The 144,179-nt window shown below is 33.0% G+C and overlaps 1 protein-coding gene across 1 annotated transcript; it reads right to left on the bottom strand.

The window, feature by feature from the left end:
* Positions 1 to 43,569: 43,569 nt before the first annotated feature.
* Positions 43,570 to 142,424, bottom strand: LOC126740115 (condensin complex subunit 1-like). The gene is made up of 22 exons (XM_050446021.1): positions 142,271 to 142,424; positions 117,976 to 118,120; positions 117,787 to 117,921; positions 117,324 to 117,728; positions 117,052 to 117,263; positions 104,045 to 104,146; positions 103,832 to 103,986; positions 103,597 to 103,777; positions 103,372 to 103,543; positions 103,173 to 103,317; positions 90,216 to 90,378; positions 83,821 to 83,995; positions 83,665 to 83,767; positions 83,495 to 83,601; positions 83,278 to 83,439; positions 79,973 to 80,208; positions 79,576 to 79,917; positions 64,115 to 64,311; positions 63,889 to 64,059; positions 63,560 to 63,838; positions 63,231 to 63,501; positions 43,570 to 43,917 (listed from the first exon to the last, which is right to left on the bottom strand). Exons 2-22 carry the CDS (start codon positions 118,088 to 118,090, stop codon positions 43,768 to 43,770), a joined length of 3,978 nt encoding a protein of 1,325 aa, XP_050301978.1. The 5' UTR covers positions 118,091 to 118,120; positions 142,271 to 142,424; the 3' UTR covers positions 43,570 to 43,767.
* Between the last annotated feature and the right edge of the window lie 1,755 nt (positions 142,425 to 144,179).

The raw sequence follows: 144,179 nt of genomic DNA, 5'->3' as shown, positions 1-144,179 counted from the left end.
TAGCACAGATTTATGATGAATAGAGTTTTCGCGAGCTACTCTTCGGGCTGCAGTTACCGGATTTTCTTCCATCGCTAACAATACATTTAATTGGGTGTTTTCATCGATTTTAGAAGACCTTTGTCTTGAAACATCCCTCACGTGCCCAACTTCTCGAAATCTGCTTTCGATTTTACTAACCGTACCTTGGTTAATAGGTGGCAAATCTGGATATTTCTGCCTGAATAACATAAGTCGTACTCACCTCTAGCTGAGTACGACTTCTGTCTCCATAACCAATCATCATTAAGATTTCAATCTTATGGGATTCGGATAAATAAGGCATTTTTTCAGTATAAGTTAACTTATTTAACAACTGGTTGAAATTCACTTTAACAGTGACACTGCAACAATGTCAGGAAATGTCTCGATACCAATAAAATAAACCAACACGCCAAAAATTTACCAACACAAAATATTTCGAGACTTTTAATAATTTAATGGTTTTTATTTTTTTTTCGTATTTCTCCTTTAGATAATCACAAAAGTAAATAAGACAATTTAATCAGGAAAAAGGGCTCTTTTCAATGAGAGTTTAAAAAAAGTGGCTTTCCATTTGAAAAAAAAAAGTTTGGGTTAATTTGGACCCCCCCTGTAGGTGAAAAAATACAAAAACTATCTTGAAATGTGAAAAAAAAACAAAAATCGACGGGTCTCAGGAATTTTGCGAGATAAAATTTGATTAGTTTTAACTGAATTTATTCCAGTTAAAGTCACCACACTGTATAGGTATGAAGCTACGTCCGATCGAATTTCAGCGACCAAAATGGACAACGCAGCATATGTCGATTGCCAGCAACCACAATATATAGTCCGTGCTCCCTGTTATTTAATCGCGTAATAATAGTTGCCAACGTTGCACCACTTGGGAGATTCGGATCCGTTTACGCTTTGAAAGAGCAACTCTGCCGAAACGTTCAATTTTGATTTTGCTTTATTTACAAATTAGAATATTTTATTTATGTGATTGATTTGTTGTTTCAAATATGCATAGGCGCCGTTAATTAGACTTTATTAGACTTTTTCCCCTATAGTCTACTCTAGTCTTTGAGTTATATAAATTTCATCAATCTTCTCTAGAGATGAAGCGTATGGTTTATTAAGATCACTAATCAGAAGTCACCACACTGTATGTGCTTTATCAGTTTTATATAAATATGTATACTTAGTTTATATTGTGGAAATATGTATGCAAAAAAGAATGACTTTGCTAAATAAGACTGATAAAAATATTATGATTTCAATCAAGTTTATATATATTTTGCCTGTGTGGCCTTTCGTGTACCGTAAAGTCGGGGGTCTTTGACTCACGGGGGTGACTTTGTCTCAAAACAAGGAAAAAGATTAAAATTGTGTTTTTTTTTTTGTAAAAATGAATATAACAAAATTAACTTAAAAAATTCTTAAATGTATACATAAACCTACATATATGACGAAGTAACACATTCTTCTTCCATTTCACACATATTTAAAAAATATTTTATATGACGAGCTAAATATTTAAATTTTGAAGGTCATATAATTTGTCCTGCAGCGTAAGTTCATAAATATATTTCGGGTTGCCTATAGACTTAGTCTACTCTTTGCTCTATTTTTATGATCGAAAAGCATCAAAAAAAGCATTCGAATAACACGCGGGTTTTATTTTAGTCTTTCATTAGACAGCGTGCCATTTAGTACAATTTTCGGGTGACTTTGGCTCAATTTAAAGAATACCTGTTTATTGTGTTTAATAACAAATAGGTGAGTTTCTAATATTTTAAACTAAGTTAGTCGTAGGTAAAGCTTATCTAGAGCTTAAATTTTCTTTAAATACCTACCTATCAGATAACAATATTTTACGTTTTCTTTCTAATGTTTTTATCAACGGTTTTGAAAATGGCTTTTTTTCAGTAAATTATGCATTGGACCTACAAAAGCACAGCCGGTGCTAGGAGTTATGTTAACTACAACACCCAAGAGACTTTAAATAGAGCTGTAGAAGCAGTAAAAAACGGAGAACTCTCTCAGAGAAAGGCTGCCCTACAATTTAAAGTTTCAGTTGGGACAATAAAAAACAAAATTAAAAATAGACACACCGTCAGCCGCACAGGTGGTCAGTCGGTTTTTACAAAAATTGAAGAAGATGCATTTACTTCACATATTTGCACTCTTTCTCATTATGGGTTGCCCATCGACCAAACCGACCTTAAATATTTAGTTAAAAACTACTTAGACCGCGAGGGCAGAACGGTGAAGCAGTTTCCAGAAAACATCCCTGGAAAAGATTGGATTAAATCTTTTCTTCTAAGAAACCCAACACTAACGCAACGGTTTGCGAGTAACATAAAAAGATCACGGGCCGAAATAACTGAAAAAACCATAACTGAATATTTTAATAATTTGGAGGAAGAACTTAAGGACGTTTCGCCAAATTGTATTTGGAACTATGACGAAACAAATCTAAGTGACGATCCGGGTCATAAAAGAGTTTTGACCAAACGCGGAACCAAATATACAGGGTGAGTTTTTTAAGTGTTACAATGCGATATGTCAAAAGCGGCTGCAAATTTTTTTTTGACATTTTGGTGACATTTCAAGTATACCGGGGGGCACTTTTTGTGATATTTTTGACATTTATCCCTTCACCCCCCTAAGAGGGGGGGAGGGTCACTTCCTTATTTTAAATGGAATGACATGTTTTTTATTCTTAAATACGAATCTACATAAAATATGAAGTCTGTTTAAAAAATTTTTTAAAATTGCTCTGCTGGTTACGGAATTATGATCAAAAATGTTTTGATTAAATTTAAAAATAATTCGAATATTTTACCATAATAACAGCCGGTTGCCATGGAAATCCTACTGTTTATTTTAATAGTATGGATGGAAATGAAAATCCTAGTAACAGTAGGATTTCCATGGCAACATAACAAGCAGTGTCACATAAAAATTTTGACGTGTTATTAACAAGTAAATTGTGTTTAAAAAGAAAAAAATGGAAGCGAATTTCAGTGTAGAAGTAGATATGTTGTTAATTTTGGGGGAGTGCAGAAAAAATTATAGGGAGGCTGCAGTAGTGTGGGCCGAGAGGTTTCCGGATATTCCAAAATCTCATATGGCCTTTAAGAGACTGGAGACCAGAAGTCGTATGACTGGTAGTCTAAAAAGTAAACGACGAAATCGGATTAAAACGCAAACAGATGAAAATAAGGCAGTTGCTGTATTAGGAGCAGTAGCTATTGATCCTCAAATCAGTACCAGGCGGCTTGCTTTAGATGCTGGAATTAGTCAATCATCAATTATAACAATTCTGCACCGGTACAAGTTTCATCCTTACCACATTACACTTCATCAAGAGCTTGATGAAGTGATGCTCATTTTTGTGTCTTCCTGCCAACTCCACCCATTTAACGCAACCCCTAGACGTAGCCTTTTTTCATCCCATGAAGGTAGCTTGGCGGAAAATTCTACTCGATTTCGAGACCCACAACATCAATACTGGCTCCATCCCCAAAAGCATTTTTCCTCAACTCCTTAAAAAGCTAGTGGAGGCTGTTAGGAAACAGGGTGGAAAAAATCTTGAAAACGGATTCCCAAAATGCGGAATTTTCCCACTCGACAAACAACAAGTGTTAGAGAGAATTCTAATTACAACAGAAATTAGCAGAATCCCGTCGAAATAGCAGCGAGGGTAAGTGATGTGGTTATTAATTTTTTGGAAAAAAATAGAGGATTAAACTCTGAACCAAAACAAAAACGCAGACGGAAAATTGAGGTAACTGCTGGAAAAAGTATCAGCTCGGATGATCTTCAAAATCTCAAGATAGCAGAAAGCCTTAATAAAACTGAAAAAACTAAAAAAAAAGGGTCACTAAGAAAACACAATCCAAGAAAGCAGAAACAAATTAAAATAAAAATAAAAACAGGAAAAAACAAACACAAATAGCAATAAGAAAAGTAACATACAGACACTGAATTCTAGGGAAAATATAGATGAGATGACCTTGGAGGCTGCTGAAGAAGAAATTGATAATTTTCTTGCAGAAATAGATAATATGCCTGAACCGATTGAAGTTGTAAATGCTAATGAGCCTGGAACCAGCGGCTTATCGAAAATCAAAAAAAAGAAGAAAACAAAATATGAATCGGATTCAGACACAAGTATTTCTAGTTCCAGTTTAGTTTACATCGATAATTCATCAAAAAATGAAGAATTTTTTTCTATCGGTGATGTAATTGTTACCGAACCCTAGTACAAACAAATACACAAAAACAATAGTAATTATTGTGCACACGACAAACGAAATCTTATCACAGCAACTCGACGGCTCTTTATTGTTCGAGCGGAACACGTAGAATGAATCAACTCGATGCCGACCGTAGGCAATCGGAGTGCTGTTTTCTTTTTTCTTTTTTTGCCTGTATAAGGGATTTTTGAGATATGGAATTCCCTTACCTGTGAAATTCTAACACGGCCAACCTGCGAAATAAGTCGTTCTCGACGTTAGTGATAATAAAAGGCATATAGACAAATAAAAAATAGACGGTTAAGAGCAAAACTTAATTTATTTAAAAAAAAATTAACAGAGATCAAAACTTATTAATTAACATAATCAGCAGACTTCAAAATTCGACTTATTTTTTAATACAACAAACAAAATTATAATCTGAAACATCGCCTAATCCTAATAATAATTATACTGATTTCACTGGTATTTCAAAAATCGATCTAGTATAATCATGATCAATTATTAGCAAACAAAGTACAAAGAGAATACAAAAGAAAAATGCGTATATAACGATACAAATATTTTCCAACCATCATGATAACTGTGGGTATATTGTGAATAGGAACTCGAGTAGTGAAGCCTTAAAGATCCTTCCTCACGTCGTCCTTCGTCTTCCTGTTCTATGTTTGTGGTCTCTACAGGGTTTTCTCCGATTCCGTTAGAGTCTTCTACACTGCAATAATACAATTGCCACTTTAGGTCACTTGTTTTCTTGTGCTAAGTAATGCACAAAAATAACAAAGAGCTATAAGCATGAATACATAATCATGCAAATTGTAACATTTAGGTATCAAAACATACCCATGCAATGCGTAACAAGCTTTAAACAATAGACAGGCAAATCGTAAAAACTAAACATGCACCATGCAAAGCGTAGCAAGCTTTAAAACATGAAAACATACGCATGCAATGCGTAACAAGCTTTAAAACATGAAACCCTCGCATGCAAAGCGTAACATGCTTTAAACACGCACCATGCAAAGCGTAGCAAGCTTTAAAACATGAAAACATATACATGCAAATCGTAACAAGCTTTTCAAACATGCCTCATGCAAAGCGTAGCAAGCTTTAAAACATGATAACACTACAACACCAAATAATTCTAACACTGATCCATAAATCTGTCACTTACTCGTTTTCTAAATCTCCGAGAAGATCTTCCATTTCTACCATCATTGACCAGTCGCTGGGCCATATCCTTAGTTGTTCTTTTGCTGCCTTTGTAACAAGAGATTTACCAACTCTTCTAATTTCATAGCGCCCTTCAGGAGTAATTCCAACTATTTCATGCGTCGTTGAAACTCGTATTTTAGTTTGCCTTGATTCATTTGATCATCACGATGCATAAGAACAACTTCTCCTATATTAAAGTGCTTTGTATTTCGTCGTTTCTCATTTTCTTTAATATCAGCTTCTGTCGATTTATCCAAATGTTTCTTAATCCTATTACGATCCAACTGCAAATTTCTTAAGGGTTGCAGGTCACAACTTATATCGGATAGTAAGCTTTGAATAAGAGGTGTTCAGCTTTCAATTCCAATTAAGGCCCTAAGTGGAGTTTCTTTAGTCGTTTTTTGAACGGTAGTATTTAATACTAATTGAATTTTCCAGAGACTGCTCGCCCATTCTGACCGAACTTTTGTTTCTACTCGAAGAAGATTCATAATTGTTCTCATATACCTTTCCATTTGACCATTAGCCCTGTGGATATCAGGTGTCGTATAATGGTAGCTAATATTTAATGAGTCTAAGAATTCTGGGAGGCTTAGATTTTTAAAGTTTTTACCAGCATCCATAGTTATCTGTTTTGGTGTGCCAAACAATGAAATAAAAAGTTGAAAGGCTCGTTTTGTTTCTTCTGCTTTAACCGATTTAAGTGGAACAAGTATGCAATATTTGCTAAATGCGCCAATCAGTACCAGAACGTGTTTAAAACCTTCCGCCGTAGTTTCTAAGGGTCCTGAACAATCGGCATGAATTGTATTCATTGGCTCCGATGGTTTTGCTACATTAGAAATAAAACCTTGCAAAAGTCCAGATCTAGTTTTCTTTACAGCGCACATAAGGCAGTGTTTAATATACTTTGCAACAAATTGTCGCATTCGCGGGAATCAAAAATGTCTCTGGATTGTTTCCAGTGTCTTGTACATACCAACGTGGCACTGCTCGTCATGAAATATTCGTAATATACCAAGCCTACTTTGTCGAGGTACAAACGGCTTAGGAATTATTCCATTAGGTGTAGTTACGAGATAGTGTAAAATATTGTTTTTTACAGTATAGCGAGGTTTATGTAAGCATCCATCTTGCCAATCATTCAAAGGTTTTTTTTACTTCATTATTACCACGTTGCTCTATATATAACCAATTTTTATGTGCAGTTACGCAGCGAACTACTACTGGGTTTCGGCTTAGAAAGTCCACATGTGGCCTTTTTGTACACAATATTAAAGCTGAAATCTTGCATATACCAACGCGCTATTCTTGGTAAAATATCTTTCTTTGCGGCTGTAGCTTTAATAGCGTTACAATCTGTAACCAAAGTGAAATGAATCCCCAACACGAAAATGTCTCATTGAATTCCCGGCAGCCAGGGTCTCAAGTTGATATGAGTGGTATTTTTCTTCATATTTACTTGTTTTTTTGCTAAAGTATCCAATTACTCTTGAGGTTTCATCACACTTTTGAAGTAGTACACCACAACTCAGTGGGAAGTTGTGGATCAAATATTTTTAGAAGCGGTCTCGACGTAAGATGTTCTATAATGTAATTCCTTGCCCTTTATTGCTCTTCACTCCAAGAAAATGGTTCGTCAGTTTTTGTCAATCTTCTGATGGCTGCTGTACGGGTAGAAAACTCGGGGATAAATTTCTTAAAATACCCGGCTAGTCCCATAAATTGCCGAACTTGTTTTACATTGGTAGGTATAGGGGATTTTAACAAAGCCTCAACTTTTTGCATGCCCGGGCGAATGCCTTCTCCAGATATTTCCCGACCCAAATACTCTAACTTATCTTTAAAAAAATTACATTTTTTTAAGTTTAGGCTAAAACCGGCATTTTTAAGCGATTGTAAAACCAATTCTAGTGAAGCAAAGTTCTGTTCAACAGTCTCAGACGGAATTAGAACATCATCGAGATAAACTAGTGCAACTGTGTTTCGAAGCTCTCCAAGAGCTTTATTTATTGCCCTCTGAAAATTCGCAGAAGCATTAGCCAAGCCAAAGGGCATTCGCAAATACTTAAAATGCCCGTCAGGGGTGATGAATGCAGTTTTGGGAATGGATTCGGCATCAATGGGAATTTGATGAAATCCAAAGGACATGTCCAAAGATGTAAACACTTTTCCTTTTCCTAACCGGTCCAACTGGTCATCGATGAGGGGCAACGGGTATCGGTCCTTAATCGTATGTTGATTGAGGTCTCGAAAATCGACACACATCCTATAAAATCCCTCTTTCTTTTTGACAAGGATTATAGAACTTGCGTATGGTGGATTGACTTTCCCGAATAATGTTGTTGGCTAGTAAATCATCCACAATCTCTCGGACTATCTGCCTTTCACTTAGAGACAAGCGGTACGCTCTTCTATTAACAATAAAGTTATCATGAAGTCTTATATGCATTGATTATTTATAGCATTTCCACTGGCGGCTACGATGCTTCCAAAACGTTGAAGAAGCTTAGCTAAATTATTCTTGTAGGCTTCAGAGATATCCACTTCCAAATCTGTTGACGTTGATAGTAGTATAGTTAAAACTTTCACCACTTTATTTTTTTCAATTTTAGTACCAGCATGACTAGTAACGGATATTATGTTGGGATCGTTGTATAAATTGCACCCCACTAATACATCATATTTCAGAAAGTCATCCGGAACGATATTAAACTTTAACTCTGTCATAACGTTAGACATTTCAAAATTAGCTGTAAAAGACTGATTTGAGATATAGTGTCCGGGCAATAATCCACTAATGCAGGTACAACAGGTTTCAATTTTATTAATATATTTATTAAAATGTTTCGGTATCTACTAAAATGTAACCGGTATCGAAAATACCATTCATCTTTATACCATCAATTTTCATTTCACATAACGAGTTTCTATTGCCAGTTTTACAAACATTTACACTTCGGCGTTTTTCAATACTTTTCTTTAAAAAGCAATCCTCAGCTTTGTGTCCCCTTTTAGCACAAAAAGAGCAAGTTAAGGGTAGTACTGGATTGGGATTGACCTGTATAGGACGAGCTTCTTGCCTCATTATTTTGAGGACAAAATCTTTTAAAATGTCCCTCCTTACCGCATGTAAAACATGTAATAGTTCTTTTTCTTTTAAATATCTCATTTTCAGCACCTGCATAGAAGCGTTTACGGGAAGATTCAGTTGGTTTAAATGAAGTTGTATCGGAAATATTGTTCTCCAATCTGGCTTTGTTTGGTTGACGTTTAGGTACAGATCCTAAGTAGGCAACTAGCTCTGAAACTTTTTTATGATTTTTGCTGGCGGTTACCCTTACATCACTCTCCATAATTCCGACTCTTCATAAGATCAGGTTCTTCCCAGTGTACACGTAAATTTCGAAGAAGATTAACCTTTTCAAAAACATACGCCTCATAGGTATTACACCGATTGCTGTTAAAGTCAGCTGCTTTTGAAAGAAGTTCTCCTAAAATTTTCTTGGGAGGAAAAGCCTCGGAAAAATCTCTAAAAAAAACTTCCCAACTTTTAACATCCGGGGACCAATTATCAAACCAGGTCTTGGATACTCCCGTTAAAAATCTTCCTACTCTAACAATGAGTTGCTGATCTGACCATTGAAATTTATTTTTTATACTTTCGATTTCGGACAGCCATTTTTTAGTATCCGTAAAATCTGGGCGAAAAATCGGCAAATCAACATGCTCAGTAGCTGTTCTAGAAGATTTTATTGCCTTAAGCAATTCCAGAAGCACCTCAGTGCTGGCTCCTTCCATTATAATAGAGTGCTAAAATGCAAAGACCATAATATTACCAACCGGTACCTAATAAAGCACACAATAATTTAAATAAAATTAAAGTTTTATTAAAATTTAGACACATACTGGTTAAATAACGTTAACGGAAAAATAAAAAAAATGTCCTAACCACATTACATTTTGTTGTAGTGCAATAAAGTGTAACCAATAAATTTTAACAGAAAAGGGATAATTTTATGTTACTAGTTAGATAAAGGGATCGGCACAACTTCTTTTTAAAAACAAGTTTTATTCAAGAAGAATTACAGATACGGATTTACGTTACTATTGACAGAACAAGTAAGAATGAGGTAAAACACAAAAGTACATATATTTATAATCTGCGATATTCATGGTCGTGGGACCAAGGCTGACATCGGCAATTCCATGGGTTCGCTGGAAGTGACCATGGAAGATGTTCACATAACTCCTCCCTCCTCAAGTCAGAAAATAGGGATATTTTCTGGATTTGGGGCTGCTCGTTCCGCATCCTTTGGTGTCTTTTCCTGGCATCTTTGGATAGCGGTCTCCCTTTGAGTAGACATATGATGAGTAGTACCAAGATCAGGATTGCTAAGGTACCTACTGATAGCATCTGGTATTGGACAGGTTTTTGGGAAACTTCTTGTACAGGTAAAAGCTGATTGATTTGTCTCGAGAGCTGGTAGATTTCATTGAAGTCTATTTCAGTAAAGTTTTCACTCCTCAGAACAGTTGAAGGATCAGAAAAGTTTACTATTTATAGTTTAGGTAGTACGAGTGGCCTTCCATACTGGATCTTGAAATTATTACTAAATTTCTTTAGACCAACTTGGATAGTGCAGTTACTGGGCATCTTTAGTAAAGTGGGTCCATCCAGATCGAACGATTGATCCATATTACTCTGGGTGGTAATTCTAAGTTTTTGCTGGGGTAAAATCAGGTTACTTAAGTTCCCAAAAATTGATAATAATTAATTGGATTCTTAAAGGTTGGCAACTGATCTTTATTATAAATTGATTTTAAATAGCCCATCATATTTTCTAATTCATAGGTGGATATAATTCTATCATGTAAAGCATTTAGTTTTGCAAACTGTCTCTAATTCCTCTAAATTATCTACAAAATTAATAAGATTTTGACAATCTAAATTAATTTGAAACAGAATGCCTTGAAACGCTAAAAAATTATTGATGTTATTTATTTTATTTTCACTTGCATGTTTCAAACTTTCCATACTTCTTTTCAATTTTAATTGTTTGTTTTATTAAAGTTATTTATAAGGCTTTTCTGTAATGAAATTTGTATTCAATTTCGTGTTTGTGACCCAATATCTTCAATATTGCGGAGGGTTGTTGGGTGGGGTCAGAAATAAAACAGAAACCTGTTTACATTGTTGATTCTAGTTTGCCCACAATAACATCTACAATTTAACCCATGTTAAAAATAATTCTACGCTCCTATTATAAATGTGTTTTAATTATAACTTAAGAAACCTAGACTTAGTGTCCTGAGGATGACTTAATGTAAGTCGAAACGTCGACATTTAGGTAAACAGGTTTCTGTTTTATTTCTGACCCCACCCAACAACCCTCCGCAGTAATGAAATTTGTAGATTAAGTTCTTTCATAACATTTTCTTGATTTTGTAGAAGACTATTAATTGCTTGATCGTAACGTTCTCCATCGTCAGCGTCTAGAGTTCCAAATAACCATTTTTGACCTTTTCCAATTATGTCCATTAAACCTCTCTTTTCCCTAATATGAGGATACAAATTAGGAGCTTTTTAATATCGGATTTACTATGACAACCGTCATGCCCAACTAATCAACAATCCTTGAGCCGTGTTACTATACGGCTTTTAATATTAGGCCAAATTTAAACTGCCAATATTTCGGAAACTATCAATTTTTGGACTAGATAACTTCATACAAAGTTATCCCTATTTTTAATTATCTTTATGAAAAAATTATAAAAATAGGGGGTTTCCATTTAAAAAAATTGACTTTTAATGATTTTTTCATTTTAATTTTTAATGCTAGTTTTTGACCACCCTGTATCTTTTTTTAGCCAAATATTAAAATAGTCTTTTAAAGTGGTCCTTTCTCTAAAATAAAACCAAAACTAACCAATAAATAAAGGCTACTAAAAGGGAGTAATCGGTAATTATGTTAGGGCTTATAAACATAGTTTTTCACATGAAATTAAAAATATATCAAAAACGGTTACACTTAGGTATAGGACATTATACACAAAATATACTTAGAATTTCACGTAAAAGCCAAAAATGTAAAAATATACAGGGTGTTCCATTTAAAATAACGAAGTTGACACCTACTTCCGGTATAACCGGCAACGTCACAACTGTCAAAATATTTTAGTTGTGTAGCCCCCATCGACTCTGCCATGTTGCCAAATTTTCAAAATTTTTGAAAAATTAGTTTCCGAGATATCGACCGCGTCTATTCGTCGTGAGACACCCTGTATTGTTTTAATAAGTCAATAAAATTGGGTGTTGGATTTCTTGCTGAAACGGTTACGTACATTCGTTTGTTTTCAAATATTTTTTCCGTTTTTAGCTGAATATCTTGGGTATCTCCGGCTGTAATAATAATTTGATTTTTAAAGGTATTCAGAGATTTTTCAGTTATAGGTAGATTTAAAATTGGATTTTCGGCAGATGTATGGGCCATTTCGATATCGTTTGATTGATCGGGGTTTTCCGGTTCTAATGGAGTAATAGTAATGTCTGGAGTATTATCAGAAATATTAGGAAGATTGGGAGGCTGGTCCACAGGGAAAATTGTTATATCTGAAGGACTGCATTTAATTTCCTTAAAAACTCTTGTTATAGTAAATTCTGGCAGATTTTCTGAACTTTCTTCGATGAGGCTGGCTTAAGAAGACAGTTGTGTTTGAGCAGGCCTGATTGTAATATCTGATAAGATATTAATTCGACGTCATTGAGAATTAGTTTGGGAGTTTGGATTTTGTAGCCATTTGGATTTTGTAGAAAATCATACACTATTTCGTCCACATCACCATGGTTGTTTAAGACAGATTCAGTTTCAACAGCATTTACACTCACGGGATTTCGGAAGTGCATTTGCTGCTTGATTAGATTTTCCTTTTTTATATTGAATGGTGTAATCAAACTCCTCTAACTTCAAACGCCATCTTATGAGCCGGGCGTTAGGCTTCTTAAGGGAAAACAACCACTGAAGAGGCTTATGATCTGTGTGGATGGTAAACTTATGACCAAACAAATATGGCCGAAAATATTTGCAACTCCAAACAATGGCAAGCAACTCCTTTTCGATGGTCGAATAGTTCACCTCGGCAGGGTTTAACGTACGGGAGGCATAACAGATGGGGTGGTTTTCCTGTGATAGAATGGCACCAACAGCATAATTTGATGCATCTGTCGTTACTTCGAAAGGCTTAGAAAAATCAGGGTATGCTAGTACCGGAAAAGATTTTTGCAGGTGTTGAAACTGCTAATAAATTCTTCTGAATGTTGGACCTTTTCATTTTTTTTAAGCATTTAGTAAGTGGCTTAGTGATTTTTGCGAAGTTATGGATGAATTTTCGATAATAACTCACAAGGCCTAAAAAAGATTTGATTTCACGCTGTGTTTTGGGAATTGGGAACTTTTGAATCGCAGTAATCTTTTTATCGTTGGGTTTGATACCATCTCGAGTGACTACATGCCCTAGAAACTCTACCTCCTTACAAAAGAACTCACATTTATCTACTTGTATTTTAAAATTAGCTTCCCTCAATTTTGAAAAAACAAGTTTTAATTTTTGAATATGTTCCTGCAATCCAGAACTGAAAATTATAATGTCATCCATATATACCATGCAGATTTTTTTCTGCATATACTTTAATACCTCGTCCATGACCCTTTGAAATGTGACAGGGGCATTTTTCAGCCCAAATGGCATCCTCAAATACTCATAATGCCCATTATTCACAGAGAAAGCAGTTTTTTCAATCGAATCTTTTTTTATTTGGATTTGATGAAATCCGCTGGCGAGATCTAAGGTGGAAAAATATTGAGCCCTACCTAAACGATCTAAGATGTCATTGATGTTGGGAATGGGGTACCTGTCATCGATTGTTTTAGAATTTAAATTCCTATAATCACAAACAATACGCCACTTAGTTTTTCCCGATGCGTCTTCTTTTTTGGGAACAATCCATATAGGACTTGACCACGGACTACTTGATGACCTAATAATTCCTTTTTCTAACATTTCATTTATCTGACGTTGCACCTCCGCTTTGTGCACGTAAGGATAGCGATAAGATTTCGTGTGAACCGGTATGTCATCGGTGGTTTTTATCTCATGTTGCACTTTCGATGTAAATGAAAGCTGATCTCCTGGTTTCAGGAATAAGTCTGAGAATTCATTACACAAATTAAATAAAAGGTGTTTTTCTTCTTTATTTAAATGGGAAGTTCATAACAAAGAATTTATTTTTTCAGGGTTTTCAAAATTGGAAAATTAATTTTGGAAATGTTCGATTGAGAAAATTTCGAATTGGTTTTCTTCAAATAAATCTGCCAGTAGAGGTTGAGAAACTGTTATAGAAACAGTTTGGTCTGTATGATTTTGAATTTCTACAGGGGCGAAACCGTTTTCTGCAAATGTTAAAATTTGTGGAAAATACAAATTATTACAAGTACAAGGTCTTGTTAGAATTTCCCCGTAAAATATACTGGTATTCGCTTTACAATTTTCTCATAGGGGTTGACTGAAAAGGAATTTTACATCATGGGGTTGTCTATATTTAAAGGGTATTTCTAAGCTTTTCCCGATAAGTTTTTGGTTTGTTAGATCGATATTTAAACCTAACCTTTTTAGGTCATTAATCCCCAAACTCCATCGAAAAAGTCGTGGAAGTCAAATAATACGAAATCAATATTATTTTGTATACCAAATTCAACAAATAATGGAATAAATGCTTGGAATTTAGTTTTTTGACTGCCGACAGCAGTGTTAATTACGTTATTTGTATGGTATATACAGTGTGAATAAAGCTTTTCCGCAATAGCAGGGTCTAAAATTGATCTTGAGCTTCCGGTATATAGATACCGGATATTAATAGTAATAGTTTCATTTTGGGGTTTTGAACTTCCACATAGGGAAGTGAGTTACAAAAGGAATAATTTATTTCTATTATGTTTTTATGTCTTCGGGGTTGTCTTCCCGAAAATTTTGATTTTCTGAAAAAGAGATATGTGGGTGCATTTGAGAATCCTGATAAAAATTAAGGGTCTCTTGATATACATCGGTCGATTCTTTTTCACAGTAGGGATAATTAGACTCATAGGGTTGAGAAGACTCTATTTCCTCAGGGGTGTCTGGGTAAAAATCATAGTTAAATAATTCTTGTGATACATTCTCTGAGTTATATGGTTGTCGATTATAATTTTTAAAATTGTTGGAATTATTATATTGCCTAGAATTATGAGAATAGGTTCTAGAAGTTGTCGACATTTCTGGAATTTGGTTCGGCCGGAATACATTCTTGGGCGTGCCGAATACTTCTTGATTTATTGGGAATCTTTTGTTATGGTATAAATAATATTCCGGCAAGACTGGTTAGTCTGAAAAAAAACCGGTTGGTTTCCAGGGACTATTTCTAGGGAGTTGAGTTTGTTTGACAGTCTTGATTTAAAAGTTTTAAACAACAAGAACAACTCCCTAGATCTGATAGGTTACAGAAACCCTGTTAAATTTAAATGATGAAACAAAAAGAACCTATCAGGCCGGCTTCGTGGGTTCTCTGTATGGTCAGTTGTCTCAGTCACCCTCACTCACTCAGTAGTAAAACACCTTAATTCAACTTAACTAGGGTGTTTATTAAAGTTAATATCTACAAAATCTACATGGTAAGTACATCAATACAAGTAAATAAGTATACCTGATGATCTTAAAAACGTGTAAACACAAATACTTAAATAAAAGATATATATATATATATATATATATACATATACAGTGCGAACGTAAAGGTTGGAATAAATTCATTTAAAGTTCAGGGGTATGTTCAAAAAAAAACGCTCGGACATGTCGATTTTTATTTTTAACTGCGGGTTTTCTTACTATAATTTTATGTATACAGGGTGGCCCAAAAATAAGTTACGGTCATCAACGTAATTTTTTTAAACGTAAACACCTATTTTTTATTTTAGATTTAGGTTCTACATCAAATTCTAAGTACATTTCATGTACCATGTCCTATACCTAAACTCGACCGTTGACGATTGAACACAATAAAAGGCTATTTTTGGAAGAGTTATTTATATCAAGCAACCTATCAGTTATTGTTTGGTTATTTACATTTGTGGTTGGTGTTTTTGATTGTTAACTTGTCACAATTTGTTGACGTCAAATAATTTTGAGTGAATTTAGTTTGATTTAGATGCCTAAGCAAAGTTTTGCTTGTGTTAAGTTTATCAAAAGATAAAATTAAAATTTCAAAAAATGGTACGTCTTAGTGAGCGAGAGCGAATAGAGATTTTGATGATGATTGGTTATGGAAACAGGATGCGCACTCAGATGGAAGTCTGTGAAATTTATCATGCCAAGTATCCTGATAGGCCACGTATATCTCAAAGTACTGTCAGTAAAATAGAACAGAAATATCGGGATTTGGGTCATGTCAGGGATAATTATACAAAAGGTCGGTCAAGTATATCAGGAGAGAAGCAACTAAATGTTTTGCTGGCAGTTGAAGAAGATTGCCATAAAACGACTCGCAATATTGCGTTAAAAAATCAGATATCCCAGACATCCGTCGTTAAGTATTTAGGTATAAATAAATGCACCCTTACAAAGTTCAATTGGTTCATGAACTAAATGAAGATGACCCAGATAGGCGTTTAGAATTTTGTGAGAGACTTATGGACTTGTGACATGCTAATCCACAATTTTCAAAAAAAATTGTATTTTCTGATGAGGCAACGTTTTGTCTTCATGGTAGTGTAAACCGGCAAAACTGCCGATATTGGGCTACTGAAAATCCGCACTGGATGATGGAGTGCCACAGCCAAGTCCCTCAAAAAGTAAATGTTTGGGCGGGGGTGATTGAAAACAGGGTTATAGGGCCCTTTTTCTTTGAAGGATTCTTGAATGGTGAGAGGTATTTAGAGTTTTTAGAAAATGACTTGGTTCCATGCCTTGCCACTTTATACCCCGATCCAGAAGACCCGGATATATTAGATAATTCCTTATGGTATCAGCAAGATGGAGCTCCAGCCCATTACACTCGTCCCGTGCGCCAGTACCTGGATACCGTTTTCCCTGGACGTTGGATTGGTCGGAGGGGTGCAATTGAATGGCCGGCCAGATCGCCGGATCTGACTCCTTTAGATTTTTTTTGTGGGGGTATCTTAAGTCCAAAGTTTATGTTAATCGGCCAAACAACATTGAAGACTTAAAAATTAGAATAACGGAAGAAATAAGATTGATAGAACCTTCTGTTATCGATAACGTTTTACAAGAATTTCAGCATCGACTGGGATATTGCCAAGAGGTTCGTGGCAGCCATTTTCAACACTTAATAAATTAATTAAAATATTTTTATGTATTCTTGCTTGATATAAATAACTCTTCCAAAAATAGCCTTTTATTGTGTTCAATCGTCAACGGTCGAGTTTAGGTATAGGACATGGTACATGAAATGTACTTAGAATTTGATGTAGAACCTAAATCTAAAATAAAAAATAGGTGTTTACATTTAAAAAAATTACGTTGATGACCGTAACTTATTTTTGGGCCACCCTGTATACATAAAATTATAGTAAGAAAACCCGCAGTTAAAAATAAAAATCGACATGTCCGAGCGTTTTTTTTTTTTGAACATACCCCTGAATTTTAAATGAATTTATTCCAACCTTTACGTTCGCACTGTATATATATATATATATATATATATATATATATATATATATATATATATATATATATATATATATATATATATATATATATATATGTTTATATGTTTATATATATGTTTATACCCAAAAGTACCTTAATTCGTCAGTGATCACTTCGGAAGCATTACATAATAAGGCGTAACATTGAAGTGTTTTAATTTACATAATTATAAAATAAATATAGTTTTAAAGATAAAAATGAGAAGATGATAATAAATAATAATAATAAATTCATGTTAACTCATACAGAGAAATCAAAAGAACATGGTTAAAATCAAAAATAAAAAGACTAGCAAGCTTACGGGTCAAGTCCCATGGTGTTGTTCTTTCGGGGGCGAGAGCCCGCGATGGGCTATTTTGCACCACATAGGGCCTAAGGCATGATGTGGGTTGACGGGGCTAAGGGCGGTGAAGTTATTTGCTGTTAGGCTTCAGGGCGAAATTCTCCACTGCTGGGTCATGACTGGCAGTTTACGTACTCATATTCCTGGAGACCTAAGAAAGATTTCTCAATGGAAACACGGAACACCAAATAAAATGTCACCAACGGTGAAAACTACTTACGAGGTTTCGAGAAACATCAAACCACTAAAAACCATCACCTTCAAAAAATGTTTGCTTGAAAATGCAGAAACACTAATGAAGTTTAGTTTTTAGTATTAATTTAGATAAAAAATGTGCTGGCGGAGAGAGATGATACTAGTTTTATTTCACTACACTATTAATCTCTCTGCGTCACAGCGGACAGCACGGTTCACCTTTGACAGACGCAGGAGCTAGAAAGACCCCCAGATGCGTCGCGGAACTGCTTAAATAGTAGTTTAAAAGACGTCTGGGCGCAAGACCGGAGATTGAGGAACTTCGCTCGTTACTTTATGGGTTTAGCCGCTATGGGCCCAATCAAAGCCCATACGTAGATCACTAATAATCAAACAATAGACTTTTATAAAAGGTAAAAAACACGAAATCTACAGCATCACAAATACATTTAATAAAATAACAAAGGTTACATGTTTCGCTCGACTAGAGCATCATCAGACCTAAACAATAATTAAAATTATGTAACCCGAAAACAGGAGAATTCAACAAAAACTTACCATAACATACACAAAACACCTAATATTTAAGTAAACAAAGATTACAATAAAGTGGCACTATCTATGTACAAAGAACTCAACTAAACAATCAAATCCTTTATACATTTCAGAAATCTAACCATCATTTAAGAGTCTAGAACTACTTGAGGTTATTAAAAACTAGGTGGCCATCAAAATCAAACCTTTCATTAACACAGGACAGATCTGGGCTTTTAAAAGCTTTACTAATCTCCATTGTCTCCAACAAGTCTAGTTTTTTACTTTTGTTGCATTGATGCAGTATTTTTATATTTTGGCTGTCAGGAAAATCATGTCTGGAGTCGAGAAGGTGATTAGCAAAAGCTGATCTGGTCACTGTGATTTCGGTATTTTTAAATTTATTGTATTGGGCCTTGTGTTCACTAATCCTAGTAGAAATCTTCCTACCAGACTGGCCGACGTACACTGCAGGGCACTCTTTACACCTAATCTCATAAACTCCTGGAGAAGATAGCGGGGGTAGTTTATCTTTAGTTTTAATTAGATGTCTTTTTAAGGTATTATTGGTTTTAAAAGCTGCGGTTATGCCAAAGGGAGAGAAAAAGCGGGATAATTGTAACGAAATTGGTCCAAAATAAGTAAACGACCTAAAAGTTTTGATATTGTTTGTTTGTTGTCTGATAAAATTAAATGATAATTTATACTTGTTCACATACTGAAAATACATTTTATATATAGGTTTAAGAGGGAAAAAGTTACTGACTGCTAGTTGTTTAATGGTAAGGAATTCTTTTTTAAAAGCTTCACGAGAAAGTGGGATGTTAAAAAGTCTGTAAAATAAAGAATGAACAGGGAAACATTGGCTGTAGAGGCTGAAAATGCTCTACAGTCAACGGATATATCAAATAAGAACATTTTAAGAGCAAGAATAATTTCCTTTTTAAATCAAAATTGTTTCCTTAACAATAAACAGAGAATAAATCAAAACAACAACAAAATATTAAGATCTATAAAAAAGAAAATGAGGGACAACGATATAGTTTTCACAAAAGCCGATAAGGGATCATGCTTACTTGCCTTAAAAAGAGACGATTACATAAATAAAGTAATGGATTTTCTAAACACAGAAGACTTTGAAAAGGTCGACAGAGATCCGACAGGTCCATTCTTTAATAAATTAAAAAAAGTCTTAGACATGACCTTGGTAACCTTAGAATATTTTAATTCTACAAAACAAAAACTATATCCCATGAACCCTAAAACACCTCTATTATATGGGTTGCCAAAAGTCCATAAAACTAGCATGCCAATTAGACCTGTGGTTTCCTTTGTTGACTCCCCTTGTTACCAGTTATCATCTTGGCTTAACAACGTTCTTAGAAATGTCTCAAACTTCAAAGCACCATATTCTGTAACAAATTCAGTGAATTTTTCCAAAAGCATTCAGAATGTTCACGTTCCAGATACAGCCCAGCTTATATCGCTAGACGTGAAAAACTTATTTCCAAGCATTCCACCCGCTGATTGTCTGGTCTTAGTCAAAGATCTTCTCAGGGGGAAACTTGATTCACTTTTGGTGGAAAATCTACTTTTGCTTCTTTCTACTGTGTTAGATCAAAATTTTTTCCAATTTAACAACCGTTTTTTCAAACAAAAAGAAGGTCTAGCAATGGGCTGTTCTTTATCGCCATTTCTTAGTGAAGTATTTCTTAGCAACTTAGAAACAAAAATAATGAGCAGTGATTTTAAAAATAACATCATCTTTTATAAACGGTATGTGGATGATATATGTTTGATTTGGAATGGAAGTGAGGTAGAGCTTACAAATTTCCATAATTATGTCAACTCTCTTCACTCTAAAATTGAGTTCACAATCGAACGGGAACAGAACAACACCTTACCATTCTTAGATTTATTACTTAAGAGGGAAAGAAATAAGATATCCTTTGAAATATTTCGTAAACAAGCAACAACAGATAATATTATACAATATAATTCAACATCACCGTCCTCACATAAATTTGCTGCTTTTCATTCTTTATTTTACAGACTTTTTAACATCCCACTTTCTCGTGAAGCTTTTAAAAAAGAATTCCTTACCATTAAACAACTAGCAGTCAGTAACTTTTTCCCTCTTAAACCTATATATAAAATGTATTTTCAGTATGTGAACAAGTATAAATTATCATTTAATTTTATCAGACAACAAACAAACAATATCAAAACTTTTAGGTCGTTTACTTATTTTGGACCAATTTCGTTACAATTATCCCGCTTTTTCTCTCCCTTTGGCATAACCGCAGCTTTTAAAACCAATAATACCTTAAATAGACATCTAATTAAAACTAAAGATAAACTACCCCCGCTATCTTCTCCAGGAGTTTATGAGATTAGGTGTAAAGAGTGCCCTGCAGTGTACGTCGGCCAGTCTGGTAGGAAGATTTCTACTAGGATTAGTGAACACAAGGCCCAATACAATAAATTTAAAAATACCGAAATCACAGTGACCAGATCAGCTTTTGCTAATCACCTTCTCGACTCCAGACATGATTTTCCTGACAGCCAAAATATAAAAATACTGCATCAATGCAACAAAAGTAAAAAACTAGACTTGTTGGAGACAATGGAGATTAGTAAAGCTTTTAAAAGCCCAGATCTGTCCTGTGTTAATGAAAGGTTTGATTTTGATGGCCACCTAGTTTTTAATAACCTCAAGTAGTTCTAGACTCTTAAATGATGGTTAGATTTCTGAAATGTATAAAGGATTTGATTGTTTAGTTGAGTTCTTTGTACATAGATAGTGCCACTTTATTGTAATCTTTGTTTACTTAAATATTAGGTGTTTTGTGTATGTTATGGTAAGTTTTTGTTGAATTCTCCTGTTTTCGGGTTACATAATTTTAATTATTGTTTAGGTCTGATGATGCTCTAGTCGAGCGAAACATGTAACCATTGTTATTTTATTAAATGTATTTGTGATGCTGTAGATTTCGTGTTTTTTACCTTTTATAAAAGTGTATGACCAGCATCTTTGGGATAATGGATGAGTTTTTCGAGTTAAACAATAGACTGCCTGGTAGAAAGTACAAATACGGGCCAAATCGTAATAATTCGACACGCGGCGCCACTGGCGTCCGCTTTAGTAAACCGGTTGACCAATTCAATTGCCGTGAAATCTTCTCCATGCACAGCATATTGTAAACAATAACAAGAATTAAAATGGTGATAATATTGATAGTGGTTCAATGAAAAATATTGGCGAATTCCATTAAGAGTCGAAGGCAATTGTAATTATTATGGTGGGTCTCAGTCAGCAGTCTCGTACTTATAAAGTTTCGAAAGGAAAAAATTAGAACAAAGTCATTTTTAAATATTTTAACCAAATGAATAAAAATTAGGATTCTCCAGATCCCGTCTAAAGCATAATTAATCCTGTAACACTTTGAGGTGGCATTTGTTGGGGTTGAATGTTCACAGGTTGTGAAGGCATTGATATTTGGGTATAACATTTTGTGGTACATTTTGTTGTACTCGATGCGGCTGATGGTAGGCATTATATGGATAGAGATTACGGTTAGGGTTATAGTTTTGTTGGTGAGTTCTATGTTGGGGTTGATGCAACTTTGATCTAGGTTCATGAAAATTTCCATACAATTTCTCAAAATTCTCAAATTCATTGACGTAATCAAGACCCATATAATATAATATATACGCATCTTCAAGACTATTAGGCTTCTTTAAATACATATTATTTCTTAGGCTGCCACTGCAACTAGCAATAAATGTATTTAGAGCTGTTTTATTATAATGCTCATTTTGACATACTTTTTGCATGGGTGACAGTGAAGTGTCATTGCTCACGCGTTGAATTACATTGCTAAGTAGTAATTGTAATCTTTGTAGTTAATTAAACTTTCATTTTTATAAGGTCGAACTCTAGTTAATTCTTGAACAAGGCAATCAATATTGATATCTCTTCTGTCAGAAAAAACATTGAATTAAGGCAGTTTTTAATTTATCCCAATTATCTAATTCTACTCTTCTACCTACCATTATTTCAGCTTTGTCGATAAGCTTTTCTTGAATGCACTCGAATATGTGCTGGTTCAGTTCAGTATTTTTTAAGGGTTTATACTTATTAATTAAGTCTTCACTTCTTAAAATAAATTTAGAAAGTGTTTTGACATTGCCGTCATAATTTTTAATGTTTGCAAGACGAGATTTAAAAAGATCGAATTTGAATTCTTCAGGCATTTTTACAGTAGTTAATGAGCTTTGCTCAGAATTAGTAATACTGAGTAGGCTACTTAAAAGTTGATCGGTGGTTACTTTTAGGTCTACCATAAAAATTCAAATAATTAAAAATAAAATATGTAATTATCTGTATAATTACCAAAAATTAAATATATCAAAAATTATTTTAAAAGATGTTTTCAAAAAAACCTTAAAAAAGGAAAGTATGCGTTTTATATACGCAATTTAAACTAAACTAAGGTATAATCAATACACGGTCCTAAAATTAAAAATTTGTGTGAACGATACACAGATTAAAACTGAAATTGTGTGTGCAATACACAGCCCTAAAAATTATCCCTAGAAATCCTTAAACAAAGGGTTCAAAAGGGGCGGAAAGGAAAATACTTGGCACTTACCGTAGTCTTCTTCTTCCCCGACTCTTACTGCTCTTATAGTCGTCTCCAGATATCTGGGTCCATCCAAGGTTCTGGATAGCGCTGAAGGGTTGAAACCTCAAATGGGACGAATCACCACCGCACTATCCTACTGACTGCGCCAGTTACATAAAGGGATCGGCACAACTTCTTTTTAAAAACAAATTTTATTCAAGAAAAATTACAGATACGGATTTACGTTACTATTGACAGAACAAGTAAGAATGAGGTAAAACACAAAAGTACATATATTTATAATCTGCGATATTCATGGTCATGGGACAATGCTGACATCAGCATTCCATGGGTTCGCTGGAAGTGACCATGGAAGATGTTCATATAACTTACTTAAAAATATTTATTTATTTATAATCCAGCAATTTCCTAACGATCGCTATACAATTATACTCTATTTCAGAAGTGTATAGAGCAATAAACTGGGGAATTCCGTTCTGTTTGGCTACATTTCGTGGTAGTTCATAGGCGCAGGTACTTATGAATTTAATTTTCATGGATTAAATGCCTTTATTTTGAAAGAGATTAAATACTAAATAAATACTTTTAATCCTTTTGTATAGGTACCTATCTTTTAACGCTTACATTGTAACATGCAAAAATGGTGTCAGGTAATATATACAGACTATAAATACTTTTAAATCATATTTTAAACGTTAGTAGTCACTGCTACGCTGTAGTGTAATCACAATATTATTATCCCAATATTTAAAAAATGGAGGTATTCAGTCCAACGAAAAGATGTACTAAAAATTCTCCACTATCGCTGAGTGAAAAAGTTATTATTTTAAATGTACATGATTGCATAAAACACGATTACCCTAGTTTTACTGTGCAAGAAATTGTTGAAAAATGTTCTCGAATGAGTGGAATTGGAAAGTCCACCATTTTCAAATTGTTGCGGGAAAGAAAAGTAGCAGGTCAAGTGGAATCTCCCAAGCAAAAGCCAGGACGACCTACAAAAGTCCTTGATGAAAATGCTAAATGTATAATTCGAGGAAAAGTTCACTCTTTTTATTTTAAGAAAGGAAATACCCACCCTAGACAAAATTTTAATGGAGCTTGGCCGAGATGACAGTATTCCGTTGATAAGTAGAAAACTTTTATGGAAAACTTAAAAAAATATGGATTTTGCCTGGGAAAAGCATAACCGCAAAGCACTTTTACTGGAGAGCGACGAAATTGTTTGTTGGAGACGACAATACTTGAGAAGTATCAAGCAGTACCGCAGGGGGCAAAAGAAAGTTTTTTATCTTGATGAGACGTGGATTAACGAAGGTTATATAGTCCAAAAAATGTGGCAAGACAAAAATATAACCAGTGCTCGCCAAGCTTTCATAGAAGGCCTGTCTACGGGTATTAAAGTACCTTCGGGAAAAGGAAAAAGACTTATAATCACACATATTGGAAGCGAAGAGGGATTTTTAAAAGAAGGTCTGCTAACCTTTGAGTCGACTCGCACAGGAGATTACCATGAAGACATGAACTCAGACGTTTTCGAGGACTATTTTGGTGAAATGATAAAATTTCTTCCGGCTAATTCGGTGGTGGTTATGGATAACGCAAGCTATCATTCACGGCGAATAGAGAAGACGCCAACTTCAAGTTGGAGAAAGCAAGAAATTATCGATTGGCTGACTGCAAAAGGTATTGCGTTTGAAGCAAATTTGATAAAAAAAGAACTGCTGGTAATAGCAAACTTACACAAAACTCGTTTCATGAAATACGCCGTGGAAGATATAGCCGAAAAATATAATATAACTGTACTGCGCTTACCGCCATATCATTGCGAACTAAATCCTATAGAACTGATATGGGCGCAGGTAAAAGGATTTGTAGCAAGACAAAACACGACTTTTAAAATGAAAGATGTTTGAAAAAATTTGCTATTTGTTTGATCAAGCCATTACGGAAGCGACACCAGAGAATTGGCGAAAAGCAGTCCAGCATGTAATTAAGCAAGAGGACAAAATGTGGGACCTTGACAACCTCGTCGATCAGACAGTCGATCCTTTAATTATAATGTCAAGAGGTGATGACAGTTCGTCAGATGACGAAGAAGACTACAATGTATTATAATTTAAAATTGTTATACACTGTTCAAAAAGTGCCAGATCCAAAAGTGACATTTTCAACTGTTTTACTCTACATATTATGTTCAATAAATTTGTGAAAAAAATATATTATTCCATTTAAACAAAAGTAACTTTCTAAAATAAAATAGCATTTAAGTACATTAATTATAAGGTAAAAAACAAGTCCCAGTTGCACGCCTTTGGCGAACCGTTTTCAATGTTTATCAGTGGGTAACAATGGGCAAAACTCATAAAATGACCCAAAACCGGGTGGCACTACCTGCAATCAACGAAAAGAAAGAATTTTACATTGAAACTAATACCCAACTAAGGTAGTGGCATAAAATATTGGTGGATCACCAGGTACCACTTTTGCATACCTAATGAGGTTTTATTGCTCTACACACTTCTAAAATAGAGTATAACACAAACAAATATGTAATGTTATTAACTTATCGATTTCAAAATAATGAATCCAAACACTTTTAATGTTTTTTTTTTTTTAAGAGCATCACATTTCAAAAATATTAAAGTTACCTACTGCAAAATAAGAATCTAATATTGTATACAATCAGCACTTTCTTGATTAAAGCGAAACCGTAAATTGAAAGATAACAAACTATAAACAAAACTGAATAACCACACCACACCTGCATCTGCGGCTAAATGAAAGCATCTCCGCCGCACCGCGCCGTATAAAAATATTTGCTTATGTTGCGTTCCCTAATCTTTTCGGCGGATCGTTTTGACTCACATATACTGTTTGCCTTACATATTTTGTAAAATAAATCTTTAAATAAAATAAAACCTCATGTAAACGTTTACATTATCAAACAATTAAAAAAAATAAGTTTTCCTTTTTTAAAATACCCATTTCCTTTCCAATAATCAAAACCTATTCGCTCATAATAACAATTTTTCTTAATATATTTTTAAAGTACTTCCCTCTATGCTGAGCAATAATATCAACAGTATCTGTACTTACAATGTAGGCGTGTCAGTCCAACTTCTGGTATAAACAAATACACAAAAACAATAGTAATTATTGTGCACACGACAAACGAAATCTTATCACAGCAACTCGACGGCTCTTTAGGCCTACCGCACACTGGCAACTTTTTAATCTCAACGATTAAATAGTTTAGTCACTAAAAATTATTGCAAATCTATTTACAACGCCCAATGATGACTGAATAGTTGCTCCGCAACCTCAGTCGAAATGGATTTCCTAGAAACAGCGTGCGTTTGTGCTTTGATTTTAAAAAAACGTCGTCAAAAAGGAAATCGAAAATTTTGGGTCCATCCTCTGATAAGTAAAAGACTTCTAGATGGGTAATTTTATAAATTGTTCAGCACTTTGAGGGAACATCCAAATAAATTTTTTAATTATTTCCGTATGAGTATACGAAGCTTTGATGAGCTTCTGGTGTTGATAGGTCCTCATATTTCATACCAGAATAAACAATTACGGTAAGAAAAAAACTCATTTTATCAAAAAATATTTATTACGAAGAAATATATTAGTATTATAAGCATTTAATGTAATTCAAGCAGAGACGACATTTCTGACTCATCATCAATTTGCTGTTGAGACGTATTTGCATAAACCTGTACCTGTCCTGCGGAAAAGTCTGAAATATATTGTGCTGCAGTATAGCTTGGATTGCGATTGCTGCTTTGTATAACATTGTTATAACCTTCTTGGTGGTAGGAATATGTTGGCGAGTGCAAAGAACTATTTCTATCATCTCCATAATGTGATCACTCTGCACTAGTTGAAGGAATATTTACAGCAAGACTTTTGGCAGTATTTTGGTGGTGCAAAGCATTTGCTTCATGGGGAATTTGATTTTGGCCGCTTCCCGACATACGAACGCGTCTTATCACATTCAGGATTTCCGTTCGTGCAATAAATTTTTGGTCTTCATTAAATTTTTTTAATGAAAAATGCAATATTCTTTTGAGCATCGTACTCTCTTTTAAAACATGTCCTAAGATTTTTCTATCTTTTTTTGTAACTCGTTACCTAAAAAAACATTATGTATATGATATGATGTATAAAACATGATGTATATTAGACTATTTTTTTGAGGTATTTAGCAACGGGAAATAGCTTTGCATCACTACATTATGAATATTTACTTGGAATTACAACGATACGAAAAATTGTAAAAGACACATGTGAGAAACTTTGGGAATGTTTGGTGCCACTCTATATGCCAAAACCGGATCATGATGACTGGATAAGAGTTTCCAATGAGTTTAATGAGAAAACACAATTTCCCAATTGCATCGGAGCAGTAGACGGGAAACATATTAGAATAAAAAGACCTGATAAATCTGGGTCCGAATTTTTTAATTATAAATCTTTCTTTTCTACTGTTCTTCTAGGCATTGCAGATTCCAATTATAATTTTATATATGTTGAAGTAGGATCTTATGGATCGACAAGTGATTCCAACATATTTAAAAAATCGGCATTTTCGCATTTGCTTGACAAGAAGGAATTAAATATTCCGTATGAAAAAAATCTTCCTAATGATGAAAATGGAAAAGCTATGCCGTTTGTGCTCGTGGGAGATGAAGCTTTTGCTCTCTCAAAATTCGTTTTGAGGCCATATCCAAGCAGAAATTTAACCGTAAAACAATGAATCTTTAATTGTAGACTTTCGAGGGCACGTAGAATGATAGAATGTACATTTGGAATTTTAGCCAACAAGTGGCGTATACTCCACAGGCCTCTAGATACCCAAGTTGAATTTAGCGACTCCATTACAAAAGCATGCTGTATTTTACACAATTATGTGAGAAAACTTGATGGACTAAATTTTGAAGACACCTTTTATGAATGTCCATTGGAAGATATTCCTGCTCTTGGACTAAGGAGCAACAATGAAGGGTATACAGTTAGAGATTATATTGCAAATTACTTTATTTCTCCTCAAGGGTCTGTTCCTTGGCAATATGATAAGATTTAAAAATTTATGTTCTGGTCTTTTGTGAATATACAGGGTGTTTTTTAAGTTGAGGTTTTTCTTTTAACACTAAGTATATAGAACGCAAGAAAATAAGAACTTTTATAAGAATAAAATTTTGTCTTAAATTGTCTTATTTCTGAGATACAGGGTCTTCACGTTTTACATTTTGCTAACTTAAACACACTGTATTTTGGAGGAAAGCAATTTCGATGATAAAAAATGTGATTATAAAAAACTTTATTTTTTATTTAAATGCAATGAATATTTTTATTATTTGGCAGAACAAAAATTTGTAATTTTTTAGGCCATTTTTATTTAACATGTTTTTTCATTCATAACCGAGAAATCGATTGTTAAAAAAAAACTTTTATAATTTGTGCTTTAAAAACGACATTTTGTAGGTCAAAATAAGAACAAAAGTTCCTATAAACAGATGACCTAAATTGCTTAGTCTCCTAGCAAAATGAAAAATGTTTACACCCTGTATCTCAGAATCAAGACCTTTTTGGACAAAATTTTATTCTTATAAAAGTTTTTATTTTCTTACATTCTATATAGTGTTAAAATGTAAACCCCAAATTTAAAAACACCCTGTATATGTTTGAATAATTCTGTAGGTATGTTGAATCTGTGACTTGATAAACATAAAATAATTTGGTAAAACTTACCTTTTTCATTCTTTTCCTTATCCCCAAGTTCATTCCAATTCTCAATGAATTTCTCACATAATTCAGTCCATAATTTTTTCTTTAGATTTTTATCTGAATATTCTTTTTGTTTCGTATTGTACAATGCTGGTCGTTTTTCAACTTCAGTAATAAACAATTCAACATCTATAGCAGCCATTTTTGTTGTAATTTGCCGGCTTATCGACAAATATTAACTACAAAGCAACTTTTTTCAAAGCAAATCACCAGTGAGCGCGATCCCGTTTAAAACAAGCTTGTTCTATTTTATCAGCAACTGTTTCGTCTCTCAAAGAATCCAACAGGTTGGTTTATTGTGTTCTATTTTTATGATTAATAAGTTGCCTATCTAAAGTTGCCAGTGTGCGGTAGGCCTTATTGTTCGAGCGGAACACGTCGGATGAATCAACTCGATTGCTCAGGTGCCGACCGTAGGCGATCGGAGTGCTGTTTTCTTTTTTCTTTTTTTGCCTGTATAAGGGATTTTTGAGATATGGAATTCCCTTATCTGAGAAATTCTAACACTAGATTCTTTTCCTGACAAATTTGATGGGTATGCCAAGGACATTCGGCTGGGTTTTAGAAATGGTCCATGTTAAAAAAAATATTTGGAAGTGGCCTGAACAGCCCTTACAAAAATTCCTACAAGGTGGCATATTTTGATGTCTGTGGAGATCCATCTGTCATAGACAGGGATAATTTCATGTTTAAAACTTTGTTTAAATAAAGAAATTTGTTGGCTTTCATATTTTTTTAATTTTTTTTCCATGATTATGTTTTACCAAACATACTTTCTCTGAAAATCTAAAAAAATCAAATTATATTTTTTAAATGAGTGAAATATATCCATCCGAATGGGTGTCTTTGCCCCAGTCTTTAAAATAAACCTAAATAAGCACAAAATATTGTATGGAACAAAGTCACCCGATCCTTGAGGGTGACATTGCACCCCACTTTTTTTTTTTTTTTGAAATAGGACCCAACATACTGTTGGGTAGATAGTTCAATTAAATACATTAAGACTCAAATAAAACTAATAAAAATTTTTTGTGATATTATATATAAAAAAAATTAGACAAACTTTAAAACTGGGTCAAAGTCACCCGACTTTACGGTACCTAGAATAATTACACAGTATGATTTGTTTTCATCCTGGTCAACAATTTAACGGCTATGGGACCCATTGACAATAAGTTGTATACCAGGAAGAATTGCATGTTTTAACTACTGATTAATCTACTACACAACCAGGAATAAATAAACTAAATAAAGTAAGTTAGGAATTCCCAGAGATCATGAAATGTGTTTGATGGGGTAGGTACTGTCACATGAGGAAGGAAATAAAAATTAGAAGTATATAAAATCTAAACACAAAATCTAACAACTGAACTGTGGAACAAACTGTAGACAATCAACTTTTTTGTTGTGAGTAAAACGGAGCAATATTTCAATAAAGTTTCACTTATTACTGGATTTTTTCACCAGAAGTTGGATGCATTTATATACTTTATGTTGTCTCAATGAAATATACATACAGCACGAGAATTTTTCAACTGGACCTAAACACCCTATTTTTCGGTAGAAAATAAAACTTATTTTATGTTTATATACCATAACCTGTTTATTGTTTTATCAACTTTTGTCATACAGTTATTTACTTTTAATAATTAAAGAGAAAAATGATCTATAATATAAGTTGAGTTTTATTCAAGATTCTATTCCTTAAGGCATTATGCCTATTTGCTCTATATTTCTCTGCAGTTACCAGCGTACAGTTATTATCCATTTTATACTTATGTTTAATTTTATTCAAAATGTCTATAATAAATAGTTTACATTCTAAAATTTACACTTTTTAGGCAAACAATCTTTACTCTCATATAAAGCAGATATTATTGGGACAGTTTTCTAAGAGCTACTGTTTATATGTGGCGATCAGTTTAAATTTGTACATACACTTAATCTGAAATATTTCATAGATCAAAATTTATAGCTGAATGTTCTTACATACTTGAGGACTGGTTTACCCTTTTGCTTATTCATAATACATCTTGTTAAATCAATGTTTTTAATTGATTTAGAAAATCATTTAAGATATGTATTTAGGTCATTAATAAGTTACAATGTCTTGCAGAACAGCAAACATATCTGGTTTACAAATTGGTAAGCTAGCTGAAAGGGAGGACAAGTAGGACAACAGAAGTTCAAGGACTAACCCTTTCAGCTCACTTACAAGTATCTTTTAGTTTCTCATAATACTCTCGGTCAATTAAATATGTTAAATCATCTATAATATTTTCACTAGATTAGCTATTTTACAGTTTTATTTTCCAGTAGAAAAAGAACATGAATACCTACCCAATACTCTTAAATGTTCCAAGACTTTTCTCCACAAATGAAAATGCGAATCTATATATATAAAAGAGTTTGTCCTGACTGATCATCGCACTGAGCATCGCTAGGCTGACTCATCATCGCAGAGCCCAAACTGCAATAGCTAGAAACGTAAAATTTTGCCAACGGGTTCCTTTTATAATGTAGGCACCGGATAAGAACGGATTTTTCGAAATTCCACCGATAAGGGGTAAAAAATGGGAAAATTGCTACCCGTGACCTCGAGAACTAAGGGGGCGTGGCTTCGGAGTTTGAACGGAGACTGCCCGTACCAACGAGTCGCAGGCATAAACTTAAGAAAAAAAAAATAACTGCAACAATGTTTTTTTATATTGTAGGCCCCGGATACGAACGAACTTTTTGAAATTCCACCGATAAGGGGTGTTAGCGATTAGTTAATTAGCAGTTAATTTAAGCGTTTTATCAATAAAAATAAGAAGCAAGTCCGAGCCGATACATCCACGTTGAAGTCATGCTATCAAAACTGCCGTAAAAATCGGCATTAAAATCGCCCGTAGACGTCAAAATCGACCATTTTCAGACGATGTTTTAGCGTATAAAAAAAGGTTTTTACCTTATGACTTGTACAGGGTGGTCAGATAAGAATGCAAAGTGCTATATCTTGGCAACTATTCGTCGTAGAGATTGGCGGTAAAAAATTTTATGACTAAAGTTACCAAAAGAATACCGTGGAAAATATTTTTAGATTTTCAAGATGGTTGCCAGGGGGCGTAACCGCCATCTTAAACATTTTAAGTGATTTTTCACTGAAATCTACCCAGTAAATGTTACGAAAAAATATATGCTTTTTAAAGCTGAGCTCTACTCGAGTAATTTTTGCTTAACACTTTGTGACGTATCTATTAAAATAAAGTGGTGGGGCATAATTCAATGTTCCTTTAAATAAACAGCTGCAACTCCTAAACGACCGAACGGACTTTAACAAACTTGGTCTCGTTAGAAAAAACATTTATTGCTCCATCAAATCCGTCTTATCTGTAATATGTCTAGTTCTTAGTAATGCCGCTAGAGCGCGTTTATTGATCTATTAACAGAAAATTGCAAAATTCTCTAAAAAATTAAATGCAATAGTATGACTTTTTTTTCATAAAAATTTAGTGAAATGATAGCTAAATAGGCCAGTGAAAACCGTATCTCGATATCTTATTCGTAGCCTGAAATATCGAAGAAAGAATATTTAGATATCATATAATTTTAATGAGACGATATTACACCGATATTTATTGTTATTTATTTGTCTTTTTTCAAGGTTTAATGATAAAATGTCTTAATTTAATAGTTTTTAAATAATTAAAATATTCTTTGTTCAAAAAATTAAAAAAAAACGCGTAGGGGCATAATAATCAATGCATATAAAATGCAAGTGCAAGGTAGGCAGAATATTGAAGAGTAGGCCATGGAGGAAAAAACAAATGCCTAAAATCAACTTGTCAACAAATATTAAAATTAGGCAGTCCAATTTGTGTTTGTTGCACACATAAGTAAAGCGTTAAAACTATTAAAATGCCTTTTACAAATGATGAAGCCGTCGATATGATTGCGGTATATTTTGAATGTCTTCAAAATGCGGCATTGGCTCAAAGGGTATACAGAGCTCGATATCCAAATCGGCGTTTACGCGATGCGAGAATTTTTCCGCGTATAGTGCGAAATTTGCGTAATACTGACAGCTTTCGACCTCAGTTGCGAATATTAATAATGTCTTAGCATACGTGGAATTCAATCCCCACGTTAGTACGAGAGCATTGGGTATATCACGTACTACTATTCTAAACATTTTAAAGGATCACAGGTAAATTTTTATGTCACAAAAAATACTACTTTACATATTTCGCAATGTATTTCTTTCAAATTTTTAGACTGCGCCCATATCATATGGTTTTACATCAAGCCTTGAATCATGAAGACTTTAACCGACGGTTAGATTATTGTCATTGAATGTTGGGCAGTATTAGGGAAAATAGAGAATTTTTATCCGAACCAATTGCCTCTTTTATTAGAAAATATACCCCTGCAATTACGACGAAATATGTTTTTGCAACTAGACGGTTGCCTAGCGCATTTCTCAAGAAATGTGCGAGAATATGTAGATTTAAGATTTCAACAGAGGTGGATTATGCGAGGAAGTCTATTTCCTTGGCCACCCCAATCCCCAGACCTCACCTGTTTGGACTTCTACCTATGGGGTCGGTTGAAAGATATTGTTTACCAAATTCAACCAACAACTAGAGACGACATGAAAATACGAATACAAGAAGCCATTTACAGCCTCTCAAAAGCAGAAATTGAAGCTGCTGTAATGTCCGCACATAAGCGGCTCCAACAATGCATTAAGTTTGATGGAAGACAGTTCGAGCATTTAAGGAGGCATTAGTTTTATTTCAAAATCGGTAATTTTTGTTATTATGCCCATACACGTTGTTTTAAAGCTTTTTAAACAAAGAATTTTTAATTATTTAAAAATTATAAAATTAAGACATTTTATCATTGAACCTTGAAAAAAGACAAAAAAATAACAATAAATATCGGTGTAATATCGTCTTATTAAAATTATATGATAACTGAATATTTTTTCTTCGATATTTCAGGCTATGAATAAGATATCGAGATGCGGTTTTCATTGGCCTATTTAGCTATCGTTTCACTACATTTATATGAAAAAAAAAGTCATATTATTGCTTATCATATTATTTTCTGTTATTAGATCAAAAAATGCGCTCTAGCGGCTTTACTAAGAACTAGACATATCACAGATAAGACGAATTTGATGGAACAATAAATGTTTTTTCCAACGAGACCAAGTTTGTTAAAATCCGTTCAGTCATTTAGGAGTTACAGCTGTTTATTTAAAAAAACATTGAATTACCCCCCACCACTTTATTTTAATAGATACGTCACAAAGTGTTAAACAAAAATTACTCGAGTAAAGCTTAGCTTTAAAAAGCATGTATTTTTGTGTAACATTAACTGAGTAGATTTCAGTGAAAAATCACTTAAAAAGTTTAATATAGCGGTTACGCCCCCTGGCGACCATCTTAGAAATCTAAAAATATTTTCCACGGTATTCTTTTGGGCACTTTAGTCATAAAATTTTTTACCGCAAGTCTTTACGACGAATAGTTTTCAAAATACAGCACTTTGCATTCTTATCTGGCCAGCCTGTACATGGAAAAATAGTATAAAGCCTTAGGAACAGATTAACATCAATTCTGGACCGATTCCAATTGGTTTTAGTAGTTAAATTTCGGTAGTTTCGGCTTTTTAGTAGTTTAACGGGCTTGTTGGGTGCTAGACCACTTATGTATTGTACCATGATCATCGGGCAACTGGGGGGGTACAGCATTCCATTGGCCAATTTTTGGCACTTTTCATAGAAAATGGAATTTTCTTGAAAAACGGTAATATTTGAAACAAAACGGAATGGATTTAGTGGATTATAGCCAGATAAATTCCGCGTGTTTGAAGGTAAAAATGGTCTTCGAGTTATAGATTTGAAAGACAAAAAGGCTTTTTAAAAAAATATATATTTTAAGAACGTTACAGCGTTGTGACTTAACTCTACTAATGCTTGAATCTATCTATTTAAAACGATACAAATTACTTCTTAGCTAAAGTAAAAATGATAACAATGCAAAAGATCATATTTTATAAACTAAGGAATAAAATATACTATAGTAAAGGGTTATATGCTCCATAACTCCTCCCTCCTAAGAAACGAGCTTACGGATGGTACAGGAGTGGTGAGGTGGTTATATGACGATTTCTGAGCAGGATTTCGTCATAGATTCGTCTGGATGTAGGCTTCTCTTAGATATTCTTGGCATCAGGAATTTCTGCACCATAAAGTAGCTAATTATTGCTACTAGCAGACTATAAAGTAATACAGTATAAATGCTGGTTCTGTGGTAGTATACAGGTTGGTTCAGGGCCCGGTCTGAGTCTTTGATGCTGAATCTCGATGGATCTATGAAGAAGTTTGGCTTCATTTAGGTCCAGTGAGCTTAAATCCAAATTATTGAAGAGAATTGGTGTAGCTTCATTGCTAGGCGGTGATAGGTTGATTTGAGGTAGTTCGATGTTTTTGTAATGGGTTTCTGGATCCTTGTAACTTTTGATGACAATGTTTCCGATACGAAGTTCACAAGTAGAATCCAGTTCTACGATGTAGGTGCCATTTAATGGGATATTGTCTTTATTGGAACCACAAGTCTGGATAGCTGCAAGAGGTCGAAGTACGATTAGCATCCATTTTCCTTCTTCCAGTTTTTCTGCTTTGTTGGTGGTCATTTAGATTTTCGTCTGCTGGCATTGGTATATGGATTCTCCGAATTTTAGCATTTGTACTTCGCAAGATTGTACTCGCTTCAAAAACCTTCCACGATGTAATATTTCCGCAAACCAAATACCTAATCCTTAATGAGCTGAAGTATGCAAAATCCAACCAACCATGCAGGAAGATCACCACCAACGAATACGTTTGCCAAGACTTTAACCCCTTGCCTATAGACGAAGATGCATCTTGCGAAGTACAGATGCTAAAATTTAGAGAATCAATATCCCAATGCCAGCAGACGAAAATCCAAATTACCACCAACAAAGCAGAAAAACTGGAAGAAGGAAAATGGATGCTAATCGTACCTCGACCTCTTGCAGCTATCCAGACTTGTGGTTCCAATAAAGACAATATCCCATTAAATGGCACCTACATCGTAGAACTGGATTCTACTTGTGAACTTCGTGTCGGAAACATTGTCATCAAAAAATTACAAGGATCCAGAAACCCATTACAAAAACATCGAACTACCTCAAATCAACCTATCACCGCCTAGCAATGAAGCTACACCAATTCTCTTTAATAATTTGGAATTAAGCTCACTGGACCTAAATGAAGCCAAACATCTTCATAAATCCATCGAGATTCAGCATCAAAGACTTGACCGGGCCCTGAACCAACCTGTATACTACCACAGAACCAGCATTTATACCGTATTACTTTATATTCTGCTAGTAGCAATAATTAGCTACTTTATGGTGCAGAAATTCCTGATGCCAAGAATATCTAAGAGAAGCCTACATCCAGACGAATCTATGATGAAATCCTGTTCAGAAATCGTCATATAACCACCTCACCACTCCTGTACCATCCGTAAGCTCGTTTCTTAGGAGGGAGGAGTTATGGAACATATAACCCCTGACTATAGTATATTTTATTCCTTAGTTTATTGAATATGATCTTTTGCATTGTTATCATTTTTACTTTAGCTAAGAAGTAATTTGTATTGTTTTAATCAGATAGATTTAAGCATTAGTAGAGTTAAGTCACAACGCTGTAACGTTCTTAAAATAAATTTTTAAAAAAGCCTTTTCATCTTTCAAATCTATAACTAACACACAACGAAGGAATGATATTTACAGCAAGGTATGTAGGTTTACAGATACGGATAAATAACGATTTTAATTTTTTCTTTGGAACTGTGTGGTCATACCTGCCTTCAGAGGGTACTACATTGCTACTTATTTAGGAGTCGAGACCTGAGATGTAATTTACTTTTTATTTACAGTTGATTGTGATTGATTTACAGTTTGTTTCAGTTGATGTGACCACCTTCCTTAGCAAGAGCAAAAAGTAGGACCCATGCAGAAGATCCGTGTACTCCGTCTTTAAGTCAATATGGCTCCGATGAATCTACAAGAAAGTGGCGCATCAACTAGAATTGCAAAAAGAGGACAAATTTGACATTTCAGTAACAATAACAATTCTAAATTTAGTTTTAGTGTTATTAAAACTTTTGTTTCGTAAATTAAAATTAAGACTGGTGTATTAAAATAATTTACTTTTCATTCAATAATGACTTTTTTTACAATTAAGCCTGGTTTTCATGGGTAATAATAACTTTTACCGCTCTTTTGAATGGAACTTGTCAATTTTACCTAAAAAAAAATAAAGAAAAATGGTTTTCTTTGCTTTTTTAATGGTGCCAAAAAGGCACTAAAAAAAGGTTATGAAAAAAATCGCCGAAACCCGTGAAGAATAAAATGGATCAAAGTTATCAAATACACTATAAACTTTTTAATAATTGGTACAAACATTAATAAAATTCGTTTTTTACTAGTGGGCCAACTTAAATGAGACGTCACTCATATAATATAATAATAATAATAATAGCTCATAGGTAAAAAGTTTTAATGGGCAAACATGAAATTTTAATATGCAAAAAATATTTTATGTGTCATAATAACATATTTATTTAAATTCAATTTTTAAATTTTTTCATTGATAGAATGTTCCAATTTTGACATCAAAATATGTTACCTAGAAAAAATTACATTACTACCATAAAAAAAATTCAGAATGTTTTAATCGAAAACTTACCTAATATGGCTTTCTTGCCAAAGTACGGCACCCTAGTTACAATACGCTTCGCGTATTGTAAGAACGCACCGTACATAGTTGAGGGATTTTCAGGACCCTGCGTCACATAAACGTTAATAACTTTAATTCTTTGCGATTTTTTTTTTCTGGTATTCACCGTTATATGTGGGAAGGTTGAGGCTACGTGATGGTGTAGATTTTTTAGCCACGCAAAAAACCGCTTTTTTCGCGAAAACAGCCGCTGCAGCGGTTTGTGGAAAACTGACTGAGCCGAATTTTCTAAAACTCACTGACGTCAAAGCCCTTCATAAGAAGCAGTGCAGAAAGGGCGCTTTTAAAAAAAACCCATTGGAAGTGGGATTTTTCTGTGAATGAAATGTCAACTTGTTGCGCGGTACCTCGCGGACTTTAACATTTGTGGGGCTTAACGGTGATCTTCATGATGATGCGAATAAAACAGCCCTTTTCTACGTGAATGTAGCTATCTTTTTTGTTAAAACAATTTTTTTTCAAAAAGCAACTGCTTCCGAGATAAACGAGCTCAAACGTAAATTTTTGTTTTTCGAAAAAAAAAAGTGAATTTTTCGAGAAATAATTTTTTTCTACTAAAAAAAATTTTTTTTGTTTTCACTGTTTGAAAGCCTAATCCTTTAGGATTAAATAGAGGTATTAATTAATAATTTCGCTAGGTATTATACAGGGTGAGCTGTGTTAACAAATATGAACCTCTTTTTGAGCCTTTTTTTGACCGATTTTTTCTATTTTTCTTAATAACTCTTTAATGGCGGCACCTAGAGATTTCAAAGTTTCAGCGTTTTAAGAACTTTTTAAAAGCTATTTTTCGACATAGTCTACAGTCTTCTACGTAAAGCAGTTTTTGCTCTACACCTTTTTTTAACTTTGACGCTTAATACCCGCATACCTATGATACCTAAGAAACCCATTTTTTTTCTGAAATCACCGGACACTCTCTGGCTATAATCCACTAAAAACCGTTTTTCTCTAAATGTTACCGTTTTTTCCGCAACGCGCTGTTATTTAAGAAAAACACCCAAAAATAAGCCGTCCCAATCAACCAGTCATCACGGGAGCCAACGCATGGTACAATATAGTTAGCGGTCCAGCACCGAATGTAAAAGCATACGGACGACGTCACTATCGAGTCGCACATGGCCAGATGACGTAACCGCGGGGTTTTCGGTATTATGGCCAGAGAAAAACAAACCACCGAGAAGGGACAAAGCCGGGACCAATTTTTCTTGCGCATGTGCGAGCTTATTTGGTATACCTGTCTTATTGCCGGTCCCCTGCCAGCCGTCGGTTAGTCCGGTAATATTCGACGCCTAGTTCAGTCTAGTCAAGTGTTGCCTGAATTTTTCTCTGTGTTTATTTTTTGTGTGTGTTGTCATTGTGCTCTTTATTTTATTAAAAACTTTTATAATATGCCTTATACCTGTGCTTTTCGTGGATGTCATTCACAGACAGGGTGTGGTGTTTCTTTCTTTGCTTTTCCGCAGGAAGAAGATGATCGGTAAGTTCAACTTTTCTTTTAATTGTTTCCACTCAAAATAAATTGTTTCTTTTTTTTTTTTCGTAAATACAGTATTTCATTATTTGTTTTTTATTAAATTCGTAATTACAGTAATTAGAGGTATTTATCTATGCAGTAAATTAAAAAAAAATACATAAATTTAACTTTTGAATTAAAGTTATGGCTGGAAGCTTGCTATAGAACAGACTTGTTTTCAATACCTCGAGAACATCTTACCAGGAACTATAAGCTCTGTGAGTACCATTTTGATGAGAAGTTTTATAGTGCAGGGCCCTCCAGAAAGCGTGTGTTACCTAACGCGTTACCAACATTATTTCCTAATCCCACAAAAAGGACTTTGTGAACAGCTTGAGGATGGACCGCCAAAAAAAGTCAGGTTAGCTTTTGATGGGTTAACTCAACTATACTTTTTTACTTATTTTTACCTACTAACTAATATTAGTTTTATGCTTGAAACCCTATTTTGCACATAAAAATATATTCTGTATCTATTATATCTCTTCTTTTTAGATATTTTAATACAGCCTGCAATTATGAAACCAGCAACGTTGGCCGAGCAAAGTATTGCCGAAAAAAATTCTCCTTATGACAGAACTAAGACGTTTAATTTAATTATTGCCAATGTATTTTTGTCTTTCATTATACAATGGGCCAATATTATTTCCTCAAAAAATAAAAGTTTGTTTAGAAGATTTTTTGTTTTCCATTATTTATCCTAAATGGTAATTTTTATAGTTGGCACTATACCGGGTGACACAGGAAAAAGGGAAGACGCAATAACTTTTTTATTTTTCAAGATAAACAAATGAAATTTGGTATGTCAATAGAATGGTTATAAAGGCATATTTTGACGTATTCAATTGTTTTTGATCACTTCCGGTTGAACCGGAAATGACACGAACTTTCTTACTTTAAATGGGACACCCAGTATATTTGTTCATACATTTGTTTATCTTGAAAAATAAAAAAGTTGTTGCGTGTTCCCTTTTTCCTGTGTCACCCGGTATAGTTTAGGTGTACCTATAACTTAACTATACCAACAGTAAAATAATGTAATATTTTTGATTTCAAATTCCCAATAAAATTTTTAATCTATTAATTGTCGTATTTCTCTCCGTGTACGGAACTATTAAATTGCCAAAACGATTTTTCTCCGTTACTTAATATGTAGCGCCAGTCATTTAAGCCCGCTCAAGGGCACCAAAATTGGACCCCAGAAAATCAACGGTAAATGTGGGTTTTGTCGCTTCTCGGTGGTTTGTTTTTCTCTGTTTATATTGTGACACTCGTATGAATCGTGGAAAAATTTGTCATAAAGCTTTTTTACTACTTTTTAAGTCGTCTTTAAGCAGAAAAAAGAAATTTTGAATTCGGAGCATATTTTGAGAAAATGTTTATTTTGAACCGGATTTTGTTCGAAAAATGCAAAGAAATAGGTTTTCCGTTCGTTTTAGATTCAAATCGGTAATAATCTTTTTTAAAGGTACTCTGAAGTAGTACAGGATCGAAAAATAAAAAAAATGAAATTTTGCCATAGGGCTTGTGATAATTTGAAATTTATGCTTTAGTTTTTTTCAATTTTCTCCGATTCTATGATAGCTATAACCGATTCGTCTTGACATACGGATACCTCTTAATATTCCCAAGAATTTTTATTTGATACAAAAAGTTGTCAGAGTTTAAGGCTAACATTAAAATTTGTCAATATTTAAAAAAAAAATTGTACCATGAGAAAAAACCAGTTTTGTTTGTTTTTCCCACATTTTTACTAATATCCCGGCTTCTATAGCTTCGATTCAATTCGTTAATAGTTTATTTTATTACTAATTCTTTTCTTATTAATTCTTTTTATATTTTATTACAATTGCTCTTCAAAATAAAAATGGAAAATAAAAAAAATCGAGATAAAAATCCGGTTGTCTGATCCTAATACATAGACTCTTATGGGACCCTCTTTTCCCTTTATTTTGTGGCACGTATAAATCCTGGAAAATTTACTTATTAAACTTTTCTACTAAGTTTTGAATGGCTTTTAAGGTAAAAAAAGAAATTCTGAATTTGGAGCATAATTTGAAAACGCAAATGAAATTAGTTTGAAAACAGCGATTATCTGCATACTTTGGTGAATCCGCCATAACTTTCACCAGTACGACAGTGAATTAATTGATGAGTTTGATTCAGCATATCCACCCTAGATGTCGCTAGAAAATTAACATTAATATTTTTAGCATATTTTTTTTAATCGTGGATGGCCTTTTTAATAGAAAGGTTTACTTTACTTACACTCATGAGACCTAAACTTTATTGCTCTTGGTTTAACCTGGCTTCTTAGGGCAAAGCCTACTCTCTTCACCAAAAATGTGGGAAATAGAGAAAATAATATTATCATTTGCCAATAACGACCTTTATTCTGCTTAATGTTTTTAGGCTCTAATGCTACATAACATACAATCATAATTCTTGAAAAAGATATTAGGTGTGTGTCTATATTATGTGTTATGCTTTAATACATGTTGTCCTTATCTTTATAAAAAATTGTATATATGTACATATAAATTCTGCCTATTCTATGTGAACTATTTAATTGTTATTTAAATAATGTATAAAACTAATTAACTTAATAAGGTTACAAAAATATTTATTACATGTCCAACCTGTATACAACTGAACTTTGTTATGACTATTTTTTATATGCTCATAATATGAAAAAATTGATTTTAACTTCTGCACTTTTTTCTTTCACATCCTCCAACTTTTCATAGCAAAATGAATTTCAGGCTCTGCTGTTGGTTCAAAATTCAAATCATGTCCCTTTACTGGAATATGACACCGGCTCACCTACCAAATCGTTGACAGTTTCTCTGTTTGAAGTACCATGCTTCAAAGAAGTGGATGAACTTGTACTGAGTATAAATAAGTTTGTACTAAGCAGTCCTCTATTCACCTTATAAAAAATCAAGCTTGAAAATAAATAAATAATTATAAGTTGGAAGTATAGAGTTACTTTAGAATTACTTAGTAGAGTTTTTGACAAAGTCTTTAGCTTCTCCCCGGTTAACCTCTTTGCATGTGGAAAAATAATGAGACCATTTATTCTATTTTTGTCAACAAAACGACAATTACATACCAAGGCATGGATTAAAGGTTTTTTTATCCTTTTGCCTATAAGGAATAAAATTTATAGAATACCTTACTTAGGTATAATAAAAATTGAAAGATTTAGTAATAATACCTTAGTGTTCCTTAGCAGCAATATCCATTTCTCTGTTTCCAGGGGCTCTTTTGGAAATTTAAAGAAATGACAGATCCGTTTTTCGCTATGATGCTTTCAATCTGGTGCAAAACACATAACCTCTGTTGGTGTACTCCACTAAAAAAACAAAAACAAAATCAAATATAACAATCAAAACATTATGACATAACCTTAAAAGTTATGCATTTTCATAAATTTCAGGATTATTTACTAAAAATCGGTAATTATAAAACTGAATTTAAAAAAAAAACTTTGTATGAGTATAACTATGATACTTACATTTTATTTTCATATAGTAAGATGTGGAGATTTAAAATATTTTCCAACGTTTGTTTGGATTTTGGAAACTCCCGTTGCCGGTGGCGTTTATGCTTGTAGCCACAGAACACAAATATGTGGGCCGTCGTCATCTTTTTTCTTCGATTTTTATGGCTTAAGCCCGATAGCAATCACCGTGAGTTTGAGTTATTCAAAAACATGTTAAGGTGGCTTTACATAAAGAAGTTAAGCTGTTTACCTTCCAAACAATACCAACGTAGTCAATTCGTTTTTTTTTAGACATAATTAACAATTAAATTGTGAATAATAATAATCTTTGTAAAAATCTCGAACTATTTTTGATGATTCTGACACATGTCTGTTATGATCTCTTTGAAAATTTAAAATTCCATCTTTGTCATTATTCTCTATAATAAATGTGCTTTCCTTTTCCATATCAATACAACTCGTAGTGATATAATTTTCGCCTCTCTTCCTTCGCAAATGTCTAAACCCAAGCGATGCCGAATGACAGAGAAAAGGTTAGCGAGTGCTTATCGCGCATCGCAAGAAATAGGTACTCTCTATATTTTTTCTTGTCTAATTATATGTCTATCGAGTTACTTTCTCCGCTACTTAAAGCCTACCCGATAAGCCGTGGTCCCTCATCCACATTAAACTTGAGGGTGGCGCCCGAGATAATGGTTGGATCACCAACTACAAATTTTTTGAATAACACAGAAGATCGGGAGGGGATTAAAAAAAATTAGTAAGCGTCAGTAATATCATTAGAGTGAAAAAAAAAACAATTATCTATACTTTAGATTTTGTCTTTTAGGAAGCTTAGTTGAAAAATTGTATAGCAGCACTGAAGAGGTCAAAAAATGGCAAGAAAAAATGGAAATACATTTCTAGCAGTGTTTAGACAAATGCCTGATAAAATCACTTTGGTTTAATGATTCATAAAAAAAATTAAATATTAAGTATAAATTTTTATTAATTTTTTCCGAAATGTAAGACAGTAAGAAAAAAAAATGTTTCTCAACTGCCATAAACTATAACAATAAATTATCATCTGAATTTTCACATCAACCTTAACAAAAAAAAACTTTTAAATATTGAAAATATATTAGAATATAAAACTATTTTAAAGTTAATCCGAATCGGTGTATTTTTATTATTTCCTCCCTTTGCCTTTACCTTTGCCCTTTGCACCTCCCCGTTTTGCTGGTGTTGGTGCTGCTTTGGGCGGTTTCATACCACTAGGTCCAGCTTGGCCCATTTCAAAAACGGACTTTACTAATTCCTCAAATGTAGATACTTGCTCCTACAAACAAAACAACATGGGAATTAAATAATTTTTAATGATTATTTATGAAAAATTAAAATTTTAGAGAAAAATTAACAAAACGACGTAAACAAACTTAAAGGGGCATAATGCAACAGGCAACGAATGAACCTAATAATAAGGAAGCAAGATAATTAAATGCAAATTTAATGCATCAAACTGACCTCGTCAACAGATTTATGAATTATTTTGGCATTATAAATATGGCAACATAAATCTAATAGAAAATATATCGTAGGGATTCATGCTCGAGGATTTTGGAACAATGAATAAACAATATACAATTTTTAGTTCCTAAGATTAACTTACGAATACAATCTAAAAACGCTTCTCGCCATTTAGATATATGTTGAACCAATGTATCATATGTTTTCTTACGTTTAATTACAATTATGATTGTGTTTGTAAAAATATCTGAATAAATAAATTATTGAAAGGAACCTGGCTGCTGATAATGGCCTGATCAATACTAATGAATAATATTTTTCTAGTAAATTTACTCACTACATTTTAAGAAATCTGCTGAAATAATAATTATTTTATTAAATTCACATATTTTACCTTTCTGATGAACATGAAAATACAGGTGGAAATTTTTATTCGATTCTCACAGACTTGGAGACGATTAAAAAGTCTCTTAAAACAAATAGTAAAAATCAAAGCTGTCGGGAGGATGGAATTTCTGGTAGAGATTTTCAATCAAATAAGACTTCAATACATAATAGGTCCATTAGCAAAATTATAAAAATAAAAGAATTTTAAAAATAAAATTGTGTAATTAAATATACAGGGTGTTTCAGAAGTAGAGAAAGAATAGAAAACATTTGAGTATAGAGACCCATATCCGGAGAAGTGTCATTACGGCCCTAAGACGCCTTAAAATTTAGAAAGACGATGATATGCCTAAATAGGATTTAATGCATTTAATTTTTGCCTTTTGTACAGGGTCTTTCCCCATATATTCCCTCCCTCTACTGGAGTTAGGTGAAAAGTAAAAAATAAAATTATACAAACCTTTGGGGTTTGACTTTACACTTTTGAATCGATGTCCATTTTTTTTTTCTTTTAGAAATGTCAAATTTTTACAGATAGTTTTTTCTTATGGAACACCATTTATATGACCTCATAGTCATAGTAACAAGAGTGAAATTCTCTGATTAAAATATATATAGATTAGCTACTTTTAATTTGACTATTTTGGAAATATCAGGCTCCAAACTTAAAAAAAAATTACCTAATGAAGATCTTAGTAGGCCATTGTTACTGTTTGACATTTATGAGAAAACAAATTATTAAAAAGACATTATCATTTTTCCGCCTTGTGAGATGATTGAATTAAGTAGAAAAAATTAAACCTTAAGTTTAAATATTTACTAAGTTATATTTTGTATCTTTGTTTGACAAAAATACATAATTTTAATAATCGTTTAACTTTGGACTGAATCCAAATAATTATAACTGCTCTAACTGCTAAATTGTATTAATTATAAATGATCTATGATTTTGATTTAAAATTTTAACATTTATCGTTGATAATTTTTCCTGCTTGTAAACTCTATTTTGCAAGTAGCCCCAAAGAAATGAATCAAAAGTTGTCAGGTCTGGACTGTTCACTGGCTAATCAATTGGCCCATGTGCGTCCGACCCAGTCCGTTTGATCCAAAGTTTATATTCCTCATTTGAAAATCGCAAAATAGGTAACATATTATTCGGTTTGCTGTTATTCCGCTCTCGCGGCATTTGCGGTTTTTGTTTTGTTTTACGGAAAAGTCCAAAAGTTTTGCATTATTTTTTTTTACTTTTCATCTAACCATTGTAGAGAGGGGGTATATATGAGGAAAGACCTCCAACCTAAATACACCGACTTAAACGTCACACATGATTTCAGCGGACTTGACTAAAAATTTGAAACTAGTTTTGAAATCGATTCAAATGCTGCTATAATTCGTCCAATTAAGTCCTGTTCTATTTCTACTGGAGTTTCGTAGACCAAAGACTTTACATATCCCCACAGGAAAAAAAACTAACGACGCTAAATCGGGAGACTTAGGAGGCCAATAAACTTCTCCACCTCTGGCAATTCAACGATGCTTAACTTAAATCTCTGAGCCAAAGTGCTGTCGAGCGTTTATTGGAACAATTTCAAGAAATTCTGGAAGAACTTCCAGCCAGAAACGCCGGTATAGGTCCTGTTAACCGTTCTAGTAGAAGGTATAGCCCAATTAAATAATCATCGACAATGCCAGGCTATACGTTGACGGGTCACGGCAGCCGGTAACGTTCTAACAAAATTTAAGTTCCCGGCTGCCGTGATTTTTATTTTTATATCAATACATCACGGCTGCCGGGAATATTAGGTTTGAAAATGCCATACCCGGCACTCGTAGCATCAGCAAATCGTTATCGGCATCGGCAGTACGAATTCAACAAGTTTAGGTTATGTATGACTTTTTTAAGTTTGTAAATAGGTATATGTGCTCAGTAAGTTACCGGTGTTTAATTCTGTTTTTAATATTTGCTCAAAGTACCTACCGTGATTTTCAATTGAGTTTAAAATGAAAGTTGGAGACAAATTTAAATCTTTTGAGGAATTCAAAGTGCAGTTGGAAAAATACATGACCGAGACATTTACAGAATACTGGATAAGAGATAATAAGTCTTTTTCTTCTGCCAAGAAAAGAGTCTCGCATCTAATAAACAAAGCCAATCCTACCCTAAAGTATTATTATATCAAATATTGTTGTATTCATGGAGGATAATATTTAAGAACTAAGGAAAAAAAAGTAATAGAAAGACGAGGTAAAAGCATACAATAATTTTTTTGAGGGACTCCTAATTACGACACGTATTTTATTTGTGTTTTAGCTCTTTTAGACAAAATTGTAAAGCACAAATATATTTAAAATTAACTGACGAAGGACAATCATTAGAAGTAAATAGTCTAATCGATGAGCATAATCATCCGCTGAACACAGAGTGAGTAAATGTGATAGATGATGTGGACACTTTGTTTTAACGATTTTATTTAGATAGCCCTCCTCGTTGTTATTTTTTGTCTGTTTGGGAAAAATCTGTATAGTATGTATAATTGTTTCACCGAGTAGTTCTGCTGTTCTGCATGGCGACCAGCGGGTAAAAACATTCATTCATTTACTATCAAAAATTATTTCTGAAGAAAATCTGTCATGGTTCGCCAGTGACAACGTGATGGATGAATGTTTGTTGTTCATCTAATAACCTAATTAATATGACAAAGTAAAAAACAGCAGCACGATTTAGTTTACATTAAGAATTAAGCATTTATTTAGTTCCATTCTGCAGAATTCTGCAAGAAAATTAACACAAAAACATCTTAAAACCTTAGTGAAAAACGTTCGGATCAATAAAATCGATAAAACTTAAACGCACGCGATTAAAAATAATTAATTGTATACCTATGGTACCTTTATTAAAATATGTTGAGAATTATCCGTAAGTACAAAAAATGCGATAGCAAAGTCTTAACCTAAGTAGGTCAATAATTTTGTTAAAACAATTCTGTTTTCTATCTCGTTTTCTGTATACGCCTCACCCCTCACTGACTTTTTTTGTGCTTTCAGAAACAGTTTTCGACATTTACCTCAAAGGAGAAAGTTAACGAATGATTTAAAAACTGAGGCAAAAAAGCTTTTGTCCCTAAGAGCTAATAAAAAATTGGTACTGTCTACTCTACTGAAGTCTTCGGGACAAGTTGTCCTTTTGCGAGACGTTTCAAATCTAATGAGGCTCAGTAAAGATGTGGAGAGTAAAGATGGAAATTTAGCAGAGTGTATAGAACTTCTTTAACACAGATATGGATGCGAAGTGGATTTATTGACAGATAGCGACAAAAATTTTCGGGGCATATTTTTTCAAGATAGCTTTATAAGGAAAAGTTTCGAATATTTTTCGGAAATACTACTTCGGAGATTCTTGTGGTAGTACTGAAATAATTGGAGTAGGTTTAATAACTTCCGAAGATAGAGAGTCTGTTGATTGGCTGGTAAAGACTTTTAAGGAACGGAATCCTGCCTCCGTCAAAACAAGAATTGTAATGATGAAAATGAAAGGGAAGTTATTAAAAAGCATTTTCCATTATCCAGGTTGCTTCTATGCTTTTTTCATACCCATCAAACATTTATTGAGAGATTACTTCCAAAAAATTAGGAATTACTCCCTCCGAAGAAGTATTAGCAAGAGAATTAATACAAAAAATCAGTTATTCTAAAAGCATTGAGAACTATAATTCCGTTTAGGAACAGATGAAAACTGACTTACCTGTTTTTATAATGGATTATTATGATAGTAACTGGCACCCTATTAAAGACCACTGGGTAATAGCATTTACTTATCAGAGTGGTATTTTTTTAAATTCTACAAACAACAGAGTGGAATCCTTAAATAATAAAATTAAAACCTTAATAAAAAAATATTCTACGTTGAAAGAATTTATTACGAATATATTCATAGAACTAACTATTCAAAGAAACGAGCGAGACCATAAAGCAGCCAAATTATTGCACAAAATTCCAGTAATATACAATCCGAAAAATGAGGCTTATTTACAATATGCAAAATTATTAACCCACTTTGCATATGGAATTTTAGAAAGTCAGTTGGAAAAATCGGAAACTGTGTCTTATTAATGGCTGTGAATGTTTATTTAGAAGCTTAATGCATTTGCCTTGCCAACATATGTTTGCTACCCGAATTATTGCAGGTGAATTTTTATATGACGAATCTTTGTGTCTAGAGAGGTGGCATAAAAAATACTACATGTCAGTCCATAGATTGACACGTATAGCAATGATACAACTGGAAAAAGATTCAAGTGCAACAAAACAACAAAGGGATTTATTTACTGATAGTTCAGAAGAAATACTCGAGATACAAGACGAAATTTCAGATATCAATCTATTAAATGAAAATAACGAAGAAATAACATTTAGTAAAAATAATAATGAGATTCTACTAAATAATGATTCTTCTGATACAACAGCGATTACAGGCATAAGTGAAATTGCAGAAAATTCCCAATCTTTGGAGACTTTCGATTTACATTTTTTAAAGCAAGAAATAAAACTAACTTATGACATGTTTAACAACAATCCACCGTTAAATTCATTAAAAACTGGACCTTTGGACGAAGATGAATCACAAATTTCTACGGTGGGCCAGGTTGGAACAAAAGAATTAAGTGATTTGGCCGCACTACCAAAAGAGGTGGTCAAATTATCAGAAATGAAGATGCCTCTCCCAATTAAAAAACGCGGAAGGCCAAAAGGCTTAGAAAACACGATTATCGGTTTACCTAAAAAAAGAAAAATTATGGGTAAAATAATATTTAAAAAGCTTAATTACCGAGAAAAAGAAAAAATATTACTATCATGGATTTTGAAAGATAAAACGAAAATTGCTAATATATCATCGCCTGATTTCATAGTGTACGACAATGATATTAAACACATTGATTTAATTAACCGAAAAATAATTGAAGAAACTGTTGTTAATTTGTTTTATATTCGAAAATATCTTACAGTTGAAGCATGGAATAAGTTGCAAGACATTGTTCTGCATGTTTTCAAGATATTTTTGAAATAAGTGTAAGATGTGATGTTTGTGTGAACCGATATCATTTAAAATGTGTTTCACTTAAAAAAGTCCCAAAACGAAAATTTTATGTATGTAAATTCTGCTAATAAACTTAGTACCTATGTAACTAGCGTGTAGTTTTAGGCAAGTTGTGGTTGTGAATTTAATTCCTCAAATAAATGTTTATCAATAAATACATTATGTTTGTACGCACCCTGTCTTAGTGAATTTTGCATAACGCAATGCCTCAAAACATTTTTCTGAATTTATTTAAGGGCATTAATCATTTTTTTTAAATTTTACAGCATCAATAAGCGGGGCATCAATAGACGTTGATGTTTTAACACAAATGCGTACATAAATATAGTCGAAATAATTAATGCAAAAAACTAAATAATTAAACTAACCCAACTAATCAACATTTATTGCACACGTTAATGCATATTACAGGCACTAAAACAACTTTTTCCTTCATTCATTTATCAGAAATATAATCACGGCTGACGGTATAACGTACTATAACGTATTGCTGATACATATACCGACTACCGAGAACAAAAAAAGTTATTTTGACTGATACATAGGTAGAGACTGCCGGGACCTAATATTGAAAACCGGGCATAAAGCAACCGGGATCCTTACATTTTGTTCGAATGTTCCCGGCTGCCGTGACCCGATCCACTGCCACGAAAAATTGTATGGGGATTTTCTTCGCCCCAAACATGGCTATTCCTACTATTAAAAATACCGTCTCTTGTGAAAGAGGCTTCATGGGTCCATAAAACCTAGTGTAAAAAATTTGGTTGTGCAACGATTTGATGAAGAAGTCATTGTTAAAATTGAACTCTAAGATGATTCTGATGAAACTGCCGTCAAACTTTCAACTTTCTGCCAGACGCAAGCGTTATTCGTGTTCTTAGCAATGTGACGTGTGCTACTTGAAGGTTCGACCGTTCTTTGACGATTTGAGCAACACCAGTATCATGCATGTTGGTTTTAAAGCCATTTTTATATAATAAAAGAAAGTTTATTTTTATGGAATACAGCTACAAAAACAATCTCTAATATCGTGTTTTTAAAGATAACAACACACAAGGGCCGGTAAATTGTTTAAAATCGTCAGCTATAGAATTTTTAAACATTGATATTAATATTTTGAACAATTGCTTTTCAAAGATATAATTTTGAAAAAGAAATTGTTTTTTAAAATGTAAACATAATTGTTTTTAAATTCAAAAACTGTTTATAATTCAAATACTAAAAATCGTCGACATCTTAAATTTTTTACAGATATTCTCCAATTAAATTCATTAGACCCATATTTCAGCGATTTCTAAAAAAATTACAACATTTCGAAAATAAAATTGTTTAATAAAAATATACATATATTTTTTTTAATTCCAAAACTCAAAAACAAAAAATTGTAGACAATTAGTAGAGCAAATCATGAACTGATGGCGGGCCGGCAGCCAGAAGTACAGGTAAATAAAGACAATAAATAATTGATAATAATTTATTAAAATTGAACAAGAATTTCTTAATTTGAAGCGTGGCACTGCATACTTGTAGCAACACGTAAAACTGCTTCCAGACTTTCATTTGCAAGGCGGTTTCGATTTTTTGTTTTATTATTATTTAGTATTAAAAAAGTTTGTTCACATGTATAGGAAGAACCAAATAAGCTGGCACATTTCATTTGGCTCTGGCGCATTTTTCAACTGAAATTGTGAAAGGATTGCTGAATATTTCCAACAGAGGTTTCATTTTTTGAAAAGATTGAATCAAAATATCAGATTTTCTACATAACTGAAATTAATAGCAGTTTTGTTGAATTTTTTAGCCATTTTCTTATAATTCGGAAAATGATTGTAATTTCCAGAAGTCAATTGTGATCTGAAAAGTGTTAGTTTGCAATGAAAGGATGACACATGAGCGTAGAGCTGAGATATCAGTTGATTTTTGCCTTGCAGCCGTGTGTTCAAGACATTCAAATGATTTGTAATGTCAACTAAAAAAGCCAAATCACACAACCAATCAGGACTTTTAAGGTTCCGGAACATCCCTTTGCTTTTCCGCCAGAAATATTCAATTTTTTTCTATTAAATTTAGAAATCGTTCCAATGTCAATCCACTACTTAGCCAGCTTACTTCTGTATAATATAGTAAATCTCCGTATTCGCTTTCGAAGTCATCAAGGAATTGTTTGAATTGTCGGTGATTGAGTCCTCGTGATTTTATGAAATTTACAGTCGAAACTACGACTCTCATGACATTTTCGAAATTCAATTTTTTTAGAACAGAGGGTTTTTTGGTGTATAATGCAGTGAAATTGCACGAGATCTTCAGCGTTTATGTTTTTTTCTTGCAGATGCTTTTTCAGCAAAGTAACTAGCTCGGAATTGACACCAATCATCAAGTCCAAATCAGTTTTTGAACACTCATCCAAAAGTACATTGAGTATATCAACTCCTTTGGTTTGACCTTTCAATGAACACATTCCTAATAACTCTTCTAAGACTTATCGTATGAATATTAGAAGTTGGGCTGTTGAACTAACATCAGTGGATTCGTCGAGTGCTAATGAAAAAAATTCAATAATCTTAGTTTTTCCAATTAATTGTTCCGAAATATTACCTAACAAAGACATATTTCGTTTTTGGGTAGTAATACGATTCAGTTGAATTTTCTCAAACTTTTTTGCTGCTTCTGGACACATTTTCTTAGCGGAAATTTCTAAGCATTCTTTTACAAAATCGCCATCATTGAAGGAGCGACTTCGCTTTGCTATCATTCGAGAAATTTCATAGCTAACTTCTGTAGCTGTTTCTGAATCTTGAATGGGTTTTGTAAACATAGCTTGCTGACCAATAAGCTCCCGTTTTAAAGACAACATTTTTTGCTTTCTTAATTGTGCTTTTTTACATTATATTCCTTTGCAATCGCAACATAATTCTTGCAAATTAAACAAGCGGCTTTATTATTTCTCAGTCCAAATTTCTTGAAACTTTCATCATTAACCTTACGTTTTTTACTAGGTCCTGGTTTTTCCATGTTGCGTTCTAATTTTGGAGAGATTAATATAGCACCTAAAAACAATTACAGTACCTACTGAAATTACCCATACTTTTTTAATTTATCAAAAATAATTGATTAAATAGTATTCCAGAAATTTTAATATTTTAATACAGATTTTATATCTGAAATAATGATGTAGTTATTACAGTTAGAGAAATTCAGAAAAATAAATAGTAATTTCTTTGTTTTATTTTAATATTTAACATTAAAGCTAAATTTGATTAAAATCGATTAAATAGGTAGAGAAACACTTATTAATAACAGAGATTTACTTACGCTTTCACAATTCAATTATACACGGCACTTGACGGGTTAACACTGCAATAGGAAATCTACGTTGAATGTGGATCAAAATATATATATGACACCGGCTAGTCGAGTTAAAATCTACACTAGAACTATTGCATCCCCAAAACACTATTAAACTGCACTTATTCTCTTAGTATTTATCACTTCGCTTAGTATTTTCGCGCTTATTTCTTTCTGTTGCCACTTCACTCAAATTAAAACCGAAGTGTCGGTTCGTTCTTTGTACTGTTCTTCCGGACTAGCGGCATGACTCTTGCCGGTCTCTTGCCTTGTTGGAATTTAGGCGCCTATCTTTTGTTCTTTTGGTCGCATCGGAGTGCTTTGGTTTATGAGGCTCGGAGCATGGAATTGACCGTCGGGACGTGGAAAAATGGGTTATATTTATAAGGTTCGGTTGTTCTTTCATTGGTCGCTTGTAGGTGCGGGAGCCACGCCCCCAAAGCGAGAGATATTGCTCAGATAACGATCTGGGATCAGGTGGTGGAGTGAACGCTGTATTAAGGATGTCGTTTGCATTTGTAGCGTCATTTTACATTTGCTATTTATTTTGGGATTGATGAACGAGGTCGTATATGGCGAACAGCAAAGTTTTTCTTTTTGCGTTGTTTTGTTTAATGAGGTTTTTAGTGTTTGTTTAAGAAAAGACGCCTTTCTAGGGCCATTCTCTCCATTTGAGTAAAAATCTTTATAAATCGTTATTCTCGAGGGCCCTGGCCCGTTCTTTGAATTTAGTATGTTTTTTTTTTAATGAACTCCTCTATGGTCTCAATGCGGCAGTCCTCTCTTATGCCTATATTTCTCGAGTATCTCTGTGAATTGGTTATTAGTCTTAGTATCTTATTTCGAAAGCGCTCGAGTTTAATGATATTTGCTTTTGTTATGTTGGTTAGCATGCATTAGCCATAGAGAAGTTTGGGTCTTATGATTTGTTTGTATAATAGGAGTTTGTTCCCGATAGACATTTTATTCTTTGGGCCCAGAAAGGAGTATAATCACTGGATCAGGCCATTGCATTGGTTAAGCTGCCTTTTAATATGGTAGCTGAAATTGTTTTTCTATGTGGCTTTGTACGTATGCATTTAACTAATCCAAGTATTTGAAGCTGGCGAAAACACAGGTGTCATCGGCGAATAAGTTGTGAGTAGTGATCATTTTCGGTATATCCACCTGGTAAATATTGAAGAGAGTTGGTGATAATGGGGAGCCTTGGGGCACTCCCGCTTTTATTTCCCTGTATGGTAAGGTTTTGTTTTCAATCTTTGCAGTGAAAGTTCTCCCTTTTAAGAAGCTTTGTGTTAATTTCACTATGCCGGCGGATATACCGAACTATGACATTTTGTGAATCAAACCGCCATGTCACACCCGATCGAAAGCTTTCTCGATGTCGAGCGTGATCATAGCGGTAATATCTTGCATTAAAAGAATCGACTAAACTCTGTTGTGTTCTCGCCAGGTGCATTTCTGTTGAGAGACCCACAAAGCCGTGTTGTTCTTTGGGGATTATCTTTAAATTTTGTTTTCTCTCTCAACCTATTTAGTACCGCTTTTTCAAAGATTTTACCTATTGTTGGTAACAGGCTGGTGGGTCGGTAGCTCTCAGGTTTGGCTAAATTTTTCCCCTGTTTTGGTATCAATACCACTATTGCTCTTTTACATGCTTCGGGGAAGTGACACAGGTTTAGACATTGGTTATATATTGTCAATCAATCCATTAATATGTTATAAAGTAGCATTTTTAACATTTTCTTATTTATTATAAGTTATCATAACCTGCTGCTTTTTTATTAAGTTGTAGTGCTATGAGGTCTCTTACTTCATGTTGTTTAATTTTTTTAGGGCTTCTAATGGTTTGTGGTGGTATTTCTTCCATTGTTCTATATGTGTTGTTTATTTCTTCTTCTAGTGTCTGATTTTTAAGTCCTACATTAATGTTGAATTGTTTTCTAGTGATTTTTTGAACGCCCCGACTTCTTCTAAGTCCGAGTAGACTAGGCTTCCATCTTCTATTTGATGGGCGGGAAATGTGTTTTGATCTTTCCTCTCAGTATCTTTGAGACTCTCCAATAGTTTCTGGGATTTTCGTTATCATTATTTAATTCCTCTAAAAAGTTGTTCTATTGTTCGTTTCTAAAGTCATAGACTTTATTTTTTTATTCTTTTAGTTAGACGGTTTGCAATTCTTTTTGTTTCTGGATCTTTGAATAACCTTGCCTGTTTGTTTAATCTATTTCTTGTTTTAATGAAGTTTTTGATTCGCATTGGGAAAACCAGGAAGTGGGTGTTTGGGATAGGAATTTTGGTCGTGGTTTTTTCATAAGCTGATTTTATTTCATTTGTTATGTTGCCGACCTTTTTCCGCCGAATGTTTATTTCGTTTATATTTAATGGGGTTGGGATGGGTTTACTATTTTGTAAAATTTCAGAGAAGGATTGTCAGTTTGTTATTTCCTTCTCAGGTAGTGGGTTTTTTTTTAAGGATTGGGCGATGGTTATTAATATCGGGGAATGATTTGAGGAACTTAAGGAATTAACTGCAATGTTATGGCTAAGGTTTTTTATCACTGGTATATCTAGTATATCAGGTGTTATATAATGATAGTGCGTTGGCTCTTGTGGAGCTGCTACCTGTTTCGTATTTTTATTTATGTAGTTTTCCAATTTTTTCTGAGCTGGATTTTCTATAGTACACCCACGGATTCTGCTTTTGGCTTAGCTCTACAATCTCCTGCGCCTATTGTTGGAATGTCTTCTTTAAAAAGCTCGTCTAATTCTGTATATTTTAACGTTTTATTTGGCGGTTTATATACTGAGATAATTAATAATTCTTTATTATTTATATATACTTTCATAGTTGTGTTTTCTATAGCCGGGTCTATTTTAAGCTTTGTGTAGGGTCAAAGAATGTTTCTTGGACCAGGGCCATGTCGATGTTGTTTAGGTTGATAAAGTCAATGAATTCAGGTTTTTTTGGAAACAATGATTGCGCATTTCAGCTGATGATGTTAAGGCAACTACTTACTAGAAAGGTCTTCCAGATTCACGAGTTAGCCCCTAGGAGTAAGTTTATCGCCGGATTGGCGTTTAATTTAATCATTAAATTATCGATTTTTTTTCCAGCGCTCCATCTGGCAAGCTCAATAAATACAATAAGTTGTTATTTTGGGTAGGCAATCCAACTTGTTTCATAGAAGAATGGCATCTCTTGGCATCTGTAGCACTGTCCGATTTGCCTTATGTTTTCTAATAGTGTATCTACTTTGTAAATGTCTTATTGGTCTTTGGGAACCAAGAATCTCTTTTTTCCGGGACCGGTATTGAACCACCCCATTTCCTGGGGGTTAAATCCCATCAGGTTTAGTTCCTCTTCTATATCTTTTACTTAAAAGTTTTGGTCGAACCCTCTAAGAATAACCTTTAGTTTGCGATCCTCCTCGAGGAAAAATGAGTGGAATTCCACTTCCTTGTCCCTGTATTAGTGATGTTAATTTTATTTTCCATTATCATTTCGTACTTTTGTGCCCAGCTTGATGTGTCCCTGATGACATCTTTGGGGACTTTAGAAATGCTGGGATTCGCGCTCTTCTCTTTTCCCGCCAGGGAGAGATTGTTTAATGGCATAAATAAAGTATTTTTTTACATTTGATGCATTGTTGATGGCTCTATCTTTATTATTATTATTATTATTTTCATGATTTTTCCCACTGCTCTCATCCACTCTACATTCCTCCCCCATATCTGAGGATTCTGGAGGGGCAAGCTCAGGAAAAGGGTTTTTATTTTGAGACTCTAGGTCCGACACCAGCTCTTCCTCACCCTTGTAACGAATTTACAAGATTTTGACTTTATTTTATAGTAATAAGGTTAAGCCCAGGCCACAGTATACTATAACAACCAGTAGGTTATCTCGATGCTCCACGCGCCGAAATTTCGTTGACCTCCAACGCGCTTCATCCGAAATATTTCACCCGTCGGCTCTTGCCTATGATCGTGACGTCGTTAGCAGCGGAGAGATACGTTTGCCGTCTTTTATTTTTTGTATGTTATTTGTTGCGAGAAGCATTTATATTTAATTGTGCAAGTTTTATAATTTTGTTTTTGTATTCTTATTGAAAATGGAAAGACGTAACAAATTTAAAGGGAGAACTGTTTGTGCCGTACGAGAATGTAAAAATAAAACCTACAATTGTAATGACAAGTTTCACAAATTTGGCAGACTTTTTTTGACAACTATTTTTTTTTGAAAGTTTATCCACTATTACACAATAAATAGCTAGCTTTTTATCCTGTGCTATTATTAAGAAATTTATTTTGCATGCTAATTTTCCATTTTCCTATTAACATGGCTTTCCATAATAATGTTTATATTAATTTTATTCTTATTTATAAACAATTTATAATAAGTAATAATATTGGTAAACAAAATTTGCCAGTTGCCGTAAAACCATAATCTAAAAAATTAATCTAAATTTTATTATTGCACGATGCACGCCGCCCATCGTTTGACGTAAAATTACCGTCTATTTGCTGTCGGTGCGGGCTTCAAGGTTTTTGAGACCGTCGTCGATTTATGAATGGAAACGGGGAGAGATAACCTACTGGTTGTTATAGCCTGTGCCCAGGCAGTACTAAACCTTGGGAAGCCCTGTTAAATGAAGGAGCATGCCCGGTGTAGCAAAATATAATATAAATCATGATTCAGTTTCCCGCGGTTTTCCTGAAAAGCCGGTTTTCTTGTACACATGTGGCCAGCTTTTGTCCCGCTGTTTTCACCTAATAATACCCGGTTTTGAGAGTTGAAACTAAGTTTTTTTATCATATGGGGTCATGGCCTATAAATCTGTACCGTTTTCATGAGGAAAAACTCTATTTTCATTAAGTTTTCCCAATTGCATTTTTATCCCACGATTGGTTCTGAGGATCTTCGTGAGTCGTCGGCATCCAAATTCCTGCGATGGGTATAAAAAGGTTCCAGGTCCACCGAGGTGACACATTCGTCGCAGTAAGGTCGTACCATACCTTTCGAGCGAAGTACCAGTAATTTTTCCATATTTCAATACCGTTAAATTTTCAATATTTACATTAAAACTTTTTTTGACGTTAACAGTGTGAATTGGGTTAGGTAAGAGCCACCTGTTGACAGTTGACCGGCCGCTTCCAAGCTCGCGTATTAAGATCTTTATCGAATCCGTTGCTATTGAGATCGTTCCGCCCCGTTCCGTTTTATTGATGAATTTTTAAAACTGTGGTTTGGACACTATTTTTCTTCGTGTTTTGTAGGGCAGGCAGTAGCCGCGTTTATTAATTATTACTTGGCTTCTCAAAGTGGCGAGAGACAAATAATAACTGAGTCCGTGATATCATAATTACCATCCGTATAGCAACAGAGCAGCGGTAAATGTTGACCGATTGATTGAGATCGCTTCCCTTGATTGGTGTTAAGTTTCCGGCTTTGCTTAACGAGTGTCATCCGTAACCGCTTGTACAAAACATCATAACCCCGTCCCTTAAATCATCACTATTTTGCGTCATTAATAGAGTGCCGAATTTTCCGGTAAATTTTCCCAAATAACTGCCTGTGCTTAATCATAGAAATTGGTAATGGGGATTGTTAGATTTTAAGGACACTTTTATTCATTTAGTTTTAAGCAACCAAACCTGTTACTTATTAGTATTTGTAAGAATAAAGATTAAGAGCAATAAGATCTCATTATAACCGGACAGTCTACATTCAATCTCTACCTGGTTTCTCCACTGTCGAAAGGCTTACCCGAGAGGCTAGAGGGGACTCTCAGCTCCTTTAATTACTTAGAGTGACGCCCGAGGCATTTTGTCGACTTTTCTCCTATAACTGTACAAAGAAATAGTGAGGGGGGTTGACGGATACCCTGCGACGTCAAAGGTTAGAGGGTGGACATACGGCAAGTACGTAAGTACCCCCGCTACACCCTGTAGAGACTCTTTCTGGGTTGTTCTTTATTTTTGTTTTTAGCTTGCTCCTCCAGAGCCCTCAAGATGCAAAGTTAGATTTTGATTGTTAATAACCAGGTTTTCATTTTTATTCAACGTTTCCTCCAGGTTAGAGATCTCGTATTTGCATCTTGTGTTTTCGATTGCCAGCAAGTGAAGCGGGTTCTCGAATTTTTTGAGTTTTTCGTTTAATTGATTATTTATCATTGTTAAATTTAGTATTTCTTTTTTGTTATTTTCTATGAATACGGTGCTACCCCAGCCCCCAAACTACCTTTTACCGAGATCGGATCAGGATTTAGGGAGGATTTACTGTGTGTTCGGGAAAGATCAGTACTTAATTTTTTTCAATTTGGATGAGGATGCGGGATAGATCTTTTTCCAACTTTTTTTTTAACGTTTGTGTCTTCGCTTTTGGTGGAAAAGTCCGTGATCTGAAGTATCCATCCTGTCAATTGTTTCCAAGGACAGTCTTTGTTATTAAGGGGCCAAACCAAGCTGGGCTCCGTTTTGTTGGTCGGTTTTGCTCTCAACTAAGTGTTTATATAAATATAAGGCAATAAAAGATCAAGTTTATGTATTTTTAAACTAGAAGAAGACTAATAGTCTATAGTCTAATTGCAGACTATAAGTTGCTTGTGCCACTGTCCAACTGCTAAAAATCGAACTGTCATGTCGGTAGCTGTGATTAGCGTGGCTTTTATACCGCGCATACGACTCTGGAAGCTTCATGTATCTATCTACCTACGCGAGCAATCGGGAATTCGGGACTATTGCTATCTCGCTTGCTCACATCGCGCTAGAAAATTCTTGATTTCTCTACTATTTTGAACTTTATATCAAGGCGGCAAGCGATGTTACTACTTAAACGATGACTTAGCATTTTTGGGCGCTAGATTCAAATTACTTTTGAAACAATTTTTTTTTTGTTTTATCTGGGATAGAATTCAATCTTTTTCGAATGTACGAGGTTATTATTTTTGCTGTCGGCTGGCCACCAGTATTCGACCGACGGGCCGCATGTAGTCTGTGCATCCATGCATTAAAGCCATTCTAAAATTAATGAAGAAAAATAATAAATATAGGACATCTTGGTGAAGGATGAGACAAAATCAGGGTTTCCTATAGCATTTCTGATTTCAAACAGACTAAATCAGGTTATGCAAGAATATTTTCTTCAAGCAATTAAGGGAAAACTGGAAGGAGAGTCGATTAAAACCGAATTTCTAATGACAGATGATGATATTAAGTACCATAACGCCTGGCTTAAAACTATGGAAACTACTCCAAGGCGTTTATTCATGTACAGTGTGGCCAACTAAAAATCCAAAGTACTGTATCTCGGAGCGTACTCATCGCAGACGCTTGTGGAAAAAAATATTATTACTAAAGCAGTCAAGAGAAAAACCTAGAAAATATTTTTAAGTCTCTAAAATGATCGCTAGGGGAGGCGTAACTGCGATCTGCAATCTAAAAAAGTAAAGTTTTTGCGAATTTCGATACAGCAACTTAACACAAAAATACTTGATCTTTAAAAGTATAGGACAATCTGAAACTTTTTTGTTCGACTGTTTTTGTTGTATCTCTGAAAATAAAAAAATAAAATTTTCTTTAACCTAAATTTTAGGTTAGGAAAAAAGATATCAAGATGCGGTTTTCGCGGACCTGTTTGGGCATCATTTACCTACTTTGTCATGAAAAAAAATCATACCAATGCATTTAATTTTTTTGAGGAAATTTACCATTTCTGTCACATTCTTAGTTGGAAACCTTGTACAATGTCTTGACGAGATCTGTTAATCAATATTTTTTTGTTGTTATTCCCTTAGCTTCTTTTACATCGGTCGTAAACATAATATGTTTACGACCAAAACTTTTTAATCTGTTACCGGTACAGATAAAAAATATATTAAGAATTAAAATGTGTATGAAGAATGGCTAAAAGCAAAACATCAGCAGATTTCCTCTCAGATTCCTTTATTGCCCTAATGTTTTCTACCCACATACATAATTTTTGTGGCAGTTAAGCTTTTCAGAGTTCATATTTGTTTTTTTTTTTAATTTTATCTATTAGTTCTTCTAATAAAATATAGAATTACAGTATTTAATTATAAATAAATATTATTATAAAATATAATATTTGTTTTAATATTGATACAATCAAGTGCCTAGATGTAAAACATCTGTATGTGCGGTATGAAATCATGTTGTTTACTTTTAGATATAAACTAACAATAAAACTCATACAAAGACTAAAATTTCTATTATAAATATTATCACAGAGATAAGAAAGAGTAACCAAATTAGAGAGAACCATAATTAAAAAATTATGCATACATGTATATACAGTGCATCCGTAAAGTAGCGGATAAATTCAATAAAAATGAAATTGACAGTTTCTGAAAAAATGCTCGAACCCGTCGATTTTAATGTTGGGTTTAGGGATTTTCTACGGGGAAATTAAATATACAGGGTGACCCAAAAAAAAAGATATGACGTCATCAATATGTTTTTTAAATGGAAACCACCATTTTTTTAATGTAGAATCAGAAAGAACGCATTTTTTCACAGAGGATAAAGGAAATGAATGATGATTGAAGTATTTTTACATTTGCGAGTGGTGTTTATTCTTTTTGAGAGGTAAAAGCAGTGTCATCCTGCGTTTTATTAGTAGCTACACTTTATTACACTGTTATTGTATGAAATATGAGAAAATTAACCGAACGTAAAAGAATCGAAATCATGAAATGATTAGTTTCGGAGATATGTTGCGAACTCTAAAGGAGGTGGTTCAGTTGTTTAATGCAACTCATCCTGATTGGTCGCCTATTACCTAACGGTCGAACATAATCACAGGCACGGCTTCTAATGTTATGTTAATTTATCGCGATCTACTTTGCATAAAGTATTGAAAAAAGCAAAGTTGCACCCTTATAAAATATTCTCACTTCAAGAGCTATCGGAAGATGATTTTGATAGGCGAAATAAATTTTGTGAGCAAATGCAACAATTATGTAATGATAACAATAATTTTGTAAAACGGATATTTTCTAACAAAGCAACGTTTACTCTAAATGGCCATGAGAACAGACAAAATTGTCGATACTAAGCGACCGAAAACCCTCATTGGTTCACAGAATGTCATACACAACTCCCTCAAATAGTCAATGTGTAGTGCGTTATAGTGGAAGGAAGAGTTTCAGGACTTTACTACTTTTTTGATGAGACTCTCACTGGTGAGAGGTATTTGGACTTTCTTCAAAATGATCTTATCCCCGCTCTGATAACTTTGTATCCGGATTTGGAAGAACTCGACATGTACCAACGTCATTTTTTTTTCAGCAAGATGGAGCTACACTATGCTTTACCCGTTCGCAATTATCTAGATAAAGTTTTTCCAAATTGTTGGATAGGTTCATTGAATGGCCACCCAGATCGCCAGAATTAACTCCCCTTGATAACTGTTTATGGGGATACTTAAAAAGCAAAACGTATGGCACTAAACCAGCGAGTTAAGAAGATTTAAAAGAACAAATACGCCAGAAAATTGGAAATATTACTCTTGGTTATTGTCAGTTTGTTAATGATGCTCAATTCGAACATTTAATTTAGATAGGATTTCCTTAAATATTGCATTTTATTATCATTTTTCGTTCAAAATTGCTTATATGTAAACACTATTCATTTGTACCTTATTATTTGTAAAAAATGCGTTCTTTCTGATTCTGCATTAAAAAATGGTGGTTTCCATTTAAAAAACATATCATTGATGACGTCAATTTTTTTTCCACGTAGAAAAACCCTAAACCCAACATTAAAATCGATGGGTACATGCATTTTTTTAGAAGCGGTCCATTTAATTTTTATTGAATTTATCCGCTACTTTACGGATGCCCTGTATATATAAAAAAAAAATTAAATACAATCAACCATGACATTATCTGTCAATGAAATGTGCTCAAGAGTGCTTTCAGAGAACATTTTTATAGAACAACTTTATTTTTTTATGAAAGTGCAACTCCAACAAGTGTTATACAGCTCAGGTCCAAAGTAATTTATGTATCTTAGATTAAGATAATTAGTACTTAGTGGTAGTTTAACTTTTCTACTGCACCTAATGCTTGTATCATAATTATGATTAACAAAAAACTTTGAATTAGGTTGATAATGTAATTAAGAACATATGTTGTTTTATTTAAGTTTAATGGTAACTTAATTACCATTAAAAAACATTAAATAGTATAATTTTTTTTTATAGAGACTCAACCGAAATCACAATGCATAAGATACTAGTAGAAAGGAAATGAATATTCTATTCAGATATTTCTTACCTTTAAATCGCGTTTCCCTGCTTGCACTTTTTTCGTGGCTTGCATTATACTTTTGAAGCTCGCGTAAATTTCCTCGTCATGCATGAGATGCTTGTACTTTTTAAAACTATTGTGAAGTTTATTTAGAGCTTTGTCGTTATATTCAATCAAAGACAGACAAAAAGCGATATGCCTTTGTTGGTCCAAGTTTTCAGTCTGTTCAAACTTGTCACAGAATCTTTCGACCAGGCTCTCCATTTGTTTAGTTTTATCTATTAATCCGAAAAGAAACCTAAAAATAAGGGGTAGCCTACCGACTATTTTCAAAAACTGATTTGGTAAAAACTTACTTCATTATATATTTAACGTCTTGATCCGAAATCTCGCCGACACTATCATTATCCATTAAGTGGCCAAATACCTCTGGAATCACATTTATGAAATTCTTTTCTTTCTTCGCCAAAGCCGTGAAGAACACGTGGCATTTTTTAACCAAATCTTCATCCTCATCTATTAAGGTCAACGCTATTAGATGAATGTGAGCGTGGGGCCTGACCATATCTTGTAATATTAGTCTGGTCAGCGTCAGAAAGGCTGCTACCCGGATATCCAGTATCGGATTCCTTAACCTAAATTAAACTTAATTAAGAATTTTCTTTTTAGATGACAGGTTTCAAACCTTTCAAAAATTGTCGACATCCACGGCTCAATAATATTTGGGAATCTACTTAAAAGGTCAGCTAATTGCAGCAAAATAGTTACCTTAACTGACGGAAAATTGGATTTTTTAAGTATAGTAAACAAAAGCTGAACTTCGTCCCTACAAAACCGGCTCGAGACTAACATATACCTACAACAATGAAATCGGGAATTAAATGAGCAAAGAAGATAAAATAATATGGCACCTTATTAATGCGATAACAGCAGTTGCTTGTAACGTTTCGTCGTTAAATTGTTTGGGGTGTTGAGCGACCTCAATAAGAATATTTGCAAAACGTGCTAACATGCCATCTCCTCTGACAACATGATTTTCAAGAATATCCAACAAATAGTCTGCATCCTCGTCTTCATAATCTCCGTCGTCCAATTGTGTTTCGTCAGCCTGAAAGAATTTATAACAGTGTTAAAATTAATATTTCCCTCAAACAGCAGAGACAGTTTTAAACCAGTAAACGTTATTTTCCAGGGCTGGTTTATTATAAAATTACGGCTTTTGGCTCTTCCGACAGCGGAGCAGCATGAGATAGATAGGAATAGAACAAAAATCTACACGCTTATTATTCACGCTAAATATGGATGATTATTATAGAAAAGGAACAAAAATACGACTTAGGTTGATTGCAAAAACGAAAACGTCCAAAATAGAATGTATAGTTACGCTATAGTATATGATATTTTTTTATTTGAACAATGCCATTGATAAGGGATCGGACGGCCTCAGACGTGTTTATATACAGGTTGATTAATGATCGATACGTTAGATGTAAATGGACATTGATTTCTCCTGAAAATTAGATTTTTATCGTAGTTTATTAAACCACGCTTTAACATTTAAAATATTTTTAGAATTGCACCGTTTCTGCGTGCATCAAAACGTCAGCAATTTTGACTTTAAATGGAATGCCCCGGAATGCTTTTTTTTATATATTTTTTTTTAAATCAGGGATCATTTTCATCCATGAATCATGTTTTTTTAATCCTTTTTTATGTATCTGTAGTCGTTTTCGAGAAAAAATAATTTGTGATTTTTGTTTAATCTAAACTTAGGTTAAATAAATGCTCACGTATCATCGATTATTAAACTCGTGTATATTACTCGTACTCGTTATAATTGTATACAGTGTATCCCGAAAGTTATGTCTAAATTCATTTAAAATTCAGGGGTGTGTTCGAAAAAAAAACGCTCGGGCCCGTCGATTTTTATTTTAAGTTGCGCATTTTTGTACGTGACGTTTGTATATACAGGGTTGCTCAAAAATAAATTACGACCATCAACTTAATTTTTTCAAATGAAAGCACCTTTTTTTATTTCATTTTTGAATTTCGCGTGGAATTTTACGTATGGTTTCATGCATCATGTCCTATACTCAAAATCAACAGTTATCGAAAAAAAGACGACCAAACATTATTATTGAAGTTCACCTTACGAGTCAGCTTATCTCTGAGAATTTTTATACAGAGCAAAATTCTATTCATTCGTGTTTTTTTATTGTTGGCTGGTGACCGTGTATTTTCATAGAAACTGTATGACAGTTGTACGCCAAACAGACATTGTCAAGTGTGAAGTGTACGAGCAAAGTTGCGGTTTTCACAATGGTAAAGTTAACGGAACGAGAAAAAATAGAAATTCTGGGCACGCTTGGGTTTGGTGATAGAACACGTACTCAAAGAGAAGCTGCTCAATTATTCAATAAAATCCATCCTGATCGTCCTCCGATATGTCAAAAGGTGGTGAGTAGAATAGAGGCTAAATTTAGAGAATTCGGCCATGTTAGAGATCTGCCGAAATCTGGTCGTCCTGCTCAAGATGAAAATGAACAACTTGACGTTTTGCTTTCTTTGGAAGAAAATCCATGCATTCCTCTGTCGCAGAATTGCGCAAATTTACACATGGCGAAATCTATAGTTCACCGAATAGTTAAAAAGCACAAATACCACCGCTACAAAGTTATTCCTGTGCAAGAGTTATTTGATGACGATTTCGATAGACGAAACGAGTTTTGTAAACGCTTACTAAACATGTACAATCTAAATAATAATTTAGTAACAAATATTATTTTTTCCGATGAAGCCATGTTCTGTTTGAATGGTAGTGTGAACAGACAAAATTGTCGATATTGGGCAACAGAAAATCCGCAATGGATGATGGAGGTAAACACCCAGTACCCTCAAAAACTAAATGTGTGGTGTGGAATAGTGCGCGGAAGAGTAATAGGTCCCTTTTTCTTTGAACAGACTTTAACGGGACAAGTGTATCGCGATTTTCTCCAATTTGAATTAGTTCCAGCATTACTAGCTTTATTTCCAAATCCATTGGACCCAGACTATCCTGACGAAGAACTAATTTTCCAACAAGAAGGCGCTCCTCCGCACTATGCTACCACTGTGCGTACATTTTTGTATGAAACCGATTGGGAAGGTTTCATACAAAAATGTATAGGAGGAAGGAGAGGACCCATCGAATGGCCTGCTAGGTCGCCTCACCAATAGACTTTTTTTTGTGGGGATACCTTAAGTCGAAGGTATTTGTTAATAGGCCAAATAATCTAGACGACTTGAAAGAGAGAATTCGCAGAGAAGTGCGCGCCATAACTCCGGAAATGATTGAAAATGTGCAACGAGACTTTTTTGTTCCACGCGAAATTCAAAGATGAAATAAAAAAAGGTGCTTTCATTTGAAAAAATTAAGTTGATGGTCGTAATTTATTTTTGAGCAACCCTGTATATACAAACGTCACGTACAAAAATGCGCAACTTAAAATAAAAATCGACAGGTCCGAGCATTTTTTTTTCGAACCCACCCCTGAATTTGAAATGAATTTAGACATAACTTTTGGGATGCACTGTATAGTGCAAAATACTTAAAACTTTATATCGGAAAAGAAAATATAGCACTTGACTCAAGTTGTGGCGATCAATGCCAAAAATCTGATTTGTCACCGGGCGAGCTTAAAAAAAAGTGAGAAATTTTTAGAGGGACTTAAAAAAAATTAAAATAATAGAAAATATACCAAATAATATAATTCGAATTTGTGGTTCTGTTTACGCCAATATTGGATTAATTGTTAATATTTCTCGCTTTAACGCCTCTGTGTAAACGCGCTATACCGAGCGACGTGAAGGTCATTTTCTGTCACGTAGTCACGAAAAAAAAATTATATTTTTCAGTTCGCCGTTCGCCTTTCGTCTCGTCATTTGTCGTTTCATTTTGACGCTACACAACAATGTTGTCGAATATTTAGATTTATGTACCGTAAAATGGGGTTATTTGGGACGTAACATCTCATGTTCTAATTTTGCTAGTGGCAACAACGCAAATATAAACATAACCTCAATTTAATGTTTTCGGTAGTTGAAGAGCAACAGGTTAATGAATAAATTACATTAATTCTTTCTAAATTGATTATATTTCAGAAGTATAAAAAAAACATAAGTGGTGGCAGAAACACGGCAAAAATAAGTGATCAAAACTTTATCTGGAAAAGGTAGTCGAAAGGTAAACAGGTAAGTCCAATTATTTTTTTTATTTAGTTTCCTATGTTTTATAAATATTTCCAATATTGTTACCTGCTTTTAGACCTTTTTTTTAGTTTTTAAACTAAATTTTTCTATAAGGTTTGTATTTTGGGTAACTTGGAACAACCATTGTCCCATGTTAGCCCGTGTCTTAAGTTACCCCGTACTATTTAAGGTTTGTTCCAATCCATCAAAAACCTCCCGAAACGGTCCCAAAAGTGTTTTCACACGCATGCGCAGTGATTATGTTTTTTTTTTTTAAATTAAACCACTGCGCATGCGCGTGACACTTGAGACCGTTTCAGGGCGGTTTTTTGATGGGTTGGAACAAACCTTTAATCTGTTTTGTTTTCAGGAATCAACATGCCAAGAAAATATATTCGCAAAGTAGGCTCTAAAAAATATCATGACTTTGAAGAAAAAAAGATGGAAAGTGCTATAGAAGACGTGCAATCTGGAATGTCCTATAGAACAGCTTCTGAAAAATGGAAGGTAACCAAATCAACTTTACAGAGAAGATGTACAAAGCAGAATTTAGGGAGTTATGGAAAACCTACAGTTTTGAAAAAAGCGGAAGAAGACGAACTTATTAGAGGGCTAACCACAGCAGCTGAATGGGGATTTCCCTTATCTCACTTTGAAATAAGGTGCATGGTGAAACGATATCTGGATATTAAGGGTGTCATAGAAAAACGATTTAAAGAAAATTTCCCTGGGTCCGATTGGATTTTATCATTTTTGCGTCGACACAGAGGTGAGCTATCCACAAGATTATGTGAAAATATCAAATCATCTAGGGCAGAAGTGGATGAAAACGTGTTAAGGAAATATGTCCATTTAGCGGTTTCGCTTAAAGGAATTCCACCGTATCTAATAATAAACTATGATGAGACTAATCTGACCGATGACCCTGGGAAACAGAATGCCATAGTTAGGCGAGGCTGTAAACGTCCCGAAAGAGTATTGGACTCTAGCAAAAGCAGCACCTCCGTAATATTTGCAGGGACCGCATCCGGAAAGCTCTTACCATGCTATGTCGTTTACAAAGCTGAACATTTGTACGACACTTGCCGGCAAGGAGGCCCAAGATGAACCAGGTATAACCGATCGAAGAGTGGTTGGTTTGACGGGGTGATTTTTGAAGATTGGTTCAGCAAGATTGCTCCAAAATACTTTCAAAAATATGACAGGGATGTTCCAAAAATGTTAATCGGGGACAACTTAGCTTCACATTTATCTATAAATGTGATAAACCTCTGCAAAGCATTTAATATTCGTTTTGTGTTACTCCCACCAAACAGTACACATATTTGTCAACCCCTAGATATTGCTGTGTTTCAACCATTGAAGACTTATTTGGAGGCAAGTGATTAATAAATGGAAAATGTCTCATAGAGGGTGTATTCCAAAAGATACGTTTCCCAGTCTATTAGCAGAGACACTAGAGAAGCTTAACATAACTATCGAGGAAAATTTAATAAGCGGATTTAGGGCAACTGCATTTTCCCTCTTGATGAGGAGCAGGTATTGAAACGTATCCCTCGAAAAGAACCAAGTGCTGATGGAGATGAGAGCAGTGGGAACGACGAACAGTTTTCATTGCACGATTCCGAATCCTTAGTTGGCCAGAGAGACTTTGACGATGTGGATATGGAGGAAAATTGGGAAGATTTTGACCAAAGTGATATAGAGGAAAACATGACATTAGTTGAACTACGAGATAAGATTAACCAGGAAAGAAATAATAACCAACAAAATGGACAAAAACAAATCATTGATAAGGAAATTAGAAAGGTAGGAATTTCAATCAACGATTTTGTTATTGCCAAATTTACCTTTTCAGCTTCAACAAAAAAGAAACTCGACAAATATTATATTGGACTTGTCAAATCAATCCACACTAAAGACAGACATAAATCATTAAGACATTACTAGAGGCCGCCATACATTTAATGAATTAGAAAATACAGATTGGTTACAATAAGGAGAACTCAAATAATGATTCATTTTTCTCGGTTTACAGAAAGTTTTTTTTGTTCTTGTGATATTTGTTTGTGTTTAGAGAACATTTTTTTAGTTTTTATTGTTCCTTGCGATACAAATCGAAAGGCTGTGATTTTGAATTAATTTTTTTAGTTATATTTTATGAATTAATGAATTTATGAAATTCGTATTAACTCAGGGTTTCTTTTCCTCTAAATAATTATATAAGCAAAAAAAAATCAACACAAGATGTGTGCTGGTCTATTATGTTCATATTTCTGCTGTCCCAATTACCCACTGAGTAGTTTAACATGCGTTTTCGGCGTAAAACTAGTCCCATTTAACCCCAATGCGGGGTTACTTGGGACAGTAAATATAAATATATTTGTTGATAAATATTCTTACATTAGGAGTCATTCATGGTGCTATATAGTTTAGGTTCATATGAAAGAAATTTTTTACGAAGAGATGATCGCTTTTCCTATCTACAAACTCTGATAAATTACCATATTATTGAAAAAATGAAAGTGAATTTGTCCCAAGTAACCCCATTTTACGGTATTAAAGGTGTATCAAAAGGCAAGTTGGCTTTTATTAATGTGCCCAAACCTACTAAAATACCCTACAGGTTCCTGGAACGCCCGAAGCGCCTTACTGCATCTAATTCTAAATTTCAACAAAATTTAGCACTAGGACTAATGGAGATACCAAGAAGCTTGTCAAGCAACTACTCTATCCTAAAATATTGAATTCAAATCGTTAATCGGGATAGGAAGAATAAATAACGCGCAATTGATAAAATTATAGATAAAAACATTACCTCGTAGTCTGTATTAAAGCTTTCCATATTTGACAGCAGATGCCTTATTGGAAAAAAAGTGGGAATAAAATGTCCATTTATTGCTAGAAACCTTTTAAAAATTTTAAAAAATGAAGTTTTTTTTTTGACAAAATGTGGACAATACTTTATAGTATGGAGAATTATTTTTGTTGGGATTGATATTAGTAAAATTAATCTATAATTGATTATTGCAAGGAATGAATAAAGTAACTTTAATATATCATTGCACCCGGTATCTTTGCGCGTTAGTAAAAAAAGATAGCCTATGCGACATGCGCTATGCGCGAAGAATTTTGGATTGCAATAAGCGGTAGTATCTCTCTCGTTTTGTTCGTTGAAAGTACCATCATCTTTTCGGGTACCGCAAAAACCCTAATTCTATAAACTCAAAATTAGTGTAAACAGAGGCGCCTCAAATTCATGAGAACTATAAAGTGCACGAAAATCCAGCAACTAGATCCTCACGGGTAAGTCGTTAAGGCCCCTTTGTTTCGCCGCTCAATGGTGAATAATATCAAAATTTCTCTTTTTATACAGTCCACAAATTTATCTCATTTATTAGTCGATTATTCACCACCGATTTTTTATGAAGTGCTATTTATTCGAACATGTAGATTCTGGAAAATCAATAGTATGGATACTAGAAACATTACATTAAAATAAATTTATAGTGTAAAGAATTTTTGATGACATAAAGTCAAGAGGTTTGAGTCTTTTTTAATCATACTTCCCTATATCTGTCTCTAGCGGTTTTCGAGAAATAAAATAATTTTGCGTATTTTTTATTAAAAACTAAGGCATAACTAATATCTTTCATTTACAAAAATGGCGAAAAGTCCATTTTTTTAAATGTAATACCCTATATTTTATTTTATGTTGAGAAGTTGCATTTTAGAAATAAATGAATAATTCATGAGATATCATAATTTTAAACATTAATTTTAAAAATATGTTGTAAATTACTTAGTTACCTATAAAAATGTCACAATGTTTTAATAAATGACAGTGACATATTAAGTTAACAAATTAACATTGTGTTTTATCAACTTAATTAAAAAGTCTAAAATGGAAGATATGAACTACTCAAATCATTAGTGGGGCTCTTGATTTTTTTTGAAATATTTCTTGTTATTTTGAATTATTTCTTTTATTAGAAGAGCTAAATTTTCCAGAAATAGTTGCTATAACCGAACACTGGCTAAACATTGATGAACCTGTTTTTGTTCAAAATTACACTACAATAGCAAGATTTAATAGAACTAATTTATCTCATGGGGGCACTATGATTATGTCTATAAACAACGATTTTTCACCGGTAACTAAGTTTGATAACTTTTTATCAGAAAAAGTATTTGAATTTTCCATAGTTTACCATAATATATACGACCTCTATATTATTTGTGTATATAGAACACCTGACGCTGACTTACAGAATTTTCTTCAAAAACTACTAAGCTTGCTAGAATCCTTGCCCTTAAAAGGTAAATTAATTTTATGTGGCGACCTTAATATTGATTTTTCCAGTGTGTTTGCTGCTCAAGAATCTCTTCACTCTATTTTCGTCTCAATGGGTATAGTAATGCATATTAACTTTCCTACCAGAATAACTAGAAATAGTTCTAGTACCATCGACTATGTCTTGTCATCTTTTGCTCCTGAACTCGTAGATTGTACGGTTTTTAATTCCGGATTTTCTGATCATGAAGCTGCACTAACTAAATTTTCCATAAATTCTAAAGGCAAAAACACGCTACGTAAATTAGGCCGTGTTTTTGGCAAAAATAATTTCTTACAATTCAAGAACTTATGCCAAACGGCTGATTGGGATTTTCTTACTGACGATATAGATAGTGAATTTTCTAGTTTTATAAAGTCTTTATCAAGTATTGCAGATAAGTCGTTTCCTCTTAGACCTATCAAAATTAAACATCATAAGCCATGGACCACTAAAGGCTTACGTGTTTCTGCAAAAAACATGCGCTCATTATCACACCTGAAAAAATTTACAGACAGCGGATTTTTTCATAACTCTGTCAAGCTTTATAGAAAAATGTACCATAAGACTATAAAAGCTGCAAAAGATATTTATTATAATAAAAGGTGATCGAATCAAGTAATGTTGCCAAAGAAACATGGTCTATTGTAAATGAATTAAGAAATAAGACTTCTTCATCTAGCACTATCCCTACTTCACCTGAGGACCTTCTATCACTACTTTGTTAATGTAGCTAAAAATCTAATGGCTACCATAACACCTTCTCACGATCCTCGTTCATATCTCCCAAATGAAAATTTACACAGCTTCTTTTTTACCCCCATTGTATCAACAGAGCTTCAAACTACAATTAATGAAATAAAAAACAAATCATCATCTGGTACAGATGGGCTCACCCTCAAAATGTTTTCCAATCTGCCAAATTGCACCTTAATCCATCTAACAAACTTAATTAACAAGTCATTCCAAAATAGAGTCTTTCCTACCTGCCTTAAGACTGCAATAATTATTCCTTTGCATAAGGGAGGAGATAAACAACAAGCTTCAAACTATCGCCCAATCGCACTCCTTCCCACTTTATCAAAGATCATTGAACGATTGGTTAAAAAAAGGCTCTTATCGTTTCTGTTTAAATATAAAATTCTTACTCCTCACCAATTTGGATTCTTGAGTAACAAGTGCACAAATGATGCTATGTTTTCTCTCTTTAATAGTGTTTACACTAGTATAAATAATAATCATTCAACAGCAACAATTTTTTGTGATTTCTCCAAGGCTTTTGATTGTGTAAACCATAACATCTTAATTGACAAATTGAATCACTATGGGTTCAGAGGAACGGCCCTTGAATGGTTTAAATCTTATCTCAGTTACAGAAATCAGCTTGTAAAGGTTGATACGACGAAGTCTTCTTGCAAACCAATAGAATGTGGGGTACCTCAAGGTTCAGTCCTGGGCCCTATTTTGTTTCTGATTTTTATAAATGACATGGCCAATCTTAACATCAGTGGCAAAATCTGTCTTTTTGCTGACGATACTAGCTTTACATGGAGCAATCCGGATGCTAGGGCACTACATGCTACTATTTCTAATGATTTAATTACCATTAAATCGTGGTGCGATTCTAATCTTCTGTGCCTAAATGTCTCAAAAACTAAAGTCTTATCATATAAAACTACTATTCAACCCTTTGTACTTAACAACACCAGTTTGGACGTTGTTGAATCCGTGAAGTTCTTGGGACTTAATGTTGACTACTGCCTAAAATGGGACTTGCATATTAATGCCTTATATAAAAAATTAAGTTCAGCATGTTTTGCCTTAAGATCAGTTTCCAGGGAATTAAGTTTTCAAACATCAAGAACAGTTTATTATGCCCTTTTTGAGTCACATCTACGTTACGCCCTTCCATTATGGGGCACATGCGGTGTGACTCAATTTGAGCGCATCTTTAAACTCCAAAAGAGAGCAGTTCGGTATCTGCTTGGACTTAATAGCAGAGCTCACTGTCAAAAAATCTTTAAAAAATACAAGATACTTACTCTTCCCTCTTTATTCATATTGGAATCTATTTGCTTAGTACGCAAACATAAGTCAGAAATGCCAAGTAGGCCGTCTCACAATTATTCACTTCGCAACGCAGTGCATGATCTTTATCTGCAAACTCCTCGGTCCGAGTTAGTAAAAAGCTCTATTCTATACAGAGCCAAAAAGATGCATAATCATTTGCCTTTGGAAATTAAATCAATTACTTCTTTTCCTCGATTTCATAATGCTTTGAAGGCATACTTTCTGGAAAAAGCCTTGTACGCAGTGGAGGATTTTTTTCTAGGATAACTTTTTGGGTATCACACACACACACTGGCTCTTTTTATGTCTTAAAATAGAAAATATATTAGTTTTTTTTCTTTAATAAATGAATTGCACTTTCATTTTGTATTTAATTAATTTACTGTCATTGACCATTGTGTTTATTTTTATTGACATGTTATACATTATGATGTATATTGACCAGGTACATTGTTTTTGTACAGTTTTGCATGTATTTATTTTGTTTGTATATTTATTTTTATTTTGTATGTTTTGTTTTGTTTTTATACGTTTTTTTTATTAGCTTTGTCTACAAAATTTCGTAATTTTTTGACAATAAAGCATATGATATGAAAAGTTTGTAAGGTTACAAAATAATTGTGTTTATTATGGCTCTGAATTAAAACTTAAATTAAATAAAACCAAGCCAGATACCAATGAAGAAGATAATATTATTACTACAGATAATATTTTACTACAGATCCCCAAGCTTTGATTAGATGTACTCTGATATGTAGTTAGGTTTGTTTTATTATTCAATTAAAAAAATATTAGCCAATCCTAAAATGCATTCAAGTGCAGGTTTTGAAACAGGTAGAATTCTGTAAAAATATTTTGATCCATATTGATGAAAATGCTGACTTTTTAAGAAAAATAGTTTGGACCGAGAAAGCAACATTTTCCAGGAAGCGAATTTTAAATAGAAAAAATAATTATTTTTATGATAAAATACTAGATTTGGCCAAATTTTTAGAATTTATAAGAAAAGTTGTATGTAATTTTTTGGAAAATCTGCCTTTGCAAGATTTTTGTATTGGTTGGTTTCAATTTAACGGGCATATGGGACCATGAGGTTGGCCGGCGAGATTGCCAGATCTGACTTCCTTTGATTTTTATTTATGAGATAATATAAAGGAAAGGGTCGCAAAACCAGTATACAACAAAGAAAAGCTACGCTAACACCTACCTAATTACCTGTTTTGAGGGGCTAGATGAAAATCAATAATTAGAAGAGAGACGAATATATCCACCAGAAATCTATTTTATAAATGTTTAGAGAATAATGGTAGTCATTTTGAAAATTTCCTATAATTTTTTCTTTTGTTATTTTTACATATAACTAACGAAGTATTTTGTAGTATAAATAAGCTTTTTTTCATCTGGTTTTTGGTTGTAAATCTATATAAATAAAATGTTTTAAATATTTTACATGTTCTTGCTATTATTTAAGCAAATTGTCCATGGAAAATAAAATAAAGTCCTATCCAAACTTTATTTGATTAGTTAACAATAATGTTCCTAAATTTTATTAAAACATAATTAAATCATGGTGACATGTTAGTTACCTAGTTATACTCTATTTCAGAAGTGTGTAGAGCAATAAAACCTCATTAGGTATGCAAAAGTGGTACCTGGTGATCCACCAATATTTTATGCCACTTACACCTTAGTTGGGTATTAGTTTCAATGTAAAATTCTTTCTTTTCGTTGATTGCAGGTAGTGCCACCCGGTTTTGGGTCAATTTATGAGTTTTGCCCATTGTTACCCACTAATAAACATTGAAAACGGTTCGCCAAAGGCGTGCAACTGGGACTTGTTTTTTACCTTATAATTAATGTACTTAAATGCTATTTTATTTTAGAAAGTTACTTTTGTTTAAATGGAATAATATATTTTTTTCAGAAATTTATTGAACATAATATGTAGAGTAAAACAGTTGAAAATGTCACTTTTGGATCTGGCACTTTTTGAACAGTGTATAACAATTTTAAATTATAATAGATTGTCTTCTTCGTCATCTGACGAACTGTCATCACCTCTTGACATTATAATTAAAGGATCGACTGTCTGATCGATGAGGTTGTCAAGATCCCACATTTTGTCCTCTTGCTTAATTACATGCTGGACTGCTTTTCGCCAATTCTCTGGTGTCGCTTCCGTAATGGCTTGATCAAACAGTAGCTTAACATCTTTCATTTTAAAAGTCGTGTTTTGTCTTGCTACAAATCCTTTTACCTGCGCCCATATCAGTTCTATAGGATTTAGTTCGCAATGATATGGCGGTAAGCGCAGTACAGTTATATTATATTTTTCGGCTATATCTTCCACGGCGTATTTCATGAAACAAGTTTTGTGTAAGTTTGCTATTGCCAGCAGTTCTTTTTTTATCAAATTTGCTTCAAACGCAATACCTTTTGCAGTCAGCCAAACGATAATTTCTTGCTTTCTCCAACTTGAAGTTGGCGTCTTCTCTATTCGCCGTGAATGATAGCTTGCGTTATCCATAACCACCACCGAATTAGCCGGAAGAAATTTTATCATTTCACCAAAATAGTCCTCGAAAACGTCTGAGTTCATGTCTTCATGGTAATCTCCTGTGCGAGTCGACTCAAAGGTTAGCAGACCTTCTTTTAAAAATCCCTCTTCGCTTCCAATATGTGTGATTATAAGTCTTTTTCCTTTTCCCGAAGGTACTTTAATACCCGTAGACAGGCCTTCTATGAAAGCTTGGCGAGCACTGGTTATATTTTTGTCTTGCCACATTTTTTGGACTATATAACCTTCGTTAATCCACGTCTCATCAAGATAAAAAACTTTCTTTTGCTCCCTGCGGTACTGCTTGATACTTCTCAAGTATTGTCGTCTCCAACAAACAATTTCGTCGCTCTCCAGTAAAAGTGCTTTGCGGTTATGCTTTTCCCAGGCAAAATCCATATTTTTTTAAGTTTTCCATAAAAGTTTTCTACTTATCAACGGAATACTGTCATCTCGGCCAAGCTCCATTAAAATTTTGTCTAGGGTGGGTATTTCCTTTCTTAAAATAAAAAGAGTGAACTTTTCCTCGAATTATACATTTAGCATTTTCATCAAGGACTTTTGTAGGTCGTCCTGGCTTTTGCTTGGGAGATTCCACTTGACCTGCTACTTTTCTTTCCCGCAACAATTTGAAAATGGTGGACTTTCCAATTCCACTCATTCGAGAACATTTTTCAACAATTTCTTGCACAGTAAAACTAGGGTAATCGTGTTTTATGCAATCATGTACATTTAAAATAATAACTTTTTCACTCAGCGATAGTGGAGAATTTTTAGTACATCTTTTCGTTGGACTGAATACCTCCATTTTTTAAATATTGGGATAATAATATTGTGATTACACTACAGCGTAGCAGTGACTACTAACGTTTAAAATATGATTTAAAAGTATTTATAGTCTGTATATATTACCTGACCCCATTTTTGCATGTTACAAAGCGTTAAAAGATAGGTACCTATACAAAAGGATTAAAAGTATTTATTTAGTATTTAATCTCTTTCAAAATAAAGGCATTTAATCCGTGAAAATTAAATTCATAAATATTATAAGTACCTGCGCCTATGAACTACCACGAAATGTAGCCAAACAGAACGGAATTCCCCAGTTTATTGCTCTATACACTTCTGAAATAGAGTATAGCTATAAAAATTAAGTAACTTACAAAATAAAAATTGACTTAAAACGTCTCTTACTACTACGTATTTTAAAAGTCAATTAAAATAAAATATAATATCCATCTAAAAAGATGAACTTTTCGCCATTTTACTAAATAAAGATTTTTAATTTAATTTTCAATGCCCCTGTATATTGATGATTAAATTAGGCTAGGGGAAGCTAAACAAGATAGTTTCTTAAAGTGATGTTTAACATTTCAGCGTTTTAGGAACTTAAATGGCTGAGAAATATGTATGTAAAATATGTAAGTTCACAACTTTATTAAAAGAAAAAAAAAATACTTAGATATAACTATAAGTACAGGCCTTTACACTACAACATATATCAAATAAAAAAATATAATCAAATACACACTAGTAAAATGCTTTATATTTAAATTGAAATTATTTGACCTCGCCATCATTATATTGTTTAAAAATGCATTATTAGAATAAAATATAATACGGACCTGAAAACTTGAAACTGAAAATAGCGCTAAAACGAAGTAGTTAAATAATCCGCAGAGGACGTCACGTCGCGTCGATCAAAAATGAATAAAATATGCCATTTTTTTGCGAATGTAAATTTTTTCAAATATTTTTTTATTAACTTACAGAAAAAGGTTTGCTGAAAGCCTAAAACTACTTTAAAATATGATCTGAGGTCTACTATTATATTTTAAATTGTCTTAAAGTATGCCAATATTTAATTGAAAAAATCATACATTTCTTAATATTTACTACAGTTCTCATAGTTTTAGGCATAGATCAATCCTTTATCTGAAATATGTAATTAAAATATGTCTAATTTAATCTGTTAAGTGCCAATAAATAAATACAATGGGTTAAAAAAAGTAAAGCTTTCTGTTTACCAAAGATCCTACAGATGTATACTTTTAAATAGCTGATAATATGTTTTTATAATCTCCTAAATTTGGGTTTAATTTTGTTTATTTTATTTCTTTGGTAATATAATAAAAAATAACTTTTTTTTATCACACCAAAGAAAACCAAATGTAACCTGCTAAGAAGTGTGTTTCGCAAAATCTATGAACATTTTCGACGACGAGTTTCCAGATAAATGGATAGGGCGAAGAGAGCCTATAGAATAGACTGCTCGATCTTCTGATATAACGCCGTTAGACTTTTTTCTATGGGGTCATTTGAAATCTATTGTGTTTACTTTCCAACCTGAAAGTTTGAATTAACTTCGTCAACGCATCATCGACAGCTGCCATGATATCCCACAACATGTTTTTGAAAATGTCCGTCAGGAATTTGAAATCGCCTATACCACTGTTTGGCCAAAAACGGGCAACGTTTTGAAGAGTTATTGAAATAAAAACTGATATTTTCATGTTTTTGTTTTCTATCTGAACAAATTAAGATAAACTAAGATTTTTCTAATTTTCTCGAAAACGAATCGACCTATTTAAAAAAATCAAACGTCAAAATAAAAGACTTCGAAAGACCTTTTAAACAAGCTATTACTCGATACCCTTTGCCATTTAAATTTTTTAAAGAGGATGACCCTGGGGGGCAATGGGTGAAAGGAGGTGAAGTAATTTTAGGTTAGAAAGTTATTCCCCGTGACAAACCTTTTGACGTATTTCGGCTTTTTTTTTTTTTTTTTTTTTTTTTTTTTTTTTTAATAGTGGTTTTTGATAAATCCGTGGTGGGAAGTTTTAAAATGAACACCCTGTATAAAAACGGTATAATCCATAATTTGTACAGACACTAATATTATTATTATTTACAGTACTATAAGTGGTCCCCTCTAGAAGTTTGGGCATAAAAAATAATAGAACCTTGCTTCTCATATTAGAAAACCTTCCAGTTTTATGCCTAAACCTACATTTTTTAAGCAATAAATAAAATTGAACTTTGACACCCTGTATCTCGCAAACTACTAACTTTTGTTCAATTTATATATTACTTTGATCTGTTTCAAAATTTCCCAGCCTTTCGCTGTATATAAAATATTAACTGATCCGTTTTTCATATCGGCGAGTATATAATAATCACTTACCGTTTTACTAGTAGATGCATTTGGCATAGAATCTCTGCAAGATTTTCTTGATTGAATATTACTTTGGTGAGTCGCAGACGTAATGTTCATTTGTTTCTTAGATTTCGATTTTGATTTTTTATTTTTCTTTTGTTCTTCTTTAATGTGTTTGCGTCTCTTCATTTCTCTATAAACTGAATCATCTAAATGATCTAAAACTTTAATTGCCACCTGTCCCAATATTTGACAGAATCTGATATACATAAAACGGTTAATCCCTTTTTGCATCGTCTTCAACTTATGTAATTTTTTGGAGATCTCATATAGGAACGCATCTACGTGTAGCTCCGGTCTACCGCATACCTAAAAATCATTCATTTCCTAACCAACGTTTTTAAACTCAAAAAGTTGACGTCACCTTGTAAACAAATTCAATTGCACCCTCCATAAATTTATAATAATATGGGACTGGTTCACTGAAGTACTTAAGCATAATTTGAAAAATTTGTTGGAAAAGTGGATCATTCGCTGCTATTCTGAATGACGGATCTGCAGACGTTACGTTCACCCTTTCATTTCCTGCTACTGCTAGGAAATGACAAGCTGTTCCCATTAATCTCATATTTACGTTATCTCTACCGGGATCCTTCAAAGCTATTAAATAAAATACACATTTTTATGATTATGATAAAAAAAAAAATTTTACTAAAATAAAAAAACATAATGTAGTTAATTCATTAAAATCAGACTCAACCACGTAAATAGATTAAAACATTTTAACCCTGTACATATTATAATAAAGTTCTAAAAGATGCATAGTTACAAACCACAAAGTTGCACTATACAATGTTCAGAATCCCCAAAGACTTCGCCAAGAGAGTAGTAGGCCTTTTAAATATTCTTAGGGATAGATAGCTTATATTTAACATGGGAAGACAATTACACAGGGTGTCAATTTGAAAACTTTCTACCCCTATTATCTCAAAACTCACTTTGCCTCTTTCAGGCCCCTACGCCTCAGAACCTTTCTCTCAAAAATCTTAAATGGCAATAGGGGTACCTTATTTTTCCTACATTTTGGTACCTTATTTTTTAAATTTGAATGCTGTATTTTTAAGTTAGGTTAAACAACCCTATAACCTTGTAAATTACTGATTATTAGACATTATTCCTGTAAGTATTTTAATTATTTTAATTAAGTAGGTTTATTAATAATGTTCTTTACAAAAGCACACTTAAAATGTATTTTATTAACACCTTTACTTTATGAGGTGTTCAAAATGTTTTCCATTGTTCTCCAAACAAAAATAAAGTCTATGTTCGCGTCGCAATACAGTAAATGTTCGAATTAGGCGGATGAACTTAAAAACCTAACATTTCAATTTCATCTGAATTTATTCTATTAAACATTTTCAGTCTATTATCAAATTCTTTTCGAATATTTTGAAATACCACGTCTAGAAGAGCCCTAAACGCCCCTGTAATTCTTCTTTTTAAACCGTCGATCATATCAGGCTGAGTTTTTTAAACAACCGTTTTTATATGCTCCCATAAAAAAAATGTAACGGCGTGAAGTCTGGTGACCTAGTAGGCCATTCTATCGGTCCCCTTTTACCAATCGGTTGGTTAGAAAAACTATTATTCAACCACTCTTGAACCGGCCGAAACTAAAGCGGCGGGGCTTCATCTTGCTGAAAGTGTAGTTCGTTTCTTTGCAAAATGTTACCACCAACTTCATTTCCCATTTCAGTTCTTATTAAAAGATCAATTATATTTTCAAATAGGTCTAAGTAGAGCTCTCCAATTACCTTTTCTTCAATAAACCAAAACTCCTATAAGAGCCTTTATTAAGTTTTATAATAGGAAAAGGGCATTAAATAAAACAACTGTTTTGATACAAGCAATGAGTAAACTTTTAATTATCCAATATCTCGATTCAACAGTGTTTAAAAGACTGAGAGCATCAAAAACTGTTTATTAACGCTTTTGCTGATGAAACATTATAATACCCTAATCAGCAATTTCTTAAAAGGGAAATGACGAAATGAAATTCAATACTCTTATATGTTCCTGTTTGTACAATAATATACAGGGTATATCCAATAGCCTTTCCGAGAATACCGGCTCAAACATTAATTTTTTGTAGCCACTGTTGTAGCACCCTCTCTAAAAGTGTCACCGTTGTCACTACAGTATCGACAGTTCTGTTCAAAATCGTCCTCATGAATTTACTGTCAAAATTCGAATCTTGTACGGACGATATTTATGTAACTTTAATGGTTTTTATACAGTTTCATGTGATGTTCCAGTTAGAAGTGCTACTGTACGGAGAGAATTGCTGGGTTCTGCAACAAATGTTCCCAAAATCTCTACTTGAGCACCTTCTTTTAAAACACGCCAATTTTCCCTTTTTTTGTTTCCAACGGAATCCGTTTCAGTAACTTTTGCTACTAAGTCCAAAATGTATGTGTGACTTACATCAAAATAATAAATTAATAAAATTACTTATTAGTTATTAAAAACTTCTGCCGTTCTTCTTGCGCATCTTCCTTGCTCACCATAAACAAAAATCATTTCGATTTGCGTAAGCGTGTAAATCATAGTTCCTAACAATAACACACAATCTTTCGAAATCAATTTTAATTGATTTAAAAGTAGAACAAGTCAATATCATTAGGTATTTCGGTACTTTCTTAAGTTCACTAAATAATATTTTAAATTTTGGATCATATCATCAAACTGTATCGAGACGAATTCAAGGCATTTTTCCTTATGGTCATGTCAAAAAACCGTAATTCAATAGGTTAGTACAATGATATTCATTTATTAAAACAATTTACTAATTTAAAAAAATGTTCCAATACAAATCTTAGCTTTATCCTAATTAAAACACGGGAATAATGTCTAATAATAAGTAATTTACAATGTTTAAACAACCCTAACTTGGCAGTGCAGCACTCAAATTTAAAAAATAAGATGCCAAAATGTAAAGAATAAAAAGATCTTTCAAATGAGGTTTTACTCAACCCCTATTGCCATTTAAGATTTTCGAGAGGGAGGTTCTGGGGGATAGGGGGTTGAAAGGAGCAAACTGATTTCTATACAAAAATTGTTCCCCCTCGATAATACGTTGTGTCCTTGCGATTTTATAAAAACCCAACCCGTTTTGAGATAATTGGGGTGGAAAGTTTCTAATTTGACACCCTGTATATATTAATACTGTCATAAAAAATGGACTTCTTTGTTAAAGTTGAGGTTGGCTGAATTTCTGCCTGTTTAGATACCGGAGATTGAAGCTTATAAATTTCGATTGGTAAACATAGAGAGACTTAAATCTCGAGAATGAACAGGCATGGAAGAGTTCATATTTTTTCTTGGACGAAAAGCGCACGACAAGAAATTCTAGAATTTACCCCACATACCGAATGGTCCGTTTTTGGATAATAAACAACATTTGAAGAATATAATTGCCAGCTGCCCCAGAAAGCAATACCGTACTGGAAATGGGATTTATATAACGAATAATAAACTATTTTGCCAATAATCCTATGGTTGGAACCCTTGGTGTGACACTCAAATTAGGAGACAGTTTTATCACTAACCAAAACTCTTTATTTTTACCCTCGACACGTGTTTCGCTAACTTATTAAAATTCTCGAGTTTTCCTCTTGAAGATGTAGTTCCTTTGTACACTAAACTTTCATCTTATAAAAAACAACTTACCTATTGACATAACCAAGTTAATGTTTTTAGTAACTATAGTTTTCCTACTAAGGGCGGTACACCTCAAAAGTTCTAGACTCGCGTGCTTTTCTTCCTCGGATACTTTTATGCTACCAGTAAAATAGTTCCATAGATGATTGATTATATGGTTATCAAGGGACCCTGTTTAAATAAATTAAAGTTAAAATCTGTTTAGAAAAATTAGAACTTTGCAGACCTCTTGTCGTCCATTCCGCAATCATCGTTTCAAAAGATTGCATGGTAGCACGGGTAATGGTTTTTAATAGACCTATCAATCCTTGCACTACCGTTTCGCAGTGCTCACTAAAAATCAAATAAAAAAAAAAACATTAAAATTATGACAAGGTGCGGGTTTATTTAGTAAACCTTAATCCTGATGGACTATCCGTTTTTAGGTAAATCGTTTTGAGGGCCTCTAGGAACGCCTCCTTCCGTTCCGCGTCGTTTACATTCACCATTCTAACCATGGCTAAAATAAATCCATTACACTAAAATGTTCACGCGATTGATGTACTAATTTACCGTTAATGCCAATATGAGCATTATCCAATTTAAAGCGGTAGGCTGCAATGAAAAATTCTATTGCTTCATGAATATCGCTTATTGTGGTGGATTCGAGAAGCTCCACCATTTCTACTATGCTCTTTTCCATTAATTCCGCGAATTTTATTGCTTCCGTGTAATAAGCGATTTGTTCCTAATAAGAAATTAAGTGTCTCAAATACAGCACTTATATTATTTTAAATTATGCAGTGTGGCCCAAATTGGGTATACATACATGTATGGGTATCTTGGAAACTATAAGAGAGAAAATTAGAAAAGTTGTTGGAAATTTAATTGCGAATTCAATGTTCCTTTGGGAATTATTTCATCTTTTTAAGTGTTCGAAATATTATGAAAAAATTGTATTTAAAAAAATGCTGTATTGTTTTTATTTTTGACGTTTAGTGTGAGGTACCATTTATTTATTATGGATGCCATTTTCTTTTTTAACTTAAATAAAAAGAACACTTTTTTTCCTTTAAAATGATATATCGACGCTTAAGAAATAATACATAGTATCTCTATTTTTAACATATTTTATTATTTCATTTATTTTTTTAACAGGCCGAATATGTTTAATACTTCGGTTCAAATTCTTAAGCCTTGAAACCATGAAAATATCAGTAATAAACAATTCTATGTATGTTAAAATTATTTTACTCCACATTCATTTAAGGAGGGGCCTTAAACCAGATGCTTACCTTCAAATATTCTCCCAGGCCTAATACAGGTAAGTCTTTATAACAAGTGACCCCACCAGACATGTAAGCTTAAGCTTAATTTAATGATCAATTGCTTGGTTTACACGAAGCTCTTTAATAATTTAGCTTTATCATAGTAAACAAAATATTATACTTAATTTAGTAATAACTTAGACTGACACCACTGCTTTGTGGCCAAATATTTTGTATGATATATTTGAAATCAATAAAATAATATCTTATTATTTCTTTGAGTCCAAGATGTATAGGACATTCCATTTAAAAACGTCTTTTTTCAGATTGCGATTATAAAGAGCTGATCTTTTTTAATCACATAGAGCAACAGTCGACAATAGAAGGAATATGCTGATGGATTAAAAGTTAAAAACTGCACCCATGTCTTTGATAATATCGTACGATTCTAGGCGGACAATATCGATGGCCTGCCTAGGCGTAATACCTCGTATTAACATTTTGACATCTATTAAGGAAAAAGTCCATTCTGAAGTGGAGTCAATATAATATTAAAAAGTAAGTAGAAGTCTTTCCTCCACAAATAAAATGCTAGTCCTCTAATTTCAGGAGTGATGCATTTCGACAAGTGTTCTTGCCATCATCAGACTTGAGTTACATAACACATACACAAATTTTAAACAATAACAAACAATAGAATTGTTTGTTCGTAAGTTCGTAATACCCTGTTTCAACAAAAGCAACTTTAAACGTAATTTTAACCGGCTTTGATTTTGATATTAGAGAAAATCATTATAAAAGAAACAAACCTAATGCGTTTTAGAGAAAAGCTTAATCAAAACTTAGCTTTATTTTTCAAAAGAAAACCGAAAAACCACTAGAGCAAAAGCCACCCATCCCACTGGCCATGTAAAAACTGTTGATACGAGCTATTTCCACTGGGTTTCCGACTCGCGTTGATACCTGTTGCGGACACCGATTTCCCACGTTCATTTTGCAACTAGTGCGTTAAGCTTTTGATAGATGGCGTATAATGTTTCACCTAATATCAGGAACATAATAACTCGATTTAGCCAAAATTGATGATACGAGGTATTGCGTCTAGGCCATCGATATGGCATAATGATTGATTTAAAAAATTAATACTTGAAAATATGATTTCTATTTCTAGACATCGTATTCCAAAATAAATAGTCCAGTGAAGCTTAATATAAAGAAGAATTCATCTTGTTTCGGTATACTTTTGGACAACCTCAATGTCAAAATTGACTTAAAATGTGATGCCAAAACTGAGAGAAGAGCAATTTTAGCAGTTGCAATGCATGAGCAATGTTGGATCGTATACAAATCTTGAAGTCTAAAATTTTTAAAGGCAAATAGAAAAATGGAACCTTCTCTGAACATTTTACTTTTAACATATTTATTCATTGCGTCTTTCATTACTAATTTGTTGGTAGGTATTTAACTTATTTTAATGTTATTAAGATTTTATTTTTATGTGGTCTCTCAACTCAGTGACTGCTTAAAGTAGTGCTTTTTAAAAATTGTTTAAATGCCATTTTCGAGTAGAAAACTTGTTTTTAAAATTACTTATTTGATCGTTTTTTCTAAATCAAAATTTAATTAATAATCAAAATTTCAAATAATATTTACTTTTCCTTAGCAAAAACACTTAGCATTCCAAAAAGCGTTGAGCAGAATTTGACAAACAATCAGAACAACCCATTTGCTGGAGACTTCATAAAATCATTATATGGGTTGAAGAAAAGTGCGGAGAACCAACAAATTATTCTAGAAATAGATAAAGATTTTTGGAATAGAATGGAGTTAGGGTCACCGGTAACAGATTTCGTTAGTCAGGCTGAGTTTTTACAGAATGAACAATTTAGAGAAATGTATTTAGAACTATAGAAGAATAACTTAATAACTTGTTATCAACCAAGTTATCATCATTCATCAGTGGTAGATAAGATTATTGCAAACATAAAACTTATACCTAATACTCAGTAGAATTTACTGGATGCAATTAGTATTGAAGAATATCATAGCGATCCGGAAGATATACTACTATTATCCAAACTCGTAAAATTCACTTCTCTGATAAGAGTAATAGTAAGATACAAGTTATCTTTGACATTCATTTGGCAGAACCCCATGCCAGCTATTTTCCAGAAGTCCCTAAACTTAATCTTCAAGGAAAAAGTAGGGCTATATTGAAAGATTGAACATCTAAAAAGAACAGAAAATCAAGAATGAAACGGCAGCAATATTTAGGGTACAGCAGACCCAAAAACAGCAACAACAAGTTTTCCATAATACAATGAGAAATGCAAGAAAAATTAGGTAAATGTGTAATTCGAAAATCAGTAGGTTCTATCATGAACTAAAGGAAGAGGAGAGAGTGGCACAATTAGAAAGATTTTGGAATGATATGGATTGGGAGCAAAGAAAGTCTTTGTCTAATCCCTAGCTGATTGTTACATTGCTACAAGAAAAAGAATGGACGAAAATAATTCAAGAAGAAATACAACTTTGATATACCATTTAAAGAGTGGGGGAACAAGAAGACAAGTCTGCAAGACAAGTCTGCAACTTTTTTACATACCTTTAACTTGTGTGAATGGTCATGCCGGATGTCACCTGAGTTGAGAGGATAGAAATGCAGAGAGAAATGATACATTGAGAAAGACTAAAAAGAAGAAACAATCTATTTGGAATCAATCCCAAAATTACTATCTTATTACTCTGTCAAAAACAAACTGATAAACTATACTTGGAACCAATGTCGATGTCTCAGTTTTTTAATCACTATGTGGATTACTGTAAAGAAAAACAAATATCACACTTAACTAGGCACTTATTTGATACAGTTGTATCAGAAAAAAATCTCTATGTTAAAACTCAAGAAAGATGCTTGTGATATCTGCAAAAAATTTAATATTGGGAATTTAAAAGAAGAATATAGACTTTAAAAAAATCATAAGAAAGTTAAAAAAGGTCAATGCACTCTACTTATTAAATCTATAATAGTTTGGACTGATAATTTTATTGTACATACCAGAATACAAATTCTATCATTTTTAATGCATTACTAATGTTCTCAATGAATAAGAACGTTATAATAGAACAAAAGTATTTAGAACGCGGACATACTAAGATGGAGTGTGACTCTAAGCATTGATTGAAGTTAAAAAAAGGTCATTCATCTTCCTTGAGATTATATAGTGGTTACAAAAGAAGCACGGTAAAACCCACGACCTTACGACATGAAATACCTGTCATTCGATTTTTGTTTGGATTGTGCAACCAATCAACTTTGTACATCAATCAGGCCAGGTTTACTCCCAGTCAATAAAATACGCTGTCTAAAATACTTACCAGAAGGGAAATTATGTACAAGTGTGTTTTTTCTGACGACTACGAGGTTTTGCCCCATCGAATAAAAAGACTGGAGAACCAAAGCCCGAATTTTGTGCCACCGAGATGTTATAAAAATCGGATAAAAATAAAAAACACCAAATGGTGACATCTTCAACAACTAAAAGAAGTTTTACCAAAAGAATGTCACCATTTCTATGACCGAGCCTTCCAGATCAGTAAATTCTTCCGTCGTGAGTTATTTCAGACTTTTTTCTGTGGGTTTTTTTCTGTTGGAAAGAAGGTATCATAAGCGTCGATAGGACACTTTATAAAATTATTTTATTTTTTAATCAAAAAATTAAGTTAGAAAACTACTAAGAAAATTGTGATACCCTTATCTTGGAAAGGTAAATGGTACTAAATATTGAATTCTATTTAACTTATTATTTCGGGCTATTTTACTTAATTTTTTCTTTTGGATACTTTAGCCTTCACAGAGCAGTGCTATTCGTTTTATTAATAATATTATCATTTAGGTATTATTTTTTAGGCTTATTTTAGAACTAATATGTTTTAAATAGGTTTGCAAAAGCAAATTTAACACTGTTTAATTATGGTATGAGTAGATTAGATCAATAAAGTCGAAATTATACCCATTTGTAGTTACGTCATCCAGGTGAGAAAAAACGTATGGCGTAGATATTTTTGCCAATCAATATTAGGTTAGAAACTTTACCATCGTCTTCAGAAATTAACAAATGATTTATTTTAGCCGCATATTATTATATTTTTATATTCGTGTATATACTTTCATTCCCAAAATTTTTTTAAAAATCTTGCAGTATTTATTGTATTATTAACAAACTTAACAATTAACAAATATTATTATAATTAATCATAAATAATGGGACTGCATAATCTTGATCTGATTTTATCCCATTCTTCTTTATATTTGCGATCGTTGTTGTGCTCAATTTTGTTGCATCTGCGGCTCGCTGTATCACATTCTCAATTTGAAGTGCAATTCCGTTTCGGACTTGTTCCTTTTCCAGTTGAAAAGAAGCCAATATATTTAAAATCATCAGCTGCGATTGTTCATTATACCTATTATATCCTTTTTTAGGCATTATCTAACACTTTTCGAAATAACTTTTAAGAACAAGTTGACACCAATATTTTTGATTGACAGTGACGGATATTTTACATAACCTAGTATATAAAAGATGAATAATCATCAGACACCAATTTTTTTTTAAAGTTTGTTGTCGCCGCTGTTTGGAATATGATAAACAAAGATAAACAAAAATGACGTCATTACAAATGGGTATAATTTCGACTATTATAACCATTTATTATACCTCGGTGGTAGTTAGTTTTATAAAAAATGTATTATACTTTAAGTTTATTCCTTGATTGTTAATATGTTTCAACTAGGCCCCTAATCAAAATCCCCTATAGAACTTATTTTCTGTAATAAGAAATAGTTATAGTTTCAAATTAATAATATATTGCAAAAATTAATGAACAGTGGAAATTGTTAAGATGTCCAAGGTTTTTTCCAATTGGGCGATAGTAAGACTAGTTTTGTTTGCAGTATTAAAATCAATAAAAATTTTACTAATTATTCCGAATTTGTCTAAATTCAATATAAGTAGTTCTACTACGTCCTATCTGAAAATATCGAATTATTCAAATAAAACCGTAAGTTTGTAGATGTGTTTTCTTGTACCTGAATATTTTGCAAGAATCTTAGCAAAGTAAACAAAGTGTGAAACCAATTGTGAATATTTTTTTGAAAAAGGATAAATATTAATTTTTCCCATTTAACTAATTTTCTATCTCTTAGTTTCCAAGATACCTATACATGTATATCCAATTTTGGCCCCACTGTATATTGTAAAATTATGATACACAATTGAGGAGCTTACATGCAAAAATTGAGAAATTTACCTTTTATGATTTCAAAAAATTCTACAGGCTCAACAAATTACGAACCTTAAGCGTTTTTATTCGCGAAATTTGGGTAACAGATGAAGGTTAAAAAATTATTTTTTAAAAGGAAAAATTTGGATTCATCGATTTAAAGTTGGAGTTTTTTTGCTCTTTTTTGTTAAGATAACAGTAATATTGTTTATTGAAAATATGTATTAGTAAAAAAGTCAAATAACATAACTCATTTTTAATATTTAAAAAAAAAACAGAAAGGCACCGTTTTATGCTGACAAACAGTTTTCTTTAAACTATATAAAAACGAAATCGCACGTAGTTTCTTGAATTAAAATAATTATAAATACAATACAATAAATAACATAATAATTATATTGACTAAAATTAACTCACGGTTAACACATCATATCTCTTGACATCATCCAAGGTTATAGTGCAATCATCAAGCTGCAACATTCCGTCCTCCAACGCTTGAAGAAATTGCAAGCCTTGCATGTAGACGTTCTTGAAATGGTTTTCCAAAAATTCATTTACGATTTTATCTTTGTCGTCATTTCTAAATAGAAAAACGATGCGCCAATAAAATAATAATATAGAATAAGGTTTGTGATATTGTTGGATATAAGGATCAATAGAACTAAAAGTCAAATATTATTGTTACAAAGTTGCCTTACTATGACCCTGTCTTGTCCAGATTATGCTAATCGATTTATATTTTTTACTAGAAGAACATTTTGTTAAAAAAATCTAGAAATTAGTAGAAGAATATTATTAGGTGTATATAGGGTGCCAAGCAATACACGATCGTTAAATAAACGTTTATTTTCAGTTTACACCAGATGTACATTTTTGGTTGAACTTCAACTATAAATATCGGATAAAATGTCCGCGTGATATACCTTCAGGAATTTAATATTTCTAATATTTCAGGAAGTAAGTTTCTAAAACCAATAGTTTTGGAAATAATTAAAATTAAAGTAAAAGGCGTTTTTTTATAAATCAGCCTGTAATTCACAAACTAAGAAATATTTTGCAACCCTGTAAAAGGATTTAGAATAAGCATCAAAATTGGCAACTTTTTTCTATTTTAACCGCCCTCGTATCTCGTATAGTTTTGGAAATAGGAATAGTCAGTCACATAGCAAATAGGACACCCTGCATATGGCTTAACCGGTGTCCATTTAATATCGTAGTGCTCGATTGCGGCTAAACCTTAAAACGGAAAAAAACTTATATAGGAGGAGTGTTAATAATTAAGTTTTTAAAATTAGTTTGGTTGATACAGGGTGTACCAAAAAAGCGTGGAACATAATTTGAACTCTTTTTTTAATGGAACCACCTTTACTTTTTTCCTAAATGAGTCTCATTTAACTTTCCCTTTAACCCTAAAAAAGTTTTTCCCTAAAATGCGACGTTGCCTAGTTATTAACCATTTGAAGAAATTTTCACAAAAATTAATGTTTCACTTAAATTTTAAGATTTACCACCGAAGTTTATTATCTTTTTGAAAAATCTATCTAGAGTCCTTGGCTATGTTCATTTTTTCTTTAGAAGTTCCAAAATTAATTTTTTTATACAGGGTGATCAATCAGTACTCAAATATACTATAAAATCAAATTCAATTTTGCGCTATTTTTTAATTGGAACATCCTGTACCTAGTAATGCGTTTTGATAGAGCATTATTTTATCTTTAATTTGATACCAACAAGTTTACCTTTATCTCTAACCGTTTTCTCAAAATTTGTTCTTAAAGGATAAATGACATATTTTTTTCATAGGCATTACGACACATACGATGGAAAACAATTAATAAATATTTTATGTTCAATTCTATTTCGAACACTTTTTAGTGAGAAAAAAAGTTGGATATGATTAGTTTATTCTTTGTTGTGTGAATTATAATGTTTACTTATCATTCATGTTAAGTAAATTAATTGGTAATCAGCATATTAGTGTAAGACAAATAAGTAAGAACTTAGAATTATCGAAATCGTCCGTGAAAAAATGTTAAAAAAGACAAATATCATCCCTACTAGGCTCACTTTAATAAAAATAATAATCTTTATTTAGCAATCTGCTACATAAAAATAAAATACATAGTATGGCATTTAATATAATATTAAAAAGCAATAAACTAAAATTAAAAACCAAAACAAAACCAAAAAAAAATAAGGATAATATTACAAAATAAAAGATAAATTGACCAATTATTTATTTGAACTTGTGAATTCTGGAAAATCTAGAAGTATGGATATTAGAAAAAATTATTAGATACTCAAATGAGGTTTGGATGAGACTATTTATTTTCCATGGTTAATGTGATCAAATAATCTGCCATCAATAAATCGACGAAATAACACATCAATTAGATGTGTTAAGGATGATTTAGGTTTGTTTTATTAGAATGCATTCATACAAGTTCACGAAAGTGCACGCTTTGAAAAGGGTAGAATTTTGTGAAAACATTTTGATCCATATTGATGAAGATGCTGACTTTCTAAGAAAAATAATTTAGATTGACAAAGCAAAATTTTTCAGGGAGGGAATTTTCAATAGAAAAAAAACTTTTTCTGGGCTGATTTAAATCCACACACGAAAAAAGAAATGGATTTTTAAGAAAAATTTTTTGTTTATGATAAACCACTAAATTCCGCCAATTTTTTGGAAATTTTAAGAAGTGTTGTAAGTAATTTATTGGAAAATCTGCCATTGCAAGATTTTCATACTTGTTGGTTTCAATTTGATGGAGCCCCGCCTCACTGTGGAGACAGTGCAACACGAAACTAAAACTTTTCCTCACTAACACCTTAACACTTTTTCTCACTAAAAATATAAAGGCTAAAAAAGAAAAAGAATAAGTTCAAAGTAAAAAAAAAAAGAATTTAAAATGAACTAATTACCATATCTGGCAGAATACCTGAATATATGAACTTCACCCGTTTTTCTGCTAAATATTAAGTTAATTCTTAAAAATTTTTAAAAAAAGTATAATTTTATTTCACAGACATTTAAAAAATGCATTATTTAGGTAAATAAAAGAAAATACTGGCCCGAAAACCTTGGCTATATTAGAAATGAAGTAATTAAGTAATATGTAAATGTTCGATATTTATATCCAAACCCAACGTCCATAAAACCCAAGAAACTTATAATCGCAACTGCGCCGAAGCGTCAACCTCGCTGATACCTGATTACACCACCTGGCTTCTACGTCACCAAGCCGTCAGACAGACTTCAATCAACTTTCGACTCGAGCGTATAGACCGCTTCCTTTTTTAATCTGTATTCACACATAAGAGTGTTTATTTTGTTGTAAAACTAAAATTAAAATATATACATTAATTGAGAAAAACATCAAGTGTATTATTACACATATTTATGGTCCTTCAAACCTGATTACCAGCGAGAAATCGAAGAAAATCATCGCCGTCTCCAGCCAATCCGAGCGGCCATTTTCATCAATCGAAGCGACTAACGACGCGACGGTTAAGGGCGAGAAGCAAAAACACTATGTGACTAGTAGCGTGGGTAGTTCTCCGAAAAAAGGTTAGTCCGTTCCGATTAAGAACTATTTTATAAATTCCTATATAATCGTTGATTTTGTATAGCATTAAGCGTTGTATTTTCTCATATACATTCAACCTTAATTATTTTACATACTCCTTTTTTTGTATTATTTTTACATTTATAAAAGTTTAAATTCTTAAAAACATGTCTTCCGAAGAGGAAAATGTTGTTGCTAATAAATTAATAAAGCTAAAGAATACACGGAAAAACGATAAATCTCAATTAACCCGATTCAAGACATATTTTGAGGCTGAAATAGTAAAGGAAAACCCAGATTTTAAGCAACTAGATTTTCGTCTTTCTAAATTAACACCGAATTTAAACAATTTTTTTGACATTCAATCCGAAATAGAACTGATAGAAACTTCAGTAGATGATGATCATGAAAAAGAACGTACGGAGTTTGAAAACAATTACTTTTCTGTTGTTTCACGGTGTCAAACGTATTTAGAAAATCATGAACAATTTCAAACTTCTTCTGCGATGCCTTCACACATAGAAAACAAGGTCACTCTGAACTCTGGCTTAAAGTCACCTCAAGTAAAACTTCCCACGATAACATTACCAGCATTTGATGGAAATTTTGAGCAATGGCTATTTTTTAAATACACGTTTCAATCTCTGATTCATACAGATAATACAATACCAGATATTAATAAGTTTCATTACTTAAGATTATCGCTAAAGGGTCAAGCATTAGACCTACTTACCTCATTCGAAATTTCCTCAAATAACTATGCTGTAGCATGGAATCTATTAGTAGAACGATATGAAAACAAGCCATAATTAATTAAAAATCACATTAAAGCTTTGTTTGAAATCAAATCGGCTCTAAAAGATGGTCATAAAGAATTAAGAAATATTTTGGACGGTATGAATCGTCATCTACGTGCCCTTGAAGTACTTGGTTTACCAGCAGAGTCCTGGGATGTTATAATCACTTACTTATTTTCGTTAAAACTAGACCCAGTCACCAGGCGTGAGTGGGAGTCCGAGTATGCTAAACACGACATTGTGACAAAACAAATGTTTGCTGATTTTCTGGCTGAAAAGTGTCGAATATTAGAAACTATCAATTCTACTCCTCAACCTTTATGTAACGCTAATCAACATAATACTAGTAAGGCAAATAAACAACACATGACAACTTTATTTTCTACGCATGTTCCTATTTGTAGTTTTTGTAATAAAAATCACACAATTTATAATTGTAAGAATTTCATTGATCTCAACCCATATTTAAGGCTGCAAGAGGCTAAAAGGCACAAGCTTTGCATAAACTGTCTTCGTGATAATCATAAAACCGAACAATGTCGCTCTTCTCCCTGCAGAAAATGTCAAGTAAAACACAATACATTATTGCATTTTAGCTTTAACCATAATGATACAAATCAAAACAGAATGCCTGCTAATTCAAATGCTCCATTAAATTGCAATGTTACCACATCCTCTGAAATTCCTGAAATCTCAGAAAATAATCAAACTTGCCTATTTTTGGGTAATTTCATGTCCAATCGTGTTCTTTTATCTACGGCTTTGGTTGACATTGCTGACAATCAAGGTCGGATTCATTCATGTCGAATTTTATTGGATAGCGGCAGTGAGTCAAGCTTTATTAGCGAATCATTTTGCAAAAAATTAAATCTTAAAACTCCATAAATTGCACAGTGACAGGTATTAATCAAAAGGCTACAAACATTTTGAAACATACTAAAGTTAAACTACAAGCTAGGCAAGTGCCCTTTAATATTGGTATTAAATGTTTAGTATTACCCAAAATCGCAAATCAAATACCAAGTTTCTTATTGGACATTTCGCACATTAAAATTCCTCCTAATCTAATTTTAGCTGATCCATCTTATAATGTGCCTGGATCTATTGATATTTTGATAGGCGCAGATTACTTTTGGGATCTCTTAATGCTGGGTCAAATAAAGCTAGGCAAACATATGCCTACTCTCCAAAAAACTCAATTTGGTTGGATTGTTTCTGGCATGTCCCTTCCTCCATATGTAGATAATGAAAGTAACTCAGTCATGTGTAATTTAAGCATCTTACAACATCTTGATAATCAAGTATCAAGATTTTGGGAAATCGAGGAAATCGAAGTTCAAAATGTCAAAAATCTTTCCCCCGGTGAAACATTTTCTGAACAGTTATTTCAAGAAACCACTCAGCAAACTTTAGATGGACGTTTCATCGTTCAGCTTCCTCTCTAGGCGATTACAGAGAAGCAGTAATAAAACTACTTTTAAATCTTGAAAAACGACTAAAAAAAAATCCTGATCTTAAAAGACAATACTTTGACTTTTTAAATTAATATATTTCTCTTGGTCATATGACTCAAATCGATGTTTCTAGCTTGTCACATCAAACATGTTATTACCTACCGCATCATTGTGTCATCAAAGATTCTAGCACGACAACCAAGCTCAGAGTGGTTTTTCATGCTTCATCGCTAACCACTTCTGGGTTATCACTCAATGATATTCTAAAAGTTGGGCCCACTGTCCAACAAGACCTCTTTTCAATTGTTTTACGTGCCCGTAAGCACAATATAATGATAACCGCTGACATAGTCAAAATGTATAGGCAAGTCCTAGCCAGCGAGAACCAACGTTCAATGCAATTAATTTTGTGGAGATCTGACACTAATACTGACATTCAAACTTTTTAATTAAAAACACTTACTTACGGAACAGCACCTGCAGCTTTCCTATCCACTCGATGTCTTAAAGAAATATCGATAAGATGCAAACAATCTGATCCTAACCATAAGTCAAATCATTGAAAATGATTTTTATATTGATGATTTATGCTCGGGTTGCGCTTCTAAGGAAGAAGCTTTTTTATAATATATCGTATTTCTGATGTTCTTGCATCTTTTGGTTTTCCTTTAAGAAAATTCATGTCTAATAATGCTGACATTATTTCAAGTCTAGATTCAACCCAAACTAAAGACACAATCTTTCGATTCGGCGAGCCAAACAAAAATAAAACTCTTGGTTTGCTCTGGAATTCGGAGTCTGATTTCTTGCAATACTTTGCAATAATAAAACTTTTGATCAATCTAATACAACCAAGCGTAAAATGTTATCGTGTGTGTCTCAAATCTTTGATCCCTTGGGATTGCTTCAACCAGTAATCATCATTGCAAAGACCATTATTCAAAAATTATGGCAATGCAAGATTAGCTGGGATGAATCTATTCCCTTAGATCTCTATACAACCTGGTTGAAGTTTCAAAATAATTTACAAGAAATTAACAATATCCAAATTCCTCGCCATGTGTTACCTGAGAAATTCATCAAGGTACAGCTTCATGGCTTCTCTGATGCCAGTCAAATGGCATATGAAGCTTGCCTTTATATAGTTTCTACAGATATAAACAGTAAAATCCACAGTCACCTTCTCTGCTCTAAGACCAGAGTAGCCCCTTTGAAGGTTGTCACTATACCACGACTTGAGCTTTGCGCTGCACTGCTACTATCGGAGCTTATGCACAAGAACGCCTTAGCTTTAAATATAGATCAATGCTTCTATTGGTCTGATTCGACAATAGCATTATCCTGGATCAGATCCAATTCACAACACTGGAAAATATTCGTGGCTAACCGTGTCAATCAAATTCAGTCCCTAACTGACAGCAACTTGTAGAATTATGTAAATACACACGAAAATCCCGCGGATCTTTTGTCCCGTGGCCTTGATCCTAAAAACCTAATTAGTAATACCTTGTGGTGGCATGGGCCGCACTGGCTTGTTTCTTCTGAAGAAGAGTGGCCTACAAAATCTTTGGAAATTTCCAATAATATTGATGATTCAGAAAGACTTATAGAGAAGCCTATCTTCTTCATGGCCACAGCTTCTTCCTTTGATCTTTTAGAAAGATTCTCGACATTAACCAAGCTTCAAAGAGTAACTGCTTACTGTTACCGATTTTTCAAAAACTGTCGAGAACCTTGTAAAGGCAAACGTAAAATCGGCCACTTAGAAACAGTGGAGCTCAAACTTGCTCTCAGTAAGCTTGTATCTATGGTTCAAAAATGTGAATTGCCAAGGGAATATAATGATCTCAAAAACTTAAAAAATATTAGCCCTAAAAGTAAATTATTAAAACTTAATCCCTACCTTGACCAAGATGGTTTAATCCGAGTTGGAGGTAGATTAAAACATTCCGACTTTAATTATGAAAAAAGGCACCCTGCCATTTTGCCTGGGAGGCATGTACTCTCTTAACTAATAGTAACATATGAACATATTAGACTATTACACGCAGATCCTCAACTATTATTAGCCTCTGTTAGGGATCGATTTTGGCCTACTTCAGGCAGAAACCTAGCTAAGCAAGTAGTAAAACAATGTACACGTTGCTTTCGTTTTAACGCTACTTCAGCTTCACACATAATGGGAAACTTACCAGACTTTAGAGTGACACGAAATAGGCCATTTTATAACGTTGGGGTTGATTACTGTGGCCCGTTTTTAATAAAGGATCGTTCTACTCGAAACTATAAAATTAGCAAGGCTTGGATGTGCTTGTTTGTGTGTCTTAGTGTGAAGGCTATTCACTTGGAACTGGTATCCAGTTTAAGTACTGAAGCTTTTATCGCGACGCTTCGTAGGTTCTTTTCGAGAAGAGGTATAAGCGCGAATATTTACTCAGATCATGGATCAAACTTCGTCGGCGCTAAAAATTAAATATCTAAGTTTTTATTCAAAAATCAAAATACTTTGAAATCTGAGTTCTCTCAAGAAAATATTCAATTTCATTTTATTCCTCCACATTCTCCCCACTTCGGTGGAATATGGGAGGCAGGAGTTAAATCCTCGAAGTATCATATCAAGAGAGTGCTTAATCAGACACCTCTTACTTTTGAAGAATTCTCAACCGTCCTCACTCAGATTGAGGCATGTCTTAATTCGCGACCCCTATACCCTTATTCCGAGGATCCTAATGATCCTGAAACCTGGGGTTGTCGTTCTTATCAAAGAAGATGGAGTACCTCCATTGAAGTGGAAACTTGGTTTGGTGCAAGCTGTTCATCCTGGATCCGATGGAGTTGTTCGAACCGCCACCATCAAGACTGCATCAACGGTTATCAAGAGACCAGCGGTAAAGCTTTGTGTTTTACCCAGATGCGAATAATCGTATTGAAGCCTTTAGGCTGTCAAGGGGGGCGGTATGTTCGATATTTATATCCAAACCCAACGTCCATAAAACCCAAGAAACTTATAATCGCAACTGCGCCGAAGCGTCAAATTCGCTGATACCTGATTACACCACCTGGCTTCTACGTCACCAAGCCGTCAGACAGACTTCAATCAACTTTCGACTCGAGCGTATAGACCGCTTCCTTTTTTAATCTGTATTCACACATAAGAGTGTTTATTTTGTTGTAAAACTAAAATTAAAATATATACATTAATTGGGAAAAACATCAAGTGTATTATTACACAGTAAAGGCCGCTACGTCATTTCACACTTCAAAATCAAATACACACTAGTAAAATACTTGTATAATATATTATATTCATAAAAATAATTATTTCTGTCTAAGAAATTGTTTTTATTTAAATTGAAATTTGACCTCGTCATCATTATATTGTTTAAAAATGTATCATTTGAATAAAACATAATACGGGCCTGAAACTGAAAATAACGCTAAAAAGCTACGTTAAAAATGAAGTAGTTAGATAATCCGTAGAGGAAGCCACGTCGCGGCGCGGCGCACGGCGGAACGGCTTAATATACAATCAGAGATATACAGAATAAAATTATATTTATTTTTTTACCATTTAACATGCATTAAAATTCATAGCAATCGCCTATTATTGTTATTGTATTGAAACTTTGGGTATTGGTATCGTAATACAGTAATAAGTGTAAGCTATTACAAATTTCGATATTTTTAAATGTGCTCTTAATAAATAATAAAATATAAAAAAAATTTAAAATAAATTAATAAACTCCTGGACAAAATTATCGCACCACTAATTATTTTGTCAAGAAAATTTAAATAAAAATAAATATCAGTTAAAACAGTTATAATATCTTTTCTCGTATAAAAAGCAGAACTGGACAAAAACTATGTTTATGCTTTATCATGGAACATGCTGCTCGTGAGGAGTGAGAATACATCCGCAGGAAAGTTTTCATAATTTTATACGAGGAATGCTGCGAAGACTTCAAGCGGTCATTGCAGCTAGAGGTGGCAATACACGTTATTAAGAATTCATTATGGGTCTATTGTTTTATTTTTGTATCAAAATTGAAGTTAGTGAAAATTGATGCTTTTCCTTGTATTGAATTTAGTTACTTAAATCTCGTTTTGTTAAATAGAATATAATTGTTTTTGTTAATTAATAATGCATAGTTAACAATGCTTATAAGTTTGCTTATTTTTTTATCTTTATTAAAAAAAAATCTCTAAAAATCAAGTGGTGCGATAATTTTGTCCAGGAGTTTATATATTGTATCATGCTTAAATATATAATTAATATGAATTTATACTCAAGTTATTTTATTATTAGGTGATAATTCCGTTAACGCAAGAAAAAAATTTAATTCTCTAAGTGAGCGTCAAAAATGGAGAAATACGAAATATGTTCGAAAATTTCCAAAAGAGCATATAAGCTTTGTTGCGAAAAAACAAAGCCTAAAGATGCTAAGTTTGTCATAGATTTTTTTTTAAAAAGCATCCAGAAAATGCTAAAAGCATCAGAAGATTTTGTGAAAGCTTAGAAAAACGCGAACTGCGGGGTATGAGCAAGGAACAAGCATTAGACATCCTGCTGGTTACTGCTAAATTAACCAGATGCCAATATAATTTTATTCGAGATGCAACTACAGAAGTGGGATATTACTGTTTTCCAAATAATTATCAAATCCAAAAAGCTAAAAGTGAGTGTTATCCCAGCAAGGAAACATCTATCTAGAGTTTAAAGGATAAAACTTATAAATGTATTCTTCAAGTTATAAATCAAATAGAGTTTACTAATTTAGTTTTAATTTCGAAATGGGGCTGTGATGAAGCTTCGAATCAATCAAAGTACAAAATTTTTTTTAATAATGAAGATAGTGATGATAGCAGTTTATTTATTTGTTGTTTAGTTCCAATAAAATTATACGATTCTGTCACCGGTAGCATTGTATGGAATGATAAGCCATCATCAATAAGAATGTGCCGGCCGATTTCACTATACAATTTGCTAAAGAAACTAAAAACATAATAAATAGTACAATAGAATATATCAATTCTCAAATTGCATCACTAAATTTATCTAAATATTGAGTTATTAATGAAAATTATTAGTCATACGGAATGTCATCATTGCATGCTTGGATTCGGTGTTTTGAATGTCTTGTACATATATCTTACAATATTCCCTTTGAAACTGCAACGGGATCATAGAAAAAAAGATATTCAGAATAAATTTAGAAGCAAGGTTTATTAGCTGATATTGTGAAGCAAGGAAAAGGTACTAGCAATGATGGAAACACAGCTAGAAGGTTTTTTTCAAATTACCAAATTTCTGCTGAAATCACAAATCTAGATGTTAATCTTGTAAAAAGGATATACATTATTCTTCCAACAGTATCTTCAGGGCAGAAAGTAAATATAAAAAAATTTAAAAATTATACATTTCAGACTGCAGAACTCTACGTCAATTTATATAACTGTTATTACATGCCTGCTTCAAAAATTCAAGAAATGCGAGCAACGAGGACATTATTCATAATATGTTACTCCAATCTGATCCAGTCATTTCGAGTTTATGGTCACAACAAGAATATCAAACACAAAGAACTCTTGCCTGAATCGTTAGAACTTTTAGAATAATTCTTTTTATTTCAAATAAATAAAACGTCCAATGGCAATGGGTCCAAAGCCTTTCTTTTGGATATATTTAACATAATATTTTTCATAATTTTTTAGTCGATAGTCTCATCCGACACAAAACAGATAAACAACTTTTAAAAGTCTTTATTCTTGAGTACAATAACAAGGTATACTCGACATAACTCGTTCGCAAAAAAGAGAAGTTTTTAAATCCGTTTATTCGTTTTTTTTTTTCAGTCGAGATGATCAACAAAGAAAATTGTAAAAAATTCTTTTAATAAGATCCAAAAGAAAAATATTGAATCTATTGCCAATAAAATGATTTTTAAAAAATAATTTTTAAACAATAAAATTGATATTTTTGTGGCAGATCCAGATTAGGACTTTAATAAATAAGTAATCAATTTCTTTACCTTGGACACAATCTTGCAAAGAAGAAAAACGTGTGGTGTGTAAATACTTATTCTTTCTTCTTTACAATAGATTGTGTCTAAACGATAGAAATTAATTATTTATATAAAGTGCTAAATTTTCTTTTTTGGTAATATACCCAATTAAATATTTTATACAATAATATATTAATTATTCTTATTGCTTTAAAGAAAACCATTAACATACTTTAGTTGACACCCAGTGTAGATTGATGGAAAACTCTTACTATTTTTATATATAGGTAACTTATATTTGTTTTTCATTGTTAATTAGTTCTTTGGAAAATTTTATTTAAATCCATTAGTTTAAGCTTTGAGTTATATAACAAGTTAATTAATATAATAATAATATTTAAAATATTCACATCAAACAAATATATTTCATGAATACAAAAACACCCTGTATATACAGATCACTGCAATGTGTTTACTATAAACTTTAATGCTAACTTGTAGAAAAATATTGTCTATTTTTCAATAGATTATTAGATCAGACCTATGTATGTTTAGTTAAGTTATTTTTAACAGGACTTTTTAAAAATGAATATAAAAATTGGGAATTACATTTGTATTACGAATTATACACATTGTATTACAAATTATAACGAATAATTAACAGCAAAAAAATTTTTTTTTAAATATTTATTGTTAAGCAAAAAAATTAATATTATATTGATAAATAAAAACTTGCTTTTAATTAAATCATCACTGTAAGTACAAATATTATATAAAATATAACAACATCCCGATATCTCCATATAGGCGTTCCACTGTGCGGCGGTTAGAAAATGCACTTGGAAAGGTTTAGGATATATCGTTTTTTTTCCGAATGTAATTTTTTTAAAATTATTTTTGTACCAACTTACAGAAAAAGGTTTGCTGGATGCCTAAAACTTGTTTAAAATTATATGGTGTGAAGTCTATTATTATATTTTAAATTGCCTTAAAAATTCATATATTTCTTAATTTTTACTACACTTCTCATATAGTTTTAGGCATGTATCAATCCTTTATCTGAAATATAAAAATAAGCCGAAAAGCGCAACGGTGTCCAAATAAAACGATATATGCCAAACCTCTCAAAAGCAATTTTCGTGGGCCTGGGAAGCGGAGCCTTAAGTTGTATTATATAATTTTTATTGGCATATATAGTCTTCTTTTTTTATATTGGGCTTCTTTCTCATTGCATAAATAAGTTAGTAAATGTTGAGTGTTGTATTCTTATACCGCTGACACGTGTTTCACTCCTAAGAACATATCCGAATTTAAAAAAGGTAAAACACATACACACACCACAGTTGACCGTGTTTTAACCTTTTTAGGCCCGATGATGCTCTAACGAGCGAAACATGTGTCGCCATATAATTAATAAAAAAACATTTTTTGAGACCTAGACTGTGACTTGTTCTCTTGTAATTTGGACTTTTAATTTAGCGATCCCTAAACCCACCAATAACTATAACCTTATTTTAATCATTAATAATAAAATGGAAAACCACTTACTTACTCATCAATCATGTTATCATAATCGTCAAATACATCCCTCCACAATTGGAAAGCGGCAGCAAAATTCCCATTTGTCATGTAAGACCGGATAATTTCACACGCATGAGTTTTGTCCATTTCCAGTTTCTCAGCATTTACTTCTGGATCTAAAGACATTATGATATGAATAAGAACGATAGAGAGATTTTTGTAGTAATTACCTTTCTTTTCCAATTCTTCGTATATGGTCTTTTTAAATTCCGGAAGCATTTTATCCCATTCCTCTTGGTATTCTTTCTGTTTAAGCTCTTTCGCTTTTTCAATGAGAGGCGAAAGTGGCTTAATCATCTCTTGTCTGGTTTCTACTGCCTTCCTCATTTCTGACAGGGATAACTAAAAATCTCAAATGCAATTTGTGTCAATGAAAGCAAAGTCCACTTCAATACCTCCGATCCATATTTGTTATAAGATAAAAATGTTAAAAGGCAATTTGCCGCCGCTTTTCGAACTAGCGGTGCTTTATCGAATAAGTATACATCAACAATTTTCTTCATTACGGTAAAGACATCATCCATTGGTACAACGTGTTCTTTATACAAAGTAGCCCAAAATTGAAAAACTTTTGACCTTAAAAGCATTATAAATTAATCTAAATGAAAGTATTTAAATGAGTATTAATACCTGACAAATGGGGATTTGTCCCTTATATGATCCGTAAAAACAATATATATATCTCCTTTACACTGCATCTCATCTTTAGTTGGATGTTCTTTTTGCGAAATAAAAATTAGTAAGTCGGTCATGATACTTAAGACCGCAATTCTTAGGCTCACCGACTACAATTTTTAAAATGAAGTTGTACAAATTACACTCAGAAAAATTTTTCCTACATACCTCATGACTCAAGTAACGATCCAAATATAGAATTTCTGAAAAAATCAAATGTGGCATTGCATTGCCTAAGGCACTTAAAACTTGGGAACATACACGTGAACCCTGAAACAAAATTAATCACAGTTCACATTATGGCGCGTGTTTTTTTAAGAGGTCTACATTTACTATCATGTCATTGTTACATAATTTAAACATTTAAGTCCTAAATTAACGAAAATTTAAAGGCTACTACACCAATTCAATGGTAATTTCAATAGTAGCTTATATTGTAATATAATAATGCCTAAAGATACACATTCTTTACTTGAAAAAATAAATAATTTGCTTGAACTAAATGTACTGTTTGTTACCACACATTTTAACTTCTAAATTGCTTGTATTTTTTTTTTGGATGATCTATTATAAAAAATGTAAGAATTTTAAAATGATGTAGGTACCACACTTAAAGTATTCATTTAAAATACCAAAGTTTGGCGTAAATAAAATATTCATTATTTCTAGACATTTTCGCTAACTATTTGCTTACACATTTACCGTTACCATTCAATTTTTTTTTTAGTACCGTTAAATAGAGAATTTTACGCTGCTTACTATGATGTATCACACGATGGGGGTTCCCATTTGACATATTAACGTGAGGTTAGCTGGAGGTGATTGACTGAACTTCAGTAAATGCATAATTAAGTGTCCCCCTGTATATCTAATTTGACGTGTTTTTTTTTTTTTTTTTTTGAAGAATGTTATTAAGGGTGGATCGTTTTGAAATGAAAGCACTGTATATACTGTACTGTACTTTAATAATATAAACATTTAAATTTGTTTGCAATAGTATGTCATATTAACATAAACAATAAACACATAAAAGGACAGTTAATTAATAAAGTCATTAAAATTAGTTCCTAAAATATTCTTAAATACTCTAATACTCTAATAAGCTCTCACAACAAGCAATTTTTTTGAAAATCTCTCTAATGTTAACGGGTAAATGATCAAACAAAATCAAACCATGTTTTTCTGGTGGAGGAATTCAATCTATCGTTCGGAATACGCAATGAGGTGGGAGACTCTGATTCCCGAAAAGTCATTGACTTACTTTCAAGGTATGGGTTTCAAAGGCTGATTTCCGAACCGATTCGTGGGGTTTCCTGCCTTGACAATGCGTTTGTGAATTTCTCGTTTGATGATTTTTTTACAAAAATAGTTAAATCTGATATTTCAGATCATCAGGGACAAGTAGTCGGCAGCAAAATTGCTGACAAGCCTACAGTGGAGTGTTAGATTTGAGTTTTATTTGATTTCCAGTACATTTAGAGTTTTAATACTTAGTCGCACCAGATTTTACTTGATAGATTAGAGGATGTAGAGAAAGTCATAGATGTCAGCAAGTTAAAATAAATGACAAAATAAGCGCTTCTCTGCAGGTTAGGTCTGTTCACTAGGACTTAGGACTAGTCTGTTCACATTCCGCGTTTTGTAGCCGTCGACTTCTCCATGCACTCTATATTGTGATTTATTTCTGTGTACCCACTACAGATTTTCAAATATATAAACAGATGGTAGGGTAAGTATGCCTAGATTGGTAAAAACATGTCTACAGTCATCCCTAAAACTCAGTCCACCCAGGACTCTAACAGCCTTTCTCTGTAGAGCAAATAATCTCTTTATACGAGGAGCATGCTAAAATGAGCAGGCGTAAGTTGAAACAGGATGGAAGGTTCCAATATAGGCTATTCTTAGAGCCGTGGACTCCTAAAAATTTAACTGTTGAAGTGCTGGCCATCTCTGACTGTCTCATAGTGAAAATGACCTTATTTGTCTTTTCTGCGTTTAAGTGTAGAAGGTTCCTGTTAAACCACTCCCGTACTTGACCCTGTATAGCATCCATCTCCAGCTACGCACCCTCCAGCGAGTCAGCTGCACATGCTATAGTTGCGTCATCAGCAAAAAGTGTGAACTTACCGGTCTGTTTTATTAAAAAAGGCAAGTCATTTATATAGATTAAAAAAAGTATGGGGTCGAAAGTGAGCCTTAGGAAAGCCCTATGGTGATATTACTTTGAGCTGATGACACCCAATCAAATACGAAGCCTAGGTTTCTGGACTAAAACTATACTTAGCAAGTTTTTGCAACAGAATACTATAGGGCACACAATCAAATGCCTTGCTCAAGTCACAGAACAAGACACTGCTAAAACTCAAGACACTACTCTTGGCACTCAGTGCTAGTAAAGGCGGAGCAAATTGTTATGAAAGTTAAGAACCGGTTAGATCATAGTTTATTTTCATTAAATGTACAGAAAACCAACTGTATAACTTTTAATTTAAACAAGCAAAATGTACCTAATTTTCAAAAAATAACAGTACATTTGTTGGGATGTAAAATGGAGCAGGGATGTCAATGTGGGGACAAAATTAAAAGAACTGATTGTATTAAGTATTTGGGGGTGTTAGTGGATGAGAGTTTGAATTGGAAAAATTATGTTGAGTACGTAACAAATAAGGTGAGAAAGCTTATTTATAAATTTTATGAATTAAGAAATGTATTGCAAAGAAATATTCTTAGAATGGTTTAGTTTTCATTGATGGAGTCTGTTTTGAGTTATGGTTTGTTTGTATGGGGAACCGCGTGTAAAAATGTTCTAATACCTTTGTGTGTTGCCCAAAAATATATCATTAAAATAAAATATTTCAAAGCAAGAATGTATCTTAGTAATCTTCTTTTAATAAATCTGAATTTCTTACTGTAGAACAGTTATTTTTGAAATCTATTATAAGATATATGATTAAACCTAAGCATTTCAGATGTAATATCCATATGTAATATTTCGACATCGTTTCGTTTTGTCGATTTCAGTAGTGTGAGAGAACTAGCCTACGAGTCTGCACTTCAGTCAGAAATATATTTTATTTACGTATTTCATAACCTAATTTTATGTTCTCTCGCATGTATTACTTTGACCCTTGTAATTTTAAATTTTATTATGAATGTTAATTAAAGTTTAAGTATTTACTTGGTGTTATTAACGTTAGAGTGGCCGAATCAGATCTTATATACAGTCCACTATAAAACAAACAAAACAGAAGCTAACAATTTTATTACGACATACGAGTATATTTTAGATGAGAATATACCATGAAACCCGATACCAAGGCCAACCCACATGTTTTCCGTATCAACCAGATCCGTAGGTGTTTCCAGGAATAAGCAAACGTAGGTGCTACGTTTGCTTTTTTTTTTATGCTTAGCTGTTGTTTGTTTAAAAAGACTGTGGAAAGAACCTTATCATATTATTCTCATGATAGCATTTTCTGTTTATATAAAAAGCCATTGCTTGTTAGCTCTAGGATCATTACTATTAAGTATTAATAGTATAAGATAAACCTTTGTCGGTTTTTATTTTTGTAATTTGAAATAAGTTTTTTTAAAAAGTTATTTTGGGAATCTACAATCTAACATTGGCGCAGTCGGAACGGATAGTTATACGCCGCGAAAACAGGTTGATCCAAATTCGCGAGTGATATTAGCTACAGCAAGAACCACTAGCACCCTAAGGTAATCCAGCGTCCTCACTCAGCAACAAGGGTACGGAAGGAACAGCTGGTGAAGCCCCTGGTATCCAACAAGCAGAGAACAAGACAATGGTTAAGAAGATTCTTTTGTAAGTAAAAGCATTGAATCATTCGTTTATATTTTCGTGTATTCTAATATTTTATACACATTTTATTTTACTATTTTTATACTGTTCGATTTTCTAATTTCGTATTTCGAAAAAAGTATTTAAAATATTATAATGTCTACCACAAACGAAACTGAACAAACTGAACAACATAATCGACAAGCGAATACGTCAGCTCACGATATTCACCTTGAAACTTATAAACTATCTGAAATTTTTTCTCTAATTCCTGAATTTAATGGTGATGCAATATTTTTAGGCTCATTTTTACATGCGTGCGATTGTGCTTACAACATGGCAGTCGGCGAACAACGCGATCTTTTAGTTATTCACATAAAAAATAAATTAAAAGGAAAAGCCGCACAACTTGTCAATTCTAGAAATTTATTATCATATTTAGAAGTTAAGCAATTATTAAGTTTACATTTTGGTGATAGTCGCGACCTCCCTTCTTTAATCCAAGATTTGCAGAGATTAAAACAATTACCAAATGAATCCCCTTTAATATTCTTTAATAGGCTTCAAACTCTTAACTCTAAAATGCACTCTGCCGTGCAAAAACAAAATTTAACCGCACCTTAAAAAATAGCGCAGACGAATTTAATAGACTCGATGGCTCTAAACACACTATTAACCGGTTTAGACCCACGTATTGGTCACATAGTATGCGCAAGTAATCCCAACAATCTACTTGAAGCTCAAGCTAGAATTAGGCGAGAATTGCAATTGTCCTATTTTGAAAACCAAAAACAAAATAGACCCATACAACCACATCCATCATCCAGACCAAACACTACGTTAAGACGCCCGCAAAATCCTAGTATAAAATGTTTTAAATGCGGAAGAATTGGCCATACTTCAATTAAATGTAGAGTACAGTCAAGCCCCAGACCTAATAATTTTGGAAACCCAGCACCAAATTTAAATAGTAACCCAAATAATTTTCAAAGGCCATACTCACAAAATCAACCTTCATTTCAAAACCCTTCTAACCCCCAACCACGACCAAATTTTGGACAAGTAGCCAAAACCAGTATCGTCCCAGTGTCATTCAAAGAAACCCAAACTATCAAAGAACCTATTATATGAACCTTAATGACGGTTCACAATATAACTATTTTGACGAGAATAACTATTTTGATGAGAATAGTTATTCTGATAACTACCTCGAGCAGTACAACTATTATTCCGATAATAGTCAAACCTATTATTACGATCAAAATATCGAAGATTTTTCTAACCAAATTGACTATAATTTATTTGAACAGCCAATATGAAATCAACACGAACCTAATAATAACTTGGCAACACAACAAAATCCTTTAGTAACGTCAAATCGAAATTTTCCATTAATATCGAACCAAAACCACCCACCAGACCTGAAACAAACAGACCAGACAATGTCGCAAATTGCAACACAAATCCAAACGTTGCGGGGATCAACGAACCGAAACAAAATCCCGAACAAAGCTTTCTTTAAATAATTTACACACCGTAAGCTCAAAAAACCTTTACTACATTTACGATGCTTCCAAAACAAATAATTACTCATAGATACAGGCGCGGGAATTTCAGTTTTTAAGGACCATGTTGCAGACGGTTTTAAGCAACGCTTTGCGGAAAATATTGTCGTACAAGGTATTACTGATCAAAAAATATTGATCCAAGAATCCACCATGATTCCTTTTAATGTAGATAATCCTTGTAAAGTTTATATTTGTAACTTAGATATCGAATTCGATAATATTTTAGGACTCGATTTTCTACAACACTATGAATGTGTTATCGACTTAAAATCAAAAATACTTAAGACAAATTTTAAATATATTCCTATGTATAAATTTACACCAGAGGATGAAAAACCTGTAGTAAAATCAAACTTAGCTAAAGTAAAAACCTACCTCAAATTCTAACCCCAACAGTTGATACTGAAACTAATCAGCATTTTCAAAATAAAGCAATAAAAAATAAAAATTTAATATCAATAAAACCCCGTACTGAAAAAGTCTTTAAACTAAAATGCAATTTAAAAAACACCGTTGTAATTTTATTAGGTCAAGAAAAAGAAAAAGTTAAAGTCCCAAATGCTATTATTCACGTAAACGAACAAGGCGAATTTTTAACAACCATTATTAACCCTAACGCAATTGATAAAATAATCGATTTCTCGAATTTGTCTTTTGAACCTCTACCTGATCTACAATCGATAAATAATTTTAATTATTATGAGTCAGCCGAACCTGTTGATAGACGGCAACTAATAAAAGAACAATTGAGAATTGACCACCTTAACGAAGAAGAACGTGAGGAAATTACGAAACTTTGTTTAGAATTTTCCGATATTTTCTATATCGAAGGTGATCAACTTACGTTTACCAACGAAATTAAACACTCGATTGATACTAATAACGCCAAACCCATTTACACAAAATCATATAGATATCCTCATGTTCATAAAGAGGAAGTTAAAAAACAAATTTCTAAAATGCTCGACGAAAATATTATAAGACCATCCGTATCTCCCTGGTCAGCCCCGGTTTGGGTAGTCCCTAAAAAACTTGACGCTTCAGGCAAGCAAAAGTGGCGAGTAGTTATCGACTATCGTAAACTAAACGAAGTTACGGTTAACGATAAATACCCATTACCTAATATCTCAGACCTCCTCGACCAACTTGGTAAATGCCAATATTTCACTATTTTAGACCTAGCGTCAGGGTTCCATCAAATAGAAATAGACCCGAAAGATATTTCTAAAACCGCGTTTTCCGTAGAAAATGGGCACTACGAATTCGTTCGAATGCCATTTGGCCTGAAAAACGCTCCATCAACTTTTCAGAGTTATGGATAATATTCTTATGGGATTTTTAAACGAAAGATGCCTCGTCTACATGGACGACATCATAATCTATTCTCCTACTATCCTCGAGCACATTAACCGCCTACAAGAAGTCTTTAAACGCCTAAGAAAATCCAATCTAAAAATACAACCAGATAAGTGCGAATTCTTACGCAAAGAAGTAGCCTATCTCGGACATTTAATAACAGAAAACGGTGTAAAACCTAATCCGGCAAAAGTCGAATGTATTTTAAAATTTCCAGAACCAAAAAATCAAAAAGACAAAATCTTTCCTCGGATTAGCAGGTTATTACAGACGGTTTATTTCAAATTTTGCTAAACTCTCGAAGCCCCTAACAACCCTTCTTCAAAAAGATACCCCTTTTATTTTCAGTAAAGAATGTCAAGAATCTTTTAATACATTAAAAACTGCATTAACCACTGACCCACTTTTAATTTATCCGAATTTTGAGGAACCGTTTATCTTAACTACTGACGCAAGTGCTTTTGCAATCAGAGCCGTTTTATCTCAAGGACCGATCGGGAAAGATATGCCCATCGCTTACGCATCAAGAAACTTATGTGCCGCAGAAACTAAATGCTCCACTATAGAACGTGAGTTATTAGCCATAGTTTGGGCCGTAAAACATTTTCGACCGTATTTATTCGGCAGACAATTCACGCTTGTTACTGACCATCGTCCAATTACATGGTTATGGTCCATTCAAGACCCCGGAAGCAGGTTAACGCGTTGGCGCCTTAAACTCGAGGAATATTCATTTAAAATCGAATTTAAACCCGGTTAATATAATAAAAATGCTGACGCACTTTCTCGAATTAAAATAAATCACCTTAAGGAATGCGTAGATTTCCATAAAAAAGTAAACATTTTTGCGTTAGAAGAAGACACTGTTATCCCTGAACCGAGCCCTCAACCCTCATTTACTGAAGAAGACGATCGAAACATAACCGAGGAATACAATCGATTTGTTGATAATTATAAAACTAGATCTTTAATCGATTATTCTAAAATAGAGGTTACAAATGACCAACTACTAGATAAATCAAATAAAAATATCGTTACATTCTTTAGGCAAAACAAAATGGAAGATTTACATTTTAAAATTATTGACGACATTCTTGAAGAATATTTAGATTTCCAAGAATTAAAGATTAATGTTGCTAATAGTAAATCAGTTAAAAACAGGAAGTATTTAATAATCCCTTTACCCTTTGACAATAATTCTTGTAGCCAACACTTGTTTTATTGTTTATTTAAATACCAAGACTTATTTGAATTAAATGAAGTTTATTGCATCGAAAATAATTTAGATCTACCTTCTTTAGAAATGATGTCATTTATTTTTGCCGTAACTACGCTGTAACCATTAACGATGAGCTCACGAAATTTGTTCAAGCTTATCCTTTACGGGACAAAAAAGCTTCTACTATTGTAAATACACTCTTAGTTTACTTTCAACACTTTGGTACGCCCCTAAGAATTCATTGCGATTCTGGTAAGGAAGTTGATAATACACTTCTAAAAGACCTATGTCAACTTTTTGATGCGAAAATAACATTTTCAAGTGTAGGTCATCCCGAATCGAATGGCTCTTTAGAACGTTTCCACGCGACCCTAGGCGAAATGATAAGAGTAAATCTGGTCAAAAATCCTGAAGACCAACCTTTCTCGATTTTACCTTATGCTGTTATTTGTTACAATAACACTAAAAACAGACACGGTTTTACTCCGTATGAGCTTGTATTTGGCCATACATCAAATAGACCTCCAGAAACACTTTACAATCAAGAAGCCCTTATTTCAAAATACATCCGCGATCTAAATAATAGAATGAGCTATTTTTATAAAGTTGCTAGGCAAAGAACAGAACATGCTAAACAAAAGTCAAAAGAAAGATTTGATCAACGTATATCGGAAAAAACACCCCGAATTCTCCGTTGGTGATAAGGTTTACGTCCGAGAATCACAAATAAAATCCAAATCAGAAAACAAATTTAACGGTCCCTATGTCATAACTGAAATTCTTTTAAATTCAGCCAATTTATTAAACCCCGAAACGAATAAAACAACCAAAGTTAATTTCGATAGAATGAAACCATATTTCGAATAGGTTTTATCTCCCTATCATTTCCTTGCAGGTTACTGGGATTGACTTCGATCGCCAGCAGCCAATACCGAATAACGCCCATTAACAATACAGTTGGACTCTTTTTCAATGAAGAAATTAACATTAAAATTTCAAACGACAAATAGACACTTTTAGTATACCAAGATTTACTTCCCTTTAAACAAGCAATTGAGCATAATGATAACATCTTGAACGCTTTATTAGACAGCCTGTCAATCGAAAAATCTAATCGAATGATGGCAGCTTTTGTTGAAATACAAACTCACACTAGTCTTCTTAAGCAAATTTCAAAATACGTAAACGTTAAATATCAAGAATTAATCATCGGTACTAAAGATATTAATTTAAGAGAAAAACGAGGAATATTCGACGGTATCGGAACTGTTTATCGGAACTGTTTGGAAAGCAATAACTGGAAACTTAGATGCATCAGATGGACAATACTTTAATGACTGTATTGACAAAATCAATAGTAATGAGGCAAATATCGAACGGCTTATGGAACAACAAATTTCAGTTACAACTTCTGTTATAAAGAGTTTTAATTCTACCATACAAAAACTTAAAATCGATGAAGAAACCTTTAATCAGAATATTTGTGAAATAGAAACTTTAATTGCTTCACTTTCAGATGATCTAGCTTTATATCGTGCACAATTTAAAATCTTAGACTTATGTGAATCTCTAATGGAAAGCTAGACATTTATTAAAGACACTATAAATGACGCATTAAATGCAGTCACCTTAAATACAACTTACCCTTGCCAATTTCAACTTCAACTATTGCTCAATACTTAGATTTAATTGAATTAGATGCTTATCAATCTGATACAAAAATAGTATTTGTTTTAAATCCAACCAATCCCGATCTTAGATAATAGAACAGATCTTTATCACACAATATCAACTACAAATAATTATATTGCGCGTGATTATGATTCATTATTTTTCACTACATTTCAAAACTTGGACCATCGTAAAAATATTGACAGGGCGAACGAAAATCTGTACTAATGTACTTCCGTACCCCATCGACAGTGATGCGATCTGTGAAGCACAACTCCTTAGGTAACATACAAAACTACCTAAAACCTGTAGACCTCCCATTTTCTATGCAGAAGGTTACCATGTGCAGCTTATCCGTCAAAACTCATGGCTAGTCACAACATCAAGTCCAGTTCCAATCACCATTAAGTGTCAAAACAAGGGTATAGTCTGAGAAATTCTTACGGACAATACCGTAGTCATCCTTGGAACTACCTGTGGTGCGTTTATTGGAAGTACGAGGATCCAAGCTTCACTTGAACGAGAAACAAATGAGACTTCGTCGAAGCCAAACTCATCTCCAATATTGATTCCATACTCTTGCTGTGATCAATTGCCAGAGAAAACGAAAATGCCGAAACTGAAACCATTACGCATCAGTGAACTAAATGTTGATGACCTGAACATTGCCGAACATAATCTCAATCAGTATTCCGAACAGCTTGACAAACTAATCAATCAACCCTTCATCGAAAAACACATGAATTGGTTCACCATTACAACAATTGTATCCATAGTTCTGCTCATAGTTCTTTACATTACTTGCAAGTGCCGAAGACGTCGAACTCCAACCACTGGTATAGTGACGAATAGTTCAAACAATGATGACTTCCCACCATTCCCACCTAAGCCCAGAATACGGACATTTAGAGAGCAGCTTTCGAGGATGGTCCCAAGAAGACGTCCTAGTATCCACCTAGGAGACCAAGAAGAAGCAATGGAACTCAACGCCAATAAGAGTTCTGCTTAAAAGTTGCTGTTTAGATTAACACTAACTTTTCTTTTAAAAGGGGAGCTGTTAGATGAGAATATACCATGAAACCCGATACCAAGGCCAACCCACATGTTTTCCGTCTCAACCAGATCCGTAGGTGTTTCCAGGAATAAGCAAACGTAGGTGCTACGTTTGCTTTTTTTTATGCTTAGCTGTTGTTTGTTTAAAAAGACTGTGGAAAGAACCTTATCATATTGTTCTCATGATAGTCAGCATTTTCTGTTTATATAAAAAGCCATTGCTTGTTAGCTCTAGGATCATTATTATTAAGTATTTAGTATAAGATAAACCTATGTCGGTTTTTATTTTTGTAATTTGAAATAAAAGTTTTTTTTTAAAGTTATTTTGGGAATCTACAATCTAACATATATGTTTTTTGGGTCCTAAGCTTTACAATAGTTGCCTCTAATGTTTAAATTAAAACCCTACGTAATAATAAAAAGACTAATAAATAAATGGATTTTAGATAACAACATAAATCTGAAAAATTTGTAAAATTATGTAGTAATGGTGCATGTCTGAGTTGAATTAATAGTTTGTTGAGTTGAGTATATAATTGTGGTACAAAACATAAAACAAATATGATATTATAGATGCCTTATTATTTAGTTTTAGTTTTAACTGTATTTTCTGGTTGCACACACAGATTTTTAAAAATCAATCGTGTAGCCAATGTATAGTAAAACTATTGTTATTGAAATATTATGAAATAAAATAATAAATTATGCTTTGAGGGTGTACACAGACCTATCACTCAGACAAGTTTTCATAAGTTTTCCATGCGAATTAAAAACGCTTCATGGGACTTTATCCAGAAGAGGGGAAATGAGTGCTAGAAATTAAATATATTTATTTTCATTTTGGAGGATTCTTTCTGCCATTTATTTCCAGAAAAAAAACCTAAAAAGGTCAGACCAACGAAATATGTAAGCTGGTTTTCTAATGATCTTAAGCGAATGAGAGAAACCTTATCTTTTGAGAATGAGGTATGCATAGGAAGAATGATCGGTTGTACTACAAAGATTTAAAGAAAAATTATAAAAATGCAATAAAAGACGCAAAACGAGTTTTAAATGATCAAGCTATAAACACTTTAAAAAATCCAATTAAGTGAATGTGGAATGTTGTGAATGTTAAACGGAATCAGGAGCCTAATGAATTGAAGTGTTCTATTAGTTCTGAAGAGTTCAACTGCTTTTTTGCAGGTGTTGCAAAAAAGCTTCTTAAAGATATCCTGAGAAGTGACTTTGATCCTCTCTCACACCTAGCCAGATCAAATATTACCTGTGATAACTTTAGCTTTAAAGAAGTAAGTTTTAATGATCTTAGGGAAATAACAGATAATATTAAAACCAAAAAAAGCTGTGATAGTTATGGGTTAAGCGTAAAAACTATTTTATTAATGATAAACCAAATTGTAATTTCATTGACTAAGTTAATTAATCTTAATACATATATTCAAACACATTTTTCCATCCTGTCTAAAAAAAGCTTTAGGAACTCCAGTTTTTAAAAAAGGAGATAAAAATGCTGTAACAACTATAGGCCCCCATGTCCTAGCTTCCCATTATTTCTAAGATCTTTGAGAAACTACTGGCAAATCGGGTCCTACACTTTTTTGAGTTTGACAACTTATTTTCTGAGTGCGAATTCGGTTTTAGAGGGCGCAAAAATACTATACATGCTGTACTTGATGCTATGAAGACGGACTCAATCTATCTGCCTTATTCTGCGACGTTAGTAAGGCTTTTTATTGTATGTCTCATAAACTATTAGATACTATTACTAGAAAAGCTCGAATATTATAACTTTGATTATTGTAGTATTGGGCTCTTTTCCAGTTACTTGCAGGATCGCTGGCAGGTTGTAAAGGCCAATGGACAAACTTCTGCCTCAGCATGTATCTGTGTGGGTGTGCCACAGGGCTCTGTTCTGGGACTGGTCCTCTTCCTGATTTTTATTAATGATCTCCCTATGAAAAATGCAACGGGAAAGTTTGTGCTTTTTGCTGATGATACCACTGTTTCTTCAACTGAAAATCAACAGAGGCTAATGAAAGACTGAAACAGGCTAAAGAGCGGGTGGAGGACTGGTTCTTATCAAATCGACTTTCATTAAATCAAGATAAGACGCAAAAGATGGCTTTTACTTTAAGAGATAAAATGGATACAGGTAAACCATCCTCTATAAAATTTCTTAGTGTGCTCTTAGATGAGACTTAGAATGGGAGGCTCATGTTGAAAGTGTATGCAAGAGACTTGGAGATGGTGTGTCTGTTTTGCAAAACCTGTATGGATGTGTGTCTGATGCTACCTTAAGAACGGCCTACTTTGGCATATTTCACAGTATCTTGGCCTACAGTGTGCTTGTGTGGAAGCAATCCTCTCATTCACAGCGGATCTGATGCTATTTTTTTTTATTTTCTGATAATATAAATATTGAAATTTTCATTATACACCTTACACTAAAATACAGTCACACTAAATAGGATTCTCTATAGAGAGGATGTAATAATTAATAATTTACCTGGTTATCACGAAGTCCTTCAGCATCTATCTGCCATTCAGTCAATTCTCTAACCAGTACACCAAATAATCCTTTACAGTTAACAGTCTCTATTAATTGTTTAATGTCTTCGGCGATGCAGTGAACCAAGTGCTCTTGGTTTTTTTCTTTGATTAACTGTACAATTCTAGCAGCAAATATGGAACTATAATTGTACGTTTTTATGAGTATTCCTAAAAAGAAATGTTATGGTTTCAATTAACCAAGAAATTCATTAATTGAAAAAATTATACCTAATAAATTAAAAATCTCTGCTTTTTGTTCTTTTTCTTTTCGTACAATTGGATTTTCCAAAAAGATATAACAAAGTTCGGCGATTACATTTATAAATTGTTCTTCAACAATAGGAGGATCCCAAAATATCGCAATATCATTCTCAAGCAAATGAATCAGATTTAAAATGATCTCTTTCTTGTTTAAATTGAACTGGGTAACAGCATTCTTCTTTGGTTTACTCACTATATAATCATTTCTTGCAGTTTTTACATTTTTGTTTTCAATTGTTGAAACGATTTCTAGATAAATATAAATTAACATCTTTATAACATTTCGGTACTTTTGTTTTAACTCCTCATTTTCATTAACTGATGACTTGTCAGTTAACAAAAAATTCAATGTTTTATGTAGATTAGAAGTAGCTAAAAAGATTGAGGTTAAGTTATTATGCAGTCAGATTTAGTAATTATTGAAACTGACCATAATGCAAATCTTCATAAGCTTTGAAAATTAAATCCAAAGGTAAATTTTCTTCTTGATATAAAACAGAGTAAAATACATCAAAGCTTTCAAGTATAAACTCTATTCCCATTTCTTTAAATAACATCTTAGCCACTAAAAGAAAAAATATTTCAAATTTGTAATTAATTCTTATTTAAGTACACTTACCTTTCAATTGGTCTATGATGTCTTTTGGTTCATGTACATTTTTAACATAATAAGCTCCTCGATCAGTTAAAAGCTCCTCATGCTTTGAAGGTAATTCAAAAGTTAAATAAGACATATTATTTATGACTGTTGAGCTGTTGTTGTCCTAGCAAAAATGAAAAAACCATTTACATAAAATTATTGTAAAAGTGAACCAAGATAATAATATACAGGGTGTCCAGAAAAAGAAGGCTAATCCGCCGGCCGCATATAGGGTGAGCCAAAATAATGCGACTTTCGTTATGCCATTTTTTAATTGGGCGCTCGGCATTCAATATACACGGTGTCAAAATGAAAAATATAAAATTGTTTTTTTTTTAAGTAAGTCGAGAGTTTTATAAGATATTAAATGGAAATTTGGTGTGAGGGGGTTTTTTGGAACGAGAAATTGAAATCCGTTCACGGATTCGCTATACCTTGCACAGGGCGCCACCTGTGATATATTGCATGTGTTAAAAATACCAAAATTTTATTGGACCCCTGTATAATAAAGTTCTAGTAAAAAATTCTAATTATCCAATCTTTTCTTGTAAAAAAAGTATTCTTAGTAAATGTCGGCCTGAGAATCCGTTTATTAGATATCTTAATTTTAAAATCTAGATACTTCTCTCTAACAAATTGGCTGACCTCGGGCACCAGTAACTTTTTACGTACTGTCAAAGTGACAAATTTAAATGCTTCTGACGCTTTTATTAAAAAACGATTTTATATTTCTCATTTTGACACCCTGTATATTGCACATGGGTCATGTTAACATTAGATCTCTTACCCCTACTTTCTCCGAGGTATCTGCATTGCTGCAGTATGAGCAGTTTCACTTATTTGGTGTAAGTGAAACATGGTTAATACCCACACTACCTGATAATCTAGTAAACATGCCCAATTACACATTGTATAGGGCTGATAGAGAATCAAGGAGTGGGGGTGTGTGTCTTGCATATAGCTCAGTGCTTGAAAAGTACAGTTCTGAATGAAAATGTCTCTTATATCAAGAATAGTGAAAAGATGGTTGAACAACTATGGGAAGATATAAAATATAAGAAAAAATCTTTTCTGGTAGGAACATTGTATAAGCCCCACAGGCCAGCTACACTTTTTTGAATAATACAAAAACCTTCTTATCTAATATGTCTACTTCATCTGACTACATAATCTTAATGGGCGATTTGAATATAATTTTTTTTGTAAAATCTGTTGAAAGTGATCATATGGCATCATTGCTTTGAGCTTTTTACCTTGAAACAAGTTCTCTTTGATCCCACAGAATGAGTTCAACTTTAATTGATATAATGTGTTGATAAGCAGGTACTTTAGATATGCTCAATTTTTACGGATCGTAGACTCCTGTACTCAGTGATTGATATTAAAGTTGCTAAAATAGGTAATAAGGCTCTCATCCAGAGATTTAAAAAACTTCGATAAGAGGCAGTTTCAGCTAGATGGTACAGCATATAGATTATGAATTTATTTTGCAGCAAGCATTTTTAAATGACAAAGAGACTCTTTTCAGTAATATTCCTAGTGAAATCTTCAATAAGCATGCTTTCCTAAAATATTCAGTAATTAAGCAAAAGTACAAGCCTTATATTACCCATACAATAAAGCAAATCATTAAATTAAAGAAAGCTGCTTCTAATAATTTTAAAAAAACTGGTCAAACTAAACATAAGACTTCTACCTAGACATCAAGAATTATCTGTCTTTTGCTATTTGTAGTGAAAAAAATCATATATGTCAACTTCACAAACATAAAAGGGATACAAAAAAATTGGCCTAAGTTAAAAGATTGTAATATAAAGGATAATACAAACCATGAAATACCTACTCATCTGAAAGATGTCAATGAAATAAGTGACGCTTTTGCAGATGTATACCGGTTGGCCACACCGATAGATACTTTGCTACTGAATTTATATCGGGATACAAGGTTGGAAAAGCTTAATAATGCTTGTCTTAGAACTAAAAGAACTTGTCTTAAAGACATCTTAGAATATGATATTTAAATCATTTAAAAGAATAAAATCAAAAAGTATGGATATTGACCCAATAAGTGATAATCTTGTTCTTTTTAGCATTGATCTTAATGCTCCATGTCTGACAAAGGTGTTGAATTTATCTCTACACAAAGAGGAATTTCCACAAATATGGAAAAATTCTATTATCAAGCCCCTACCAAAGCAAAATAAAATTAAAAATCTTTCAGAGCTAAGACCAATTTCTCTTTTACCCATCTTTGCCAAAATGTTTGAATTAATAGTGTTGGATATGTTGCTTGACTTTGTAAATGCATGAAATTATAGATTGATATTCCATGATTCAGAAGAATCATGGAACAGCCACAGCCCTGACAAAAGTAGCTTCCCAGATATCAACCAATATGGACTCCTCTTGTGTTTCTTGTCTGGTACTGTTAGATTTCAGTAAGGCTTTTGACCTCATAAATCATGAAATGCTGTTGGCTAAAATGAGCTTCTTCGGATTTTCAGTGAGTGTTTGCAAATGGTTCCAAAATTATCTTCAACTGAGGACTCAGTTGTGGAACTAGATGGAGCAAGATCTGAACTTATTGTCAGTGGTTATGGAGTGCCCCAGGGAAGTATCCTCGGACCTTTATTATTCTCTCTTTATTATCATTTACACTAGCGATCTTCCGGAGCAGATTCGGTTTTATTCCGTAAATCTTTATGCAGATGACACACAGCTGTTATCCGGATTTCCTCCTCATAATGCATGTCAATGTATGCAGCAAATTATGAAGACTTAAACTCAATATTTAAATAATAAAGACATTATGGGATGATTTTGAATGCTAACAAGAGCACATACTTACTCATGGGTTCTAATACATAAAAAAAAACAATTTAATTTCACTACTTTGCATATAAATAAGTGTCCTTCCTTGTTCAGCATCAGCAAAAAATCTTGATGTTATTTTTGATGAGGTTCTAAAATTTCAGGTACATGTCAATAAAAAATTATTGTGCATGTATGCTTTACTTAAAAGTTTGTATCAATTTAAATATTATTTACCCAAAAAAATCAAATTCATGCTAGTGGAGGCTCTTGTTTGGTGACAGCTAGATTACTGCAATGTTGTTTTTTACAATTACCTCACTCTTGAAATGAAGAATCAAATTTAGTTTCCTCAAAACGCCTATGAGATTTGTTTTTAACATACAAAAATTTGATCACATAACACCAACATATGTTGACAATAAAATACTAAAATATGAAAGGAGAGCAGCTTTACATTTTTTGGTCAGTTTGTCTATAGAATTTACAAGTTGAGGTACCCTAAATATCTTTCAGATTATTTCACAGCAAGACAAGATTTACATAGTCATCGCCTAAGAAACATTATAAGATTTCAAATACCAGTACATAGAACTGAAGGTTTTAAAAACTCATTTGCCTATCAGGGTGTATTTTTGTTAAACACTGAAGTATACAACTTAATAAGATCATGCTCACTTTTCACTTTCAAGAAGAAATACAAGGCTTTTCTGCTAGATTCACATGTGAATGTTACCTTTTATGTAATATTTTGTTGTTGCATAATAGATTTTAGTTATTTATTTATTTATTTTATAAATATAAATATGCTAAAAACACTTTTCTGAAATGCATCTTTTTTTTGCTAATAATTGATTTCTCTAACAAATAAACGCTAGTTATACTCTCTGTATATAATAAATATTTTGTATAAACTAGACGTAGGAGGATGCATTGGTTGCACAGATAAGATTTAGTTATTACGCATTTTTTAATTAAAAATTAGAATAACTTTAAGTTTAACCAGCTCATTTGTTAACGTACTTGCTGTCGGTCGAAATAATTTTTTTTATTTGTTTTAAACCTGACGAACAAAACTGGCGCAGTCGGTAGGATGCATCAAGCGTGATCTGATCAATCGTCGCTTTTCAACAATTAATGGTGCATATCCAAATTTGAAAGGTAAAAATTTCGCGAGTGGTAGTGCGTTTCAGAGGGCTCAACGACCAGGGAAGATACGACCTATTGGTATTGAGTGAGGAACAGCATCGTCCATTCGTTAATATTTTAGTAAAAATACTATTTTATATTTGTATAAAAAAGCCTTAAAAATTATTGTATATCGACTTTATTTATAACTATTGAAAAGTTCTAATGAGTTAATTGCATCGACTCCGAACTACTTAAACATATTTGCATTTAAAGGCACTTTTTTTAAACATAGCTTGTTGCAAAAAAAACTTTTAAAAAGTGTTTTTTTTCAAATTTGGTAAAACGTCTTAACACAATTGGAGTCTTTTAAAAATTGGAAAATTATCACTTACAAAAATGAAAGTGTGTAAAATATGTTAACAAGTGCTTAATATTTTTAAAAAATATCAACATTTTATTAAGGGTTAAGGGGGAACGCACGGCGAACGCATTTTTATTAATTTTTATTTTAAATGCATTTTCCTTATAGGTATTATATTAACAACCTGTTTTTAAGTTTATCTTTGGCAATCAAAAATAGTTGTCATGTGATATGAAGAAAATGGTCCAGTAATGAAATGTGGGACAAAATTTCAATTTTTCATTCCAGTTTTTAAGACATTCTATGATGCTTTTCCTAGTCAAAAATTCATATTTTATTGGATTAAGAGCACCTTGAAATACCTATAAGATGGTTTGTTTACCTGTTGTGTTCATTATTTTCAGTAATAAAAAGATATATTTAACTATTGTTATATTTCATTATTGTTGACTTGTTGATAAAGGGCGCTTTTTCTAGACTATGCGCTTAGTGATTTTTTAAATTTTAAGATCTAGTAATTTTTTTATTTAAAAGTACACCTTGTATTTTTATGAAATTTTGGTTACAGGTATTTTAAGGTGCACTTAATACAATGGTGAAGTTTTTTTTATCAAAAAATTATTTATAAAAAATATATGAATTTTTGACTTGAAAAAAGTATGAAAGAGTATCTTAAAAGCTGGAATAAAAATTTACAATTTTGTCCAATGGTAGGACATTTTATTATTTGATCATTTAAAAAAAGAATGGTTGAGAAAGAAATGATTCCTATCTGAATGGGTCACACCGCATATCAGCTCTTGACACAGAAGAAAAGTGGAAAACATAGGCATTTCTTGAACACAATCCTGAGTTCATTTTTTATTGAATTTTAAAAACTGAACTTTTTTTTTGCTAAAAACTAGATTTTTTTAAAAATATTAAAAGTTGACTATAATTGGAGATTAGCATGTTTTATAATTAATTACAATTTTGTATTTTTAGGGTTTTTTGTTGTTTTCATCTTGTTCTCTTTTTAGTTTAATTAACTTGTTTGTTGTCTTTTTACTCTACTTAATTTTTTTTCTGATTAAAAAAAAAATCTTTCCAACGTAAAAGTTGACATTATTTAATAGATAGCATTTACAGGTTAATATTTTATGAGTTAATTAGTAATTTGTTAAAAAAAAAGTGTTATAATAAGCTAGGTACTTTTTCGACCGGACATTCCCCATTTTTGGTAATAAAACTAACGTATTTAAAATTTCTCCAAACTTAAAAAGTAAATATTTATTAAAAAATCATCAATTATACAAGGCAAAATAAATCAATAAAATTTTAAAATAGAGCTAATACTTTATTTTATAATTAATTATTTTTTACAATATTTTAATTGAGAAAAAATTCGAGCTCTACTTAGAAATGTTACTCGCTATTGTTTGCAGTTAATGTGACTTTTTTATTTTTGTAGGAAACGCTAAACTAGCAGGCCTATCCAATGAAGCTTTACGTGCTAAATTATATGTAAGGATCATTTTTCCAGTGACGCCTTTAAAACAGATAAACAGTTTTATCTTAAGAGTGACGCCGTTCCCAAAAGCCATGCTCTCTTATCATATAGTCCCTTCATTAGTGATACCGAAACCAGCCTAAAAGTTCTCACTCCAAAAAGAACATTTGCTAATAGAGGATGTTCACTCTTTGAGATTAGTTCTCCTGTATCTTCCAAAAAGTGCTTAAAACTGGATAATCAGTGTGAAAACAACAAGGATAATGAATTTATAGATAGATTAACCGAATTGCCAGAAGCTTTTAAATTAAACAGAAAAGTCAGGCTTTTAACCAAAAAAAAATAATACCTTTTTAAAAAAAAATTCGAGAGTACACAAAAAGGTGCAAAAGTCTAAAATAAACAGTTTTACCACTTTACCCTTTTTCACATTTTTATCGCCAGTAGCAAAAATTTTAGTAGGTATGCAATTGAGAGGGAAAAAGCATGTAATTTGGGGTCAACAGGAAAAAGAATTTTGTATATCTTTTTATTATAAATCACCATCTGCACATTTTTTTTTAAGAAAAAAAGGCCTAGTGTTACCTGCCTTATCAACAATCCAGAAATGGATTTCGCAAAATAGTTTTAAAACAGGTAAAAATAGATGATAACATTCAAAAATTTTTAGAACAAAAATGTTCTGTTATGACTCGCAATGAGAAAAAATGTCTGGTGGCATTTGATGAAATTAGCCAAAAAGAAAATTTTGAGTTTAACAGAAAATTGGATTTAATCGAGGGTTTTGAGGACTTGGGACCTTTAGGAAGAATCGAAAAAAAGGCCAATCATGCGCTCGTCTTTTCCATTAAAGGTATTTATTCCTCTTGGAAATTTCCTTTGGCTTATTTTTTTTCACAAAATTCAGTAGCAAAGGAAAATTTTAAAGAAATAATTATTTATGTTTTAACCAAATTAGATGCCATGGGATTTTTACCACTTGCTTTAGTTTGTGACCAAGGCAGTAATAATAGAGGTGGCACATATCAATCGGCACGAGTTTTGCCAAAAATTACGAATAAACACATTAATCCAAATGCATTTTAAAAGATGTCTTGTAAATTAGCTTTACAGGTTTTTTCTCACCATGGCTGCCGCCGTAAGAACTTGCGTAGAAAAGGAATTAATTAATAGAGAAATGGGCACTAATACTGCAGACTTTATACAAAATATGAACAATTTATTTGACGCGTTGAACAGCAAACGCCTATATACAAAAAATCCATTTAGTTGCGGAATTAGTGACCAAAATTTGTCGATTTTGGATATCTTACAAAAGGGAAAAAAAATGTTTGAATCGTTGCTAAAAGTAAGTGTAGTTTTAAATAAGAAAAAAAATGCCAGGGAAACGATAAAAAATAGACCACCGTGTTTTAATGGACTGGTTTAATCAATCAATTACAGGTCTATACGAAGATCAAAAATTAGAAAATAACAATTTTTTATTAACAAATCGGTTAAACCAAGATTTTCTGGAAATTTTTTTTTCAATGGCTCGGCAGCGTGGGGGTTGGAACCTAAACCCAACAGCAAGATCTTTTCGCTTGTTTTTTAGGATTAAAACAGTTACAGACCTAATTACCCCATGAAGCGTGTCTAAATGTTAAAATAACACTGACAAACAGATAATTTTAATTGATGAAAAGAAAAACCAAGCGGAAAATCGAACAAATATGCCAGCAGAACTTGAATATGAGAGGGAAGACATTTCGGAAAATTGTGATATAAATGTAGACAAACTGTTAAGTACAAATTCCACAAATTCTTTAGAAGACTGTGCCTGTGTGACCTATTATGCTGGGTATTTAGTAAAAAAGGTTTTGGAAAAGTTCAATTGTTCCATTTGTGCAACTTCTCTAAAACTAAATAAATATTTAAGTGAACCATCTTAATTATTTTTATTAAATAAAAACTACGGTGGACATGAAACTACATACTTGGTCTATCCGACCGATGATGTTTCAGTGGAGGTTGAAAAATCAATGAGAATTTTTGTTAATGAATTTAAGAAAATTGGGCAACATGAGTTTGTAGGAACAAAAATAAAAAATAAAATTTTGTCCAGAAATTTAAATTGATTGGGATCAAATAGTCATAAGTGCTATGAGCACAAAATGTTTTTGTTAACACAACTTGTGCATACGAATTTATATAAGTTTTTTAAGTGGTGCCAAAAGAACTCGTATAATGTGAAGCATAAAATCCAAAATTTAAAACATGACTAAGATAAATACCAATGATATTCTATTATTTTTTTTCTGTAAAATTAATTTAACAACATTTAATATTTAAGATCCCTAACTATTTTGCAATCCTGTATGTAGAAATGTTTATACCTTTCAATAAAAAATATGTAAATATTATTTAAAATTCCCATTTGCATTAACGAGAAAAAAAGTTTGTCCGAAGCATGTTTTTTAAAAAGTAGTCAACTTTGGGGCGCCATTCTCGCTAAACGGTAGGTAATGGACATATGCTGTCGCGGACTTTTTTGTAGGAAATATAGTCATCCTAATTTACTATAAGGGTTTTTTTTGTAAAATGTACAGGAAATGCTACGTTCGCAAAAAACCAAAAACTACTCCTTAAAACGGGGGCTTAAAACGGGGTGATTCGGGATTATTATTTTTTGGAATATTCCGGATTCGTAACCAGCATCCCAAAATCTATAAAAATAATTGAAATCCCACTATCATTGTGTTGGCGTAGTAAACTGTACGTTTCCTGGAGTATCACGCGGATAAATTTTAAACGTGGCAACAAAGCGTCGTCATTGTCTGAATATATTCCCAATTGCAACGAGTGCTTCTGCTAGCGGACCGATTTCTCGGGTGCCAAACTTCGCTACAGCAGTATTTATCTGTTGCGTAGCTATTTAGATCTGTGATTTTACTAACAATAGATGGAATTTTTATTGTTCTCACTTGAGTTCCCACATTTAGGAATTTGGAACATTTTTGGGTTTTAATGATTAAAAGTATATAGACTGAATAAGACATTTATTTATTATTTGTTTGGATTTACCTGTTGATGTTCATATTTACATTTTATTTTTAGTGTAGAGTTTTAGCATACATAGGTTTTATTATTTGTATATATTAGGATATTAGGACTTGGTAAATTAGAACCTTTTTACATTCGAGTAAGTTTTTTTTTTATTATTATCTTTTTTTAATATTTGATTTAAGTTTTCTATGAGGATGGATAAATCTAAATTTAGATGTTGTGCAACCAAGCAGTATGCTTATTATATGTATTTGTATTAGTTTAACAACCTTTTTCATCAGAGCTGTCTTAACAGAGATTTTAAATTACATATAAAGATAGGACATAAAAAATACTGTGTTCCCAAGATTGCATAACCCTAAACAATAGCTCTGATGATAGGCTGAGCATCTTCTTGAGTGAGCTGGAAAATCTAAAACAGTTAAACCATGCTTAGCAGAGAAAAAGCTAATTGAGGTTTTGGAGAAAAAAAAAGGGAAATAAATTCTCTTCAACAGAAACTGGTCGATTTTGAGCTTGAGAGATCTTGAGAAATAAATGAAAACTCTAAGTCTCGGTCTCAAAATATCTTTTTGTATCTATTAATCAGGTAACATGTTTTGCTAATAAAGCATAATCAGACCTTATAGCTAGATGACCTGCTAAGTACTGATAAATAAAATTTAAGTCTGAGAATACTCACATATTTTATAATAAACACAATAACACAGCACAAATATTTAACAAAAAATATTTTTTTTTTTCTCTAGTTACATAGGTCTCTTTGAGATAATGGATGAGTTCTTTCAATTTGAAAGATCTTTACTGGAGAATGAAATTGCTAATCAATTGGGAACAATAAAAAGTCTTCGGAAAGAAATAGATGACTTATCTGACATAAATAGAAGGATGGTGTCCACAATTTATGTTAGATTTCCAAGTTTATCACTCAAACTACACCCAAGTCTACATACAGTCTCAGTATGCTCACAATCTTGTATGTTATGTGAAACCACCTCCACCTCTACCCAAACAGTAACATATTACGAGACAGTCTTACCACTAACCAAAACTCTTTATTTTTAATCTCGACACGTGATTCATCTACGGGAGAAGATTAAAACTGGTTTTAATGGTTGGCTCGGACTGACAGGTCACAATGTTTACGACGGGTTTAGAGAGTATGGATATTAAGTCCAGGCTCAAACTCATGGTAGATAATAGGAAGTGGAACATTCCCTTTGAATGCAATGTATCTTGAAAATTTGTGCTGAACCTCTTTAATCATCTGAATGTGATCGTTATAATGAGGTGACCAAATACATGAACCATACTCTAGGTGAGGATGAACTAGTGCACAGTAAAGAAGCTTAACAGAAGCAATGTCCTGGAAATCTCTGGTGCACATCTTAATAAAACTCAGCATTTGCATACCCTTTAATACAGTTGTTGTGACATGAAGAGAAAATTTTTATTGCAGATCATACCACTATTCTGTGGAAAAATAAGAACTGTGAGCAGCTTGAGGCAAATATTTTCGGACAGATTTATATAAGGTAAAAAGATAGTGTGACACTAATAAGCTGTGCTTTAATATTTCTAACACAAATATTTTAAAATTCAAATGTGCATTTAATGATGTCTTTTTAAGTAATAATATAATATTATCTGCTAATGTAAGCAAATTTCTTGGGTTGTATATTGATTCTGGGTTAAAATTTGAAAATCATATAAGCACATTGTGTAATAAAATTTTCTCTTGCTGTTATGCTCTTCATGTCATTGTTAATAATTTAAACAGCTCAGTGGCTAGAGCTTCATAGTTTTCTTTAATTGAATACCATCTTTGTTATGGTATTAACTGAAACAATTTTTGTAACACTTTTATTTTATTTTGTTTTAGCTATAACTGTATTTCTTGGGCTCTGTTAACAACAATGCATATTTTGTTTTGACATTAAAGCATATTTTGATTTGATTTGATAATAGTCCATTCATACAAAACCAGGCCTCCGCACTCGCCTGTGCAGTCCCCAACATCTCCATAGCTTGTTCCTTTGAATTAGTGGACAGACATATGGTTGTGTCATCCGCAAAGAGGGTACGGCTTTCTCCTATGGTGTTTGAATGTTTGGCAGGTCATTTATGTATAAAAGGAAGAGAATCAGGTCCAAAATTGAACCTTCCGAAACTCCCATATCTATAACCCTCTCAGATGATAATAATAATAATAATAATAAGCCTTTATTTCCAACAGGCAACCTGCCCAACAACAGGAAACAGTTGCAAAACAATGAAAAATATAGTTTAAAAAAAAACACAAAACAAACCCAAAAGAATGAAAAGAAAAGAAAAAAAAGTAAAGTCACAATCTCAAAAGTTATCCAAGAAATTAGAACAAATAACTATTAATATGATAAAATGAAACCCAATTATAAAAGTTTAACAAGATAATCACATATTCAACAAAATTAAATTAAATTAACTGCAATATACCTACTAACTATAACTTAAACACATGGGTCTTAATTCCAAGAGTAATGATCCACCAAGATATCGCCAATAACATGAACCGGAGAGAAATTTATATCTCACATGTGACAGATCCGATTAAATATAGCGCATATCGTATATAGTGGCGATTTCAACAGGATGTTAGTATGAGGCCTTGGCAGAAAGAATGTTAGGGGATGTCTAGCATTAAGCCTAGGCACCATGAAACGTGCACCAGAAAGAAGTACAGGACTATCAATTAATCCATTCAGTAATCCATGCAGGAATTTTACAGAGAAGATCATTCTTCTGAGATGTAATGGATGTAGATTGAAGCGTTCCAATAGTTGCCGATGATCAAACCCTCTAACTGGATATATGCCATCCTGCCTAAAGGCCAAAAACTTATCAAATCTACACTGAACAGATTGAAGGAGACCAACATGATTCTGATAGAGCGGGTTCCATATAATGCCAAACTCCAGTTTTGATCTCACAAAGCAACAGAAAAGCAGTCTTAATGTAGATTCCAAAGTAAAACTCTGAGAGCTTCTAATTATGAACCCAAGACGAAGATGACACACCAACTCTATCTGCACTCTATTAGATTAATAGGATGTTAATATTTAAGCTTTTTAAGGAGAAGCCGGTGTTCGACACAGTCAAATGCCCTGGAAAGGTCGCAAAACAGGACTGCACTATACTGTTAAGTCTCAAAAGAAGCTGAAATTTTTGAAATAAGATGTAGGATACCCAAAACAGTGCTCCTGCCCCTGCGGAACCCAAACTGACTCTCCGGTAAGCTGTGATTGTCCTCAAGAAAAGTACCATTTTCAATGCCATAGCCTTCTCAACAAACTTTGAAATCACTGGCAATAAGGATAAAATAAAATATCTTTTATTAACGAAAATGGCAAAAGGTAAGAGATCCACAGAGCGGTTTTTATCAATTACCAATAAAGATTTAGCCATTAGGCAATAACAAATAAAATATCCACTTTCAAATATACTGACAAATTTTAAAATACATGACATTATTTAAAAGCTTTGAGCACAGGGTAAAAATTAAAAGAAAAAAAAATTCACAAAGTTACTAGACACAGCTTACCACTCCTGATCAAATCTTTTAGTTTCTTTTTAAAACAACTTAATGTTTTAAGATTCTCAGGTATTTTGTTATATAAACTAGCAGCCTGATATATGAAACACAACCTGAAAAACTCTGTATTATGCCTGAGAATATTAAAACAATTTTTTCCCCTGATATTTACTTCATAGCATTCATCACAAAGCTTAAAAAAGTCTGCTAAATAATTTGGTTTAACTAAAGTTTGTAATTTAAATTGATTATATTCTGTGAAATATGGTCCATAGACAGTGTCTAGGTAATTAGGAATTGAAACACTTAGAGATTCTGTAAGTCTTTTTTTGGTTTCTTCAGGGATGATGTATTTATATTTGTGAATTGATTTTAGTTAAAATAGGCCTGTCTACATACATTATTAATATGAAAATCAAATTTCAATGGTTGGTTTATGTATAACACAAGATTTTTTACTTTTTCCTGCCAGTCAACCACACTCTCATTAACATGTATAATAAGATTATCAGTTTCTATATTGATTTTAGAAAATAAAATTGCTTGTGTTTTTCAAGGGTTAATCAACAAAGAGTTATGCTCCACCCAATTAGAAATGTTGCTCAAGTCATCATTGATTTTTGTAATCGCTCTGATCAGATCTATAGGTTCACTTAAAGAAAGAAAGAAAGAAAGAAAATGTGCTATATTACGTAAGACAAAACAAAATCTTGTGTACAAGCATCCTAAAAACTAAAAAATTCCAAATTCACTTTAAATTTCAAATTTCAAAAAAACATAACATCTAAAATATTTTACCATAAAATTTACACACATTACCAAAATTAATTATAACAAAACAGATTGAAAAAATAAAAAAAGCATCTTTTTGATAAATTTTATTAAAAAATAAGTAGAGCTGTGAATAAAACAGAATTTAGAGGAAACAAAACTAAAACACTAAAATGATGTCAGAGCACAGGTCAAAAGGTATCATTAAAAAAATCGTCAAGGCTATAATATGCACTGGATAATAAAAGTGATTTTAATTTCTTTTTGAATTTCTTAACTTCTAAAATTTGTCTGATACATAGAGGAACATGGTTGTAAATTTTTTTGCTAAGGTATATAAGTGAGTTCTTGCTGAGAGAGGATGTAGGGATTGGTAAGGGAAAATCGTTAACCTGGCGAGTCATATGACCAGTGTTAGAGGGAGGTTTAGGACACTTATGAATAAGAGTAGCCGTTTCTAAGATAAAAAGAGAAGGATTAGGAGAGAGTTAGGATTTTTTGAGATATAAAGAGAGGTTTACAAGAATTTCTTAACCCAGCGGAACATAGGTACCTAACTGCCTTTTTTCGAATCACAAAAATTATGTTTAATAATCCCTTGTTGCTTAAACCCCAAAAAGGCAAGCCATAACGAAGATGGGACTCAATAAGAGAAAAGTACAACAACGAACAACAATGAACGTGCAACAGCCCAGCTCATGCCCCGGCATTCTTACTGCAAAGCATCCAGAGGATAATTTTGATGCAAGATTTAGGACATGATCTTCGAAGCAAAGGCGATCATCAATGGTAATACCAAGGAACTTACAGCTTTCTTTGTATTGCAAGGGGGAGTTTTCACTAAACATAAGGCCCTGAATGTCACACTTAAATCCCATAAAAAAGGTTTTGCCCACATTAAATACAAGCCTGTTTGCAGCACACCAGTGCGATAAAATCTTAAGATCCTTAAAAACCTGGGCTCTAACATTATCAGAATCTCTATGATTCCATAAAATGGTGGTATCATCAGCAAACTGACCACTTTGCCCTGCAGTTTTAATGAACCCAAATCATTTACATAGAGCAAAAATAATAGTGGTCCTAACACTGAACCCTGAGGTACTCCAGTTTTAAGGGATCTGGAATTGGATAAACATCCAGATACTATAACTCTTTGGGTACAATTATACAGATAGGATTCCAGACTCTCCAGAATTTAAGGACACATAGACACTCTCCAAAAAGCCGAAAACAGCGTCATGAGTCCCTTTTCCCGTTTGAAATCCAAACTGATTTGCAGATAAAATGCAATTATGTTGCAAAAAAGACAAAATTCTGATTTTTGCAAGTTTTTCAACTATCTTGGAGAGGGTAGATAATATAGAAATTGGACAGAAATTACAAGGCTCACTCAAATCTCCACCCTTATAAAGAGGGATAACCACTGCCTCTTTCAAACATGCTGGAAAGATGCCATTATGAAAGGAATTGTTTATGTTGCTACGAGGGGTTCGAATTGTCTGGATAATATTTTTACAACTGTCTCCAGTTCCAATTGTAATGCTAATATTTGTGATCCATCTTTGTCTGATCACTTGGGAATTGTGTTTCAATTTAAACAGAGCATCCCCGTTCGAGGTGACGCTGTTCGTATATGTTACCGCCCTATAACAGATTGGGGGTTGTTAAATTTTTATAATGCAGTGGAGAACTTTGATTGGGACTTCATAGGCAATACTAGTGATGTTGATATCTCCTTTAATTCTTTTGTTAAATCTCTGAGCGAGGCTTATTTAATGTAGTTTATTGTAGTTGCAGTTACATTAGTTTCTACAAAAGAAACAAACGGGTAACTTCCTCCTATACTATTGATAATGTTAATCTTAGGTACACTGAAGTAGTAAAGGACCTTGGTATCTTTTTTGATGAACAATTGAATTTTAATACCCATGTAAATACTATTATAACTAAAGCATCTAAGGTCCTTGGTTTTGTCCTGCGCAATTGTAGGGATCTGTCGGTTGAAACTTGCAAAAGGTTGTACATATCACTTGTTGTCTCTTTGTTGGAGTATGGATCAATAATTTGGTCTCCTCTGTACATGAATAATTGTATGGCACTGGAGAGGATTCAAAATAAATTTCTACGATTCTGCCTTTATAAACTTCGCATTCCAGTTCCTAATGACCATTGTTATGATGAAGCAATGAACTTGCTGAATATGCGGAGTTTACTTAAGAGACGCACTGAGAATGATTTGGTGTTTATTTATAAACTTTTGAATGGCCTTGTGATTTGTCCCGAACTACTTAATAGGATTTCATTTAATATTCCATACCGTAATCTGAGGGCAAATCGATTGTTTTCTTTGCCTTATCATCGTACCAACTATGCTATGCACTCGCCTGTCGAAAGGACCTTGAGACTGGTAAACTCTACTGGAATTGAAGTTTTAGGAATTTCCTTATTGCATTTTAGGAGCCTTATTAAGAGTTTGTAGGATTTTGTTTTTTGAAATAATTTTGCTCCATGATTAATGATTTGAAATACATTTGATCATTGTCATTGATAATAATATATTTTGTTTTTTCTTAGCTAATTAATAGCATTGTTAATTGTTCTGATTTTGAGAGAATATTGTTACTACTTGTAAAACGGTTTAATTATCCTTGGTATTAAGATTAAGTCTGATAATTATTGTTAATTAGTAATTAGTGGTTAGGTAGTATAGCTTTTATTTCTTTTTTAAGAATATATATATTTTTTGTAATGGGGTTGATCCCGTGTATAAATAAATAAATAAATAAATAAATGTGTTTTCCACTGAAGTCAAAATCAGCGAATACCGCCAGGCGCTCAGCTGCTTCTAAGTGGTTTGATGAGTCTCTCAGGGAGATGAGAGAACAGCTCTGTTTCTTAAGACGGGCTAGTCAACAATACCCCAATTTGATATCAAGTGATACTATCCGCACCTACCGTATCAAATACCGGCTTGAAATTCAGACAAGGAGGAGAAAGGTCAATGACAACTTCATTAGCCAGTCAAGTAACCCTGTCCGGGCAATGTGGAGGGTAATTACAGCTCTGAACCCTAGCGTAAAGGAATCGGAGCTGAGTGATATTAATGCCAGCCATTTTAATGAAACTTTCGTTAATGTTCCTGCCAAACTAAAAGAGACTCTTCCTCTGCCTCCCAAAAATCCTTTAGCTTATTTGACTGGCCCTTGCGGACCCGGCTTTTCCTTTGCCGAAGTTACTTTCATCCAGGTCTGTCAGGTGATTGATGGCATGAAGAATAGTGCAAGCAATGATCCATATGATTTGAATATCAGACTCATAAAGACTATTAAGAATTTAATTATTGTTCCCCTGACCAACCTAATCAACCTGGCTATCTTTGAGGGCACATTTCCATCCTGTCTTAAAATTGCTAAGGTCATTCCTATTCACAAAAAGGGTTCAAAAGTGGATGTTGAAAACTACCATCCCATTTCTCTGGTGCCTATCATTGGAAAGATTTTTGAGTCTTTACTCAAGACTCAAATAGAGGAGTATTTTGAACAAAACTCTTTATTTTATGTGAACCAACATGGGTTTAGAAAGAAACACTCCACCACTGGTGCGGTCCAGAACCTGTGTGACGTGGTGCTTGACGGATTTGAAAGTGCTCTGTACTCCCAAGCCTCATTTTACGATTTATCTAGGGCTTTTGATTGTGTGGAGCATAATATTCTTCTTCAAAAGCTCAACCACTACAAATTCTGTTCGAGAAGTCTGTCACTGCTACAGTCCTACTTGAGTGACCGAAGTCAGTTTGTTTGTTTTGGGAGATGTAGGTCTCAGAGTTTGTCGATTGAGCATGGAGTGCCTCAGGGATCCGTTCTCGGGCCTATCCTGTTTCTTATATTTGTTAATGACCCACCAACTTGTCACCCTGATTGCACTTTGTATTTGTATGCTGTTGATACTACATCCCTGTGTACTAATAGGAGTTGCGCAAACATTTCAATCAAGGCTCAAGAATCTTGTTCTCAGTTTAGAGACTGGGCCGTTTCCAATAGATTGTGCTTAAATGAGTCCAAAACTCAAAATATAATTTTTTCCCTTCGGGACGTTGATTCCCAGCAACAATCTTTAGGTGTGTCTGTGGATTTTCTGGGTGTTAGATTGGATAGTGGTTTGACGTGGCAAGGTCACATAGATGAATTGTCAACCAAATTATCAAGGTGTACTTTCCTGATTTGCAATTTGTCTGGGTCTGTCTCCGCAGGTACTCTCAGGACAGCTTACTTTGGATATTTTCACTCTCTAATGACGTATAACTTACTAAACTGGGGTCATTCAGCGCATATGTCCAGGATTTTTGCATTGCAACGTCGATGTCTGCGAGTGATTGCGCAGATTGGATACAGGGATTGTTGTAGGGTCCACTTCAGGCTTCTGAAAGTTCTCACCTTACCAAGCGCCTTCATACTTGCATACTTGCCTTGTATTCATTAGGGAAAACCTACCCAGGTTTGCGACTCATGCTAGCACTCACAGTCATGACACCAGAAATAGCGGCTCCTTGGTGGCACCATTTAGGAGACTCTAGCGTACCCGTAATGGCGTGTCTTATTATGGAATTAAGTTCTTTAATGTCCTGCCGGTCTCCGTTAAGGATTTGCCTCTTAATAAGGTCTGTAGAAAATTTATTTATTCAAATATAGATAAATTTAATTTTTTTAAATAGTTTTGGGAAGGGAAATTTTATTGGAGAATTTTTGTTTAGTTGTAGATTATGGTTAGTTATATTTTATATTATTACTAAAATTTTGTGATTTCTCAGCATACACAAACAGATGTTACAACATCTAGGTGTATGTTAAAAACAATGACTGTTAACTATTATTATCGAATATAATTAAGTTAAAAATTGTTATAATATAACCAAAATGATTAATAAATTTGAATTGAATTTGAATTTGAATTAATGCTTATAAGATAAAGGTAAAACATTTTTTAGTCACCAATGCTTTTTATTCATTTGAGGAATTCCTGAGCTCAAATTCCAGTGCTATTGCATAGGCTGGGTCTCTTGACTTTTAGTGTTAAGTGTTTTTAAGCATTACTTTTTAGGCTTATATGTGTTTTATTTTTGTTCTTAGGTAAAACGAATTTTACAGTTTAATACTTTTATTTGGAGTTATATTTTTGACTGACTTGTGTAAAAGCTTTATACTTTTTGGCATGAATAAATAAAATAAATATGGCAGAAGCTAAGGCACTCAATGCTGAGTCAGGCAATAGGAGTAGTAATTTTGATGATATTCCACCAGCTCCAGCTGATTTATGGTTTTTTAAGCTTTTAACCGCATCTTCAATGTCAGTAAGGCTAACAGGATAAAAGAAAAAAGAATTTTGAACTGACACTTGTGTGAATATAATGCAAAGGATCAATATTAGTATTCACATCCTTGAGCAATAAATGAGGAATATTACAGTAATAATCATTTAAACTATTTGGTTTTACTTCCTGTTCTGAAACTTTCTTGTGAGAATGCCTGAAGTCATTTATAATTGACCAACATTCTCTCTGCCTATTTGAGGACATATTCAAGCAGTCACTATAATATTTAACCTTTGCTGCTTTTATCGTCTTTCTGTTACAATATTTCTGATGATAAAGAATAATGTTTGCATTAGTTGTATACTTGCACAACTTAGCCAAAAAACAGAGGTTTTTAGCTGAAGTTATGAGGCCTGCTGTGACCCATGGTTTTCTATTTTTCATTTTAAGCCTCTTTTTAGGATAACACTAATTGATCTTGTCACATAGCACATGAAATAACAAAGTAAACGGGTCAGGAGCCATTTCAACTGCATTCCAATTAACCAAAGCTGTAGTAGAAGAAAAAGAATTGAAATTTGCTCTGCTGAAAATTCTTCCTATATAATGAGATGAAGGAAATACAGTGTTGCATGGAATCCTAGGGAGAATGGCTTCATGGTCAGAAATACCAGATGAGAGTACTCTACATGACACATCATTTAAATTTGTACACAAATAATCAATAGTAGTTACAGATGAGGATGTTATACATGTGGGTGAAAGAACATGCATCTTTAAGTCATAAGATTTCAATATACTTAAAAGGGATGAATGATATGATAGCAAGCTCACATCGGTGAAGTTGATATTAAAGTCACCAGCCAATATAACTGTGTATAACTGTGGAGTTTAGAGACAATTGGGATAATAGAGAATCAAGTTTGTCCAGGAACATACCAATATCTCCTGTGGGTGGTCTATAAACACAAAGAACATATAAATTAAATCACTTACAAAAACAAAGGGAGAATTCAAAAACCTTCTCCAACAGAAAGCTATCATACTTATTAATTTTACAGAAAAAAGCTTCAATTGTTTGTTTAACTAAAATAGCTGTTCCTCCATGTATGGAGTGTTGCCGACAAAAAGTTGATATAGGATATTAAGAAATATTTGTGTAAAGGGAGATATATCTGAATATCATCAGTGTACATATGGTACAGATAATTATTTATAATACTTTTAATATCAGAAGTGAAAATTGAAAAAAAGAGGTCCAAGAATGGAGTCCTGTCTCCACCAGCTGAAAATTTGACATAAGCAGATTACCCAGTTCATCATGCAGGCGAACAGCCTGACTTCTCTTTGTTAAGTAACTCTCAAAAAACTATTATACTCAATATTGTGAACTTTTAATTTTGCCAGTAGAAGATTTATATTGAGAGAATCAAAGGCTTTTTACATATCAATTAAGACAGTGGGGCAGCAACCACCCTTATCAATAGTTTGTGTGATGTCACTAATTTTAAGCAAAGCAGTAGAGCAGCTATGGAACCGACTTCAAGATATTCGACCATTTGTGATTTTACTATTTTTTCAACTAGTTTTGAAGACACGCAGGTAAAATGCTGATTGGACGTAAATTAATAATTAATGGTTGGATTGGTTTTCTTAGAAATAGGGATGACTAAAGCTTTTTTTCAAAGTTCAAGTACAATTCCCATTTCCAAACAGGAGTTAATTATATTGGTAAGAGGGGATAGACAGTGAGGGGTACACAATTTATATCATTCTTGCTGTTATGTTATCAATTCTAACTGCATTGCTTTTTACTTTATTAAGGCTATACAATATATCACCCTGAGTTATCAGCTCAAATTTAGAAGGTTCACTAGCAAAGTTATTATTGTGAAAATTTATTACTAAGTTTTGATCTGTGGTGGTTTTAGGGATACTCATTAAGAACACTTTATTAATTAGATCTGGATTAATTAAATTTAGGCAACTTAGAGGGTATTTTTTTGAAAATTTTATGTTTTTTTATTTTGTCCCAGAACTCTGCTATTATTTTTATTATTGAAAGAAAATTGTGAAGAATAAAATGCCTTTTTCTCTTGTTTAATTGCAGATCATAAATAGTTTTTAAGATCTAAATAATACATTTTTTTCTGAGAGGTGGGGGAGTTTTCAAACTGTCTGAAAGCCCTATTTTTTAAATTAATAATTTTTTAAGGTTGAAAATTAACCATCCAGGTCTAGATTTACCTCTCTTTTTCTTTTGAATTGGACAATGTTCATTAAAAATTGAGAGAATTGTGTTATTAAAAAATTATACCTTACAGTCAATATCATCAGTAGTGAATAGAGGATGCCAGAGAGTTTGCTGAAGGTCTTCTTGAAGCTGATTGAAATGTAACATAAGTTGTTTAAGTTACAATATTCTAACTCTACTTGTGGGAGCTTTGGAGTGGCTATGTCAAAATAGCAGTAAACTGCTTCATGATCAGTGGAGATGGGATCACATGGCATAGCCCCACTATTCTTAACCAGGTCAGGGTTACTGACAAAAATTAAATCCAGTGTTGATTTTGTTGTTTTCGTTATTCTTGTGAGACTGTCTATTAGCTGTGTAAGGTCAAAAGTATCTAAGATTTGTAAGAGATAGTCATATTCCGCAGTTGTTATATACATAACATCAATATTCAGGTCTCCTTTACATATGCAAAAATCACAATCTTGTAACATTTCAGGCAATAAATAAATAAAAAACAAAATATAAAGAAAAGATAGATTTTTATAGGAAACACCAGGTGGCCGATAAATAACTCCTATGACTATGGAGAGTTTATTTCCTTTTAGTTGTACCCAAAGTGTATCAATTCCATTTTGCAGTTGCTGGATCTCAATCTCAATCATTTTGGGTCTAAAACTGCTTCTCACATAAGGACCAACCCCTCTTCCTTGCTCAGTTCAGTCATTATGGAAAAAAGTAGTCCTCAATGTGAAATACTTGAATGTCCATTTCTGGGACAAGGCAGGTCTCAGAAATTGCAATAATGTCAAAGTTTCCAACATTTATAAATTACCTAATATCCACAAATTTGTTGCACCTTGATCTGGAATTAATTGTAACCACTTGAAGACTTACCAAGTTTCTTTTTGATTGAAGTTGCTGGAACCCTGGTACCTCATATAAGGGCAGCATTGTAGGTTGAGAAAATGGTTAATTCTGACTCCTTCCAGCCAAAAATCAGCACTCATCACTTCCTCTTTCTGCCTGTGAGGGACCGAGTCCTTAAAAGAGCTCTTAATGCCATCTTTTCAGGTGAGAACTTTTTCTATGGAGCTCCTGGTAATACCCTGAAAGTCAAGGTACTTCTTTATGTCATCTTGAGTGGTCTCTGGTTTCAAACCAGTTACCAGGAGTGATGTTTAGCTGCCTTCAAAAGATTTGCCTTGCCAGGCTCTTTGTCATCCCAGATTCTACTACCTTTAATGGGGTCTGTTCGTTTTTTCCTGGCTGCTTTGGCCCTACTTTTTACTTCTGTCCAATTATCTTCTGAGTGATTTTTGTTAACTCTATATTATGTGATTGTTCCTCAAAAATAGCACTGCTAACTGCTTTTGAACTAAACACTGGATTTTTGTTATGTTTAATACCACTGCTTAGATTTTCTAAATTGGCCCCATTGACTTGGGGCTTTATCATTCCACTAACATCTGAACTACTGCTACCGGCTGTCACCAAGACCCGTGTACTGCATGTCTTTTGTTTATTACCCTGATTACCCAGATCGGACCCCCTGATCAGTCTATAAAACACCTCATTAAAACATCCTGTTGATCTCCCTTTTTATATATAGGTATGACAACAGCCCTCTTTAGACATTCAGGAAAAACCTCTTGATTGAAACATAGATTAATCAATTTTGTAAGGGATACAACAATTAAGTTTTTTATTGTTTTTATTAATTATACACTTAAGCCACATATGACTTTGCTACATTTATTTTTAGTATTATTTACTAATCTCATAAAAAGTTACATTGGTAAAGAAGAATTCAATATTTGGATGAGTCAAATTTTCAAAATTGCCTAATATATATTCATTCTGTGTTGGTATGCTTTTTATAAGTTGTTTTGCAAGTCTACTAAAATATTCATTGAAAAGTTCTGGGGAAATATTAATGTCACTATTTTCAGGTGCTTTCTTTGTTTTGTTAATTATTTTCCAAAGATCTTTTTGAAGATTTTTTGAGGAATGTATCATACTATCATTAAAGTTCCTTTTAGCTCTGTTATCGAATCACTGTAAATTTTTTTATAGGACTTGTAAAGGTCAATTTCAGCAGGTCTCCCATATTGCCTGTTTATTTCACCCAACAAATGCAAATGTTCCCTCATATTTTTCATCAATTAAACCATCCAGGTCATTAAACCAGTCAATACATCCCACATGGGTATTCCTGGACTTATATATTTTTTCAGGAAAAACGAATGAATTGAGTAATTGGCCTAAGAGTTTTGTGTTCTATTTTAAAAGAATTATTAATGTTTACATAATAATTTGAAAATGAAATTTGTTGCATTTTATGATCTGAAATGTTATCACACTTAACTTTTATACAATGAAAATATAAGCAATGTAGAACGGCTGTATATTCAACACGTATGTTCTTACACTTTTCACATTTTCAGAACTTTTATAAATATTGGCTCATGATTCAAAGATGATTTCAAACAATCTACTTAGAGACTTGCCTAAAAGTGATGTTTCATCTTTAAAGAATCTCCATTTCAAATACTATTTTTCACTTTAGGAAAGTCACACAAGCTGAGAATAGGAATTGCATAAGTAAATACATTTAAACCTTAGAACATTACAAGGCCTTTCAATGTTCTAAGATTTAAACATAAAAAAAGTACAGATATTCAGGGTGTTACAAAATTCAGAGCAAATATTTTAAGAGCCTATTGTTGGAGTAAAAATAGAATTTTTTTTTCCTATAATGAATGATTGTAGAATTTTGCACTTTTCTAGAAATGTAAAAAAGTGAACTATGCCTCTGCATACCACTGCAATCTTCCAGAGGATTGGAATATTTGCATATACAATTTTTTTCTTATCTAATAATTAATGTTTTTAATATATTTTCTGTGTAATAAAAGAATCAATGAACTAATAGTGTTGTAATTTAGGTAAAATTTATATGTTCCTTATTTTAGTTTAGCTAATAGATATATCTAAAATATTATTATAGTGTTTATGTCTGGTAGTTGAGTAGCTTTAAGCTAAACTTGTGCCAGACTTAAACTGCATTAAAACAGAAATAAAGTTTTGTATGAGCATTAATTATTCATTATGTTTTTGTTTAAATAAAAGTCATTTATTTATTTATTTATAAACATGTGTTTTAAAATACTCCTCAGAGCTACAGCCTGTGCAAATTCCTTGAAGAAAATCAATTATTTGGAACTAGAACTACAGATATGCATCACATTTCTTAAAAAATTGCAAGATTCTGTTCCAAATTATCTATTTTCTTGAAGCAATTTGCATGGGCTGTAGCTCTGAAAGGAGCATTTTAAGAGACTTGCCTTCTGTCCCCAAGCATACCATCTTAAGTACCACTCCCACAAACCTATACTTTTGCTAACTTTTTTTCTTTAAAATTAACAGGTATGACATCAATATTATCTTTATTACATGGGCCACAACTTCTAGGGTCTTTTCTATATTATATCTTTTAATATTTATATAAGATTATTTGGATAATATGGGATTTAAGTAACACTACTTACCGCACAAGAACTAGAGCACTATCGGTGAGGTACGGAGTAAGAAACTATTTTATAAATTTTATAAAATGTAGGCACTAAATGAATGCAAGAATGTTTGAAGGGTAAAAAAAAATACCAACAACTAACGAATATCGAATTTGAATCAGTAAATGTCGGTCATCTGTCAATAGGGAGGACAAATAGAGATAACCGTATTAGGCTGGATTCACACTATGATGCCGATCATGATCCGCTGTCGGGCCAGTTTTTGGTAAAATCAACCGACACCTACATTTTCAGTGAAAATGAAAATTTATTATTATTATTATTATTATTATTATATATATTTTATGACGATTGATTGTCAACTTGTTGGTATTCCTTTATTTCATACACTAAAACACATTGGTGTAAAACTAAAAGAAATAAATAATAGTTTAAAAAAAGTAAAAAAACACCCTTAGTAAAAGGTCCAACAATCAATCATAATTAATTACCTCAAATAAAAATCATAATAAATTGTTTGTTCCGTACAAATATGACCTGTATTATTATCCTTATACCCTTTAGTTTATTTATGTTTGTTTTATTGTTGCAATAGTTTGGGAAATAATTGTATGTATGCGATCGCGTCAATCTATTTATAATTTGTTATTTGCCTATTCTTATTGCGCCTGGGTCAACCAGGCTTTCATGGTACGCAGTACCATTTGGCGCTCCCCACCAACAAAAATATTTATGGAACGGAGAGCGGATATAGTCGCCCGAATTTTTGGCGACAGAGAACACCAATTAAGGTAAATTTTGCACCTTTTCCTAACAATTTTGGTTTTACGGTCTTTCGAAGTTGGAAATACATATTCCTATGCGATAATTAAACCTCGCCGGATAAGTGTAAAAACATTGGTCCTTCGAGCCGGATATGAACTAGAAATTCGGGAAAAAACTGCCTTTTCCGCCTATAATATTGCACGTGCTGAGTAAATATTTTCGTTGTGGTCTGGCTCTCTTTGTCGTAATCGGATAAGTTGCTGGAATTCCTATAATATACGGAGAACGGAAAAGCCGAGAAGATCCCAGGTAAAGATTAGGCAAATTTCTTTTTAAATTCGTTTATTAAAAATACATTTTTTTGTTGTTTTCGAAAGTTCAAACATACAATTTACCTAATATCTATTGGATTGAAATGATTATTAGTTAAATTTATTACATAAAAAAGTAAAATAATAACTATAAAAAATTTTATTGAAGGTCACGCTAAAATCCATAATTATAATCTTGGGCACTAAATTCGCTGGTACCAGGTATTTGACCTTCGAATTTTGTTAGGTTTTTAATAGCAATTACAGGTATTCGGTGTACGGTACTTGACACTTATACGTTACCAGTATTCTTGCTACTTGCTTTGATGCGTGGAAATAATAATTATTTGACCTTAAACGGTTTAATTTAATTTTGAACGTCCTTGCAAGCAACTGACAGCTATTTGTTTATGTTTCTTCAAACCAGCATAATAGCAATACTTATTACGTACCGCATCATTGCGTAATAAAGGAAGAATCTGTTTCAATCAAATTGCGAGTGGTCTTTGATGGTCATGAAGTCCTCTGCTGGAATTTCTTTGAACGACACTCTTTATGTCGGTCTAAAGCTTCATTCTGATATTGCCACTGTACTCCTTTATTTTAAATTAAATAAATTTTGTCTGATTGCAGATATCAGAAAAATGTTTTTGCAAATTTTAGTCATGGGGCGATAGGCGTTTTATTGTTGCAATGGTTTGGGAAATAATTGTATGTATGTGATCGCGTCAATCTATTTATAATTTGTTATTTGCCTATTCTTATTGCGCCTGGTTCAACCAGGCTTTCATGGTATGCAGTACCATTTGGCGTTCCCCACCAACAAAAATATTTATGGAACGGAGAGC

Source organism: Anthonomus grandis, chromosome 9 (assembly GCF_022605725.1).
Source record: "Anthonomus grandis grandis chromosome 9, icAntGran1.3, whole genome shotgun sequence".
Taxonomy (NCBI): Eukaryota; Metazoa; Arthropoda; class Insecta; order Coleoptera; family Curculionidae; genus Anthonomus; species Anthonomus grandis.
This window is presented reverse-complemented; position numbering and strand designations above follow the sequence as displayed.

Bases quoted from the DNA above. Each gene is read 5' to 3' on its own strand.
- LOC126740115 (XM_050446021.1), bottom strand. From the start codon at position 118,090: ATGTCTTATTTAACTTTTGAATTACCTTCAAAGCATGAGGAGCTTTTA. The intron at 117,264-117,323 runs GTATAATTTTTT...ATTTCTTTTTAG, and splicing joins AGAGATTTTTAATTTATTAG to GAATACTCATAAAAACGTAC. The intron at 103,544-103,596 runs GTATTGAAGTGG...TGAGATTTTTAG, and splicing joins ATAACAAATATGGATCGGAG to TTATCCCTGTCAGAAATGAG.